The sequence below is a fragment of the Gobio gobio genome, assembly GCF_949357685.1.
Source record: "Gobio gobio genome assembly, chromosome: 13".
Classification (NCBI taxonomy): domain Eukaryota; kingdom Metazoa; phylum Chordata; class Actinopteri; order Cypriniformes; family Gobionidae; genus Gobio; species Gobio gobio.
In genome coordinates this window covers 45,139,743-45,283,921 of record NC_137106.1, presented here as the reverse complement: position 1 = coordinate 45,283,921, position 144,179 = coordinate 45,139,743, and the positions used below count along the sequence as shown (strand labels likewise).

General features: G+C 39.8%; 4 protein-coding genes and 1 long non-coding RNA gene across 5 annotated transcripts in view; 2 read left to right on the top strand and 3 right to left on the bottom strand.

The window, feature by feature from the left end:
* The window catches only part of galnt16 (UDP-N-acetyl-alpha-D-galactosamine:polypeptide N-acetylgalactosaminyltransferase 16), a 103,339-nt gene extending 100,861 nt beyond the window's left edge, over positions 1-2,478 (bottom strand). The window contains exon 1 of the mRNA XM_079832951.1: positions 2,081-2,478. Within this exon, the coding sequence (XP_079689077.1) occupies positions 2,081-2,272 (192 nt within the window). The 5' untranslated portion in view covers positions 2,273-2,478. The remainder of the gene's footprint in view (positions 1-2,080) is intronic.
* A 29,841-nt stretch (positions 2,479-32,319) lies between these two features.
* Positions 32,320-42,515, top strand: LOC307136165 (uncharacterized protein). The gene is made up of 5 exons (XM_079832950.1): positions 32,320-32,547; positions 40,086-40,337; positions 40,527-40,654; positions 40,781-40,887; positions 40,995-42,515. The coding sequence occupies exons 1-5, from the start codon at positions 32,382-32,384 to the stop codon at positions 41,158-41,160; spliced, it is 819 nt and encodes a 272-aa protein (XP_079689076.1). The 5' UTR covers positions 32,320-32,381; the 3' UTR covers positions 41,161-42,515.
* Positions 42,095-54,831, bottom strand: LOC307136166. The gene is made up of 3 exons (XR_013817748.1): positions 54,703-54,831; positions 44,556-44,647; positions 42,095-44,438 (listed from the first exon to the last, which is right to left on the bottom strand). It is a non-coding gene; the product is annotated as an uncharacterized lncRNA (long non-coding RNA).
* A 10,660-nt stretch (positions 54,832-65,491) lies between these two features.
* vps39 (VPS39 subunit of HOPS complex) lies at positions 65,492-107,832 on the bottom strand. The gene is made up of 24 exons (XM_079833309.1): positions 107,238-107,832; positions 105,296-105,361; positions 105,135-105,199; positions 104,740-104,782; positions 103,677-103,771; positions 101,507-101,605; positions 101,327-101,419; positions 100,354-100,537; positions 99,029-99,149; positions 97,967-98,087; positions 97,750-97,879; positions 92,911-93,053; positions 92,693-92,833; positions 90,611-90,752; positions 88,162-88,248; positions 85,539-85,612; positions 85,240-85,456; positions 84,773-84,901; positions 84,582-84,684; positions 79,174-79,219; positions 78,201-78,350; positions 75,716-75,850; positions 74,885-74,976; positions 65,492-67,351 (listed from the first exon to the last, which is right to left on the bottom strand). The coding sequence occupies exons 1-24, from the start codon at positions 107,308-107,310 to the stop codon at positions 67,273-67,275; spliced, it is 2,628 nt and encodes an 875-aa protein (XP_079689435.1). The 5' UTR covers positions 107,311-107,832; the 3' UTR covers positions 65,492-67,272.
* Positions 107,833-113,518: 5,686 nt separating this feature from the next.
* On the top strand, positions 113,519-141,598 carry filip1a (filamin A interacting protein 1a). The gene is made up of 6 exons (XM_079833413.1): positions 113,519-113,787; positions 129,594-129,870; positions 134,661-134,837; positions 135,012-135,190; positions 136,883-139,550; positions 140,951-141,598. The coding sequence occupies exons 2-6, from the start codon at positions 129,601-129,603 to the stop codon at positions 141,158-141,160; spliced, it is 3,504 nt and encodes a 1,167-aa protein (XP_079689539.1). The 5' UTR covers positions 113,519-113,787; positions 129,594-129,600; the 3' UTR covers positions 141,161-141,598.
* Positions 141,599-144,179: the final 2,581 nt, after the last annotated feature.

Here is a 144,179-nt window from a genome sequence, read left to right as displayed (position 1 = left end):
TATTGGCAATCCAACTCTCTAAATGTTGGTTTTGGACACTGATCTTTAATACAGAGAATATAGAGCAATTCAACTTATCTAAGAATGATCTGTGATTATTATGAAACCACTGGTCAAATTAAATATGTATCATATTTTCTACAGATAATCGCCATGGCCCCAGGATAAAAGTTTTTAATACAGAGAGCATTCAGAACTCATTTTACCATCAGCATTTCCAGGTATTTGTGCAGGTAAACACACATGCATCTGTTTTTCATGACACTCATTGTCACACACGTGTCGCCTGCGGTTTAGAGAGTGATGCTCTGTTGCCATGGAGCTACGGGACACACTTCAGGGATGCAGGATTCTCCGAACTTGTTTAAAGCATCAGCATTTTTCACATGCATGCAAATGTTCATTAAACAATTTAAACATTCGATGCGATTGAATCCTCGTTTCTGTGATCTTTCTGCATGTGTAGAATCATTCAAATCACGCGTTCCTTTAGGAAGCCAGCAGACTGAGAAGTCGAATGTGAGCGTTTGCCCTCGACCCGATGAATGTGGAGTCAAACTGTGAGAAGAGCAAAACAAACAGCAAACAGCTGTCCTACAGTACACATGACTCAGATCGCCTGTCAACATTTGACTGAATCATCCTTGTTTTGTCATTTTCACTTCATGTCGGCATACATATGAGTTTGAAAATGAATATATCAGAAGCAGAACACCGCTTGTATGATCAGTCAGCTTTGGTAGTACAAGTATTAAAATCCTATATTGTCTATAAAATCAAGTTTTAACATTTCCACTCAGTACAATTGGAATTAATCTACTACAGAACTATCATATATTCTAAAATATCTCATATTTGGAATGTTGGAATCTAAATAATAAAAAAAAAAAGGTTCCAAAAAGGGTTTTTGCCAATGAAGAACCATTGCAACCAAGAATATAAGAAAATTCGGTAACACTTTAGAATTGTGATCCATCATTAATGAATAACTACACAGGAACAAAATGAGTAACACTCTAGTAACTACTATTACCAAACAAGATACTCTAATTCAGAAATTAGTAAGTAATAGTGCTCAGTTGAATGAGGTAGTTCACTATCAGCTAATCAATAATACCTCACAGAGGACTACTAAGAACTTCTATATACAGATTCATAATTAACATGAATAATGCATCATGTATAATTCATTCTAAAGTCGGTCATAGTAACCCATTAGTAATGAAGTTATCAGTATTCTAGGAAGGATCAGTATTCTAAAGTGAAGACCATTGTAAGTAATGACTCAAGTGTTACCAACTCCTATCCAAAAACGTACAAAAACCTCAAAAGCTTACAATGACTCCTGTCAATATTAGGGAGATATCATGTTTTTCACTTTAGAATACTGATCCAAATATTTAGTAATAACACCTTTAAAAGTAATTTTTGGTAATTGTAGTAAAAGTACATTTTTATGACCCTCACTTTAGAAAAAAATTATACATTATGCATTATTTATGTTAACTATGAATCTGTGTATAGTAGTTCTTATATAGCAGTCGTCTGGGAGGTGTGAACTAATAGTGAACGACCACATTCTGTGTGTTAATTAGAGCGTTAATAGTGCATTACTCATTTGTTCCTGTGTAGTAATTAATTAATGATGCTGGGACATTATTCTAAAGTGTTACCGAAAATTCTAATCAGAATCTGTTAGGACTATTTCCGAATTATAATAGAAATCCAAATATGAATCAAGTATACAAATGATTAGATTACTGATAAATGACACAGTGTGTTATTGCTAGCCTGCATAGTTTATAGTTGGTTAAATCCTATGAAAGGCAGCATGTATGCAAAGGCACACACACACACACACACACACACACACACACACACACACCTGCAGCTGGCTTAAGGAAAAGCCTCTTATGCACCTGACATCACGCTGAGATCCACACACACACACACACACACACTGGCTCCATATATCAGCAGTGAAAGCTGCTGTGCGTGTCAACATGCATAAACGCGTGCATTACAGCAGTGATATGTAAAATGTGCTGTAAACATCATCATCATCATCATCATTACTCACGATCAGAGGAAGAGTGCGCTCCTCCAGCCTCCCGGAGGAGGATTTCTGCCCGTGGTTCTTCAGCTGGGAGCCCGAGGAGGAGGAGGTGGAGGAAGAGGATGGTTTGCTGTCCTGCCACAGGTAATAGAAGGTGCCGAGGATCCAGGCCACGGTGAGGATGAGGATGGCGTTGGCCCGAATCCTGCGCATCATGAGCGGCTCCGAGCGCTTGGCGACCCACTCCGTGTGTGTGTTGTCGGTGATGAGGATGATGATGATGAAGCCGTGCGCAGTGAACAGCCTCTCCAGACTCGAGCTGCGCTGATCGAGTGGATGCCTGGCGAGTTTCGCGCAGGTCCTAGAGCCCGCCTATCTTCGCACATCACATCACGTGTGCCAAGTGTTACTTTCAGATGATTCTATAGATCATAGAGTTGTTTAAAATATTGTATTCAAAAAGAAACATAACGTGGCCATTAACATTTAAACTCTTAAACAGTTAATTCGTTCGTACGTTCATTCATTCATTCATTCATTTTCAACAAATGATCTGTAAAAGGCTGATTCAGAAAATAGTGATTGACAGCCACAGAAGGTGAAACTTTTATCTACTTATTTGAAATGAAATTCACAATTTTTACTGTAAAAAAGTTGCTGCCTTAAATTTTTAAGTACAATCAACTTGGATGTTTAAGTCATTTAAACTTAAATGACATTCAAATATCCAAAAACCACTAGAACAATGTTATATAGCCTATTTTGTTGACTTGTGTTCTTACATTATCCCAAATGTTTTCAAGAATGTTTAAATCCAGAGAAATCAGCCATTTTAACCAGGACATGGACAGTGTCCATGCGTCGCCTATAAATGACATCATTACCCGCGTTACCTTCCATTTCCGGTTTTATTTTGTAGAAACCATGGAAACACCAAAGACGCTTTTATATATTATGTGTTTTTTAGACAGGTGAGCAACTGTTTGGATCATTCATCGACAGAAAACGAATGATTGTACAGTAATACTGAATTTCTCCATCATCCAATATGTTTTAAAAATTAATTGCATGCCATTTAGCAACACAAGCCATCCAGCATTTATTAATATGATATTCTAATATGGATCTAGCTCACTGCAGTGTGAACAAGTGTCTCATAGAGCCGAGGAGTGAACACACCGAGTAGCATTATAACATAATTTTCAACACGCTTGAATGTATCTAATATCATAAAACAGCACTGCGTTACCCCACATACACATGAGCGGAAGAAGCGGAAGCGGCGACTGTGGCATAATAAAAGCTCCGCTGCTCTCCAGCCGTGTGTCGCGCTCATCTCTCATTAGCAATCGCTCCAGTGGCCTCGTTCTGCTCTGCTTCATACTACAGTAACGTTAATAATCTCATCCATGAACATGATTTCTGCCTGTGTCTGGTTTTGATCCTGCCATGTGTTCCATTGTCATGTGATTCCCTTGTCCTCATGTGTCATGTTCTCATTGGTTGTTTTAGTCATGTGTTCTCAGTTCAGTTCTGTCATTGGTTAATTGTCTTGATTGTTCACAGGTGTGTCTTGTTTAGTCATTAGTCTTTGTGTATTTAATCCCTCATGTTTGCCACGTGTCCTTGTCGAGTATTGTTCCCTGTAACCTCAGTTGGTCAAGTCAGTTCATGAGTCAAGTCAAGTCTGTTCATGAGTCAAGTCTGTTCATGAGTCAAGTCTGTTCATGAGTCAAGTCAAGTCTGTTTATGAGTCAAGTCAAGTCTGTTTATGAGTCAAGCCTGTTCATGAGTCAAGTCAAGTCTGTTCATGAGTCAAGAGAAGTCAAGTCTGTTCATGAGTCAAGTCAAGTCTGTTCATGAGTCAAGTCTGTTCATGAGTCAAGTCCAGTCTGTTCATGAGTCAAGTCAAGTCTGTTCATGAGTCAAGTCAAGTCAAGTCTGTTCATGAGTCAAGTCTGTTCATGAGTCAAGTCTGTTCATGAGTCAAGTCAAGTCTGTTCATGAGTCAAGTCAAGTCTGTTCATAAGTCAAGTCAAGTCTGTTCATGAGTCAAGTCAAGTCTGTTCATGAGTCAAGTCAAGTCGAGTCTGTTCATGAGTCAAGTCTGTTCATGAGTCAAGTCTGTTCATGAGTCAAGTCCAGTCTGTTCATGAGTCAAGTCAAGTCTGTTCATGAGTCAAGTCAAGTCTGTTCATTAGTCAAGTCTGTTCATGAGTCAAGTCCAGTCTGTTCATGAGTCAAGTCTGTTCATGAGTCAAGTCAAGTCTGTTCATGAGTCAAGTCCAGTCTTTTCATGAGTCAAGTCCAGTCTGTCCAGTCTGTTCATGAGTCAAGTCCAGTCTGTTCATGAGTCAAGTCAAGTCTGTTCATGAGTCAAGTCCAGTCTGTTCATGAGTCAAGTCTGTTCATGAGTCAAGTCAAGTATGTTTATGAGTCAAGTCTGTTCATGAGTCAAGTCAAGTCTGTTCATGAGTCAAGTCAAGTCTGTTCATGAGTCAAGTCAAGTCTGTTCATGAGTCAAGTCAAATCTGTTCATGAGTCAAGTCTGTTCATGAGTCAAGTCAAGTATGTTTATGAGTCAAGTCTGTTCATGAGTCAAGTCAAGTCTGTTCATGAGTCAAGTCTGTTCATGATTCAAGTCTGTTCATGAGTCAAGTCTGTTCATGAGCCAAGTCAAGTCTGTTTATGAGTCAAGTCTGTTCATGAGTCAAGTCAAGTCTGTTCATGAGTCAAGTCTGATCAGGTGTCAAGTCAAGTCTGTTCATGAGTCAAGTCTGTTCATGATTCAAGTCTGTTCATGAGTCAAGTCAAGTCTGTTCATGAGTCAAGTCTGTTCATGATTCAAGTCTGTTCATGAGTCAAGTCTGTTCATGAGCCAAGTCAAGTCTGTTTATGAGTCAAGTCTGTTCATGAGTCAAGTCAAGTCTGTTCATGAGTCAAGTCTGATCAGGTGTCAAGTCAAGTCTGTTCATGAGTCAAGTCTGTTCATGATTCAAGTCTGTTCATGAGTCAAGTCTATTCATGAGCCAAGTCAAGTCTGTTTATGAGTCAAGTCTGTTCATGAGTCAAGTCTATTCATGAGTCAAGTCAAGTATGTTAATGAGTCAAGTCTGTTCATGAGTCAAGACAAGTCTGTTTATGAGTCAAGTCCGTTCATGAGTCAAGTCAAGTCTGTTCATGAGTCAAGTCTGTTCATGAGTAAAGTCAAGTCTGTTTATGAGTCAAGTCTGTTCATGAGTTAAGTCAAGTCTGTTCATGAGTCAAGTCTGTTCATGAGTAAAGTCAAGTCTGTTTATGAGTCAAGTCTGTTCATGAGCCAAGTCTGTTAATGAGTCAAGTCAAGTCTGTTCATGAGTCAAGTCAAGTCTGTTCATGAGTCAAGTTCATGAGTCAAGTCTGTTCATGAGTCAAGTCAAGTCTGTTTATGAGTCAAGTCTGTTCATGAGTCAAGTCAAGTCTGTTTATGAGTCAAGTCTGTTCATGATTCAAGTCTGTTCATGAGTCAAGTCTGTTCATGAGTCAAGTCAAGTTCATGAGTCAAGTCTGTTCATGAGTCAAGTCAAGTTCATGAGTCAAGTCTGTTCATGAGTCAAGTCAAGTCTGTTCATGAGTCAAGTCTGTTCATGAGTCAAGTGAAGTCTGTTCATGAGTCAAGTCAAGTTCATGAGTCAAGTCTGTTCATGAGTCAAGTCTGTTCATGAGTCAAGTCAAGTCTGTTCATGAGTCAAGTCAAGTTCATGAGTCAAGTCAAGTCTGTTCATGAGTCAAGTCAAGTCTGTTTATGAGTCAAGTCTATTCATGAGTCAAGTCAAGTCTGTTTATGAGTCAAGTCAAGTCTGTTCATGAGTCAAGTCCAGTCTGTTCATGAGTCAAGTCTGTTCATGAGTCAAGTCAAGTCTGTTCATGAGTCAAGTCAAGTCTGTTCATGAGTCAAGTCTGTTCATGAGTAAAGTCAAGTCTGTTCATGAGTCAAGTCAAATCTGTTCATGAGTCAAGTCTGTTCATGAGTCAAGTCAAGTCTGTTCATGAGTCAAGTCAAGTCAAGTCTGTTCATGAGTCAAGTCTGTTCATGAGTCAAGTCTGTTCATGAGTCAAGTCAAGTCTGTTCATGAGTCAAGTCAAGTCTGTTCATAAGTCAAGTCAAGTCTGTTCATGAGTCAAGTCAAGTCTGTTCATGAGTCAAGTCAAGTCGAGTCTGTTCATGAGTCAAGTCTGTTCATGAGTCAAGTCTGTTCATGAGTCAAGTCCAGTCTGTTCATGAGTCAAGTCAAGTCTGTTCATGAGTCAAGTCAAGTCTGTTCATTAGTCAAGTCTGTTCATGAGTCAAGTCCAGTCTGTTCATGAGTCAAGTCTGTTCATGAGTCAAGTCAAGTCTGTTCATGAGTCAAGTCCAGTCTTTTCATGAGTCAAGTCCAGTCTGTCCAGTCTGTTCATGAGTCAAGTCCAGTCTGTTCATGAGTCAAGTCAAGTCTGTTCATGAGTCAAGTCCAGTCTGTTCATGAGTCAAGTCTGTTCATGAGTCAAGTCAAGTATGTTTATGAGTCAAGTCTGTTCATGAGTCAAGTCAAGTCTGTTCATGAGTCAAGTCAAGTCTGTTCATGAGTCAAGTCAAGTCTGTTCATGAGTCAAGTCAAATCTGTTCATGAGTCAAGTCTGTTCATGAGTCAAGTCAAGTATGTTTATGAGTCAAGTCTGTTCATGAGTCAAGTCAAGTCTGTTCATGAGTCAAGTCTGTTCATGATTCAAGTCTGTTCATGAGTCAAGTCTGTTCATGAGCCAAGTCAAGTCTGTTTATGAGTCAAGTCTGTTCATGAGTCAAGTCAAGTCTGTTCATGAGTCAAGTCTGATCAGGTGTCAAGTCAAGTCTGTTCATGAGTCAAGTCTGTTCATGATTCAAGTCTGTTCATGAGTCAAGTCAAGTCTGTTCATGAGTCAAGTCTGTTCATGATTCAAGTCTGTTCATGAGTCAAGTCTGTTCATGAGCCAAGTCAAGTCTGTTTATGAGTCAAGTCTGTTCATGAGTCAAGTCAAGTCTGTTCATGAGTCAAGTCTGATCAGGTGTCAAGTCAAGTCTGTTCATGAGTCAAGTCTGTTCATGATTCAAGTCTGTTCATGAGTCAAGTCTATTCATGAGCCAAGTCAAGTCTGTTTATGAGTCAAGTCTGTTCATGAGTCAAGTCTATTCATGAGTCAAGTCAAGTATGTTAATGAGTCAAGTCTGTTCATGAGTCAAGACAAGTCTGTTTATGAGTCAAGTCCGTTCATGAGTCAAGTCAAGTCTGTTCATGAGTCAAGTCTGTTCATGAGTAAAGTCAAGTCTGTTTATGAGTCAAGTCTGTTCATGAGTTAAGTCAAGTCTGTTCATGAGTCAAGTCTGTTCATGAGTAAAGTCAAGTCTGTTTATGAGTCAAGTCTGTTCATGAGCCAAGTCTGTTAATGAGTCAAGTCAAGTCTGTTCATGAGTCAAGTCAAGTCTGTTCATGAGTCAAGTTCATGAGTCAAGTCTGTTCATGAGTCAAGTCAAGTCTGTTTATGAGTCAAGTCTGTTCATGAGTCAAGTCAAGTCTGTTTATGAGTCAAGTCTGTTCATGATTCAAGTCTGTTCATGAGTCAAGTCTGTTCATGAGTCAAGTCAAGTTCATGAGTCAAGTCTGTTCATGAGTCAAGTCAAGTTCATGAGTCAAGTCTGTTCATGAGTCAAGTCAAGTCTGTTCATGAGTCAAGTCTGTTCATGAGTCAAGTGAAGTCTGTTCATGAGTCAAGTCAAGTTCATGAGTCAAGTCTGTTCATGAGTCAAGTCTGTTCATGAGTCAAGTCAAGTCTGTTCATGAGTCAAGTCAAGTTCATGAGTCAAGTCAAGTCTGTTCATGAGTCAAGTCAAGTCTGTTTATGAGTCAAGTCTATTCATGAGTCAAGTCAAGTCTGTTTATGAGTCAAGTCAAGTCTGTTCATGAGTCAAGTCCAGTCTGTTCATGAGTCAAGTCTGTTCATGAGTCAAGTCAAGTCTGTTCATGAGTCAAGTCAAGTCTGTTCATGAGTCAAGTCTGTTCATGAGTAAAGTCAAGTCTGTTCATGAGTCAAGTCAAATCTGTTCATGAGTCAAGTCAAATCTGTTTATGAGTCAAGTCTGTTCATGAGTCAAGTCAAGTCTGTTAATGAGTCAAGTCTGTTCCTGAGCCAAGTCTGTTAATGAGTCAAGTCAAGTCTGTTCATGAGTCAAGTCAAGTCTGTTTATGAGTCAAGTCCGTTCATGAGTCAAGTCAAGTCTGTTCATGAGTCAAGTCTGTTCATGAGTCAAGTCTGTTCATGAGTAAAGTCAAGTCTGTTTATGAGTCAAGTCTGTTCATGAGCCAAGTCTGTTAATGAGTCAAGTCAAGTCTGTTCATGAGTCAAGTCAAGTCTGTTCATGAGTCAAGTCAAGTTCATGAGTCAAGTCTGTTCATGAGTCAAGTCAAGTCTGTTTATGAGTCAAGTCTGTTCATGAGTCAAGTCAAGTCTGTTTATGAGTCAAGTCTGTTCATGATTCAAGTCTGTTCATGAGTCAAGTCTGTTCATGAGTCAAGTTCATGAGTCAAGTCTGTTCATGAGTCAAGTCAAGTCTGTTCATGTGTCAAGTCTGTTCATGAGTCAAGTCAAGTCTGTTCATGAGTCAAGTCTGTTCATGAGTCAAGTCAAGTCTGTTCATGAGTCAAGTCTGTTCATGAGTCAAGTCAAGTCTGTTCATGAGTCAAGTCTGTTCATGAGTCAAGTCAAGTCTGTTCATGAGTCAAGTCAAGTTCATGAGTCAAGTCTGTTCATGAGTCAAGTCTGTTCATGAGTCAAGTCAAGTCTGTTCATGAGTCAAGTCAAGTTCATGAGTCAAGTCAAGTCTGTTCATGAGTCAAGTCAAGTCTGTTTATGAGTCAAGTGTATTCATGAGTCAGGTCAAGTCTGTTTATGAGTCAAGTCAAGTCTGTTCATGAGTCAAGTCTGTTCATGAGTCAAGTCCAGTCTGTTCATGAGTCAAGTCTGTTCATGAGTCAAGTCAAGTCTGTTCATGAGTCAAGTCAAGTCTGTTCATGAGTCAAGTCTGTTCATGAGTCAAGTCTGTTCATGAGTCAAGTCAAGTCTGTTCATGAGTCAAGTCAAATCTGTTCATGAGTCAAGTCAAATCTGTTTATGAGTCAAGTCTGTTCATGAGTCAAGTCAAGTCATTTAATGAGTCAAGTCTGTTCATGAGCCAAGTCTGTTAATGAGTCAAGTCAAGTCTGTTCATGAGTCAAGTCAAGTCTGTTCATGAGTCAAGTCAAGTTCATGAGTCAAGTCAAGTCTGTTCATGAGTCAAGTCTGTTCATGAGTCAAGTCAAGTCTGTTTATGAGTCAAGTCTGTTCATGATTCAAGTCTGTTCATGGGTCAAGTCAAGTCTGTTCATGAGTCAAGTCAAGTTCATGAGTCAAGTCTGTTCATGAGTCAAGTCAAGTCTGTTCATGAGTCAAGTCAAGTCTGTTCATGAGTCAAGTCAAGTCAAGTCTGTTCATGAGTCAAGTCTGTTCATGAGTCAAGTCAAGTCAAGTCTGTTCATGAGTCAAGTCAAGTTCATGAGTCAAGTCTGTTCATGATAGTGTTAATTTTGTCACCTATTTTTAATTTAGTCTTAGTCTTAGTCTTGTGCCAAATGTCCTTGTTAGTTTTTGTCATATTTAGTCATTCACATATCTTTTTTTGTTAGTCAAGTTTTAGTCGACTAAAAGTCTCGTCATTTTAGTCTAGTTTTAGTCAAAAGACAACTCAAGGTATCTTAGTCAAGTTTTTAGTCGACCAAAAGTCTAGTCATTTTAGTCTAGCTTTAGTCAAAGGAAAACTCAATATATTTTGTGGCAAAATAAGTTACATAAAGTACATATAACCTGCATAATGTTTGTGCCACAACACCATAGCTAACTGGTTGATTTACAGCGTAGATCAGCATTAGCTTATGAGACGATGGGCACAAATATCGAGTTCGATCTTGATTCAGTATGAATTCATATGTATATAGCCTACTGTACATAGTATAAGGGAAAATATGTTTTTTTACACTTTTTTGGGGTTATATTATATTTGCTTGCATTCTTTACTATTCACTATTATTAACATTTCAAAATTTCACAAATAAGTAAGCAGTTATGATCTGTGTATGTATTAAAGAGCCATACAGGCACCCAGTGGGTAATGGCATTAGTGAATTTTTTTATTTTTCCAGCCACAAAATGACTCTAATTTGCCTCTTTGCAGTGGAATTCTCTATTTTAACCTTAATTAATACACTAATTGTAATATAAATAATAAAAATATTAGAAGAAAAAATATTTTAAGTGATCATTAATGGACCATAAGTATTGCACAAATAGTATTTAGTACCAAAAGATCTCCTCAAAATATTCAATAAATATTATTGAATTAAAATATAGGCTATTTATTTTTGAAATAGTTAAGGTGTATGGTCACATTTGACCATCAATGAGTATAAGTGTGACTTAATTAGTAAGGAATACCTGAGGGCTAAATACAAGAAAAACATTAATATTAATGTTAACAATGTTGATCTCTACCACTCTCCATAATAAAATGATACTGTAAATGTGGCTGACGCACACTATGCTGTACTGTTGACCAAAAATTGCTGCAAACACCTGTAAAGTGAAGCTGTTGTGTAACTTACGCGGCTTAAGCCATTCAAATATACTGACACAGCGCTAGAGGTATTGAGCGCTCCGGGAACCATGTGACCACACGCGCGCGGCCGCGAGATGACAGGCGGAGTCTGAGAGAGACCTGTACTCCAGCAACAGCGGGAACTCTTTCTGAATATTTTGAACAGCTGAATATTCATCTCATGATGTAAAAGTAGAGACAATTGTAGACGAAAATGAAGAGAGATTTTATCTTAGTTTTTATTTTATGCAAAACATTTTAGTCTCGTCCTTTTTCATCAACAATAATGCATGTTAATTTAGTCTTAGTCAGTGTTTTTGGACATTGGTGCAGTCTCGTCATCGTCTCGTCTTCGTCATGGAAAAAAAGGCTGTTAACGAACATATTTAGTTTCGTCTCGTCTGACGAAATAAACACTAGTTCATGAGTCAAGTCTGTTCATGAGTCAAGTCAAGTCTGTTCATGAGTCAAGTCAAGTTCATGAGTCAAGTCAAGTCTGTTCATGAGTCAAGTCACGTCTGTTTATGAGTCAAGTCTATTCATGAGTCAAGTCAAGTCTGTTTATGAGTCAAGTCTGTTCATGAGTCAAGTCAAGTCTGTTCATGAGTCAAGTCTGTTCATGAGTCAAGTCAAGTCTGTTCATGAGTCAAGTCAAGTATGTTAATGAGTCAAGTCTGTTCATGAGTCAAGTCAAGTCTGTTTATGAGTCAAGTCTGTTCATGAGTCAAGTCAAGTCTGTTCATGAGTCAAGTCTGTTCATGAGTAAAGTCAAGTCTGTTTATGAGTCAAGTCTGTTCATGAGTTAAGTCAAGTCTGTTCATGAGTCAAGTCTGTTCATGAGTAAAGTCAAGTCTGTTTATGAGTCAAGTCTGTTTATGAGCCAAGTCTGTTAATGAGTCAAGTCAAGTCTGTTCATGAGTCAAGTCAAGTCTGTTCATGAGTCTAGTCAAGTTCATGAGTCAAGTCTGTTCATGAGTCAAGTCAAGTCAATTTATGAGTCAAGTCTGTTCATGAGTCAAGTCAAGTCTGTTTATGAGTCAAGTCTGTTCATGATTCAAGTCTGTTCATGAGTCAAGTCAAGTCTGTTCATGAGTCAAGTCAAGTTCATGAGTCAAGTCTGTTCATGAGTCAAGTCAAGTCTGTTCATGAGTCAAGTCATGAGTCAAGTCAAGTCTGTTCATGAGTCAAGTCTGTTCATGAGTCAAGTCAAGTCTGTTCATGAGTCAAGTCAAGTTCATGAGTCAAGTCTGTTCATGAGTCAAGTCAAGTCTGTTCATGAGTCAAGTCAAGTTCATGAGTCAAGTCAAGTCTGTTCATGAGTCAAGTCAAGTCTGTTTATGAGTCAAGTCTATTCATGAGTCAAGTCAAGTCTGTTTATGAGTCAAGTCAAGTCTGTTTATGAGTCAAGTCAAGTCTGTTCATGAGTCAAGTCTGTTCATGAGTCAAGTCCAGTCTGTTCATGAGTCAAGTCTGTTCATGAGTCAAGTCAAGTCTGTTTATGAGTCAAGTCTGTTCATGAGTCAAGTCTGTTCATGAGTCAAGTCCAGTCTGTTCATGAGTCAAGTCTGTTCATGAGTCAAGTCAAGTCTGTTCATGAGTCAAGTCAAGTCTGTTTATGAGTCAAGTCTGTTCATGATTCAAGTCTGTTCATGAGTCAAGTCAAGTCTGTTCATAAGTCAAGTCAAGTTCATGAGTCAAGTCTGTTCATGAGTCAAGTCAAGTCTGTTCATGAGTCAAGTCTGTTCATGAGTCAAGTCAAGTCTGTTCATGAGTCAAGTCTGTTCATGAGTCAAGTCAAGTCTGTTCATGAGTCAAGTCAAGTTCATGAGTCAAGTCTGTTCATGAGTCAAGTCAAGTCTGTTCATGAGTCAAGTTCATGAGTCAAGTCAAGTCTGTTCATGAGTCAAGTCTGTTCATGAGTCAAGTCAAGTCTGTTCATGAGTCAAGTCAAGTTCATGAGTCAAGTCTGTTCATGAGTCAAGTCAAGTCTGTTCATGAGTCAAGTTCATGAGTCAAGTCAAGTCTGTTCATGAGTCAAGTAGGGATGAAACGATTACCGGTTTCACGATAAACCACGATAAAATTTAGTGACGGTTAGTAATATCGTATAAAATTTTATTATCATTAAAACCGTGTGTGATTATCACGGTTGTGAAAACTCGCGGTAAATCTTGTCCAGTCAGCGTCAGTCTGGCGCACCGCTGTTTTCTGAATGAGGAGAAATGGCAGAAAGCAGTGACAGCACTCGGGGGATTGTTCTGCCTTCTAAAAGGACCAAATCTGAGGCGTGGTCATATTTTGGCTTTTACAAAAGTCCTGAGGGAAACTTAATCTAAGATGGTCACCCTGTCTGCAAACATGCCAGAAGAAAGTCGCTGTAATAGGGAAAACACTTAAAAACTACGAACGCAAGGCAAGTGGACTTTGACCTCAATACCAAACCTACGTCTGGGAAATAATAACGTGAAGCGAACGAACAAATTCAGACAAGACTAGGGTGACATTTAGGGATAATAATCAGGGTTTGACATTAACAACCGCCATTTGCGAGTGTAACGTTATTTCGGCTGCACACTAGCCACTCTGGCTGTTGAACTTATAATAGTCTTCTCAAAAGCCATCTGTTATAATCGCGTTGCGCATTATAAGCACTTACACGTGCTTCTATTGAGTTTATGAATGCAATATCTCATAATCAGAGGCGTTCAGATTAGCGGAGTTATGTTCAGAGCGCGCGCCGCTCTCACGCTGAAATCTGCACTCAAAGCAGAGATAAACGTGTGCTGTACGCAGGAGATTCATTCATCATACAGTGGATGACTGTTTTTGTTCTATTTCAGCAGCGAAAATGGTTTTTAAAAAACACAGCAGAACCACAGCGCATCTGATATGACTGGCATAACGCAGGCGAATTTAGGGACCGTCTGTAAAGTTACACACAACATTGGTAACGTTATACACGTTTCAAACTTCAATAGCATGAGAATGACAGTCATAAAAAGACTGTAAAGTGTTCATCTAGGTGTCAGGTATGATGCACACATTTTGATATTTAATAAAATAAACTGTCAAATCATATGGAAATATGGATATGCATTATTTCACTAGGATACTGTTTGGGCTCTAACACAAAATAAGCTAGATTTAAATGTGTCTGATAGAACACTGATGAGAATATTGCTTGGGAATATATTTACAGTGATAATATTAGAGATTATATTTACGACAAATTATTATTATTTATGTGTTATGCGTTGCTAATGATGACGGCCATTAAGGAAGGAAATCCCACCGAATCTAGCTTAAAAAAGTGTTTAGAGCTGCTTTAGTTATTTGTTGTTTGTTGAATTTCAAAAATAAAACTTGTTGAAATGTTTTAAGTGTGCATCTGTTCTTTTTGAACACTTTCATTTCGTTTGAACAAAACCGTGATAATATTGATAACCGTGATAATTTGGGTCACTATAATCGTGATGTTAAATTTCCATACCGTTTCATCCCTAGAGTCAAGTCAAGTCTGTTTATGAGTCAAGTCTATTCATGAGTCAAGTCAAGTCTGTTTATGAGTCAAGTCAAGTCTGTTCATGAGTCAAGTCTGTTCATGAGTCAAGTCCAGTCTGTTCATGAGTCAAGTCTGTTCATGAGTCAAGTCAAGTCTGTTCATGAGTCAAGTCAAGTCTGTTTATGAGTCAAGTCTGTTCATGAGTCAAGTGAAGTCTGTTCATGAGTAAAGTCAAGTCTGTTCATGAGTCAAGTCAAATCTGTTTATGAGTCAAGTCTGTTCATGAGTCAAGTCAAGTCTTTTAATGAGTCAAGTCTGTTCATGAGCCAAGTCTGTTAATGAGTCAAGTCAAGTCTGTTCATGAGTCAAGTCAAGTCTGTTCATGAGTCAAGTCAAGTTCATGAGTCAAGTCAAGTCTGTTCATGAGTCAAGTCAAGTCTGTTTATGAGTCAAGTCTGTTCATGAGTCAAGTCAAGTCTGTTTATGAGTCAAGTCTGTTCATGATTCAAGTCTGTTCATGGGTCAAGTCAAGTCTGTTCATGAGTCAAGTCAAGTTCATGAGTCAAGTCTGTTCATGAGTCAAGTCAAGTCTGTTCATGAGTCAAGTCTGTTCATGAGTCAAGTCAAGTCTGTTCATGAGTCAAGTCAAGTCTGTTCATGAGTCAAGTCTGTTCATGAGTCAAGTCAAGTCTGTTCATGAGTCAAGTCAGGTTCATGAGTCAAGTCTGTTCATGAGTCAAGTCTGTTCATGCGTCAAGTCAAGTCTGTTCATGAGTCAAGTCAAGTTCATGAGTCAAGTCAAGTCTGTTCATGAGTCAAGTCACGTCTGTTTATGAGTCAAGTCTATTCATGAGTCAAGTCAAGTCTGTTTATGAGTCAAGTCTGTTCATGAGTCAAGTCAAGTCTGTTCATGAGTCAAGTCTGTTCATGAGTCAAGTCCAGTCTGTTCATGAGTCAAGTCTGTTCATAAGTCAAGTCAAGTCTGTTCATGAGTCAAGTCACGTCTGTTTATGAGTCAAGTATATTCATGAGTCAAGTCAAGTCTGTTTATGAGTCAAGTCTGTTCATGAGTCAAGTCAAGTCTGTTCATGAGTCAAGTCTGTTCATGAGTCAAGTCTGTTCATGAGTCAAGTCAAGTCTTTTCATGAGTTAAGTCTGTTCATGAGTCAAGTCTGTTCATGAGTCAAATCAAGTCGTTTTTTCTGTTTGCTCACTTTGGATTATTGTATTTCTGTTCATGTTTTGGATTTAATAAACTGCACTTGGGTTCATCACTTCAACTTGCCTCCAGTGGACTAATGTTACAGAATACTTGACCGTAAATAATGTACCCAGCAGTTTCCCTCCTTCACCTTCGTCAAGGCAAACGGCGCCATGAGGATTATGCCAAGGACTTTTGTAAACTGTCACCGTGTAGATTTCAATGACGTTGCCCTCAAGGGCATTTTTCGCAATGGACTTGATGATCACTGGAATTACTTATGCTTGGTAGATACTCTGCAAGAACAAAAAAATGTGTTCGTTTTCTCGATGTGGCAAGAACAAAGTTCGTTCTGGCCTGGACATTCCATACTTCATGAGAAAAGCAGGTGCCGAACAGGTGCCGAACTTCTGGGGAGTCCTCAGAGGCCCCGCCCACTTTAAAATTCTGACCAATCACACAATAGTTCTCGGACACCCACAAGCAAAAGTTCTGCTCAGATGATGTGTAGAAGAACATGCTGCGAGAACTCCCAAACCAGGGCTGCGAGAACAAAATTACGTCATTTTATTCTCGCAGCCCTGGGAGCGAGAACTTTTTTCTCTGTTCTAGCGAAGTATGTAATGGCCTTTACGCTAGCTGTCACTATTCTAGACTGTTCTGCTTCTGGGTATATAGTCCAATCAGCTTCAAGTCACGTTCTGTGGAGGACCGCCTTTTTTGGCCAATTTCAGTCTGTCCGAGAATCGCCCAGACTGTTCTCCTAGACCTCCATACAAAAAAAGTGTTTTTTTCAAAATGAAGTCACTGCAATGCAATCTCTATAGGTTCCGAGAAGGCTAGCACTAACGTGCTTTCGTCATCATATGTAATCTTAACTTGTGCAGTGATTGGTGGGAACAAACATAACTCTACTAATAATATTTAAGCTGAAGTGACATACAATAATTTCCTCAGTGCATAACTTGCATTTCACAGACATATTCTCCATCAGTAAATGTTAGAAAGTCAAGCAAATATTTCCATTTTGCTGTCAGGTGTGAAAGAGCCCTCTCAAAGACAAACGAGCACCGCCACAAGCATGCGCGACAAAGACGGAGCGCAATAATTCTGACTAAAATATAAATTTCGTTAAAATATTTGTTGTTGAATATTTGTAGTTGATGAACATAAATTCACCATATATTCACCTATATGTAGAAATTCAAACCTTCAAGTAAGTCTATTTTTATGATAGCAGTAACTGTAAAGTGCCTATTGTTGGGGTAATCAAAAGTCCAATAATAAGTCTGTGCTTTTGTTTTTATTTATTTTATAATATTATTAGTTGTGGACTTGATTCTGTTGTGTTGTGGCTTGATTCCGTTGTGTTGTGGCTTGATTCTGTTGTGTTGTGGCTTGATTCCGTTGTGTTGTGGCTTGATTCCGTTGTGTTGTGACTTGATTCCGTTGTGTTATGGCTTGATTCCGTTGTGTTGTGGCTTGATTCCGTTGTGTTGTGGCTTGATTCCGTTGTGTTGTGACTTGATTCCCATGTGTTGTGGCTTGATTCCGTTGTGTTGTGGCTTGATTCCATTGTGTTATGGCTTGATTCCGTTGTGTTGTGGCTTGATTCCGTTGTGTTGTGACTTGATTCCGTTGTGTTGTGACTTGATTCCCATGTGTTGTGGCTTGATTCCATTGTGTTATGGCTTGATTCCGTTGTGTTGTGGCTTGATTCCGTTGTGTTGTGACTTGATTGTGTTGTGACTTGTGACTTGATTCCGTTGTGTTGTGGCTTGATTCTGTTGTTTTGTGTTTTTTGTAAAAAACGTTATCCTAAATAAACCATGGAGATCAATCAGATTTAGCCATACATATATGATCCAGAATCAAATCTAGAGGCTGAAATTGAACAGGAGAAGCAGCAACGACGACTACAGCAGGATGTCTCAGGGGTATGTACTGTAACTGAAACTTATATACTTGCTTAGCGGCTTGTCATGCACGAGTTTTACAACATTTGTGTGCGTTTACTTATGGTTTATGAGGATATAATTTGGTTTATGGACTATTATATGTGATTTAATGTTACCAGTAGCAAGCGTAACGGTTTTGCATGTCAGACTAGTGCGTGTTTACACAGAAAAACAATGGAATAGTAGCCTGGTTAAAACCAGACCATTCTCAGTAGTAACTGAGTTATGGTCTAGCAAAGCTTCATAGACAAATCATTTCCAAAGGGGCGTCACCAACGGGCGTCACTCAAACCAATCAGAGCAATGAAGGAGATGACGTATGCAGAGAGACGGAAAATGAATTGAGGACCTCTGTCAGATACGATGTCTTCGGGAATGCCATAATACCGGAAGACGTGGTTAAACATGGCTTCCGCGGTCTCCAGGGCAGTGGGAAGTCCTCGTGGGAGCAGCCGGCAGGACTTCGAGAAATGATCCACCACTACGAGGATACAGGTACAGTTCTCAGAATTGGGCAGGTCTGTAATGAAGTCCACCCCTAGGTGTGACCACGGATGGTTGGGAACGGGCAGAGGCAGGAGTTTCCCAGCTGGCAGGTGTCGAGGGCTTATAGCCATGGCGCATTCCCGTAGCAGCGAGAGGGTTTCATTGACCCCAGGGTGACCAGTTCCCAGTGATGTGTGCGAGGAGTGAATAAGAGGGATGCGTTGTGCTCGAGTGATGTATTGCAAGCCAGGAGGACAGCCCGGCAGCACGTTAGTGGAGGCATTGGTAGAGGGCAGGGTCTCTTCTGACCATGTGATGGGAAGAGCATGTGGGGAGAATGGATTCCTCTTCTTCCTCGGAACGTTCCTCTGGGCCGTGGATGCGGGAAAGGGCATCCGCCTTGATGTTCTTGGCCCCTGGCCGGTAGGAAATGTGGAAGTCGAACCTCGTGAAGAAGAGTGCCCAGCGAGCCTGTCGGGGGTTTAGTCGTTTGGCCTCTCGGAGATACCCCAGGTTCTTATGATCAGTAAGGACCAGGAACGGATGTTTGGCGCCCTCTAACCAGTGCCTCCACTCCTCCAGTGCGAGCTTGATGGCGAGGAGTTCTTGGTTGCCGATGTCGTAGTTAACCTCCGCCGGGCTGAGCTTGCGGGAGAAGAAGGCACATGGATGGAGACGGCTGGGGTTCCCCTGCTGCTGAGATGGAACCGCACCCACCCCAGTGGTGGAGGCGTCCACCTCCACGACAAAAGGAATCTCGGGATCAGGATGGACCAGGAGGGGAGCTGTCGTGAAGGCATCCTTCAGGGTCTGGAAGGCTTGGGTGGCGGATGGGGTCCAGGACAGAGACTTGGGCTTGTTGCGGAAAAGGCTGGTGAGGGGACTGGCGATGGAGCTGTAGTTCTGAATGAAGCGTCGGTAGAAATTTGAGAAACCCAGGAATCGTTGCAGTTCTTTCACAGAAGTGGGAGTTGGCCAGGACCGGATGGCCTCCACCTTCCTCTCATCCATCCGGATGCCACTGTGATCGATGTTGTACCCGAGGAACTGCACAGAGGGCTGGTGGAAGGAGCACTTCTCGGCCTTGAGGTAGAGCTGGTAGTTCCTCAGGCGTTGTAGGACCTCCGCAACGTGGCGGCGATGGTCGGCCATGCTCCGGAAGTAGATCAAGATGTCATCAATATAGACCAGCACGAACCTGTGGAGACACTCCCGGAGCACCTCGTGGATGAAGTCCTGGAATACGGAGGGGACGTTGGCGAGTCCATATGGCATCACAAGATATTCATAGTGACCAGTGGGCGTGACAAAGGCGGTCTTCCACTCGTCCCCCTCACATATCCGGATGAGGTTATAGGCGCTGCGGAGGTCCAACTTCGTGAACACAGTGGCACCACGGAGATGTTCCAGGGCAGCTGGGACGAGAGGAAGGGGGTATCGGAACTTGACTGTAATGTTGTTAAGTGACCGGTAGTCGATACAAGGCCGCAAGCCTCCGTCCTTCTTTGCCACGAAGAAGAAACTCGAAGCAGCAGGGGAGGTGGATGGACGGATGTAGCCTTGCTCCAGCGCCTCCTTGATGTACTCCTCCATGGCCTTCTCCTCCGGAAGAGAAAGGGGATAGATTTTCCCCCTGGGCACTGGTTCACCTGGCAGCAGATCGATGGCGCAGTCCCATGGCCGATGGGGAGGCAGCTTGGAGGCCCGTTGGGGACAGAAGACGTCTCTGAAGGGGGCGTAACATGAGGGGACATCCACCAATCGTCTCTCTACCGGACTCTCGATGGACGTGGCACAGACAGGGAGATCTTGGGGACGCGGAGAGGGACGAATCAGTGGAGATGGGAAGCAGTCCGGGAAGCAGCTGTCGCCCCACTTCAGGACTTCTCCCGTCTTGCAGGAGATGACTGGGTTGTGCTGCTCTAACCACGGGTGCCCTAAGATGATGTCAGCGGTGGATTACTCCAGAACCAGCAGGTGTAGTCGCTCCATGTGGAGTATTCCGACTTGCACTCCAATGGGACCCACGAAGCGACTAACCTGCCTCCGACTGAGTGGTCTGCCCGTTATCGACTGGACTTGGTAGGTCGTCGTAGTTGCAGACGTGCGGAGCTTGAGCTGACGGCAGAGGGTTCCCGAGATGAAGTTCCCGGCTGACCGAGAATCGAGGAGGGCAGTAACTGAAAGGGAAATTCCAACCGCAGTAAGGTTCACAGTTGTGGTGAGTGGCTTCATCTTAGAGAGAGAAGGGATGATTGCACTCACCATGGGTCGAGGAGGACGGACTGGGCATTCAGAAATGTAATGCCCAGGTAGACCGCAGTATAGGCAGAGATTCTGGGTCAGCCATCTCTGCCGTTCAGCCGATGTCAGTCGGGTGTTCTCCAGTTGCATGGGCTCGGGGTTGGGTTCCGGAGTGCTGACATCAGCTGGTCGGCGGAGGAACAATGACGACTGGCCCTGGTGTTCTTCAATGCACGACTGCATACGAGTGGCGAAGCGAATGGAGAGTTGGATGAAGTGTTCTAGCCCGATGGTATCCTCGTATGCAGCGAGATGCAGCCGCACCCGAGGATCCAGACCCTGTCGGTAGGTCGTCATCAAGGACTGCTCGTTCCATCCACTAGCAGCAGCGAGGGTTCGAAACTGTAGAGCATACTCATTAACAGTGGAGGTACCTTGTTTCAGATGATATAACTGTTCTCCGATCGACGAATCCCATGATGGTTTCCCAAAGACCTCCTTGAAGTGAGACATGAACCCCGACAGGGTCTGGATCACTGGACTGTCAGTGGACCACATGGATTCCGCCCAACGGAGCGCTTTACTTGAGAGTTGAGATGTGATGAACGCTACCTTAGCGCGATCGTTGGGGTATAGGCGCGGCTGCATCTCCAGGACCAGCGAACATTGCAGAAGGAATCCGTTGCAATCCTCCGCCGAACCAGAGAAGGGCACCGGTCTGGCCATGGGACTGGCGTACTCGGGGGGGCGAAGAAGCGGTGGTGTGGATCCCGGAAGTGCTCGCCGGTGAAGGTGCAGGTGCGCTGGTGGGAAGAGCTCGCCGGACAGCGTCGACGAGCTCTTGGAAGGGATCCGGGGATCCTGGTGCGCTGTGTTGGTCCGGTAATCTGTTACAAACAGAGGTGACACGGAGAACATAGGCAGGTGAAAGCAGAGTTTATTGCTGAACCAGGAAGTGAGCAGGTGCTGTGAGAGTCAGAGTGAGAGTTTCTGGTTGATGCTGGATATGCTGGTGATACGATACGTTTCTTGGATCTTGGACACAGGAACAATGGAACGAAGGAGACGAGGACCAGGAGACAGGACGAGACGAGGAGACACTCAGGGTTCGTAGGAGATCAGGTAGGTTATCAGGTGAGTCCGAGGAAGCAAGCATGTAGGGTCATGTGCAAACGTTACCGGACAGTGACTGAGTGTGATCATGGTGCTTAAGTGCAGGTGGTGATTGCTGTGGTGATGACGTGCAGGTGTGTGTGCTCAGTATTCTGGTGATTGGGATCGTTGTGGTTGTGAGAGGGTGGAGCCTGGCGTGCTTGTAACAATCACTCAGTATATATTTGTATATTTTAGGCTACAATAAAACAAAATAATGATATTTTAAATATTAAACATATTATAGCCACACAAATGTAGTGCAGGCAATGCATATTATCTTCAATGCATGTATATAACAAAACGAAATATTTAAAAAACTGACCTCTTTTCGTTTACATTAAAAAATAAAAACTAGTGCTGTCAAACGATTAAAATATTTAATCGCGATTAATCGCATTAATGTCATAGTTAACTCACAATTAATCACAATTAATCGCACATTTTTATTTATTCTAAATGTCCCTTGATTTCTTTTTGTCCCATTATTTTTTCTTATTTTAATGCTCTTATCAACATAGAAAAGTGGATCGGCTTGCTTTGTTCAAATGTTTGTTTTATTGAAAACAACATTGGCATACTTTAGTGTTCGATTTCACACCAACATTCTCACTTGGAGCAAATAATCTCACACAATGTAACACTGCCCATCAATAAAAGGGTGAAACAAATACTTTGTTGCACAAACAGCCCCTTCAACAGCCCTTTCTAAGGGATCAAAACAGGGTGATACAAAATAAAATTACAAAGTGCACATGCAAGGTAAACTAGGACTCCGCCTATAGTGCAGTTAAACCAGGGGTCGCCAACTAGTGAACTCCGGTCCGAATCCGGACCGCGAGATGCGTCCATCCGGACCGCGAAGCCTTTTGACATAATGAAACAGTTAACGTTGCAATGCTCTCTGTTACTACGTTCAGACCCAGACGCGCGGTCAAGCATGCAGTGAAGAAGAGACTGATGGTGCGCTCACACCGGACGCGAATGACGCGACATGCACGCCGCTTAATCCGCGCCGCAGAATGTCTATTTGCGTCTTTGCATTGACTTAAATCACTCGCGCAAAACGCTTCATTCGCGTCTGGTGTGTAGGCTACGCACCATCAGAGCAGAAAGCAGCGCTCAAGACAAGCACTTTTAGTTGAAGACCCCTGAGTTAAACCATGGCTTAATACGTTTCTCATTTCGGCGTCTCACGCTTGCCATCCACGTCTACTCTTTTAATGGCCCAAACGAGTGCGGGCAGCCGCAGCGTGCCTGATGTTTTGTTTCCGGTCTAGCTACATCCGGAGTGGTGTTGTAGTTTTTCTAACGTTACTAGTTGTTGCAACAGCATGTGAAAAAACTACAAAGTTTGTTAGACCAAAAAGAACGTTAATCTCGCGATAAAAAAATTGACGCCGTTAAAATAGGTTTGCGTTAACGCCGTTAATAACGCGTTTAACTGACAGCACTAATAAAAACATGTAAAATGTGTGCATAATATTGTCACGGTTCATTAATCTGCTGTCTCTCTCTCGTCTCGTGTTGTGTCTGTGGGCGTGGTCACTGATCACTGCTGATCAGCAGCGCCAGCTGGTTCCAATTGTTTGTGTCTTTATATGTGCAGTGACTGGTGTTTCATGTTGTCAGATCGTTGTGGTTTTCCCCGGTGTGTGTGTTCCTGCCCTGGTTGCCCCGCGCTGTCGTCTGGTTCCTGGATTCCTTGTTCTTCGTCGTGTTCGTTCTGGATTCTCCACTCAGCACTGGGATCACGGGCACCTTCACGAGGATTCACCACACCTGGATTGTGCACGATCAACGTCTGTCCACCGAGGTCCCTGCGTCAACTACCATCAGCTTGTGTCTGTCTGACCCACCTGTGTGTGTGTGTGGACTGCCGGTTTTGACCGTGTACCTTGTCAAGAAATAAAGAGCGTGTTTGCACTTGCATCCTGAGCCTGTCATTGTTACAAATATAGGCTATGATTATCACTGTAATAAAATGAGATATGACATAAAACAAAACCCAGTCTCTTTTTGTTAAATGTTGGTTTAATGCGTGATCAATATCCATTATAAAAGTATAAGTAAAAGGTATAAGAAGCTATACAATACATAAAGCAATTCAGTCAAAGAAAGTACAACGGTAAAGTTTAATAGCTTACAAATATAAAGTTATGAAACTTCACTTTGCCCTCAGACAAAACGATCTATCAGGGAACAAATTATAGATTAATGAGAGCAAAGATCAGCCGTTAGATATACACAAGACGACTCATATATTCACATCACAGCCAGCGGCAGGCGGCAGAAGGACTGGCCGAGGAAAGGCGCCTCTCGGTGGGGTTGAGCGATTGAGCGCCGCTGATCCACTAGAGCTCACAACTCCGAAAACGGCAGATCAAATTTTCAAAAAGGCGCTCTCTTTATAAATAAACCACAGATTTGAGCTTTAAACAACAACATTCTCGCCTGAAAAGGACTTAAAACTATATTTTGTGAAACATTAACACTACCAGAGGGCTCTCGCTAAGACAAGCAAGCTGGTATATCAGACTTTTGCCGAATCCAGTCGGTAAGACAGCGATAACATCTTTTTTAGATATGAAGGCTTCGAGTGTTGTTCTTTGCTCGGGCTTTAACGGAAAGGAAAAGTTTAAATCGCTTAAAACAGACGCGATAGCTGATTCAAACGAGTGATGTTCCACGGCTGCATCCATCTTTGTAGTGTACAGGATCTGATTCACCGTCGCTGCGCTGTTGTCATCGTGTAAAGCCCGCCCCAACGTTTCTGATTGGTGCCTCGATTTCGAGGGATTAGAAATGGGTTTGAATGGGCTCTTTACCAGACTACTTGCAGAGCAAATCTAAATTTGCTGGAAGTTGTCTGGGTTTTTCCAGGCTAATGGAATAGTAGCGCATTTGAATGAACAAGTCGATAGCTAACAACACAAAGACATTTGAAGCAGTTTTACTCACCGCCTCACTTCCAACGCATGGCCATGAACCTTAATCGCTGGGACCGCTCCATCTTTCAGCATTAGACGAGCTACAAATCCGGCGTCGAACTGGGCCTTGCTTATAAAACCATTGTCGCCGAAATGCAGGGAACAAACAAAACACTTGCACAACTCCGTTGCTGCTCCGGAAAAACAAACTCCATCCACTGTCCCATTAACGCTGGGTTCTTTGGGAAGCTGTGCAGGGTTGTCTTGCCGTGACAACCAAAAACACACATCTTTGGTGACATTGTTGATGTTGTGAAGTCCTGTGACTGCAGTGCAGCCGAGTAAAGCGCTTTGATGGGCGTACTGCTTTCGCTCTCTCGCTCTGGTCTAAGGGTGCGCACGCGCCCTTCTGGGAGAAGTGCCCTTAGGACCTGTATAAGGAAATTCCGCCCCATTTGACGTCACATAGGCACATACTCGAAAAAACGTTCCGAAACTTGTGGGAAACCGAAAGGAGCATTTTTGGCACAGAAATACTCCATCAAACGTCCAACTTAATTTTTAAAACTTTGTCCATGTTTAGCATGGGAATCCAAGTCTTTAACAGTGTAAAAAGCTCAGTATGCATGAAAGAGCATTTCACCCCCCCTTTAAAGGTTCTTCAAGGTTCTAAAGAACTTTTATTTTGAAGAGTTTACCTCGACATTCTATGATAAACTCTGACAACTGGCATCTTCTGTGTCAAAAGCAGTAGAGTTCAGAGCAGAGGAACTGGGTGAATGACAGCACAATGAACTCTGGCTAAGAAATCACTGAGTTTAACTGATTATTCAAAAATGAGGTCACCAATAAGTTAATAATGACATAAATATTTTGCATGACAATGAATCACGGTCATTTAGACTGTAAAGCCTAAGAGGGTAATGAAGTGTTGTTTGGGTGGGCTGTTTGTCCATGTAATGATACTTTTAATTGGATCTGTGAGAAGAGAATTTTAAAATGAGTCGTTAAATTAAATATTGTCTTTAAGAGTGAACCAAATCATTAATTCAAATGATTAATTTGAAAATGCTGATTCGTTCAGGAATTAAACAAGGGACTATCAAGGGTCATTGGCTGTGTTTGAAATCTCCCCCTATACCCTCATTCACTATTCCCTACTTTACTCCACTAATATAGTGCACTCGAAATAATGAATGAAAATGAGTGAACAAATTCGGACACTGAGTGGGCAGTGGATGTCATCTTTTGCCAAGATACAGGGAATTTATTCAACATGAATCTCATGGGTTTCTCTAGCTCTAGAAGCTGATTGTATAACGGTTGTACATCGGTTGCTATTGTGGTACATTATGGAATTAAATAAGTGCACTCGATAATGTCCACTATAGTTTTGGACACCATGGTTAAAGAGTCACACTTGTAACCTGAAGGCCACGGGTTCGAGTCTCAGTACCGGCAGGAAATGTAGGTGGGGGGAGTGAATGAACAGCGTTTTCTTCCACTCTCATTACCCACAACAGATCGAGGTGCCCTTTAGCAAACTAACCCCCAATCGCTCCCCGGGCGCCGCAATGGCTGCCCACCGGGTGTGTGTTCAATACTCACTGCTGTGTGCACTTGGATGAGTGACCATACTTTGCTACACATCACATCACTCACACTTTTCAAATGCCTCTCCCCTCAAATAGTGTGACACATAAGGGGCGACACAGTCATTAAATCATTAAGTCAATTGATTTGCTGTAAAACAAGGATTTATTCAGTAATGAAACATCACTGTGTGTTGACAAAAATGGGCCCTATCATACCCCTTGATGTAATGCGATGCCAGGCAAGTGTTTTTTGCTAGTTTCTGCCCGACGCAGTAATCATTTTCACGTCCAGCGCCACGTTGTGTAAATAGCAAATGCACTCGCGCCCATCTGTTCCCCCATGGGCATGCTGTCCTGAAAACCAGGTGTGTTCAGGCGCATTGTTGGCACGTTGCTATTGAGGCAACTGAAAACGACTGGGCCATTGACCAACAAAAACCTTGTCTAAAGTCAATAGTGCAATATTTTTTGTGTTATTTAAAGGGTGTGTTAGTAACATGCGCCTATAGGCGGTTACACTCTGCTAATAACGCACACAGGGACACGCAGCAGCACACAAACATTTTTAAATATTACAAATAAAAGGATTCCTATCTGGAGAAGCGTTCAGTCTTTCTGCTCACAAATTCCGCCATGGTGCAAGCGCAACTGGCTTTGAAAGGGAATTGGAGATGAGGTTTATTGCACGTTACGCCCAAAACACACCCATGACTCATTAAGAGACTAGGTACAACCCCTTTGGACCATGCGCCTGGCACGCAGACTGTTTTTTCCGTTGTTAAAGGGATAGTTCACCCAAAAATTAAAATTAGCCCATAATTTACTCACCCTCAAGTCATCAAGTCATATGCCATTCTTCTTTCAGACAAATAAAATTATATTACAAAAGTCCAGGCTAATCCAAGCATTAGAATTGGATTCATAGTTGCTCTGTTTTTGAAGTCCATAAAAAGTGCATCTGTCCGTCAAATAACTGCTCCACGCGGCTCTGGGGCGTTAACAGGGGTGGGCTGCGGCAAAAAAGTGGCCCTGGACTTTCTGGCACAAAGCGGCCCATCACACCCGGTCTGCAACACACCTCACCATAAGCACCAACTCATTATACACAGGGCAATTTTAAACACAAGCTATTTATACAAAAATATGAATTATATTAATTGTTTTATTGAAACGCTTATCATACTGAATGACTGGCATACTTCTTCAAATTATAATTTTTTGAAATACAAATTTTGATTTCTCTTTTCCATACCCTGTAGTTTAATATCATTAAGTTCAATACCATAAAATCAGACCATATACAATGCTATGGTCTAGAAGACTTAGGATGTAGTGCAGAATGTGGACTGTTTTAGGGTGCCTTTCTAGTGGTTATAGTATCTAGACATCTGTCATTTTATGGAATAGAGCTCAAATAGTGGAAAAGAGTTTAAAAATTATATGAAAAATACAGCATATTAAAATGATTTCTGAAGGATCATGTGACACTTACTGAAGTAATGATGCTGAAAAGTCAGCTTTTACAGAAATACATTTTACAATACATACTAGGCCTATTGGAAATTGTATTAATATTTCTTAATATTTGTGGTTTTACTGTATTTTTGATCAAATTCAGCCTTCTTCTTTCAAAAAAACATTTTAAAAAGTCTTAATTATTTCAAACTTTTGATTAAAATAAAATAATGCATATGAACTAACTAGCAAATTAGCTATAGGCCTATATTTATTTTCATATATGACACTTTCCATTGGCTACTTGAATATGAAAGTTGCCAGTTTTAGCATGATGTATGTGTAGGCTAAGCCTACGTTTCAGAAATATATTTTGAGTATTATGAATAATTTGAAAATGATTGTGAAATTGCTGAAGAAAGACAGAAAGACAAACATTCCCTCTGATATGCTGAAAACTGCAACACCTACGATAATGTTTCTTTGTGCATTCTGTGACAAATAACGTAAAAGGCAATTCTAAAAGGTCAGCAGTAGTTTACATCCCTGGAAAATAATGTCCGTCGTTTAACATTTTCATAATCGTTAACAGTCGGGAAATATTTCTGTAGCCCATTGACTCATATTCAGCTCTTAAGTGCTGCTCGCCCGCCTCCTTCAATTTGATTAGATATCGCAAACATTTTGACCTTGACGAGCGCTTATACACCACTGAGACACTGAGACTGAGCAGGCTATAGATTAGAGTTTTGCATGGAGTTTTGCCTCAAGAGGGCTGCGCGGGCCATTCGTCTGGGCTGATGGAAGGATATAGGCTACGTAGTTTTACTATAATTTATTCTTCATATATTTACGTAGCAACGGGCCGGCCCACATTGTCCAGCGGCCCACCGGGAAAACGCCCGGTACGCCAGTGGCCAGTCCGCCCCTGGGTGTTAATAAAGGCCTTCTGAAGTGAATCGACGCGTTTGTGTAAGAAAAATATCCATATTTAAAACTTTATCAAGTAAACTCTCGACCGACCGCCTTCCCTGTTCAATTTATGGAAAAATTGTTAAAAAAGTTCCCCTGCCGATCGAAAGACTAACGGTCTTAGGTAGGCTCGTCATGACGTCACGTACGCATCTTGAGTTTCACTTTCAACATTCAACACTTTTCCACGGAAGTCGGTCGGTCGAAAGTTTACTTGATAAAGTTTTAAATATGAATATTTTTCTTACACAAACACGCCGATTCGCTTCAGAAGGCCTTTATTAACACCCCAGAGCCGCGTGGACTTGGAGCAGTTATTTGACGGACAGATGCACTTTTTATGGACTTTAAAAACAGAGCAACTATGAATCAAATTCTAATGTTTGGATTAGCCCGGACTTTTGTAATATAACTCCGATTGTATTCGTCTGAAAGAAGAATGTCATATACACTTAGGATGACTTGGGGGTGAGTAAATTATGGGCTAATTTTCATTTTTGGGTGAACTATCCCTTTAAACCAGCAAAAGTGGATTAGGATACACCCAAAGTGCACCTGCACCATGCGCTTCAGACCATTCGCTCAGATTGTTAAAATAGGGCCCACTGTGTCTAAAATGTAAGTTCCACTAAATATTAACTTCTTGGTCATTCAACTGTTGTTTAAACATGTTTGAATGCCTGCATCTGATGTTGACCGTAAAAACATAGCTATATAGCACAAGTAGGATCTTTTGATCATAGTTTAAAGGCTACTTAAATTGCAATTACACCACAAGTGCAAGACGCAATTATCATTTGTCCGGCAGTTCTGTATATCCTGTGTTGTGTGAAGAGTAATAATGGTAAGAGACAAACTGAACATCATGGCTGCGTCTGAAAAAATGGAAAATGCTGCCTTTGAAGGACACATTTCAATGTAGGAAGACATCAAGGCACGTCCGAATCTCATGTTAGCTTCACTTCCTGTCTCGAGGCAACAAGTCAGCTCGGGGAAGTGACTTCAAGAAGCTGCAGAGCAGTTCCTGCTGCTGCTGAGTGTTCTTCTAAACATCTATCAAATGAGACTGACTTCGTCAATCAAGGTGGTGATGACCTTTAGGAGAATGTTTATGAGAATCCTTCAAAGTATTCAGTGTTCCAATAGATTTACTCAAATTTTGATACTATAAGATATAAAATTTACACCCACAAGCACACCCTATTGGCAAACACTTTACTTGAAGGGGTGTGCATAAGACTGACATGACACATGTCATGAATATGAAGGAGTTTGTATGCATATTTATGACAACTGTCATTATTTGCTCAATTATGTCATTTTAATGCAAAGATGACATTATTTGAGATGTCTTAGTTATGACAACTTAACATAAACCAATACATCATAACCTGTTATAAATCTGTCATAAACATGACATAGCAGATGTCTTCTTAGTAATTAGGATTCAGAGAAGTATTGAAAGGTTTAACAATTGTTTATTTCTTGCAAGAAAGGCGTTCATCGCTCTGAGCTTTCAGAGAGCGAAGGCAAACTTCCCTCTGTGTTTGAAAGATTAATACCCCCACCCTCACTTGCACAAGCTGCCGCACTCAACATCCTCTTTATTTTCTTTTGCAGCTTTCACACGTATCAAAAACAGATAAACATAGCATTAATCATGACATATTCCTTAATATAAACACACTCTGTATCTGCCTGTTGCCGGGCAGAAGTTTCCTCTTTTATAATTTCTCTGTACTAGGCCTTTTCTTGTTATCTAGTTTCGGTGAAACCAAGCAGGTTATTTACTTAATAAGGCATTGGTTACTGAAAATTAATGTTAAAGCATGCATTAAAATTTCCATAACACAGATTAATTATAGCTTTATAGGGTTAACATTACATTAAACTGTCATGGGGTTGGTTTTGATGTTGACTGAGGCCATTATAATGTCATGATTATTTTCAGTGGTACAAGTTGAATTTGTCATTAAAATGTAGTTAACTGTTAATACTCTGTCCAATTATTTTATAACAGCGTCATGAATATTTTTCAGTTCATAGTGTTTTAAAAAAAAAAAAAGTTTCCTCGACCAGCTCCAACAGAAGGTCAGATAATAAACCATTTCAAATGTCTTAAAATATGAATAGGTGTTCGAGAAATAAAATCAATCATCCAATAATAATAATAATTAAAATGGATAAAATTATATTTATTGCATTTGGAGACACAAAATTAAATGAAAAAAGTACAATGGTGGGTTAAGCCATGCACCGTTTGGTCCATATCACCGCAAAAACAGTTAATTACAGCATCCCACACATTTATATTTTCAAGAAATGCTTTTTTACATAATGGATAAGTCTAGCTAAGACACCATCATAATGGCGTACACCTAACCAGTGGTGCCACTCTATCATTTTGAGGGGAATTTTCAATCACTCAGTACGATTTCCTCTATGACGCCATAGTTTAGGTCAAGAAAAATATTAATGACACTGTTATAAAATAATTTTAAAATGAAATGTAATGACAAATTCAACTTGTACCACTGAAAAAAAAGTGGTCATAAAAAAAAATATCATGACATTATAATGGCCTCAAGACAGCCAACGTCAAAACCAACCACATGACAGTTTAATATAATGTTAACCCATAAAGCTATAGTCGTTTCTTAAGTTTGATCATTAATCTGCTATGTCATGTTTATGACAAATTTATGACAGGTTATGTTGTCTTGGTAATATCAAGTTGTCATGACAAAGACACTGACAGGTTATGATGTATTGGTTTATGTCAAGTTGTCATAACTAAGACATCTCAAATAATGTCATCTTTGCATTAAAAATGACATAACTGAGCAAATGACACTTAATGACAGTTGCCATAAACATGCATACAAACTCCTTCATATTCATGACATGTGTCATGTAAGTCTTATGCACACCCCTTCAAGTAAAGTGTTACCGTTTATAGATTTACTTAACAGATGGTCCTAAACTTAAAGTCACCATGAAATCAAAATTGAATTTTTTTTTAAATTGATGCTCGTTTTCTCTCCCTCATTTAACATGCGCCCTGTCACAAGCGCAGCAGTCATCACTCACAGGGTTGCCTGCGCTTTTCAGGCTCTGTCTCATGCTCTCACTCTGCCCAAGTAAATCTCACGCCAAATTGCCAAACCTGCTTTTGATATGAACAAAATTAATATATATTTTTTTAAAGTCTTAATTCAAAATTTAAACAATAAATTCTTTTTTGGCGCACTTAATGCGGCATAACAGTTAAAGCCAGAGCCGTTGAAAAACAGAGTTGCGACATGCTTTCATCTTGCGGTGGTGAGCGTGGTCACATGGTTCATGGTGCTGTCAATAGTTCCAAACAAACCCGCACTGTCAATACCTATGGTCAATACATTTAAATGGCTTAAGAAGGATAGACAACAGCTTCACTATACAGGTATTTGCAGCAAGTTTTGGTAAACAGTACAGCATAGTGTGCATTGATTATTGCGTCACATTTTCAGCATTTTATTATGGAGAGTGATGGAGATCCAACATTGTTAACATTAATGTTAATGTTTTTCTCTGTATTTAGCCCTCAGGTATTCCTTACTAATTGGTCACACTCATACTCATTGGTGGTCAAATGTGACCATACACCTTAACTATTTTTCAATTAAATAGCCTAAATGCTCTATATTTTAGTTCAATAATATGTATTGAATATTTTGAGGAGATCTTTTGGTACTAAATATTGTGCAATAATCATGGTCCATTAATGACCACTTAAAATATTTTTCTTCTAATATTTTTATTATTTATATTACAATTAGTATAGTAATTAAGGTTAACATAGAGAATTCCAATGCAAAGAGGCAAATTAGAGTCATTTATGGCTGGAAAAAAGAATATTAATGAGTGCGAGCACATAAAATTTAACTCAAGAAAAGTTTAAAATAGTGAGAAATTTTTTTTTATTTTTCCTTATATGTACAGTTGGCTAGATCTCACAATAAGAAAAAAAAGGCTAATCGGATGTAACTCTTTTTTTTTTCACACATTGACCTTTGTTTGCCCCTAGCTTTAAAAAGAAGTACTGACTACTTAAACACATTTACACAGGAACAAGGAACAAAACAGTTTTATGCTTGACAGTTAAAGAGCAGAAATGTCTGATGATATTTATGACGATGTGATCTGGACTGAATCTAAGGGAGTGAAGACTGAGAGAGTGGAGATGATGGTGGAGGTGGACATCTATGAGAGTGCAGATTGTGTGAAAGATCATGACTTCAGGACAGAGACAAACACACACCAACCACTTCAGCGTAAAGGTAATTACATTTTATTTGATTAAAAACAGTTTGCACGTTCAGCCATCTAATATCATATCTCTGGTGCTCAAGAAGTGATTGTGTGAAGCTGCCATGCTCTTCTGATGCTATGATAGGATTTTAAGTTAAAGTTAGACAATAACTAAACATTTTTCATGTTTTTTGGAGAATCAATAAAGTGAGACATCCTTCTCATGAATGAAAACAGAATATATAAATATGTCATAAGGCATAATTCTGATATTTGAAAGGATTTTATGAATTTAACTGTACACTGACTAAAGCATTGTTTGACCTTTAGGCCTTTAGTGAAATGTTCATGAGAATCCTGCTGTATCTTTGTGTTGGTGAAGAAACTGTGAAACCACAGACCATAAACTCAACTTTTCAGTCTCAACTTTACCAGGATAATCCTGTTAGTTACAATCACCAGTTTCTGTGGGACACAAAAGATAATGTTTTGAAGATTTCAAAACATGGGAACTTGAGAATTCAAGCTTGAAAAGTGACATAAATGCACCATTAAAAACATTATAAAATATTACCACATAATTCAGGGGTTTATTTCATGTCTTCAGTAATCATACAATAGCTTTGCTTAAAGAACAAACCGAAATTTAAAGCTGCAGTCTGTAACTTTTTTTGGTTAAAAATGATCCAAAATCCATTTTTGAGCAAGTACATAACCAGCTAGTGCTTAAAACAATCTCCTTACCTTACCGATTCACAACGGTAAGCTTAATAATTAGTAATAATGTGTTAAAATTTGCAGTTCGTCTTGGCGTCATTATGTCACATAAAGTAATGGAGTGTAATGGTGTGTTGGCAAGTGCTATTCGCTCTAGCTCCGCCTAAAAATGCCTGTTTGGACCAAATTAGATTTTAAAAAACCCATGCATTTCAATGTCTTCAGTGGTGCAATCAGTAAAGTGTAAGGCTATAGGATCTTGGTTTTGACACGATCGACCCAGGTTCGAATCCGCCTTTTGCAGAGGTCACTCTTATCCCTTTTCCCATCACATAACACATATAAAAATTAAGAACATTTTCTAAAAGTGGAAATAAAGTGCCTAACAAAATGTTTAATTATAATAAAAGCATTTATTGTTTAGGGTTAGGGGTAGGTGTAGGTGTAGGGAAGGCTTTTATTATCCCATTAAGGCAGAACTCATTTAATAATTTTAATAAATATAATAATTTACACTCTATGTTATTATTGCATCCTGTTAATGTACGACAATACTGAGGTGCAAATGGTATGTATCTGTCAAAATAAAGTATAAATTACATTTTATTACAATTGACACATATTGCAAATAACTGCTACTTTTATATGGTGTAAATAGAATATATCACTATTTTCACTTAGTCTAAATATCAATAGGTTACTGTTGTAACCCCGGTTCTCTGAAACATCGAGTGGAGAGATCCACCTATGGGAAGGGCATTCGTACCTGACCTCTGCAGAAGCATCCAATTGCACCAAGTCTGACAAGACAGGCCGGAGCACGCAGCCAATGCCCGGTAAGGCCCCATCCCTTACCTGTGGGCATATATAGCCTGCATGCGCTACTGTACATCAGTAAGTATATTCAGAGCCGGATTAAATAAATGGACTACACTAGGCAGGCTGCATTTTTTGGGCCCCCCTCCATCGATGTTAGGCTATTTATGAATTGAAATCTGAAACTTACCAAAGTTACTAATAAAAGTGAATTCACATTTTACATAGCCTAGTCTTTGGTTACAAATTGGTTGTGTTGTATATTAAACAGTCTATCAGACTATTTTTTGATATTCATTATTTATACGTCATTACATGGCTCTATTAAATGCTATTAAATTATCCTCATCCACTGGGAGTGTCATTGTTAAGGCAGTAGTACCAGTAAATAACCAATAGGTATCAGTAAACTATGTAAACAGAGCTTAGATCTTATTTGCTGTGTTTACATTTAATCAACACATTTAATTAAGATTTTCTGCAAAATGCAATAGCTTACAACATTTATAAATGTTGTAATTAAGAACAAGAAGGCAAACATGACCCCTTCACATTCATCAAGACCATTTAGAAACTGTCTAACAATAAATAATAATAAATATAAGGATGGAGGATTTAAACTAAAGGTATTCAGACTATTAAAGACTTGTATATGGATGGTATACTTCTTACATTTCAAGAATTGTGTGATAAACACCAGATTCCCTCAAAACATTTTTTTTTTAAATATTCACAGCTTAAAAGTTTTATGTCTTCAAGGTCTACAGATATCATGTACATTCCCAAACTGTCATTAATTGAGGAAATAATTGAAAAAAAGAGGTGAAAAGGGCCAATTGTCAAAATATTATAATGTCTAACTCTAAAGAGTCTGCTGTAGACAAATTAAACGCATGGAGGAAAGCCATTCAAGAATAAATAGAGGAATTTGAATGGACTGAAGCATATTTAAAGGCGCAAAAACAAATCATAAACACGCGGCTTAAATTATTACAGTATAAATGGTTGACAAGGGTTTATATAACACCTGAAAAACTCAATTATATGTCTAGCAATATTCCTGATATATGTACAAAATGCCAAAATTATAAAGGAACTCTAATTCACTGTCTATGGGAATGTTCTTATATACAGAAGTTCTGGAAGGATGTCATAAACTGTTTGTCAGAACGGTTTCATCTTAAAATACCACATTGTGCCAAACTTTGTGTACTGGGAATATCCTACAGGTTTCTCACAAACAAAGAAACACACTAGACTATTGGACTTTGGATTGTTACATGCCAGAAGAGCCATTGCTATGAACTGGAAGAGCATGGAAGCACCTTCTATAAAACAATGGATAAAAGAACTTTCAGAGTGCATTGGACTGGAAAGGCTGACTTATATCTCCAAGAGTAAAATAAAGGACTTTGTACAATTATGGGAGCCATACATAATTATTATATCATAAAGTAGGGCATGCCATTATGCTTTTATTGATTTATTTCTTTTTTTACATTTGTTTTTATCTTTTATTATCATTTAGAATTAGATTTTCTTGTAACTTAATGCTGCGTTCCGCGCGAAACGCGCCTTCCGCGGCGCGGGACCTCCAGACGCGCGTAAACGCGCCTTTCCCATTGACTTAACATTGAAATCACTCACGCCAGACGCTCTATTCGCGTTTGGTGTGAACGCAGCATAAAACTTGACACGGAAATGTTGTTTTACTTATTTTCCGCCGCATCTTCCACCGCGTCTTCGGGCCGTGTCTCCGGGCATGGCTCGGCCTTTGGCTCTGCTGACTCGAGCAGGTTCATAGCTGGCGGACGGCTGCCCGACAGAAACTTATGTAAAGCTCCCCGCTGTCTCTTCTTTTGTTCCTCTTCATTTTTTTTCTTTTTACGTTTTGCCGCACCCGAAAGCATCTTGAATGTTCGCCTACTCAAAACACACCTGCCTGCTAGCTTTGTTGTCCCGCTCTGACCTGATTATAATAAATACAGTCATGGGCTGGCGTTAATGTGACGTAATGTAACAGTCTATGGTTAAGATAAACATCGTCACTATTTTTAGTTAATTAATAAATATTGAAATAAATTGTAGATAGGACATTTGTACATTTTAATTTTATATATATATATATATATATATATATATATATATATATATATATATATATATATATATATATATATATATATATTTTTTTTTTTTTGTCCCTCTGTCTGGGCCCCATCCCGCCAATCGGGCCCTAGGCACGTGCCTAGTTTGCCTTTGCGTTAATCCGGCTCTGAGTATATTCGCTCCTCGTGCGGCAAGCGGGGCAAAGCTGGTGGATCTCTCCACTCTATGTTTCAGAGAACGGGGATTACGACAGTAACCTATTGTTCTCTTTCATCATCTCGTGTTCGAGATCCACCTATGGGAGAGACATGGACAGCTCTCCGATTGCCCAATACACTCACAGTGAGGTCCTGTTTAGCCAGAAAAAGACGGTCACCCCAAGGGGGCGGTGCTTGACACGTCTCATAATCATGAACCCGCTGTAGCGTCTTAGGGTTACATATATATTTAAATTAAAAATTAGCTCAATAGGGAATTGTGGGTATTAATATTTAGGGATTTATGATTAATCACAACGGGTTATAATCTAATCACAAATCTCCAAAATCACCCAAAAGGGGAATACCTAACCTCGGTATTTATGCAATATATAATATATATATGGTTAAAAACAATTTATTGCAATTAACTACAGATATATCTATATTAAATAATCACAGAATAACCTCTAGGGAGTTGATTCAAAATTCTTCTCCGTTCCGTTTAAAGAACGAGCTGTAATTCTTTATCCACTCACTAGGTCTATTCTTCCTACCCAATTTTCGGGAAGTTTATCCCTCTGGCCACAAAGGACAAACTTTCCGAGTTATGGTATTAATTAAAGCATTCAACGATGCTTATAAGAGCTCGTAGCTTAGATCTGACAATAAAGGGACTCGTGTTCCGTGAGCAAAACAATGACAATCAAAAAGTGAATATCATGGTTTTAATAAAGAGTAATACTACGATTACATATGACTACATAAAGAATACATGTATTTACAGAATAGTGGAAAGAGGAGAAGGGAAAGGATGAGGAGGAGGGATGAGGAGAAGGGAAAGGAAGAAGGGTATGATCGTGTCCGATCCGACACCTTCCCGAACATAACCACTAGAGCCAGCAAGAACCATATCACCTTAAACAGGGGTACAATCTTAAAACGCATCTAAACTTCGATAGAATTGATACTTGCATGGTTTCTTTGTGTTGTGTAAAGCGAGATGCGTGCGTTGGCATTTCTCAGTGTTCGTGCGCTGAAGCGTTCTCTCCGTTTGGTTTTTCCGGAGCTTAGTTGGTCCGCGGGAGTTTTAAAGGTGTTTGGGAAGGGAGCGTCTTGGAAGGGAAAGTTCATCTCGTCCAAGCTAGGTTCCTCGGTCTGATGGAGCGCGCCGCTGGCTGTTGTCGCGGAGCGCGTCGATCCTCAAAGGAAACAACAGCTTGGCTGGATCGCGCCGGCTCGCAGGTCGAAGCCCGCGAGCCGCGCTGATGAGATGGGAGGAAAAGCAAATTTGTCTCGTCGGGGTCCTTGCAAGTCGACTGAGCCCCGATATGCTAGTTAATTTGAAGTCCATTAACCTACGCCCCTCTTCCTTGAGACGACCAATCGTTGGTGTGACTTTCAGGCGGGAGAGTGTTTCTTTGTTTAGACTTTATTACTCAATGGAATGTTCTTGCTGGAAGCCAGAACTAGTAAAGTTTCACTCAAACAGGACTATACATACTAGCGGTACATCTCATAATCATATACTTTGTACCATTGACTAAGACAAAGAAAAAGGAACATTTAGACATCAAACATGCCTTGGATTAAAGACATGAAGGCAGTGCATCTTCTATACAGAGCAATTTTGAGCTTTTAAGATAGCTCTTACATCACGCAAACATAAGAAATATGGGGAGCATGCATATACTTAAGAAATCATCATATATGTAATTTCTGGGATAGTTTAATTAGAGGCTAAATAAAGAGGAATGCTTGTGTATGTGTGTGTGTTAGGGTCATTCCCCGGCCGTTCTCGACTGAAGGGGGAGGTAGGTGTCCGGGCTGATTAGAATCTGATTGAAGCTCAGAAAGTGCCATCATAGTATCTTCTGGTCACACTCTAGCCGATCTTAATCAGTCGGTGGTGCAATCTGACTCAGACTTGTTGGAGCCGTTGGAGCAGGAATTTAATTTATATGCAGAGCTGTTTGGAGGAAAACATCTCTGATGTTTCTCCAAACGACCCACCACTTTGATCCTATGAGAGAGACACTCCAGACGCTACACCGCCACACCGACACACACGCGTAACTGCGGTGTGAAAGCAGTACATTAAACGTGTGTGGCACACACAACAGAAGGCAGGGTTAGGAAGACCCAATCCCCAAAACCGAATGTGCTACCGAGGTTCTGGTGACATCCAACCTGTAGTAACGCACAAACGTACGGGGAGAAGCCCAACTGGCAGCAGAGCAGATAGCCTGCAGCGATACTCCCCTGAACAGAGCCCAAGAGCTCTGATGTCCCCTGAGAGTTGCACTCCCTTTGGTTCGTAAGCCAAAACTATAGCGTCCACAAGCCAATGTGAAAGGCATTGCTTAGACAGGGGATCCCCTTTGTGGGGAGGAGCCCATGAAACAAAGAGTTGATCACTCTTCCGGAACGCACTGGTCCTAGCCAAATACGTCTGTAACACATGGACCGGACACAGGGCATTTAACCCTTGATCCTCCGCAGAGGAAAAGGGGCGGAGGGGTACAAGCGGACAGCTCCAGCACCTCCAATGTGAACGCAGGGAAACATTTCGGCATGAAGGCTGGATTAGGTTTAAGGAAAACCTAATCTCCACCCAGAGAGAATATAATGCACAAGGGGTGGACTGAGAGTGCATGTAACTCACTGACACATTTGGCTGACGCCAAGTGCAAGGCTGTCTTGAAGGACAGCAACTTTAGGGAAATATTCCCCAGAGGCTCAAAAGGGAATTGAGACTTCCATCACCATGGAGAGGTCCCATTCAGGGATCGTTCTCCTAATGGCTGATGACCTAATGACCTAAAGTCACACAATACATAGTACAATCCACATGATATAGCCTACAATCCACAGTCCATGACAGAAAGGTTTGGACATGGTAAGAAAGCAAAGTACTGATTCCTTGAGCACACACACACACACACACACACACACACACACACACACACACACACACACACACACACACACACACACACACACACACACACACACACACACACACACACACACACACACACACACACACACACACACACACACACACACACACACACACACACACACACACACATGTTTGTTTTTGTGAAATGTGTGGACATTCCATAGGCGTAATGGTTTTTATACCGTACAAACCGTATTTTCTATCCCCTTACACTGCCCCTGCCCCTAAACCTAACCCTCACAGGAGACTGTGCAGTTCACTTTCTGTGAAAAAAAACTTGTTCTGTGTGATTTATAAGCATTTTGAAAAGTGAGGACATGGGGAACGTCCTCATATTTCACCCTCTTTTTGTAATACCTGTGTCATACCCATGTCATTATACACATTTGTGTCCTGATATTTCACAAAAACATGCCCACACACACACACACACACACACACACACACACACACACACACACACACACACACACACACACACACACACACACACACACACACACACACACACACACACACACACACACACACACACACACACACACACACACACACACACACACACACACACACACAAAATAGGCATGTAAACACTTTAATATTTATTTCACTCTGACAAAAAGACATTTTTGGGGTGCTTAAGAAACATTGCACAACATGAATATAACAGTATTGAAATAACGCATTGAAATAAAGACATTTTAGGTTTCATGTTTGAAGACATTGATAAAGAAACATGTTTCTTCATGTCTCCAATTTTCAGGAAGTGATTCTGTGAGGAACAGAAGCTCCAGAGCAGCTGCAGTGTGTTTGGTGCTGCTGTGTGTTCTTCTGCTGACTGCAGTCATAGTGCTGTGTGTCCACATCCATACAAAGAGCACAAACTACACTGAAGAGAGAAATAAGCTACTAAACAAGATTTCCAACCTCACAGACGAGAGAGATGGGCTAATATTCATGAACAATAACCTGACCAATGAGAGAGACCAGCTAAGAAATCAACTGCAGATTTGTGGTAAAGTTTCTTTAGCAGCAGAAATACAGCAGAAATTTAGAAAACATGATTGAGTTGGATTGTGCTCTTAGTAACTTTCAGTGTACACAGTCTATGAGTTTACTAGGCCTTTCTTTTATAAGTTACTGACAGGTGACTGGAGTGGAAATGAGAATAAAAAGCTAATATCTGAACTTGCTCCGTTAACAGCTGAATGGACTCGCTATCAATCCCGTTTTTACTACATATCCAATGAGAAGGCGAACTGGACTGAGAGCAGAAGATACTGTACAGAGAGAGGAGCAGATCTGATCATCATAAACAACACAGAGGAACGAGTGAGTGAAAGAACGAAAGTTAGTGTGTGTGTGTGTGTGTGTGTGGCAGCTAATCGAGAGATGGTCAGATGAAACCTGTCTATTGTCTGTTTATGATATAAATGTGCAACTGTTTCATCTGCTCAGGATTTTGTTAAGAACATGTCTAGTGCTGCTGCAGTCTGGATTGGTCTGACTGACAGTGCTGTGGAGAACACATGGAAATGGGTTGATGGCAGCACACTAACCTCTGGGTGAGAAATCACTGAACTGAACTGATTAATATCTAATAAATGATTCTCACAGTATCATATCACACAGAACGCATCACTGAACATCTAATGGTGATCTGTACTTTCAGGTTCTGGGCGAATGGCGAGCCTGGAGGACATTCAACAGAAAACTGTGTTATGAATGTGCCTGAGCCTACACAAGAGTGGAGTCAGTTAGGGTGGCATGATTTTGCATGTAATAAAGCTTTACAATGGATCTGTGAGAAGAGGATTTCACAACTCATACTGCAATAGGAACCTCACACAATTTTTTAAAAACTTTTTTTCTTTTTAAAGTTTCCAAAAACAATACTTCATATTAACCTTCATCATATATTCAAGTATTTAATTACATTATTGTTATTCATTTATGTTTATCTTTTACTCTAATGAATTTGTGTTCATGTAGTATTATCCAAGAAGAACATGTAGATATTATACTCACATGTTAATTTTGTTAAAGTCCCCCTGTAGTCAATAATGTTATCCCTTAAAACTCATCTTTGATAACCAAAATTACATATTAAAAAAATTATTTGTGCCTTAAAATAGCTTGAATGTAACTCTACAAACGTGCTTCATTTAGAATATGCAGATCAATGCCCTGTCCCCACTCACTTGCACAAGCTCAGAGATCCACTCGCTCAACTTTATGGAAGTAAACGCTGCACAATGGTATCGTTCTTTACAACGTGGTTATCAAACAGCTAATAATGTGTTGCTAATGTTATACAAACCATGTTCCCATTTGCCATCTCAGAGTGACAGTTTGCCTTCTAACAATCATCAGAAACGCTTTGAACAACTCAGAACGTCAGTGGAGGCATAGTTCATCATAAAATCATAATATACATAATTCTCCCGCTATATTGCCAAATCTACCCGATTTTTCATATAAACAGAAAAATACTGGGATAACCTGGCTTCTCTTGAGACTCCCCTGCTAGATTGCTGTTAATGATATGCTAAAGCCCGCCCACACTGCGACGTGATTGGTTACAAGGTAGTTTGTGACGTCAGAAACCCCAGCGATTTCAAACCGTGTTTTTGAGTCTGTCTTTAGATCACTGCAGTTTTAAAGAGAAAATACTCAACAATGGTGTTGACTTATGAATTTGCTCAAGGTGTGTTGTAAAGCATATTAAAAACACCCCATAGACATATAAACAACATTAAAAATTTTGATTTTCACCACAGGGGGACTTTAATATCTTAGTTACATGTGTTTTGTTAGATATTGGAGACACCTTCCAAAGATCATGTTTCTCAGAATTAGTAATTCACAGTTGTTATTCTTTCCCAGAAATAGTGTTTTCACAAAATATGATATTTGAAAGTACCTATAGCTATTACACCAACTATAACATAGTGGATCAATTTGTTTGACCTTTTCTTGTCAAACCAAAACATACGTTTAGATGGATGTAATTTTCCTCTATATATTCGTTGCTCTTATTTTGCTCTTCACTTCTGCTTCTTCTCTCCTGCTTCTTTCTTCATTCTGCAATCAAAAACAAAAAAAAATAAAAAATCATGCCTAAACATAAGATTTATGTATTTGAATTGCATATAAATTTTTCCATGCATTTGGATTACATAATTTTAACATACATTTTTTTATAAACTTAATGTGATTTATATGTAAATGTAACAGGTAAGATGTATGTAATTGTATTGATAAACTGATTGTGATTCATATATGTCAGATTTATGTAAATGAAACGGGTAAGATTTATGTAATAGTACACAGAAAAACTCCCATGTTAAATGAACACTTTCTAGTGTTCATGTGTGTGCTCACTACTGAGTTAAAGTACCATTAAAGCAGTGTTGATGTTAATGAGATAATTAAGAGATGATTGAGCATTGATGATGAACACCTGATGATAATGAGCAGAATCACTGAACACTCAAAAAAATTATTTGTTGAATTTACTTAAAAAAACAGCGTCAAGTGGTTCCACATAACTATATTGAGTCATTTTTACAAATAACAATTTAGTTATATGAACAAAACAAAGTCAAGTAAAGCTGACAAAATGTCTTTAAGTAAATACAAACCATTTGAATTTGTGACTGTTACATAATATTTATATGTGCAGTTTACTTAATAATGTTATGTTAAATGTATAAAAGTTTATTATGTTAGGTGCACACATTTATTGATTTAATTTACCTTATTAAATTAACTACTTGTCAGTTGAAAACTATTAAATATAATGTCACGGGGTGACCAGGGTCGGAACCTTTGTTGCACGGGAGTTGTCGTTAAAGGGGAACACTTCCGGTGCAACACCAGGCCGGTTCCGGGCTCCCAAACAGGGCGGAAGTACAGCGAGAGCCGATCAAGCGGAATCACCGGCACGTGTGAGAGGAAAACTCCGACGGATTAGCGGGGCGTGAGAAGCATAAAATACGCTAACATTAGGGAGGAAGGAAGGAGGGAGAGGACAAGGGAGGAACAGCAAAGCGAGGACAAAGGGGGAACAGGGGAGCAGGGGATTGAGGAAGGACAGCGGGAGACGCAAGGGAAGGACCGAGGACTGAGGACTGAGGAAGCAGGATTTTTCCAGCTAGTTGCTGTGGTACGAGTGATACATGAGGAAGATAAGTGACGTGGAGATGATGGTATAATAAGAGTCCTGTGTATGTCAGCGTATGAAGATTCAATCTATCAAGGTGTCCATCTGAGCCCGAATACTGCCTTTTTCATTGTAAAGTGTGGAGTGATTTGCAGTGTTGAGTTGACGTTTTCACGTGTGGAGTTGAATATTGTTGCAGTGTACACACGAGTGTGGGGACTTTTGCAGATTGTTCGGGCGACTGAGCGGATAAACACCCCAAAACACCAGAGCTGCTTAATTGAGTTCATCCCCTGCTGTCATCCAGTCCTGTGAGTACGAAATACAGAGTTAATGTTGACATCCTCGTTTGTTCCCCGTCTGTGCTAAAGCACATCAGAGCTGCTGAATTGAGTTCATCTCCTGCGGAAACCCAGTCCTGTGAGTACGAAATACAGAGTTAATGTTGATATCCTCGTCTGTTCCCTGTCTGTGCTAAAGCACATCAGAACTGCTGAATGGAGTTCATCTCCTGCTGAAACACAGTCCTGTGAGTACGAAATACAGAGTAAATGTTGATATCCTCGTCTGTTCCCCGTCTGTGCTAAAGCACATCAGAACTGCTGAATGGAGTTCATCTCCTGCTGAAACCCAGTCCTGTGAGTCGAAATACAGAGTTAATGTTGATATCCTCGTCTGTTCCCCGTCTGTGCTAAAGCACATCAGAACTGCTGAATGAAGTTCATCTCCTGCTGAAACCCAGTCCTGTGAGTACGAAATACAGAGTTAATGTTGATATCCTCGTCTGTTCCCCGTCTGTGCTAAATCACATCAGAGCTGCTGAATGGAGTTCATCTCCTGCTGAAACCCAGTCCTGTTCGGACGAAATACAGAGTTAGTGCTGATATCCTCGCCTGTGCTGAAGCACACCAGAGCTGCTGAATTGAGTGCATCCCCTGTGGGTATCCAGTCCTGTGGATGAGAAGAACAGAGCTGATGTGTGCTGAAGAGACACAGAAAGAGACTGTTTGATTTTAAGAGACATTCCTTTAATAAATAACATTCAAATTGTGCATCCTGTTGTCCGACCTCTTCTGTCCCGCGGGGTAGCTCCTCAGGGTGGTGTGGTGGTTCGGGGTTGTCGGTGGTCTGGCTTTGCGCCATCATTGGACCACCCCGGCCTGTGACAATAACAACAAGCATATTTTTAGAAACAAAATTAAAAAATATGTTTATGTTTAGGCAATCTTGTTTTTTTTTGAGCGATGTATCTTATTTCTTTTGGCTCCTTCTCTCTCTCTACAGTTTGATCTTCAAAATCTTTATCATTTAGATAAAGCACTTTGGATTTTACTACAAACTTTAGAATAAGACAGATCTTATATTTGTTTAAATCTATTTACTATTATAATTTTCATATTTACTTAATTTGTTGTCTTTGTAATTTTAAATTTTTACTTAATAAATGTGTTATTTCTTATTCAAATGTGATCTCTGACATAATCATTGCTTGTCTGCCTGGATCTCATTGCATCATTTAATATAAAACAGATCTTTATTTTGAATACACACATCTACTCATTCGTTATTATAAACAAATTTTTAAAAAATCTAATTTTTTAGTATCAAGACTATGGCAGCCGCAGAACACATAGAAATGTGGAAATTATTTAGTAACCAAAAAAGGTATTAAAAAAAATCAGAACTATCTTATTTTTTCAGTAACACTTTATTTTGAGGTCCAAATCTCACTATGACTAGTTGCTTATTAGCTTGCATTTTACTAGCATATTGGCTGTTTATTAGCACACATTTATCCCTATTCTGCATGACCCTGACCATATTCAATATCCCTTTAACCTAGCCCTTACCTAAACTTCTTCTCAGGGAACAAGGGTTACAGTCGTAACCTGAGCCATTCCCTTTCAAGGGAACTCGCACTGCGTCTATCCACACTTCGGGGAATGAATACCCACTAGGCCAAACCAAGAATCACGCTCACCCTAGTGTGAAGCTGGAACCCAGGCACACTTAGGATGCGAGCACCCTAGATCTCCTGAAAGCAAGACTCCAGAAAAGAGGGCCTCCGAGGACGCCATGCCTCTGGTGGAATGAGCCCTCATGGCCATCGGTGAAGGCAAATTGCGCACCTGATAAGCCGTGGCTATAGCCTGGACAATCCAGTTACTGATTGTCTGTTTTGATGCAGGCAGCCCTTTCTTGGGTGAGCCAAAGCACACCAACAACTGGTCTGACTTCCTCCACTCCAGATAAACTCTTAGTGCTCTGACTGGGCAGAGCTGGTGAAATCTTCATTCTTCCGCTGTCAAATGAGGTCGAGGATGGAAGGCCTGAAGAACCACTGACCGTGCCACACTCAATGGCACCTTGGACACATAGCCCGGCCTTGGATGTAAGATGGCCTTAACTCCGCCAGGAGCAAATTCCAGGCAAGTTGGCGTAATCCCCAAGGCCTGTGGGTCCCCCACTCTCCTCAGAGAAGTGATGGCAAGGAGAAAGGCCACCTTAAGGGTCAGGTTCTTTGCCTCAGCCGACTCGAGTGGTTCGAAGGGAGCCGCAGATAACCCATCGAGAAACACTGCCAGATCGCAGGCCTCATCCTCTGAGCTCCATGGAGGAAACCTACAACCAGATGGTGCTTCCCCAGAGGCCTATCACCTATAGGAGAGTGGAAAGCCGCAAAGGCAGCCACGTACACCTTAAGTGTGGACGGGGTAAGACCGGCAGAGAAACGATCTTGGAGGAACTCCAGCACTGAAGCCACTGGTCAGTTAACTGGGTCCACCCCACACTCTCTACACCAAGTGGAAAACACATTCCACTTTAGGCTGTACAATCTCCTCGTGGAAGGAGCCCTGGAGCTGAGCAAGGTCTCGACAATGCCTGCCGTCAGGCCTGCCTCTAGATACCGGGCCCCCTCAAGGGCCAGACCCAAAGGCTCCACAGCTCTGGCCGGGGGTGAAATATTGTGCCCCCTGCCTGAGACAGCAGGTCCCTCCTCAGAGGGATCTGCCATGGGAGGCCTGATGGTGGCCGCAAAGGTCCGGGAAAAAGCTCCTCAGAGCTTTGTAGACCACTAGCATTTCCAGGCAATTTATGTGCCAGGAGGAATGCCGGTCCTCCCACAGACCTTTCGCAAATGGACCTTCCATAACCGTGCCCCAACCAGTGAGGGAGGCGTCTGTTGAAATGGTCTTCCGGCAACATGACACTCTCAGCACTGGCCCCTGGGACAGAAACCAAGGTTTCTTCCATATGACAAGGGAACGAAGGCATCTGCGCATTACCCTGATCATACGGAATGGATTCCCCCTCGAGGAAAACCCCTTGGTTTTCAGCCACCACTGTATGGGTCTCATGTGCAGCATGCCAAAAGGTATCATGTTGGACGCTGCTCCCATGAGCCCCAGCAGTCTCTGAAACTGCTTCATAGTGAGGCTGCGGCCTAGCTTCAGCCCCTGACCAGTGTCAAGAGAGGGCTCCAGCCCCTGACCAGCGTCCAGAGACTGCTCCAGCCACTGACCAGCGTCCAGAGACTGCTCCAGCCACTGACCAGCGTCCAGAGACTGCTCCAGCCACTGACCAGCGTCCAGAGATGGCTCCAGCCACTGACCAATGTCCAGAGACTGCTCCAGCCACTGACCAGTGTCCAGAGACGGCTCCAGCCACTGACCAATGTCACGAGATGGCTCCAGCCACTGACCAGCGTCAAGAGATGGCTCCAGCCACTGACCAGCGTCCAGAAACGGTTGCAGCCACTGACCAGTGTCCAGAGACGGCTCCAGCCACTGACCAGCATCCAGAGACGGCTCCAGCCACTGACCAGCATCCAGAAACGGCTCCAGCCACTGACCAGAGTCCAGAGATGGCTCCAGCCACTGACCAGCATCCAGAGACGGCTCCAGCCACTGACCAGCGTCCAGAGACGGCTCCAGCCACTGACCAGAGTCCAGAGACGGCTCCAGCCACTGACCAGCATCCAGAGACGGCTCCAGCCACTGACCAGAGTCCAGACACGGCTCCAGCCACTGACCAGCATCCAGAGACGGCTCCAGCCACTGACCAGCATCCAGAGACGGCTCCAGCCACTGACCAACGTCCAGAGACGGCTCCAGCCACTGACCAGAGTCCAGAGACAGCTCCAGCCACTGACCAGCGTCCAGAGACGGCTCCAGCCACTGACCAGAGTCCAGAGACGGCTCCAGCCACTGACCAGCATCCAGAGACGGCTCCAGCCACTGACCAGCATCCAGAGACGGCTCCAGCCACTGACCAGAGTCCAGAGACGGCTCCAGCCACTGACCAGCATCCAGAGACGGCTCCAGCCACTGACCAGCGTCCAGAGATGGCTCCAGCCACTGACCAGAGTCCAGAGACTGCTCCAGCCACTGATCAGCATCCAGAGACGGCTCCAGCCACTGACCAGAGTCCAGAGACGGCTCCAGCCCCTGACCAGCATCCAGAGACGGCTCCAGCCACTGACCAGCGTCCAGAGACTGCTCCAGCCACTGACCAGCGTCCAGAGACTGCTCCAGCCACTGACCAGCGTCCAGAGATGGCTCCAGCCACTGACCAATGTCCAGAGACTGCTCCAGCCACTGACCAGTGTCCAGAGACGGCTCCAGCCACTGACCAATGTCACGAGATGGCTCCAGCCACTGACCAGCGTCAAGAGATGGCTCCAGCCACTGACCAGCGTCCAGAAACGGTTGCAGCCACTGACCAGTGTCCAGAGACGGCTCCAGCCACTGACCAGCATCCAGAGACGGCTCCAGCCACTGACCAGCATCCAGAAACGGCTCCAGCCACTGACCAGAGTCCAGAGATGGCTCCAGCCACTGACCAGCATCCAGAGACGGCTCCAGCCACTGACCAGCGTCCAGAGACGGCTCCAGCCACTGACCAGAGTCCAGAGACGGCTCCAGCCACTGACCAGCATCCAGAGACGGCTCCAGCCACTGACCAGAGTCCAGACACGGCTCCAGCCACTGACCAGCATCCAGAGACGGCTCCAGCCACTGACCAGCATCCAGAGACGGCTCCAGCCACTGACCAACGTCCAGAGACGGCTCCAGCCACTGACCAGAGTCCAGAGACAGCTCCAGCCACTGACCAGCGTCCAGAGACGGCTCCAGCCACTGACCAGAGTCCAGAGACGGCTCCAGCCACTGACCAGCATCCAGAGACGGCTCCAGCCACTGACCAGCATCCAGAGACGGCTCCAGCCACTGACCAGAGTCCAGAGACGGCTCCAGCCACTGACCAGCATCCAGAGACGGCTCCAGCCACTGACCAGCGTCCAGAGATGGCTCCAGCCACTGACCAGAGTCCAGAGACTGCTCCAGCCACTGATCAGCATCCAGAGACGGCTCCAGCCACTGACCAGAGTCCAGAGACGGCTCCAGCCCCTGACCAGCATCCAGAGACGGCTCCAGCCACTGACCAGCATCCAGAGACGGCTCCAGCCACTGACCAACGTCCAGAGACGGCTCCAGCCACTGACCAGAGTCAGCTCCAGCCACTGACCAGCGTCCAGAGATGGCTCCAGCCACTGACCAGAGTCCAGAGACAGCTCCAGCCACTGACCAGCGTCCAGAGACGGCTCCAGCCACTGACCAGCGTCCAGAGACGGCTCCAGCCACTGACCAGCGTCCAGAGACGGTTCCAGCCACTGACCAGCATGCAGAGACGGCTCCAGCCCCTGACCAGTGTCCAGAAACGGCTCCAGTCACTGACCAGCGTCCATGGCCCATGTCCTCCAGTGCTCCACGGCCCAGGTACTCCAGTGCTCCATGGCCCAGGTCCTCCAGTGTTCCATGGCCCAGGTCCTCCAGTGCTCCACAGCCTAGGTCCACCCAGGCTCAAAGGCCCAGGTCCGCCCACGCTCAATGGTCCTGGTCCGCCCACGGTCCAGGCCCGCCTCTGCTCCACCACCCTCCAGGACTTTTTGTTTGTTTTGGTTTGCTTGTTAGGGTGTCAGGAGCCACCCTTAGAGGGGGGGGGGGGATATGTCACGGTTGGTTTCAGGTTTTGTTTCACTTTTATGTTTTCATGTCCTTTATTTTGTAATTTCATAGTCATGTTGCAAGTCCTGGTTTTGTCATGTGATCCTGTCATGTGTTCCATTTTCATGTGATTCCCTTGTCCTCATGTGTCATGTTCTCATTGGTTGTTTTAGTCATGTGTTCTCAGTTCAGTTCTGTCATTGGTTCATTGTCTTGATTGTTCACAGGTGTGTCTTGTTTAGTCATTAGTCTTTGTGTATTTAAGCCCTCATGTTTGCCATGTGTCCTTGTCGAGTATTGTTCCCTCTAACCGCTGTTGGTAAGTGTTTGTAGTCAAGTCTGTTCATGAGTCAAGTCTCATGAGTCAAGTCAAGTTGTTGTTTCTGTTTGCTCACTTTGAATTATTGGATTTCTGTTCATGTTTTGGATTTAAAAAACTGCACTTGGGTTCATCTTTGCTTGCCATCAGTGGACGTTACAATCATCATATTAGAATGATTTCTGAAGGATCATGACACTGAAGACTGGAGTAATGATTCTGAAAATTCGCAGTTATTTTAAATTGTAATAATATTTCACAATATTATTGTGTTTCTGTGTTTGTGATTACATAAATGCAGCCTCGGTGAGCAGAAGAGAACTTTTTCAGCAACATTAGACCTCAAACATTTGAACAGTATTGTAGATCTGAATGAATGTAAACTGCTGCTATATTGAGCTTTATACAAGCCCGTTGTTTGTTGATGTCATTAATATGCATTTCTATACAGGGTACACATATTCATATTGTTTAACCCCCACAGATAAAGTTGGCTCTTGCATTACAAAATAGTGTATTTTCACTAAATAGTGCCTCTGTTTGTCTGATGCTGCCATAGCAACAGTGTGTTCATATTCCTTCTATTTTGCTGTACTCTATTCAATCTATTCTATTGTATTCTATTCTATTCCAAAAGAAGATATGTCAAAGTTCTATTCTATTCTATTCTATTCCAGAAGAAGATATTTCAAAGTTCATTTCAAATTCTATTATATTCAACTCTATTGTATTCCAGAAGATATTTCAAAGTTCATTTCAAAATTCTATTCTATTCCAGAAGACTATACTTCCATTGTGCACTTCCATTGTGCCAGTGCCGAAACACTCTAGCCCGAGGTGCCCTAATGACTACCGCCCTGTAGCACTCACACCCATCGTTATGAAGTGCTTTGAGCGGCTGGTCCTGGAACACCTAAAAGACTCTCTACCATCCACATTGGACTCACACCAGTTTGCCTACCGCAGCAATAGGAGCACAGAGGATGCAGTTTCCATGGCACTGCACTCTGTGCTCACCCATCTGGACCATAAGAACACTTATGCACGCATGCTGTTTGTTGACTTCAGCTCAGCATTCAACACTGTCATCCCAACCAAGTTAATAGCCAAACTTGGAGACCTGGGCATCAACACTTCAATGTGTAACTGGATTTTGGACTTCCTAACTGACAGACCCCAGAATGTTCGATCAGGATCCACCTGCTCCACATCCATCACACTCAACACTGGCGTACCACAGGGCTGTGTGCTAAGTCCGTTTCTCTACTCCCTCTTCACCGCCGACTGCAAGCCTGTGTATGGATCTAATTCCATCGTCAAGTTTGCGGACGACACTACGGTGATTGGTCTCATCAGCAACAACGATGAGACTGCCTACAAGGAGGAGATCCAGCACCTGGCCACATGGTGCACCGAAAATAACCTGCTCCTCAACACCACCAAAACGAAGGAGCTCATCGTGGACTTCAGGAAGGAGTCAAGAGGCACACACGACACCATCCACATCAATGGAATGGCTGTTGAGCGTGTCTCCAGTTTCAAGTTCCTGGGGATCCACATCTCGGCGGACATGTCGTGGACGACCAACACCTCCAGCCTGGTCAAGAAGGCTCACCAGCGCCTCTTCTTCCTGAGGACACTGAGGAAGAATCAGCTCTCCTCGGCTATCCTGGTGAACTTCTACCGCTGCGCAATAGAAAGCATCCTGACCAACTGTGTCGCAGTATGGTATGGGAGCTGCTCTGTTGCGGAGCGCAAGGCACTGCAGCGGGTGGTGAAAACTGCCCAGCGCATCACAGGGACTCCACTGCCTGCCATCGAGCACATCCAGAGGAAACGCTGTCTGCATCGAGCTCGCAGCATCCTCAAGTACTCCTCTCACCCAGCCCACAGACTGTTTTCTCTCCTGCCCTCCGGCAGGCGTTTCAGGATTCTCCGGACCAGAACCAGCAGACTAAAGAACAGTTTTTTCCCCAGAGCTGTCTCTTTACTGAACTCAAACCCCCGTTGATCCACTTCCCTCATAAACTGCTAACTCTCCTACCTCACATCTGCCTTCACTTTGTTATTTGCACTACCGACTTTTTATTACAGTAACAACTGTTTACTTATGCATTCTGCACTACCATATCTTAACTGGATTATGCTCATTTGCACTGCCGACTGTATTTATAGTACCAATGTTTACATTTGCATTTTGCACCGTACTTCTAACTGTAATATGCAACCACTTTCCACTGCACTTTTACACTTTTTTTCGGATAGCTCTGTCCATAATTTATTGCACTACCTTAATCCACTGCTATATTCCTCATCTTGCCTAACATATTATTGTATACCTCTAACTGTAAAAATTCTGTTTAAAGTACTAGCCATCTGTATATTATATTCATAGTACATATTCACCTGTAAATTCTGTTTATAGTAATAGCCATCTGTATATTAATTCACTGTACATACTCACCTGTAAATTCAGTTCTGTTTATAGTAATAACCATCTCTCTATTTATACATATTTATATATATTCAGTATATTTCCATGTCCTGCACTTACGCATCCATTGTATATCCTGCACTTGCTGCTATTGCACTTCTGGTTAGACCTAAACTGCATTTCGTTGCCTTGTACTTGTACTTGTGTAATGACAATAAAGTTGAATCTAATCTAATCTAATCTAACTATACTTCAAAGTTCTTTTCTAAGTTAATTTCAAAGTTCTATTCTATTCCAGAAGATATTTCAAAGTTAATTTCAAATTCTTTTCTATTCTCTTCTACTCTATTCTATTCCAGAAGAAGATATTTCAAAGTTCTTTTCTAAGTTAATTTCAAAATTATATTCTATTCCAAAAGAAGATATGTCAAAGTTAATTTCAAATGCTATTCTATTCTATTGCAAAATAAGATATTTCAAAGATATTTTCTAAGGTTCATTCAAAGTTCTATTCTATTCCCAAAGAAGATATTTCAAAGTTCTATTCTATTCTATTCTATTCCAAAAAAAGATATGTCAAAGTTCTATTCCATTCTATTCCAAAAGAAGATATGTCAAAGTTCTATTCTATTCCAAAATAATATATTTCAAAGTTCTTTTCTACGTTTCTTTCAAAGTTCTATTCTATTCCAAAAGAAGATATGTCAAAGTTCTATTCCATTCCAAAATAATATATTTCAAAGTTCTTTTCTAAGTTAATTTCAAATTTCTCTTTTCAATCTATTCTGTTCTATTATATACTACTACAAAATAAGTGAAGTTCCTTTCTAAGTCCCTTTCAAAGTTCTATGCTATTCCAGAATATATTTAAAAGTTATTTTCCAAGTTCCTTTCAAAATTCTATTCTATTCCAAAATAATACAAGTCAAAGTTCTTTCCAGCATCAGCTGAAGAGTGTTCTTTGCAGTGGTCCTGCTGTTGTCTTCATTAGCAGCATAAATAACATCAGACTGATGGTGTCACCTCTGCAGGTTACAGGCTGTTGCACATCAGCAAACAGCTGCTCTGGCAGTCAGAGAGGGCTTTCTTCTGCTCTTCGGCTTGTGCATTTCTCCCCTCATATGAGGTCATTCCAGCCCATCAACAGCTCTGATAATGTGCCACAGCTGTTCCCATCTCAGCATTAAAGTTTTCCAGGCAGTTAAATTAACATTGGATAATAAAGAAGAAAGGCTAAAAACTGAATTGCACAGAAATGGTCTCATCTAATTTACTGATATCTGAGAGAAAATGGCCAGGCGTACAGGTTAGATTTGAGTCATGGAAACCTTTTATGGTGAGTTGAGGATAAAAATGATGTCCGGCCCAGGAAAACTGACATCTTCACGCTTTATTCAAATATTATTTAAACAAATTGCTCAAGATTTTGTAAGCATATGTGACCCTGGAGCACAAAACCAATCATAAGTCTCACAGGGATATTTGTGGCAATAGCCAACAATACATTGCATTGGTCAAAATTATAAAAAAATGTATGCCAAAAATAATTCGGATCAAGTAAAGATCATGTTCCGTGAAGATATTTTGTACATTTTCAACTGTAAATATATCAAAAATGTATTATTGGTAATATGTGTTGCTAAGGACTTCATTTGGACATCTCAATTTTTAGATTTTTTTGCACCCTCAGATTCCAGATTTTCAAATAGTTGCATCTCGGCCAATATTGTCCTATCCTAACAAACCATACATCAATGGAAAGCTTATTTATTCAACTTTCAGATGGCATATTAATCTCAATTTAAAAAAATGTACCCTTATGACTGGCTTTGTGGTTCAGGGTCACACATCGCATATTGTGTTTTGATTCAATCGGAATGAAAAATGCCAAATTGTATGGACATATTTTTTTCATACAGATGGAATTATGAACACATTCAAAAACAAGAGAGAACCAGCAAAAATAACTGATTAAGTCAATCTTTTTTTCAGAGCTTTTTTTTTCTATGCATTTTTTGTGTGCATAGTAAAATAAAACCTGTAGCTCTAGTTTGCCTTTTTTGCCAAATAATTTTTGTTCTTCCCTCATATTTAATATACTGTACAAAAAATATAGATATAAAATATTTTCCTTATATGTCAATAGTTTAAATATCCCCTCTGAACATTACTTTTGGCCACTACTATAGTGATTATTCATCATTAACAGTTATTCAATGTATTTTCAAATCAAAGACAATTGGCAAATGATTTCATGTTATAGCCATTATGTATTTAAGCACAACTGGAATGCTTTATTGACCAATAGTTAGTATTTATGTGACAAAGTCAGTCTCCTAGAGTTCATCTCTTTAGATTAGATCAGTGAAGAAAGGCACTGGAAATGTATTGATGAGTAGAATATCTGTGGGTTTTTTTTCTCACTCTTCAGAAGCTAAAAGGATAAACCAGACTCACCTGATCCTGGAACAGGCTGAACCACATGATCCTCCTAATCCTCTGAGCCACAGCTGGCATTTACAGCCCTGCTGCCAAAGCAGCGCACAAAGATCTCCTTTTCTTTCTTGCTTTCTCTTCTTCTGGCTCAAGTGTAGAAAAATTCCTGGGTTTTGTTTTTTGTTTTTAAAGAAAAAACTCAGTGAATCAACCACCTAGCAACCACCCCAACAACACCCTAGTAACCATGTAGCAATGAGCCCAGATTTCAACCATGTGAAATCCACCCAGAAGACCTTAGAGAATCATTAAAATTATAAACTAATGTAATAAGTCTGTGTTCTTAAAAGAGCACCTATTGTGCTTTATTTCCATGTTCATCTTTCTTTAGTGTGTGATGATGCTGTTTGAGTCCCTTCAGCGGGAGTTCTTCTCTATATCAGCGTCAGTGTTTCTGAACTCCCTGAAACGCCTCCATTGTAGTCTTGAGGTTTTTTTCCGGGAACGAACACGTCACAATATTCCTCATTTAAATAATTAATACGCAGAATAAAGGGGCGGGCCTGTTGAGTGAGTTAGTAGTGTTGAAACTGGTGGTTATGGTAAGGGACGGGACATTTCCCAAACACGCTCGAAGCTCTTGACCAATCACAACACACTGCTCCAGTCGGCCAATCAGAGCACACTGTGCTTTTCAGAAGGAGGGGCTTCATAGAGACAGGAACTAAAGAGAGCGTTACTGACAGACCGGGAAGAGACGAGCTGCAACAATGGAGAATATGGGGAAAATAATGTGAACATTCAAGCATGAAAACCTGTTCTCAGTGTTGTAGACAAGACCAGTTCATTCGAGTCAGAGTCAAGACTGAGACCAGAGAAAATCCACAAACAACATCAGAACTTAATTTGATTAACTTTTTAGTTACGGAGGCGGGTCACAGGTGTGGGAGAGAACCTGGTGGGGGTCTTTGCACTAACATTAGTCTCAAGTCATGCGCAGTTGCGCACAAGAAAATCACCAATCATTGGACGTGTCAATCAAACATCAATTTAAAGAATTATTAACATACAGGAACACACAGTAATAATCATGAAATATTTTCAATGGGACTCGAGTGGATTCCTAATATGTTCGAGTACGTGTCAATACCAAGTCCAAATACACACGAGTCCATGGCCATTCAAATGGTCTCGAGTTCAAGACCAAGTCCGAGTCAGTGTGCTCTGTGCTCAAAAACAAGAGCAAAGCTTTGTAAAAAGGGCATAATACAGCCTCTTTAAATCTCCACACAGAGAACACAAGGAAACCGCATTGATCCTGGAGCACATCAGCACTGTGACGAACAAAAAATCACCGTTGACAGTGTTTACAGTGTATTTACAGTTTTGTACTAAAGCCAACTACCAGTATTATTATTATCCCTGCTAGCAATGGACTCTTTTGACACTGCACTGCATTCGGACAAGCAGCAGCCTCCAAACACAATAAACAATGAGAGTTTGTTGGAATTAAAACTTCACTTTTAGTAATTCAAATAAGCAATTGCAGAGGTTGAATCATTTTCGAGGTTGATGTAGCAGAATGCTGTGGTTTAGCAGGATCTTGAAGCTTTAGAGGCTCAGTGTCACTGTGCTGACGTTCTTGTTTTTGCTTGCTGTCCTTGGCTTAGAGTGTGACCTGGGGTGTGTTCTTCGAAGCTCACTTTATACATCTGAGATGATTTATCGTGATAACTGATCTCTGCATAAGGCCTGGGAAACACTAGGCGGTTTTCAAATCTAAACCGGTTTTAAAACCGTATGAGACCACAGACGTAAAGACAGTTTCAACTGATTTCTAGCATTATGATCCTCTGAATGCGCACACTAGATGATTAGACCAGACGCGAGACCACACACCTGCCAAATGTAGTAACAATTCCTCAGACATGAGTTCTAAAGGCACTCGTACCGCAGCCATAGTTATACAAGTCGATCTTTCTCAATATTTCATTTTCATGACATGTTTGTGGTAGCCATGTTTCAGCTATAAAAGCACGCAACATCCGGTTGTTGAAGCTATCGCGGGTATCCCATCGGAAGCAGCCCGATCAAGAGGACGGTGGAGGTTCTGGCTCGTTCGGGAGCGGTAAAATAATCGTAATGACGGCACATGATATTGAGGATTTTTTTGAGAAGCGTCTTGCTGCAGCCTGCGGTGGACATCCAACCCGGCCCACATCCAAGAGTGACATCAGAAGCCACGCCCATGTCCAAATATTGCACGTTCTTATTAGCGTGACCCTGCAGCCGAATCTCAAGATCTTATTGGTCATGTCAGTCACAGTTCAGATTGCCTTCACCAAACACTGATCCCTAAACCTACCCGTCACTGTAACCTTAACCAATGAAATGAGCTGCAGGGCGGGATTTCTGGTGAAGTGGTTTGGGGATAAAATGTGGGCTTCCTCATTAACTTTGAAACACGAAGAAGCATCGAGAAGACTTAATGGGAAAGTTCACCCAAAAATGAAAATTATACCATAATTTACCCACCCTCAAGCCATCCTAGGTGTACACTCACCTAGAGGATTATTAGGAACACCTGTTCAATTTCTCATTAATGCAATTATCTAATCAACCAATCACATGGCAGTTGCTTCAATGCATTTAGGGGTGTGGTCCTGGTCAAGACAATCTCCTGAACTCCAAACTGAATGTCAGAATGGGAAAGAAAGGTGAAGCAATTTTGAGCGTGGCATGGTTGTTGGTGCCAGACGGGCCGGTCTGAGTATTTCACAATCTGCTCAGTTACTGGGATTTTCACGCACAACCATTTCTAGGGCTTACAAAGAATGGTGTGAAAAGGGAAAAACATCCAGTATGCGGCAGTCCTGTGGGCGAAAATGCCTTGTTGATGCTAGAGGTCAGAGGAGAATGGGCCGACTGATTCAAGCTGATAGAAGAGCAACTTTGACTGAAATAACCACTCGTTACAACCGAGGTATGCAGCAAAGCATTTGTGAAGCCACAACACGCACAACCTTGAGGCGGATGGGCTACAACAGCTGAAGACCCCACCGGGTACCACTCATCTCCACTACAAATAGGAAAAAGAGGCTACAATTTGCACGAGCTCACCAAAATTGGACAGTTGAAGACTGGAAAAATGTTCCCTGGTCTGATGAGTCTCGATTTCTGTTGAGACATTCAGATGGTAGAGTCAGAATTTGGCGTAAACAGAATGAGAACATGGATCCATCATGCCTTGTTACCACTGTGCAGGCTGGTGGTGGTGGTGTAATGGTGTGGGGGATGTTTTCTTGGCACACTTTAGGCCCCTTAGTGCCAATTGGGCATCGTTTAAATGCCACGGCCTACCTGAGCATTGTTTCTGACCATGTCCATCCCTTTATGACCACCATGTCCCCATCCTCTGATGGCTACTTCCAGCAGGATAATGCACCATGTCACAAAGCTCGAATCATTTCAAATTGGTTTCTTGAACATGACAATTTAGTACAGTGGACTCTATGGCCCCCACAGTCACCAGATCTCAACCCAATAGAGCATCTTTGGGATGTGGAGGAACGGGAGCTTCGTGTCCTGGATGTGCATCCCACAAATCTCCATCAACTGCAAGATGCTATTCTATCAATATGGGCCAACATTTCTAAAGAATGCTTTCAGCACCTTGTTGAATCAATGCCACGTAGAATTAAGGCAGTTCTGAAGGTGAAAGGGGGTCAAACACAGTATTAGTATGTGTTCCTAATAATCCTTTAGGTGAGTGTATATGACATTCTTCTTTCAGACGAAAGACAAAGTTTTAAGCCCAAAAAAGTGCATCCATCCAATATAAAAGTGCCTCACACAGCTCCCAGGGGTTAATAAAGGCCTTCTGAAGTGAACCGTTGGGGTTTTGTAAGAAAAATATCCATATTTAACACGTTATAAAGTAAAATATCTAGCTTCTAGCAGACCGGCTTCCGTATTCAACTTACACAGAAAGTGTAACGCCTCTCGCTGTTCAACACTTAGGCTACATCCGATGTCATATGTTGTATGAAGGCGGTCCACCGGAAGCTAGATATTTTACTTTATAAAGTTTTTACTTTCTTCAAGTTTTTTCTTACAAAAATCCATCGCTTCGGTCAAATCTCTACTGTAATCTCGGCCCATTCCTCGCTTGAAAACGCTTCCAGATCACTGATAATCTTTGGTTTTCACGTTACCACTGCTTTCTTCAAATTCCACCAAATATTTTAAATGAGATTTAGATCTGAAGACTGTATAGGCCACTCAAGAACATTCGACTGATCCCTGAACCAAGCTTCAGTAGATTTGGATGTATACTTTGGGATGGCTGTCCTTCAGGAAAGTCCATTGATCATCAAGCTTCAGTCTCTGCACCGAAGGCATCACCATCTTTGCCAAAATGGCTTGATACTTCAAAGAATTCATGATCTTTTGCCTCAAGATTTTCACTTCCTGCTACAGCAAAGCAGCCCCATAACAAGACTGTATTATGCCCTTTTACATGGACCGCCTCCGTGTTTGACCATGGAATTGGTGTTCTTCTGCTCATACGCTTTTGCCTTTTTTGCACCAGACATAACACTGGTCCAAAAAGTTCCAGTTTGATCACATCACTCCATCACAGGTCTATCCAAATAAGTATATTTAAGTCTGCCTTTTATGCTCTTCTTGGTCAAGAGTGGCATTTGGCAAGATGTCCCAACATGAAGGCCATGCTTGTCTAGTGTTCTTCTTTGACTCTGCATTGAAATGTTTTTTCCTCCTTTCATCAGGTCATCTTGCAAGTCTTTGGCAGTAAATAAAGGGTTTTTCTCAGTTGCTCTGATCAAACATTTTATTTCCCTTAATGATATTGAGCTTTTTCTTCAAAACCATCAATGGTTTTCTGGTACTACAAATTAGACTAACCTTATAAATTAGACTGCCAGCTGTGTCTCTAGGAACTTTTAGTGTTTTGGAAATCTTCCTGTAGCCATAGATTTTCTAATGAAATAAAAATAATTTGTTCTCTATAGCTTTTGTGAGAGCTCTTTTGATCTGGCTGTATTTGCTAGGGTAGAGTGGGGGGAAACGGAAAAAAAGAGTTTTGGAAAAAAAAGTTATGTCATTCTGAAAATTTTCCTTAAATAACACGTACCTCCTAACTACAGGTCTTGCTCTTCTCATATCATATACAACTTTGATGTTCTGCAAAACAGCAAGTTTAAAACACGTTTTTTCTTACTTTTAAAAATGATATCAGTTAACGTGAAATCCGTTTTGTCTCAGGTAAGTCACCAGTGTAAGATTCACAGTGAAAACTTCTACATCATTCTGGTCAAAGTAGTCCATAGCAACAACAAAAACGTATCTTGATTTTATCTAGGGGTTATTTTTGGGAAAAACAGTAGGGGGGCATTTCCCCCCACTCTACCCTACTCAACTTTAGCACACGCATGAGCTAAATGTATGTGTAACAGCCAAGCGGCCACCTCCAACAGTTTCTCTTGAAGCCAATACGGAAGTGACTTAAACTGCAATTCATGGACTGGTCACTAGAGACAGACTCCAGAAGGAGCAGAATCTCATTGAGCCTCATGTTAAAATGCCCAACTTTACAGCAGATTAAAACATGTTTACAGTCTGCTACAAATTGTGTTTTTTTGTCTATACGGCTAATTTTGCCCTTCATGACAACTGTGAGGGGGATGAACTCATTAGTTTACATTATATAAAGCCTTACAATTCTGCATAATTAAGGGCGTGGCCACTTTGAGTGACAGGTGGATAGCCATTTATCTGCTGTCTGTTAGTCATCGTGTCACTTCAGCTCCGCCCACGTCCCGCCTCTTTGCCCTTTTTCTGTTATCCGGGAGTGACGCGCTGTCAAGATGGCAACGGCCATCTCGTCCCTACTTTGCGCTTCAGAACGGCTCATCAGGATCCCATGGGTGACGTCACGGACACTATGTCCATATTTTTTACAGTCTATGGTAACAGCACAAGCTAATTCAGTTTTGTTAAAGAGTTTCCAAAGGCTTAGCTGTGTTTTTAAGATGATGATCTATGACCTCTGGACTTAACAAAAATAAAACACCATAAATATATGATTATCAATAAAACTATTTAACAAATATAATTGTATTTAATATTTTAATTTTCACAAGTTTATACTATATAAATTACTTTTTTGTTTTTTTACTTGAAATGTGTTGTTACATTTGTGCTTGAAAATAACTCTTACTATCTTTAATTGATTGTGTTATTTTGCATTTTAGGCTTATTTTAAGCAGAAAGTATGTGTATTCTGTATTTGTTGCAAGTGTGATTGTTTAGTTTTTTTTTATATTTATAGTTAAGGTGTGTGGTAATCACTGCGTTGTGATTGTGGAACTTTTGGGGACAAAACAATCCCGCACTCTATTGAGGCTCTGTTATAAAGCACATGCAAACAATATTTCTTAAATTTAACATGAATAGTTAGTATGTTACTACCTTACCTTGAAAGCGATAACGATGTTTCTTTTGATATTCGACGATAAGGGCGTTCTGCTCTCGGTTACGTTATTCATGAAGTAGTAGCGGCATGCGCGCGACCAAGTAGAGTCAGTGTATCTCACAGCGCCATCTGCTGGTGAAAATAAACACTACACGATTGCTCCTATAACCTAGCCTAGAAATCTAGACGCACTCAAGCGGCAGCAAATGTAATTTGCAGCCAGGGTAGTCTAGCAACTCTCAGTTGGCTTGCGAGCTGTAAAAACCAAACTCTGGTGAGGCCAATCACATTGTGTATAGAGTCGGTGGGCATGCGTTAACCGAGCGGTATTTATGCAAATATATCACCTCATATCAGACGAACGCTTCAGCTCTGCAGACTGCCTTCACGTCCCGTGTGTGAGGACAAAATTACAGCCGGGTCATAGATATGTATACGTAGAATCCTCATTCGAGCGATCCACGCCATGATCCACGCAGGCACTAATGAGGTATCTATGTATTTATCTATGACCCGGCTGTAATTTTGACCTCACACACGGGAATTGAAGGCAGTCTGCAGAGCTGAAGCGTTCGTCTGATATGAGGTGATATATTTGCATAAATACCGTTGGGTTTCTCTCAGAAACCGATCGTTTCGTGTCTTAAGACATCAATGTGTCGTCACGAGCCGCAGGGTTTAATTTGAAGTTGTCTGTCCATGTTTTTTTTACTCTAATAGAATTCGACCCCATTGACAAGCATTATATGAGTGACACACAGCAACGGTTGGAGTTAAAAATCTTCATTTGTGTTCTACAGAAGAAACGAAGACACCTGCATCTTGGATGCCTTAGGGGTAAGCAGAAAAACATCAAATTTTCGTTTTTGGGTGAACTATCCCTTTAAGCTTTTCTTTGAGAAAAGAACGGCACTGAAGTCATTCTTAAGAAAGGAAGATGTGTTCAGAGTTTTGCCGACCGGATACGGCGAAAGTTTAATCTATCAACCAGCTCCGCTTCACCTTCTGTGTTGCTCTGGTTGGTTGTAGCAATATCCTATTGTGTGCAGAGGGAATTTGAAAGACAACCGTTTCAGGGTTGCCAACTCTCACGCATTTGGCGTGAGACACGTGCTTTCAGTCTCACGGTCTCACTCTGCCCAACTTAATCTCACGCCAAATTGCCAAACCTGCTTTTGATATTAAACAAAGTTTTAAAGATTTTTTCAGTTTTAATGCGAACTTCAAACAATAAATAGCGTTTTGGCGCTAATGTGGCATAACATTAAAGCCAGAGGCGTTGAAAAATGTGTTGAGACATGCCTCTCATCTCCCGGCAGCGCGCAGTCACGTGGTTCATGGAGCACTCAATACTTCTAGCGCGGTGTCAATGCATTTGAACGGCTTAAAGGGGTGGTAAACCACGATTTCACTATTCTAACTTTAGATAGCGTGTAATGTTGCTGCTTGAGCATAAACAACATCTGCAAAGTTACAACGTTCAAAGTTTAAAGCAAAGGGAGATATTTGCTTTTAAAGAAATCAGTTTCTAAGGACTACAGCAAACGGCTAGTAGGCGACTACAGACATTCCTCCAGGGTCTCTGACATCACCAGCCCCAATATTTACATAAACCCCTTCTCCGAGAATATTAAATAAGGGGGGGTGAGGCCATTTTGTATCGCTGCGTTGTTGTGGTATAGTTAGGCTGGAGTGGTGTTGCTGCAATGCCGACGAAACACTGTTATTTTCATCCGAATTGCTGGTCTGGGGTACTTGCTTTGTTCAGCCTTCCTAGGGACAGGGTTGCGTTGCAGAGCGTTTAACATACAGCATGTTATATGCATGTGTGTATGAGACAGAGGGGAACAGGTCGCATTTGCAGCAGATATGCTGCCCATCATAAATCAAAGCACGAGACAGACAGGGGTCAGAGGAGAACACCGGAAAATGTGACATAATGGACAATATTCGTCTGTATTTGCAATACACGAGCCGCGGTTCAGCTGCGCGAGACAAACACCGGCAGTGTGTGGATGCACGACGGGCGCGCGCGGCTCCCGCTGCACATTTCACGGAGGAAAACTTCCACAATCGTCGCGAGTTCAATGCAGGATTTGCACAACGGCTTGTCCTGAAAGATGGATTTACAAACAGAAGCTGTTTACGGGCCACAACCTGTAAGTCTGATTTATTTTTCGTTGATGTGTTTTCCTGTAATGGTTCGTATTGTTAATTGAACGTTGTAGCAAGGAAGTAAACAAATGACAACGCTGTTCTGCAAACCAGTTTGTTAAATGCTCATTCATACTTAACGTTATCCGAAGAACACCTAACGTTACAAACACTAACGTTAAAATCTCAACAGCGAACTTGGCATTAGTGTAAATGATTCTTTGATTAGAGCGTTTATGTATTATGTATCTACAGGCATGCTAAACATGGTTCTGTGTGTGATTTGGCTACTAGTAAAGCATGTTTAGTGTTTGTTTTGGTTTAATAGTTCTTGCGACAGATATTTGGCTATAATCGTTCTAAAAATACAAAAGTAACAGTGCCATTCAGTAGCGAGCACTATAGATCCGCAGTCTTTACTCTTGAGGACTGAACAGGTTCTGCTCGATCATCTTCACTCAAATGTTCTTGGTCTGATTCGGGCTCAGATTGGTATGGTTTTATTGACGGCATTGTTTCTAATACTGACCAAAGCACAGTCTACCGGTAAAGGTAAGGGGTGTATCGCTTCCGACAAACGTGCACTAGGCAGTTAACGAATCACAACACACTGGGCCAGCTAACCAATCTGAGCCCATTGCGTATTTTTGAGGGACTGGCTTCATATAACCCAGAAACCATCAGACCGTTTTTACAAGGAGGGACAGAGCAGTGTAGAATAAAGGTAAAATATATGAAAAATAATGAATTTTTTTACAAACGAAGCATGAACACATGTTACAGTGCACCCCACAAACACAATCAAGCCTTCAAAAGAATGTGTTTTACCACCCCTTTAAAGTGGATACACAACAGCTTCACTGTACAGGTGTTTGCAGCAAGTTTCGGTAAACAGTACAGCATAGTGTGCATTGATTATTACAGGATCATTTTATAATGGAGAGGGATGGAGATGCAACATTGTTAACATTAATGTTAATTTTGTTCTTGTATTTAGCCCTCAGGTATTCCTTACTAATTGCTCACACTCTTACTCATTGGTGGTCAAATGTGACCATACACCTTAAAGCTACACTGTGTGATATTTTCCCCCATCTAGTGGTGGAAAGGTATATGACCATCCAGTGAATATTAGTTTCTGTTCCTCTCAATTCCGATTTCGTTTTAACTCCTACGGTGGCCGATTTAGTCCAAGATTAACAAGGCTTCCAGTTCGACCTCGTCCACATTCGACACGCTGCCATCGAGTGTTAAAACGCAAAAGGCGAAGCTTGAATTCACGGGTATGTCCCTCTTTGGCTAATGTACTTTTAAGATGGAGGGGCAACATGGCGACCCGCATTCGAACCCCTCACCCGTATGAATTTTCAATGGCACATTATAAACTTACGAGAATACTTTATTACTTTAAAGAAGTAAATATACATTTATGAGCACATATATTTTTGAAAGAACTAAGTGTTTTTAGCTAAGAATAAACTAAAACAGTTACACAGTGTAGCTTTAACTATTTTTAAAATAAATAGCCAATATTTTAGTTAATAATATTAATTGAATATTTTGAGGAGATCTTTTGGTACTAAATACTATTTGTGCAATAATTATGGTCCATTAATGACCACTTAAATATTTTTCTTCTAATATTTTTCTTATTTATATTACAATTAGTGTAGCAATTAAGGTTAAAATAGAGAATTCCAATTCAAAGAGGCAAATTAGAGTCATTTTGCATTTTAATAAATATTTAGATATGATCAAACACTAGATTTCTTTAAATTTGAAATTTTAAAACGTTAATAACTTACATCCTAATATTTTTAATGATCAGGGGTGTCGGACTGGGGGTAAAACCAGTACCGATTACCAGGGCCCCAAGGGCAGAGAGGGCCCTTGAAAAGTCTGGAATATATTTTAACATGGAACATGGGGGCCCATCAGGACTGCCTATGCATAGGGCCCGGGATTTTGTGCTACGCCCCTGTTAATGTTAACTTATATAAGCACACACAAGTGAATATTAATGAATGCGAGCACATATAATTTAACCCAAGAAACTTTTAAAATAGTGCTAAGGCAAACGTATGTTTCCTTATATGTACAGTAGGCTATATACATATGAACTGATACTGAATCAAGATCGAAATCGATTTTTCTTTTTTTGGGTGAACTATCCCTTTAACCCCAACACCTAATTCTTTTAAATTTACTTCTTATATTTCTCTTTTTTATGACTGAAATCCACACAAAACCTACCTTTACGCCTAAAAACCCTTTCAATCGAAAAACCTACATAACTTACAACAAATCAGGTTTGCCCTGATGTATTCGGACATGGGCGTGGCTTCCGATGTCACACTTTGATGTGGGCGGGGATGGATGTCCAATGCAGGATGCAGCGAGCCCTAGTGGGATTTTTCGGACAAAACGTGCCCAAAATCGGGTGTAGAAATCTTCAAGTGTGTGGATATCTGGATTAAGTTAAGTTGTTCTTGTGGAAAGGCCAGACATTATCGATACTTGAAACCATGATCAGCAATGCAGAGATTGGTCGATGTCAAGCCAGCTAAAAAACTAAAGCCAAGAAAGCAAAATATAAGTTCTAATAGATGAATGCAAAGTGTAAATGTTTATTATTCGATTCCCACTTATTTCCATTTTTCATGATTTCTAGTATTTGTAATTAGCAACATTTAATTTTACACGTGAAGCAGATAAAACTTCCTAAATGGCACATGCTGCGTTATTTGAAGTTATCTTCATCTCCATCGAGCCATCCATGTAATATCGGTCACCATTCATGCACGGTTCATACTAACTGAATGTAACGTGTGCTTACAGTTCAAACAAATGACACTGGTGCGCATAAGAGAAGATACATGTTTATTAGATTCGTCTTCCACATCGGATTCAATGTACAATCTACACATTCACATCCATTTCCTCCGGCCTGTTATGATGGTCTAATGTAAGTGAGCGTGCCTTAGTTTGAGCAACAGTCCAGGTTATGGTTTACAGTAAACTGACAGCACAAGCATTTTAAAACAGTGTTAACTGGACACATGTGTTAGGAAGCCAGACAAATACTGGTGGCCATTTGGGCGACACGATTGCACACATAGGTGAAACATTCCTGGACATGTTTAGACAGCGTGTTAATAATAAATTAAAGCCACTAGAGTAAGCAGAACCAAAAAAGTGGCATGCTACTGTGATTGTAGAGCTCTCAAAACCTCGTAGCACTAGAAAAACTTAAGACGCAACACCAAGCTTTTTGGCATTGCTTTGAAAAAAGCTACGCATCCAGACTTCTAGCCGTAAGTTACCTTTGAACGTCCATGCAAGCGTTCATCCTTCCATCGGGCGGCTCGTAGCAGTGGGTGTGCTGTGTGCGAGCTGCCCTTTCTGTACGGGAGGCCACATTAAGGTTTTTATCGGGTGTCTGATTTCATCTCAAGCTAACAGAGTGAAGCAGAGCAGCACCTTCAAGCCCAGCTCAGAATAAGAGTCCTGTGAGCCTGGACGGTGCATACAAACACAGGCCTTTACTTCCCACTAAATGCATCGGACAAAGCGTCGTGTTGGATGAAAAGGTGCACTGTAAGTAAAGAAGTAAAGGTGGGACGCGAGGGCAAATAGAAGATAAGCGTTTCTCAGGGGAAAGAAGGACGCCACAGTTTGTGTTGGGCATTCAGGCAAAGCTTTCAAAGTAATGCACTTCATAAATCTGAATTAAGTCTCACTGTCCAAAGTTTTGAGATTAATTACTTCAGACTGATGTGTGGTCTTTGCACTGGAAAGAGTGAGAGATAGAGAGAGCAGAGTATCCAGACTGGCATTTCCTTCGGCAGCGCGTCGGTCTGGTGTTTTCACACAGACGCTTGATGTTTGCTGAGGTCTCTGTGTTCAGCTGAGGGAGTGTGTCCGGCGTCTCCGGCCTCTCGTTACTCTGCTGGACACATGTTGCGATCTTTACAGCAGAAGTAGTGAACCACCACACCGTTTGGATACCTGGCAAAGGCACTGGACACGAAGAGGACACAAAAAATGTAAGTATTCATACAGCACATCCTCTCAAATAGTCCTTCAAACATATTGAGCACAGCGACTTGGTTTCTGAATTGACCCTTTGCTTCGAAAACCGCCACAGGCCAATCGTGGTTTAGCAACCGTTACTAGGCGTGGAAGGTCTGTCAATCTTTCGAGCGAGGGACACATGCCGAAGCGTTGTGCTTATGGATTGTGCAAATCTGATACCCGGTATCCAAAAAGTTTGAACAGGGGGTGGAATTTTTTCCCTTCCCCAAACCTAAAACCCAAGGGGAGAAATTACGGTGTTCTGTCGATTTGTCCTACCTTGTCAGATTTTCCTACCATGCCGCAAAATTATAGCTATATCTATCGATCCATGCTACCGCAATCGGAAAATCCTACTGCTTGTTAGCGTTTGTGACCAACTTGCGTGAAATAATGAATAGGATAAATAATTGAGAATGAGAAGGTGACGTAACGATGTTTACTCCGCGTTGCATTTCGGGAAGGCGCCGCCATATTGGGAGGATACGCTATCAGTTGCCATGGTTATTTCGACAGTGAGACCGAGAGAGCAGCTTGAGATTTGTTTTAATTTTTGCAATGCGGTGCAGTTTCTTGGGGAGAAATGGAGAAGGAGGAAGTGAAAGGAAAGGGGCTCTATCGGGAGAGACTAAATAACACCGCCAAACAGCGTTACTTAGAGAAACTGCTTGACATCAACAACATCGACTCGTACGATCTGCCAGCTACAGAATGACGCTACCACCTCTCACACACCCTGACATCGTCAAGTATCTGGTTTATAGTATCAGTGCCTACACAATGCAAGCGTTCGTAAGCTTTAACGCCGGCTTCACACCTCACGCGCAAGCAGTGCGTTGGCAGGGCAGGAGCGTTGCGTATGGAGAGCGGGAGCCGCCCGTTGTGCATTCACACTGGCAGCGTTTGTCTCGCGCAGCTGAACCGCGGCTTGTGTTTTGCAAATACAGACGAATATTGTCCATTATGTCACATTTTCCGGTGTTCTCCTCCGACCAAGGGCGTAGTTTATGGGGGGGATGGGGGGGGGGGTAACCCCCTCAATATTCAAATCCATCAGTTACAACCCCCCCAATATTTCACATGAAAATCACAGTAGATCAAATGAAAAATATGTAGAATTTGTTTATTTTGTAACAATTATTTTGTTCCTAATCAAATATGAGTTTGTCATAATAAATCAGACAAAAATTACTCCCCCTCCATTGAACCGATTGGTAACGCCCAACCAATGAGTCGCACTTTCACCAAAACAACGCGAGTGGTGTTTGAATGGGAGAGCACACGGGTAACGTTAGCGCCAAAAATGAAGAGAAGCGCTGCACAGCGGACTATATTTAACTGCTGGTCAGAGAGGGATGCAAAAAAAAAGCATGTTCTGAGAATGAGGTATGAGAATATTGTGTAATAGCTAAGTACACACCACATATATTTTAGCTAGCTAATCCATTGCAATGTATCTAGCTATAACTATCAGTATAACAAGTTACCAAAGCAGCCGTCTGTTTTGCTAGTTCATTTTTCAATAGTGTCTGTAATTATCAATGATTTACAGTTGTTCAAGAGCCGATGTGTTTCCCTTTCAAAAATTAAAATGTAAAAATATTAACCCCCATGCCCATCCTACCCAAAAGCGTGTCATATACACACACCATAAAGTGCGTATCATATGCACGCAAAAAACTGCGTAGCATATGCACGCCAAAACTCATTTTGGCGTATACATTCCACGAGATTGCACACTCGTACTATTGATACGCATTGTCATGAGATCGTGTTGGAGCGATAGATAGATAGATAGATAGACAGATAGACAGATAGACAGACAGATAGACAGACAGACAGACAGACAGACAGACAGATAGATAGACAGACAGACAGACAGACAGACAGACAGACAGACAGACAGATAGATAGATAGATAGACAGATAGACAGACAGACAGACAGACAGACAGACAGATAGATAGACAGATAGACAGATAGACAGACAGATAGACAGACAGACAGACAGATAGACAGATAGATAGACAGACAGACAGACAGACAGACAGACAGACAGACAGATAGATAGATAGATAGATAGATAGATAGATAGACAGACAGACAGACAGACAGACAGACAGACAGACAGACAGACAGACAGACAGACAGACAGACAGACAGACAGACAGACAGACAGACAGACAGACAGACAGACAGACAGACAGACAGACAGACAGACAGACAGACAGACAGATAGATAGATAGATAGATAGATGATAGATAGATAGATAGATAGATAGATAGATAGATAGATAGATAGATAGATAGATAGATAGATAGATAGATAGATTGCCTTGCCTCTGACCCCTGTCCGTGCTATGATTTATGATGGGTAGCATTTATCTGCTGCAAATGCGACCTGTTCCCCTCTGTCTCATACATGCATATAACATGTTGTATATTAGTAGTTCACATGATAAATGTAACATTAAAGTGAAGATATGCTTCTAGTTTTAATCATTTAAACAGGCTTTTGAAGTTTGGGCAAAAACTTTTGGCAGTGTTGTGTTTTTGTGAATTTTATTAGATTTTTTCACAGCACTGGATGTCATATGGTGATTGTGAAACACACGGGACATTTCCCTGCATGATTTCAGGGTGAAATTTGTTCTTTTCCAGGTTAATCAGGTCAGTTTTGATCAAGAACAATCCACTGTGGCTTTAATTCAGCGTGAGCAGCAGTGTGAATGCTCTAATCTCTACATGGGCGCCGAAGAAAATACGCGCTGATACCAGAGTTAATTTTGACAGCAAATTTTGATTTAGTTTTAGTCATAGTCTTCTGACTAAAATGCCATTTAGTTTTAGTCATATTTTAGTCACCTGAATTGTTTTTAGTTTTAGTCTAGTTTTAGTCGACTAAATATCATAAGATTTTAGTCGGCTAAATCTACAGTGGATTTAGTCGACTAAAATCGAATGAGTTTAGTTAAATTGTAATACATTAAGCATTTAAGCATTACATAACCGACTGTCACTTGAAATGACATTTTGACATCATTTTGTTTTTGACATTAAAAATACACGAAAGAGACCTCAATTCACTTTTTTGTTTGTTTTTTAAAAACATCTATATACTTCAAATAAGTTTATTTATTTATTTATTTATTTATTTTTCAGTTAACATTTATTTAATTTCAAGTAATGAAGATTTTTTTAAATGGTTTTAGTGAACTATTATAACCCTGATACTTTATTGAATATGTGTCAAATACTGGTCTTTCCTCCTGGCTAAGAATTAAATGGGAATTAAATTAAATACAGTTTATTGTGTAAGCAAAAACGAATATATAATGCGTGACTTTTAATTACAAACAAGCTCGAAATACACATTGACTCTTATTTTGAAATGACTGTGCCTCTATTGCAGTTGCAGCTGCTCATTCAAGTTCAGGAGATAAAATATGCGTTGTTACAACCGTCTAAAACATATTACTATATAAACATCGTAAAGTAAACATTGTCATTCTGTAGCTGGCAGATCGTACGAGTCGATGTTGTTGATGTCAAGCAGTTTCTCTAAGTAACGCTGTTTGGCGGTGTTATTTAGTCTCTCCCGATAGAGCCCCTTTCCTTTCACTTCCTCCTTCTCCATTTCTCCCCAAGAAACTGCACCGCATCGCAAAAATGCAAACAAATCTCAAGCTGCTCTCTCGGTCTCACTGTCGAAATAACCATGGCAACTGATAGCGTATCCTCCCAATATGGCGGCGCCTTCCCGAAATGCAACGCGGAGTAAACATCGTGACGTAACTCCTCATTCTCAATACGATTCTTTTTGGGGAAAATTATTTTACAGTGCAAAATACCCCATCAGATTGTTGTGGATCAAGCAGTGTAGGAGAATATATATATAGGCGGCTGCTGCTTGCACTGGGACCTATAGGCTTTAGCTTCAATTTTGATGAAATTATTCTCTAATCGGTTGCATATTATGTTGTGGATATATCCCTTGAATGCATACTTCAGTCCATTTTTGTCTTGCTCTCTCAGATATTTCACCTGTTCGCCAAAAATGACTAATTATCTCCTTGGGAATGTCTGACACCGGCGCATACATACTGTAAGAGACGGGTCAGGCGCAAAAGCTTGTCAGGCGTAGCAACAGTAACTAAGGAGGGCGGGGCTTAGCGAAGGGTCAATTTTTTTTTCGAAGGTTAAAAAAATACTTATGGGTTTGGAACGACATGAGTGTGAGTAAATGACAGAATTTTCATTTTTGGGTGAATTATGCCGACACACGCACAATATTTGTCCTAAACAGTATGTGAGACTGGAATTAATGCATCCACTGGAATGAATACAACTGCCCATTGCAGCAATATGTCAGATTCTCCAGCAGGAAACTATTAATCACACAGTTTGATTATGGTCTCATGCAAATTATGGTCTCATGCAAATGTCTTTAAGTCTGTATAACATTCCATTTAATCGTTCAGAATTTAACTTCTAGGGATAGTTCACCCAAAAATGAAAATGACTCAATTTACTCACCAGAAGTGTATATGACTTTCTTCTTTCAGCCAAACACAATCAGAGTTATATTAAATAATATCCTGGCTCTTCTAAGCATTATAATTGCAGTGAATGGTTCCTGAGATTTTGAAGCCCAAAAAAGTGCATCCATCCATCATAAAGGTAATTCATACGGCTCCAGGGGTTAATAAAGGTTATACTACGGGGCCGTTGAATGCTTGAATCTGATTGGCTGATGAACGTTCTGAGGTGTGCAATTATTTTCTGGGAGACGCACAGCGAACGTAGTTCCAGGCAGCTCTCTTGACCGCATTACAGTTCCATATCACTTCGCATAGTTAACTGTAATAACGGAAATTACAGGACTGAAAAACAACAATATGACAGACGATTTTCCTAAAGTAAATCTTAATATTTACGGTGAATATAAAACGTTCAACAACTGGGCGGCAGCAGTATTAGACAGTCCAGATGAAAACCAACAGACGGAAGCAGACTTTTCTGTCTCATTACTGAAATCACACATGCTCGCACTCGCACTACAGTTTGCACAGAAAGGTGTCAGCGCTGCCCTGACGATTTGATCAGTTAGCCTATATAGTGGAGCAACTTAAAGGCTACACGTGACATTTTTTCACTAGCGAGGTAATAACAGCTGTTTAGAGACGCACAGAGGGAGCCTAATTCACACAAGCACTCTCTCTCTCTCTTTCTAATAACTTTATTAATAACTGCAGTAGAATGCTATCAACGGCTCAAGCCTTTGTTAACAGCTTTAAAATGACGTTTCGGAACTAACAAAAGAGCCATTGGATGAGACGCGGAAGAAATAGTCCTACTCACAATAGCGATTTAAGTACAAAAACCGGACGAATCCCTTTAAATATATCTTCGGATCGATGTCTTGAGGTGTGGTAACCGTAGTATAAGCGGAATAATTGACGACGGGCCGTTCAATTATTAGAACAATAATGCACACCCGAGGTGTAACAGCCACTCCGCTTCGCGTCGTGACCGCATCACCACCTCGGGTGTGCATTATTGTTCTAATAATTGAACGGCCCGTCGTCAATTATTCCTTACTTGTTTGAAGCGAAGCCATGCGCTATTGTAAGAAAAATATCAATTTTTAAAACTTTTTTCCATTTTTATACCTTCTGATCTCTGACCCGACGCATGACGTAGGGTGTAGGAGTAGCGTAAGCTTAGGTGAGAGTCGACGCCTCTTGCAGTTCAAACAAATAGTGCTGGGCAACAAACTCAAGCTCCTCCCACATTTCTCTTTAACCCTCTGGAGTCTGAGCCGTTTTGGGGCCCTTTAGAAGTTTTGACATGCTCTTACATTTGTGTTCTTTTCAGTTGCTTATAAACATATTAATGGCAAAAGTGTAATTACACTGTATTCAGCACAAACTGGGCTACCATAATATCTAAGCAACATGTATGTACATGCTTGTATTTTTGAGAGAAAAATGTTTATGCATGATTTTTGAAAAAAATAAAAAAATTGTTTTAAAATTAAGGCCTCAAAACACACAATAGATATGTGTTCACAAGACTTTGGACTCCATGGTGTATTTTCATTGAGTTTTTGCTTCAAACTGATGTGAGAATCATTGAGCCTACTCATTCACATGACACAATACACTGATTTAAAATTTGTAAGACAGTTTTTCTTCACAAAGCCAGTATGCGAGGAGGCGTGATATCTGCATAATGAATGAGCTTCAGGTGTGTGAATGAGAGAGGAAAAAAAATGCTCTTCTTATTTAGTTGAAAACTACTTATCTAGTAAATGCATCTTGTTTTAAGAATGTTTAAATATTCAGACTAGAAACAAGACAAAAATGACTAAGAAGAGCCTTTTTTTCTACATTTTTGTACTATTTTTTTTATGTTTTTAAAGGTCCTGTTCTTCGTGATCCCATTTTTCAAACTTTAGTTAGTGTGTAATGTTGCTGTTAGAGCATAAATAATACTTGTGAAATTATAAAGCTCAAAGTTCAATGCCAAGCGAGATATTTTATTTAACAGAAGTTCCCTTTCAAAGCCTACAGCGAACGGCCGGTTTGGACTACATCCATGTACATCCTGCTTTAATGACGTCAGTAGAACAGTTTGTTGACTAACCTCCGCCCACAAGAATACGCGAAAAAGGGGGCGTGGTCTTGTTGCTCTCCCACGTGGAGAAGAGGAAGTGTTGCATTCGTAGAGTGTGTTTGTCGGCATGTCGTCCAGACGCTGTTATTTTCATCCCGGAGTCAAATAACCTTTGTTTGGCCTTCAGGGGCTGTACTTTGAGTGAATGCATCTCCCTGTTATGGTAAGAGGCGTGACCCTTCCCAGCAACGAGCCCTAAGCTGCTGTCGAATCACAACACGGGAACCGCTGGCACAATCAGAACTCGTTACGTATTTCTGAAGGAGGGACTTCATAGAACAAGGAAATCTTCGAGCCGTTTTTAGGACAGTGAAAACAGCGGTATACAGATAAGTAAATTGTGTGAAAAATACAGTGTTTTTTTTACACGCAAAACATGAACACATGTTATATTGCACACTGTAAACACAATCAAAGCTTCAAAAAAACAGGAAAAACGGGACCTTTAAAAGTAGTCTTGTGCTAAAAAAAATAAATAATAATAATTAAAATTAAGATACAAAATGAAGAACCAGGATATTATTTAATATAACTCTGATTGTGTTCGGCCGCTGAAAGAAGAAAGTCATATACACCTAGGATGGCTTGAGGGTCAATAAATTATGGTATCATATTCATTTTTGGGTGAACCTAACCCTTTAAGTAATATGAATTATCAGTCCAATTTAGTGAACATAAATTAATATGATTATTAATCAAATTAATGTTAATTTCAACATTTACCAATACATTATTAAAATCAAGTTGTGTTGTGTTTTTACAAATGCATTATGTAAATGAATTGCAAAAATGTGAGGCACACCTATTTCCGATCTTCTTCTTGCACACTCTGCAGGTCTTTTCATCTGTGATGACACACTTCACCTGCTGATGAAAGATACGTTCCTCCTGCACCTGCACACGGACAAAAAAATTATTAAAGTATTAAAGAGGCTGTATTATTTTCCCCATATTCTCCATTGTTGCAGCTCATCTCTTCCCAGTCTGTCATTAACGCTCGGTTTAGTTCCTGTCTCTCTGAAGCCCCTCCTTCTGAAAAGCACAGTGTGCTCGGATTGGTCGGCTGAAACAGTGTGTTGTGATTGGTCAAGAGCTTTGAGCGTGTTTGGGAAATGTCCCGTCCCATACCATAACCACACTACTAACTCACTCAACAGGCCCGCCTCTCTATTCTGCGTATGAATTATTTAAATGAGGAACATTGTGACGTGTTTGTTCCCGGAAAAAAACTCAAGACTACAATGGAGGCGTTTCAGGGAGCTCAGAAACACTGACGCTGATATAGAGAAGAACTCCCGCTGGAGGGACTCAAACAGCATCATCACACACTAAAGAAAGATGAACATGGAAATAAAGCACAATAGGTGCTCTTTTAAATAAATATATGGGACATGTTGGTGAGTAATTATTTAGAAGAAGCGATGCTACTAATTAAAAAAAACTAAAATCAGTAGCATCAGCTGTTTTTTTAAAGTACTGAATCTTTTTACAAGCTAGATCTTTTGGCAACTAAATAAGATATGGACCAATACCGTGTTTTAAAACACAGAATTTCATTAATTACACATTTTCAAATGGAATTGAATCAGTCATTTAAGTAGCAGACCCAATCGTTGTTCATGAGTAAACGTACCCGCAGGAACTCGGCCTGTAGGAGGCTCTTCAGGACCTGGTCAAAGCGCTTCCTTCCAGCCTTCTCCTCCAACACATTCTCCAGGAACACCTGGATCTCTCGGATCTGTGTGTTGGCTGGCAGCAGGTTTATGGCCTTATGAAGGAGACACAGAGACACATTTTAACACTGGATTCTGCATATTTTTGTGTTTTCGCTTTTTCAACATTCTTAAAAGATGAAACTACGAAGGACAGAGAAACTAAACTCTACAGCGACATGAAGAGCAGGTTTCCACAGATGTGTATGTTCAGAGCTCAGTCACAGCAGAAAGGGTGGCATCTGACAACATGTCAACGCGGTGTCTCATTTCCTCAGCCGGCATCTTAAATGATGTGTTGGCATCAGCAGGATTGAATTGTGTAGCACTTCAACACACACTCTCTCTTCGTGTCTACAGCACATGCTTCACTCCCTCACACACTCTCTCAGTCTTATTTAATTGGGGCAGTCAACACACACTTAAGGTCAGTGCAGTTTAGTTGTCTGCCGCTTTAAATGCTCAAAGCTGGACGGATTCTGATTGGCTGTCAATGTTTTTATTGTTCAAAAAAACATTCTGAAAGTGATTCCAAATATATGGTTCCTCTGTGCCGTTAAAGCTGTGAAGTGAACTCTGCTATTGTTTTATATTAAGAACAAATTGTAGAACTATATCACCATAGTTATTGTCCTTGGTGTGAGGGGGCCTTTATTCAATTGGACTATTTCAGTCGGTTACTGTATATTTGATTTCTTAAGACTGAGAAAATTGACCCAAGACTGAGAAACACCAAACTTTTAGATCCCGAGGTTGATTTTGTATTGAAACTCATCTTTTTGTAACATTAAAACTGTTGTGGAAATGTTTAAGTATTGATTTGATCAAGAACTCTAGATTTCAATATTAAAATAAATCCATCATAAAAATATAAATTATTACATATCAAACCTTGGAGATGACCGTAAACCATTTCTATATTCATCGTTTCAATTTTTACAAAAAATATGTTAGGTTTCATTATTTAACATGAATTAAGAAAGAATAATACTTCAACAGCAATTATTAATCAAATTAATGTTAATTTCAACATTTACCAATACATTATTAAGATTTGATTCGATTCATATTTTGGTAACACTTCATTAGTTAATGTAATAACTAAAAATGAGATAAATATGTTTTACAGTATTTATTAATCTTGGTTAATGTTAGTTAATAAAAATACAGTTTATTCAAGTTAGTTCACAGTACATTAACTAATGTTAACAAACACAACTTGATCTTAAGGTGCAGTCACATTTATTGCTGTTCGAAGAATTTTAACAGGTGAACTGCAGATATTTCTATATGAATCCACTGATCGTGAGAGCGAAAGATTTACCCATGCACACTTCCTGGTTTGAAATTGACTTCTGTGTCTTCTTGAAATTGACTTCGCTGTGTTTCATACATCACTAAAATACTGAGAATAGACAACAGACCTTTTTGCCTGCAGAATTTAGCCGAAATTTAATGTCAGCAAAATTGTTTACTCCCCAAACAATTTAGTTTTCTTTCATTAAAAAGGAAGATTATTAGATGTATTACTATGTAATATGTAAAACACATGACAGCCCTGCTTTTAATTGATATCTCACTCTGAGGCAGTGGCAAGAGGAAATGCAAGCCAAGCATAAAAATTAAGGTTTTTTTAATGCAAAAACAACCGTGATTAAATGTGTCACCTTAGGTTTATGGGCCACAGTCGGTCTCACTGGTTCAAAATAGCTACTTCAATCTCTAAAACATCAAATATGACTGCCTGTGATTGTTGCAGTATTTTCACTGATGAGGAAAGGAACCGGTCATGGTTCCAGACCCAAATGTATATTTGTCATGTTTTAGCCCACGCAAATCTTTTCATGATGCTTAAATGTTCGGCAAAAATGGTTCAATGGGGTTCAATATAGAACTCTAGGGTTCTTGACGGAATCTTAAAGAACGCTTTATGCCAAAAAGAATCTATACACTCTCAGAAAAAAAGTACAGAGCTGTCACTGAGGCAGTACCCCAGTAAAAAGGTACATCTTTATACATTACTTACCCCTAAATAGTGCATATTAGTACTTTAAAGGTACATATTAGTAACTTTTTGCTTTTGTACCTTAGCGTACTGCCCCAGTGACAGCGCTGTACCTTTTTTCTGACAGTGTATAAGGAGAAATTTACATAATACTTTCAGGTTTAACAGGTTATTACATTTTTTTTCAACTGATCAAGTATGTTTACAATCTGTAAAATGTCATTAAAAAATAGACTAAATCCATAAAATGATCCCAAAAGTTTCTATATATGAAGCGCCTGACAGAACCTTTTCTACCAAGTGTCTGTGTTTTCCAGGGTTCTGCTATGCAGATGGAGGTTGCTAGAGTGTTCTGGGGGTTTGAAAAGTGGTGATAATGTTGTTGTTTGGTGGAAACTCACTTTAGTGGTATTCAGTTTGCTGTGATGGAGCTGCAGAACGTTCAGGGCCGCCTGGAGGTTTGCTTGTGGCTCACATAACTCCATCTTAATGGGCCCGAGGAAGTGCACATCCGGAGGGGACAGATACATGCGCAGGAGGGACAGATACACCTACAGACAGATGGCATCCCTGTTAACATTTAGACAAGGTGTCGTAACAAGAGAGATGGTTTTACATTTCCATTTGGCTACTTTCACACAGTGCTTGGGACTGCCAACCGTACTTACAGTTAATCCCATACAACAGCAGCCACTCGAATACTGAATGAATAACTCCATCAAGCATCTTATACTGTATGTGAGAGTGACTACAGTACTTAAAGATGGCGAACTCAATGAGCGAAAACTCGTATCGCCACTACGGACACAATGTAACTAAATAAATGAGTTCAACTGAGATGTGAGTCTTATTTCCACATTTAAAAAAAATATATTTTATACATTCAAATCATTAATTCACAATCTACTTTTGTCTTTCCAACCTGCTTCCGAAACCACATGCAGCTTTTAATGTTTTAATGTTTAAAGCTATTAGTATTTAACTATTGTGTCTAACACAATTCTGTATTTTCAGCAAAGCAAATTCGGAGTATTTCTATGCTGGAGTCACTATTAAGACCAGGACTCCAATTTCAGTAATGCACAAAATATTCTGCGATAATTGTACTCTTACTGTCACTAACACTACGTACATTGTCATGATTACTGGTGAGGTTTCACTGCAAAACGACACACAAACATGCCACAAATATTGTTGCAACATTTGAGAAAAGCAACAGCAAATTCATTCATTTTGGGCTGCAGAAATCAGAACAAGTCTCCTGGTGTTTGGGACTGTTGCACAAGATATTGTTCAAGACTTTGGTGGCTATACAACTACAATGTGAAAATGAAACCAGTTAAAAATGGTGAGAAGTCGCTGAGTAGCACTCACATCTTTATTGCCGTTTGCTGCTGGATCATAATGACCGTGGCAGTACCTGAGAAAATCACAACACACAGAAAACACAGTCTAAATGCAGGAACATCAGAGAAGGTTATGAGTGACGGTAGCTTGTGTTTGACGTCAGATTCCTTATTATGGAACAGTCAACATGAAATGCAATGCATTTTAAGGCTTGGACACACCAAGCCGACGGTCGGCTGTCGGACAATATTGGGCCGTTTTTGTGCGTTGGTCGGCTTAGTTTTTTTCTGTGTGTTCCACACTGTTGGCTCTAATCTGACGAGTCTTTGGCCCTGATTCATGTTCATGTTGAATTCATAGTTTTCAGTCATGTGACTGTCATGGAGCCCTGGAGTGCAAAACAGCCAAAGAACTGCAGCACAAGCCTGTCAATTTTTAAAAAAAATTGATCAACAACAGCACCTGCGGCAGTATTTCAATCACTAAAAACAGCGGGACGTTTTTATAACGCTTAACATGAAAAACACTTATAGGTGGGTTGCACCAATAAGGATTAAATTAAGCAAAGTTTAAAGCTAATCAAGGATTTGCTGATATGGGTTTTATTTTAAATCGAGTTGTTGCTGCACCATTTAATTATAAAAACAGATTAACTAGAAAGACGGTTAGAATTAAAGGGCTGATCGGGCAGGCGGAGCATGAACCTTATCCTTATTAGTGTGACCATGAGTGCAATCCACCCTTAAAGTGTCTTAATGTACCATAACAGTGATATTTAAAGATTAAATTCAGTTTACACCTTTTTGATGATGCGTACTATACACAGGCGAGCAGATGAGCCAAGAATATGAACGCAACATGTTTTCTTTATAATGGTTTTCGATGGGAAAAAACACCTAGAGAGAAACTTGTGTTGCATTAATATTCTGTGTTCATCTGCTTGCCTGTACAAAATATGCAACATCAATAAGGTGTATATTGAATTTGGTCTTTTAATATCACCGTCTTACTACATTAAAACTTACTACAAACCTGGTAAAAATGACTGGCGGGCAGTGGAGCCTTGTTTTGCCCTCCAGGTGGACTTTCCTATAATGGTGTAATGTCACGTGAAAACTATGAATTGCCGTTAGGCCGCTGGTGTGAGAGAGAACTCGGATTGGCTGTTCAGCTTAGCGAACGAGAATAAAATAAAAGCAAAATTGATTAAAGCCAGCAAAGAAGTCAAGATAGTACAGACAGAAGGCCGTTATAATTTTACATCACCTGATCGCAGGAATATTTTCATAATAACATGAGCCGACTGGAATGAAGAAAGTGATCAGCGTGATTGATATTCAAAATGGCAAGCAAGCAATGCTTTGTTTACGATTTGTAAATCTGCAGTCCTAGTTTTGACTATTGATAGTTTGACCTAGTTTAGACTATTGCTACCCGCTGAAAAAGACAGATATTTACTCATACGCATGCGCAGAACGCACATGCAAGTTGACAGTCGCCTTCAGTCCTTTTGTTGTGTTCAAGCGCAACTTTTTGGCCGAGACACATTCGACAACACAGTCAGCTTTCATCGCCGCTAGTTTGACGTCAGCTTGGTGTGTCCCAGGCTTTTCTAATGCGAGTGTGACATAGTGTCTACAGTAACAGGATATTCAACACAAAAAAGGAGGAACTTGGTGTTTATGGGAATTGGAAAGTGGGAATTAACTAAAAGTAGTTTTGCACAATATACCAGCACTACGAAAGTATCGCGATCCCCTGTACAGTACGATATGATTTTATTAGTACCGGTACTTTAAGAAAAACAGCACTCAAAAAAAGAGCAGAATTTCTTAATTTGCTTCGATGTGTGACAGCAGGAGTCAGGACGTGTGTGCAGAGCTCTGTTTACGTTCACTAAACAACGGAAGTAGAAGAGTTAAATATATACACGCAGCGCATGAAAAAGAAAGCAATAGATACATGCATGCATGAGAAAATAAAGCGTGGCGCCGGACTCTGACCTGAAGCGTGCGCACACGCCTTCCATACAACATGCGATTGCGATTCAGTTCTCTTTCGCCGATTATTGGGTTTGAATGGTCAAAAACATGCAAAAATGCACATACTGGCGAGTACTCCGGTAAACACAGTCGGTATGTCTTTAGTGAACGTATACAGAGTTGAGTAAGAAATCGGAAGTGTTACAGTGTATTGGGTCCGTGCAGGTCTTAAAGGGCCGGACCAAATATTCTGTGTGATTAATGTCAATCAAACAACAGAAGAAAATAGGAAATCACCCCATATATTATATCAGTGTACAGTTAATTTATAGAGTGAAGACTAAGCAGTTGTTTTATATATGATTATGTAATTTCTTTCTTGAATGCTACTGTTAAATCCTACTGTGGCTGAAAAATAAAGCACAGTTTTTGTCATGTTGTTTGTAATTTGCATCTTTGCTTATTTTAATATATATATATATATATATATATATATATATATATATATATATATATATATATATATATATATATATATATATATATATATATATATATATATATATATATATATATATATATATATATATATATATATATATATATATATATATATAAACATTTAAATTAAATATCTATTACTTTTTATTAATAAATCAATTACTTATTAATATCAATTACTTGTTACAAAAATTACTTGTATTTTAAAATAAGATTTTGGTCATCCTGAATTGTTCAGCATAGTGAAAGGTTAGTGAATGTTATGAACATGATTGATAATAATGTGATTGTTGCAAACATCTCTGTAAGGATGCTCACACTGGCCTGTAATTATTATAGCAATAAGAGGAGGGAATGGTCAAAAAGCAGGGCAGGAAAATGCTGGCCAAGTGAGTTTTTAATTAAAGGTCCCATGGCATGACATTTTCATTTTATGAGGTTTTTCAACATTAATATGAGTTCCCCTAGCCTGAATATTGTCCCCAAGTGAATAGAAATGTTGATCGGTGTAAACCCGAGTTCTGGCTGTCTTTCTCTGCCTTTGAGAAAATGACAGGCCAGACTAGCCAATCCTGAAGTCTCCTGGTTTGACGTCCACACAGGAACGGTTTCCTCCCTTTCCTCCGCCCAGAGAATCTGGCACGCCCATGCAAACGCTCGAGAGATCATTGTTTGTGAACGAGTGAATGCTGGCAGTTTCTCAGTGTTTGGATGTACAAATGAAAACAGAAGTCTTTTTTCTGTTCCTTCTGATCTGTGATCAGTGATTTCTTATGAGCAGCTAATTATTTATTATTCGTGCACACACTGCGGCTTCTTTCTCTCCCGACAGAACGGTGTTTTCGTGTTTTCTATCTTGTGAGTCAGTGTTTTTGTACGTCCTCGTCGCGTCTATCTGTTCTACAATGTGCATACATTCATGAGTTTCTGCTCAACATCAGCAGACTCACATCTCTTTAGAGATAAACCTCACGCACGCCGAGGCTTGGGCTGCACTGACCGGTCGGCCTTCAACATCCCCGACCCCCAGTACTGCATCTGGCCCACAGCGGAGGCACCATACGCGGCGCGAGATTAAGCAGAAGGGGGGTAAGCGTGAGGGTATCCGGCTAGGCTAGCTATCCCCACAATAAACTGGATTACATTCGATTACTGCTGTTGTGTCTTTGTTTGCGCTGTGTCACTGACGCTTTTCATATGATTGGAACATATCTAAAAATAATGCTATAATCAACACTTACTAACTCGTTCATCTCGCTGTAATGGTACATTGCATGTGTTACAAAGTTGGTAATAATGATGAAGATGGACTCGGCGTGACTGGGACTCGTGTTTATTCAGAACTCTCAGATACAAACACAATAAACTCGCGCTGACAGACAGCGCTCTCACAACGTGATGTCCGGTTCGCGTGATGTCCGGTTCGCGAACGAATCATTCTTTTGAATCGGTTCTTTTTAGTGAACCGAACCATTTCACCAAATCGGACTGAATCGTTCTAAACGGTTCGAGTCTCCAGTCAGCGCTGATCCATAATTTACTAAAGTTACTAACTTTCTGACATGAGTGACAGCCCCTCCGACTAGAAATAAACGAATAACCTGAAGTATATTCTAGTAACTACAACAGTTCACTGAACTGAGACATGCTGAGAGAACTGATGTGAAGTGAACTCAGGTCCGTCCGTCTCTCTGGCAGCAGCTCGTGCCTCGTAGACCTCGTTAAACCACGCCCCCTCCGCTCATTTCAAATGCAAAGATGTCAGCCAATCACAACAGTGGGCGTTTTTTACTGAAGTCTCACAGCAGACACGCCTCTTGAAACAGGGCATTCAGCCACAGGGCAAACAACAGTATGCAGTATGCCTTTTGTTTCTAAATTATGACATTTTATGATGTAAAAATCATACTAACAATATAAGTACACCTCAGGAAACATAAAATAATAGAAAAATGCCATGCCATGGGACCTTTAAAAAATTGATAAAACAATGAATAGTAAGTTCTGTCATATTATTAAATTACTTTTACAGTTTTTTTTTTTCTTCTTTTTGCCATCGTATGGATTCAGCATCGGTATCGAGGTATTTTAGTCTGGTATCGTATTGAAGTCATAATTTTATTATCGTGACAACACTAACTGAAAGTGGGCATTTAATATCAGAATGGAGTCAGGAACGTGGAAGCATAAGGTCCAGAGCATCTGCAAGTATCCCAATGATCCCATTTATATTTGCTATTATTGCTTTAACTTAAATAGCCTAAATTTACACTACCAGTCTAAAGTTTGAATATATAACTTTTTTCTTGTTTAGGTTTTTGATGTTGAAAATGTTCAAAAGTGACAGTAAAAAAAAATGTACAATGGTTTCCACAAAGAAACTGAAGCAGCACAACTGTTTTCAACATTGATAATAATCATGAATGTTTCTTTAGCATCAAATCTTCATGATTTCTGAAGGATCATGTGACTGAAGACTGTAGTAATGATGCTGAAAATTCAGCTTTGATCACAGGAATAAAATACATTTTACAATATATTCACATAGAAAACCGCTGTTTTAAATTGTAATAATATTTCACAATATTACGGGTTGTGCTGTGTTTTTGATCAAATAAACGAAGCCTTGAGCAGAAGAGGCGTCTTTCAAAAAAATCTGAATTGTTCCAAACGTTTCACATCGATGTACATTAAGCAGCATTTTATTACTGCGTTACCTACAAAAGCAACCTAAAACAATGTCTAATTATCTTTTTGGCTACGTCATTACCAATAGTGCAGCGTATCGAGCATCAGACAATAACAAAACTTGTTACAGAGGTGGAGGAAATAATTTAAGTTTGATATCCATTTCAATAATAGAGTGCAGATGAATTGGGGCAGGAACGTGTATTAAAAAGTAGGGTTCATACTGTAGAACAGGGCTGTGGGACATTAAAGAATGATACTCACTCTTCAGCCATACGCGTGTCTTTCAGAATGTGAACATAGATAAAGAGAGCCTGCTCATGTTTCCCCATACGGCCCAAGAGCAGAGCCCTCTCCTCCAACAGACCTGACAGAGAGAGGAAAGAAGAACAATATGTGTCATCCAGCTTTATTTCCAGACTTCACAGTGTAATGTCTCTGACCTCTGGACTCACCATCAAATGGGAAATCACTTATGAGTCGCTCTGGCTCATAGCTGCTGGAAACTTCCAGAAATGACAGAAGCTTGTTTCTGAACTCTCCGAGCTCTCCCGCCTCCTTTCCTGCAGCTACAGCTGAAACACCTGGACACAGTCAACACAACGTGTTTGGTCTGTACTTTCATATAGCAGGACAAAATTTAATTTTAGATATGTTTATGGATACTTTGAGGCACAAATGGCGTTTTCATGTTATCCATTACTTTGGCAACACTTTACAATAAAGATTCATTTGTTAACATTAGTTAAAGCATTATTAGCTAAAATGAACTAACAATTAGCAATATGTGTTTTCTAGCATTTATGAAACTTTAATAATTTTAGTTAATAAAAAATACTATTGTTCATTATTTGTTCATGTTAGTTCACAGTGCATTAAGTAATACTGTAATAAAGCAGTGTATGACCGCTGCGTGTCTGACCTTCAGGTAGTGAGTTGAGGTACGCTTTCATGAGGCCTTGCACCTTCTCCAGGTAGAGCTGGATCAGAACATTGTGGAACTCGGGCCGTGTCTCTTCCCACATGTAAATGATGTGTTCCAGGTATGGGATAGCCAGCTCCTTGAACCCCTCCTTCAGGAAGTTTAACACCTTATCCCTGGGTAGGGTCTCCACCTCCGTCAGGTCCTCAGTGAAGATCTGACAGCAACAAAATTAAACTCAAGCTCTTCAAGATGACCACAGAAGGCATATAGATACAACCAGACCATGTATATCTCACCTTCAGCCCATCCTCGGGACAAATCTTCAGAACCCACGGTGAAAACTCAATGATGATGCCTAGGTTCTCCACACCTGTGCAGAAAGACACCATGTCACTGGTGAGCTGGAGCATTTGTCTTACAAATTCACATATTGTTGTAAGTTATCAATCATCCCAGTGTTACTAATACGCAGAATCTGTGGGCTGTTTTTGCATTTTCTACACTGTATTTTTGGGAAAAATCTGTGCAATTGATTTTTTTTTAACATTACAAAATATGTTAAAGTCCTCTTGTAGTCAATGATTTTATGCCTTAAAACTCATTTTTGATCATCAAAAAGACATTTAAAAGTTTTTTCCTCAGAAAAAAAATGTCTTCATGCCTTAAAATAGCTTGAATGTAACTCTATGCCAATGCTTTATATAGTATATGTGGTTCCATGATGAATATGGAAATTAGCCCCGCCTCCACTCACTCACTCACACCAGCTCAGAATACCTGATCCACTTGGTGGGGTCAAATTTTCTGTAGTAAACACTGCACAATGGTAACGCTCTTTACAACGCTGGACACAACGGTAATTAATATGATTATGATATGATTTTGAGACTGCAGTTTTTAAGGAGAAAATACTCAGCAAAGGTGTTGACTTTGCACATGGTTTGTCTTAAAGCACATTTAAAAACACCACACAGACATATAAACAACATTAAAAACGTGTTTTTCACCACAGCGGGTTTTTAAATAGACCTGAGACTATACTCTTATTGGTAGCTGAAATAATCAAATTTGTGAAAATATTTAATAAAAATTAAAGAGGTTGGAGTAGGTCTGCATAATTTGGGTGGGAAAATCTAATTGGGATTTTTCTGATAAAAATTGTGATAGCAATTTAAAAATTAAAGGTTTGCTGTGCTTGGTTGTAGGACGGCACAATTTGGGCAACATTTTGCTATTACAAACCATTTTTGCTATATAATAATAATAATAATAATAATAATAATAATAATAATAACTAAATAAAAACATAATTAACTACATAGAAATATAAACATTAAAGGGGTCATGAACTGGCTTTTTTAATTTCTTTATACTGTTGTCTGAGCTCAAAGTATGACGTTCGCATGGTTTTTAAATAAAAAAACATGATGAATAAGTAATAGGCTATTTTCTTCCCTGGTTTTGAGCCTCTCTCATGGAACGCTCTGTTTTTATGGGCGTGCCGCACTGAAGACTTGGAAGTAAATGCCCACTGCAGTGATTGGATAACAGTTTTGCATATTATAATGAGCTCGGGCTTCCCTGTCATTACACTTGAGGAATTGTTTTGCAAACTTCCAATGTGGAGAAACGGCAACCGGAATGATTCGCCCACAGGGCTCGCAAAATGTCTTTAACAAACAAACACAATGATTTATCGCTCATCCACCCGCAATTAAATGGAATGTTATTTTTTTTTACTTGGCCGGCCCGATCAGTGGATATAACCGCAAACCGTGCATCACTAACACACGCGCACGCACGCACACACACACACACACACGAGCGCATGTTCGTATCTGATCACGAATCGCAGGACAATGAACCAACTCAAATACAAAGCCTGTGACAGCATGGAAGTTATGTTTAGTTAGACACGTACATAATCAGTAGATATAAAACGTAACAATGCAATACTATCACATATAAAAAACATTTTTACTCACATATCATTCCTGTGCAACAATTAACTAAATATTAAGAGATAAAATATGATTTTAAGTCATAATAATGAGATAAAAAGTTGAAAATATGACATGCTAAGTCATAATTATAAGATAAAATAAAAGTCTAAAGTTTAAAAGTCCCCATTATTAGATAAAAAGTAAAAAATATGTCATGTCAGGCCATTGTGAGATGAACAGTTGAAATTAGGACTTTAGGAATTCTGAGACAAAAAAAAAATTAATTTTGGATTTAAAGTAAAAATTATGATTAAACGTCCTAATCATGAGAAAAAAAGCTGAAATTAGATTTAAAAAAAAATCTAAATTATGACCCAAGAACACACTAAGATATTTAAGAGATGAAATGCATGAACTGCTAATTATTCTTTTTAATTATTCTTTTTCCCAAGTTGTAAGTCGCTTTGGATAAAAGCGTCTGCTAAATGCATAAATGTGTAAATGTAAATGTAAATGCGCTTTTAATTTTTTGATTCACACTTATAATAATAATATTTACATTATTGTTTTCATTTTGTGGAATATTGTTTTTGGTGGTGTTTCACCACAATCTGATGTCAAAGAGAGTCACATTCGCAGATCGAACGAGATTGAGTCAGCTGTCAATAAAACCTTTTATTTGACTAACAAGGACATGTGTAAAATAAACACAGCTGCGCTTCACTCTTACATTTTTTTTAATTAAAATTCAATCCCACTAATCAATATTGCAATTTTGGCTTGATTTTGATTAATTTCGCAGCCCTAATCTAATGAATTTAAGCAGCTGCAGAATTCATGAGAGTTTGCTAGTAAGATTCTGGCTCGACCTTCAGACAAAAGTGGGCATCCAAATACTCAAATAGCACTCGTCTTGTCTGTTGACAACATTAAACTACAGTGAGGTAATGTGCGGTAAATGAGTGTGTAAACTCACCCAGCCTCTGAAGATACTGCACAGTCCTCTCATGCCCCTTGAGAGGAGAGTTGGCTTTAGTGGACTGATCCAGCAGAACCTGCAGAGCTGAATAATCACACTTCTGTAAGTCAATTGAACTGAATGAGGAAGATGACACAAAAATGTTCAGGGGCGACACACAATCTGCAGCATCATGGCAGAAATGGATATGTACTTTTCAGGTGACTACTGAATTTCATGTCACAAGAGAGAAAGACTGGTGCTGTAAAAAGCATATATTGACAGTAGGGTTGGGTATCAAAAACCATGTAAATTTTAATATGACTTTAAACTATTCAAGCGCAAGAAGACCCACAAAATATATTCTGTGCTGCATACACATCCAAAGTGCGCACAGGAATCCACCTCTCATTTCTCAGTTCTCTTCCGCATCTTTTTGCACTTGGACAAATATACACAAAAATATTTCAAAAATTCTCATATAAACACAGTCATTTATCTCTTAAGTGAATGTAACCAGTTGACAAAGAAAACGCATGTGTAAGGGCTCGTTTTTGCTTTGAAAACCGTGCAGGCAGTGGAATGGGGTAAAAACATGTTTTTTTTTTTAAGTTGAACTAATTTTAACTTGAACACCACATTTTTAGAACGCTGTGTCATGCGTGAGATGCTGCAAAAGATGCAAGACGCGAGTGCAGTGGATAATAATATATAATGTATAATGAACTGACGGTAACAAGGTTGTGCTGTTGACGCTCATGCAGCCTCTCAAGGAGAAATCACAACAAATGAGCGCCGCTCACAGAGAGAAACTCAGTTAACACACTGCAGTAAAAATTCTAAATGTGGAGTTCTTATGTTTATAACATATGATACAGTTAAGCAACACCACATGAGCAAGAGTTCTGTTTTCCTGAATACCATCACGATTGAAAATGTGACACTGATTTCATGTGACAGTTCCATAATCAATTATTAAGATTAAGTTACTAACATTTTAGATGCAATATTGAGTATTTTTGTTCCATTTCAGCAGCAAAAAGTTCCAAACAAAGACCACAGCAGAACCATAACGCATCTCACAGTGTGTTACTGAATGATTCAGTGTTTTGAATGAATCAAAGATTCAATTATCTATTCATAAACGACTGCCTCATTCCTGAACGAATCAGCCGTTTTAACAAATCGACTCAATGACTCACTCCTTCAGACGGTCACCTGCGCCACCTACTGGTGGTTTAGTTTCATGTTTAAACATTATTTCCAACAGGTCTTATTTGTATATACAAAAAATATTTAAAACAATCTCATAACATTATTTAATGCTATGAGATTTAAGTTGTAATTTTTCAGTGTAAATTATTTAATTTAATTGGTAACAGCCCTATTGTGTCTTATTCTAATTTCATTTATTGATCAAATTTAAGAACATAAAAGGAAAGCAGAAGCATAGGCTATATTTAATAAGATTAGGGGGAAAATGTACTTTGTAAAAGGTAAAAATATCACAAATATGCAGATTTAAAATATGTCAAAGCTGATTGAACACAGGTGAGAATATTGCTTCAGAAATGTATATTTACAAATTTAAATTATATTTACAACACACAAAAAAACAAGCACATTTTTTACTCGGAAAAGTGAATCCAGATTTACGAACAGGCTTAATGTCAAGCCCTGTGACAGCAGCCTAAATATATCTACTGCCGTCTCTATAATAATGTCAATCAAACAACAAAAGACAAAGAGAAAATTCACTCACTGTTCTTGACTGAATAACTTTTGTAACTATATTTGTAATGTATATTTTATTTATAAAGTGCACTGTAACTTTACATTTGATTACAGTTTCAGTACCTGATTATCTTAAAACACTGTTTATTTCAATCGTATCTTTGTTCAGTTGTATTTATTTGTGCAATTACTAATTTGTTTATTTGGTCTTTTAATTACTGAGTGTTTACTTGTCTTTAATTATGCTTATCAAAAAAAATATTTTTGAATGCTTTTTTGCCAGTTATTTACGCAAATGTTAAAAAAGCTGATTTAAAAGGTTAGTGAAACTTCAATAAATCAATCACATAAATAACAACTGCATGAGTATGACGTTGTCAAATAGAGAGAGAAGGCAATCAGTGTATATTCATGAAACAGTTTGTGACAGTGATGTTTATATAAGGAATTTTTCTTGGCTGCACTGAGGGTTTATTAGGCAGTATGGATCTACACGGCCTGGTCCTCATCAGCAGTCTCTTCTGTAAGGCATGACATCAACAAAACATCTCTATAAACAAGAGCTGATCTGAGTCCTCCAAATGATGTTCAGATGCTTGGGTTTAGCAGAGGGATGAGCAACATGTCAGACAACCACAGACATTAAACTGCCAATGGAGATTCCTCAGGCGCACGTAAACATTCATATGGATGATGCAAGTTTTCAGTAAGCAGTTGATAAGACTGTGCAAACCTTTTTGGTGAAGGCCTTTCTTCTCATAGAGGATGATGAGTTCGCTGTATTTATGGGCTTTCTTTAGCACGTACTCGCTCTCCTCTATGTGACAGTGGTTGTTCTCCAGCCGCAGGAGAGGAGACACCAAGGCTACATTGGTCTGCGGATTAAAGAACAAAACAAAAACTATAAACAAAACAGAATCCATTACAGAGTGTTGAGCTAAACTAGCTTTAACTGCAGTCTACCTAGGCATCATCGACAAGTATATATACATTTATACATCATAATTCTCATACTGACTTGTTAAAGTAATGACAGTATTACAATGAGCATTGCACAGGGAACATTTTTTACTGGGGGCATTTTGTAACGAAAATTTTATTTGAATTTGTTTTAACAGTTTGAAGGAAAACATTTTAGAGTTTACGGCACAATTATCTAAATAATTAATCACACCTTACAATTATTCGTGAGCTTATCCTAATATTCAATGTCAACTTTGGCTTATTGTAGTACATCCTGATAAAAATTGATCAAGATTCTGAAAAGTCACAAAATTCCTATAGAAAAGTATAAATAGCTAGCCTGACAAGCCAGACCCACATCCAGATGTTGGGTCTGGGAACTCACCATTGGCAGGGCTCAATCCGAGGGGCGGGATAAACGGTTATCTATCAAATTCCCTCTGCACGCAATAGGATAGCGCTACAACCAACCAGAGCAACGAAGAAGGTGAAGCAGAGATAGTTGATAGATTAAACTTTTGCCATATCCGGTTGAACACATCTTCCTTTCTTAAGAATGTCTTCAGTGCCGTTCTTTGTTCTTTTCTCAAAGAAAAGCTTAACTCCAAGTCTTCCAGAGTCACGGCCAAAGCCGATTCGAAAGACCGCTGTTCGCCAGCTTCTTTGTTTACAAGTAGCACACGGAACCGCCGCAGTTTGGGCTCTGTAAGATTTCTAAATGTTTTTGAAAGAAGTCTCTTCTGCTCACAAGGCTGAATTTATTTGATCGAAAACACAGTAAAAACAGTAATATTGTGAAATATTACAATTACAATTACATATTACAATTACAATTACATATTACAATTACAATTAAAAATAACTGTTTTCTATTTTAATATATTGAAAAATGTTATTCATTTCTGTGATTCAATGCTGAATTTTTAGCAGTCTTCAGTGTCATGTGATCCTTCAGGAACCACCCAGTGTTTCTCATTAATTACCTAGATTCTGGCAGTTTCATAGTGAACTGAAAATATTTTTACACTTCTCAAAATAACATAAAAAGTCTCTAACGTTGTGTTTTGCACCACAGCTTTGGCAAAGCATCTGCCAGTCGAACTAAAATCAAAAGCACAATATTGCCCTTATCAAAAGGCTGCAAGTATATAGTGTGTTGCACTGGGTGTTTCAAAGTGGAGAGCACATTTTGCTCACGCAATCAGCTTGTGACCCTGTGTTTTCTGTTTCAGTTTACAGTGGATTAATCAAACTGTATTTCAATTTGATTTATTCATGCTGTTATTTCACATTCTGTGAGATTAACGTACATTTGCGAATGCAACGGGCAACAGTTTTGCACATCATTTCCAGCATTTTGTGGACAGATAATTTCAGCATTTCACTAGATTTGTAATGAGATATATTTATAAGCCTGTTTTCACAGAAACTGCAGCCAAAATAGAAGTCATATGTCATAATGCGTCAGGAAGCTCACGCCACAGACTGCCATGAACGCAATAATAATGCGTTATAATACATTTCGTAATAATGTAGGAAATAACGTTCAGCTTCTTGCACAGAACGATCATTTTGCTTCTTAAGATCTCAATGTATCGTCAGGAGCCATGGGTATTAATTTAGTTTTGCCTGTATGTTTTTTTGACTCCCAAAGTGACGGTAGCCATTGACTTGCATTGTATGAATCACCAAAGACCACCGCAAATTTACATTTTTGGGTGTACTAAACCTTTAGAGCTTAGTGAGATGCAATCACCAGAGTCTACTTTCAACATCCGTTAGAACTGTGAGCATTAATCAAGACTCACGACGGCTTAGAACAGAGCTATTGAGAACAACCTGAAGGTCTTACATGGAGGTAACATTTGAGCAGGGTGGTATCGATGATCTGAAGCAGTTTCTTGCGGCTCTTGATGGTGGGGGTTCCCTCCATGAGAGGGGAGGTGGTAGAGGGGTCCGAGTCATTCAGCTGCTTCACTAAATGACTGCGTTTCTATCAAAAACACAAAGACAAAACTGTAATAACAAGTTTGCAATACACTCAGTATGAACTTCAAAAATCATGAATACCTGTGTCAGGTAGTCTATGAGGGCTAGGTGGGCTTTCTCCAGCTCGGCTCCAGACAGTGTGGGCAGAGGGTTGGGGTAGTGCAGCTGTTTGCGGTAGTCAGAGGGAAGGAGGTCTGGATACAGTCCAATAACATGAGTCGGATCTATACAAGAAGAGCAAATCAGCTTTTACCAATTATATAGAGTGCTGCAGTGATGGCGTATATGTTTGGAGGGGCCAAAACGAGTTGCATTTTGCACTCGTCCTGAAGTCAATGGGTTTTTGGTTAAATGCCTGAATTGAGATTTGTGGTAAACACAAGCTTAAAGGTTCAGTGTGTAAATTTTTGTGGCATCTAGTGGTGAGGTTGCACATTGCAACCCCTTACCCCTCCCTTTTGAAGCACATAGAGAAGCTACCGTGGCAGACACAGGACAAAGATGTCATCATCCGAGACAGCAGAGAGTAGCTAGTGCTCTGTACAGCAGTTTGTCCCGTTTAGGGCTACTGTAGAAACATGTCGCAAAATGGCGACTTCACTGTAAGGGGACCCGCAGTGTATGTAGATAGAAACGGCTCATTCTAAGGTAATAAAAACATAACGGTTCATTAAGTAAGTTCTTTATACGCCACTGAAAACATAGTTAAGTATATTATATTGCATTTCTGTCAATAGATCCTCATAAATACTACACACTGCACCTTTAAAATATCATGTTTTGATGTTTTATTCTATGGCTTAAAGCACATCAATAATAACCCCTTGTGAAGTTTTTACTTGAAAAAGCAGTTTGCTAACAAGTTTCTAAATGAGACTAGAGAGTCTGGGACATTTAAAGGTGCAGTGTGTAATATTTAGGAGTTTATATTGACAGAAATGCAATATAATATACATAACTATGTTTTCAGTGGTGTATAAAGACCTTACATAATGAACCGTTATGTTTTTATTACCTTAGAATGAGAATTTCTATCTACATACATGGTGGGTTCCCTTAAGGCCCTTTCACACTGAACGCAATTTTGACGTGCGAATAATTCGCGCGATGGTTTTATTTTTCGATCAGCTGTATGTGCAATGGGTGCTTCCACACTGAAAAAACGATGTTTATTTTTTTTGTTTCGATGTCGATTTTTTTTAACACTCGCAGCGACAGAAAAGGCTTAAACCAATCACATACAAGGAAACAAAGGTGACGAAATGTCCAGTTGATGTCACTAGCCATTCAATCAACATTAACCTTTGCCAGGTATCGCATTTCTCACGAGATTACAGCTGTAGTTGTGTTTACAGCTGTACAGATGCAGCTGTGTTTGCCCACTATAGGCTACAGATTACGATATTATAATCAATACATTGATTTTTTTTTTATCTAATTGTGTCCGCGACTATAGAAAGTGAATGTATTTCCGTCAGTACGACTGTGGCACTTAAATGTTTACATTGTGACTCAACTGGAAACACAGCAGCTCCGGATCAGGCCGTTCCTGAAGAGAGTGTGTGTGTGTGTGTGTGTGTGTGTGTGTGTGTGTGTGTGTGTGTGTGGGCATGTTTTCGTGAAATATCAGGACACAAATGTGTATAATGACATGGGTATGACATAGGTATTACAAAAAGAGGGTGACATATGAGGACGTTCCCCATGTCCTCACTTTTCAAAATGCTTATAAATCACACAGAACGAGTTTTTTTTCACAGAAAGTGAACTGCACAGTCTCCTGTGAGGGTTAGGTTTAGGGGCAGGGGCAGTGTAAGGGGATAGAAAATACGGTTTTTACAGTATAAAAACCATTACGCCTATGGAATGTCCTCACATTTCACAAAAACAAACATGTGTGTGTGTGTGTGTGTGTGTGTGTGTGTGTGTGTGTGTGTCGTCAGATGTGCTGCTACCGTCTCTGTCTGGAGGAGCTCCTCAAATTGTCCCACGGACATTTGAAAGTAAGTTCGGAACCGGCCATGATAAAGTTTTAGCTCCTGTACAAGATTAGCATACTCCCCTTCAGACTCTCTGTTCTTTAAGACTGGGTACACCCAAAACCTTCTTCTCTGTCTTTTAAAGAAAATTAAAAGCTCGTCTCCACTGAATGATTACGTGTCCGTGTTTCTCAGCTGTCGCCGCGAATGTTTTGGAATGTTAGAGCTCTGAAACGTCGCAAACTCGCGTCACGGCTGGTGTGAATGGTTTTAACGCGAACTATTCGCACACGAAATATTCGCTTTTCCCGCTTCGCTTTTTCGTTACGCGTCCGGTGTGATAGGGCCTTTACAGTGAAGCCACGTCATGTTTCTACAGTAGCCCTAAACGGACAAACTGCTCTACAGAACGCTAGCTACTCTCTGTCTCAGATGACATGTTTGTCCTGTCGGCCACCGTAGCTTCTCTGGCCCTGTCCCAAATGAACACTGAACTAGGCTTGCTGCCATAGTCAGTGTTGATGGTGTTACCGGAGTTCAGGCAAAACACTGGTTACATCACATAGTAATAAAATAATTTAGTTCAGTTAGATAACAGACACTACAAATAAAAACTAAACGTGTCTGCTTAATAAAGTGCAAGATGAACGAGAGTCGCAGCACTGACCAGCAGAAGGAGTCAGATTTCATTTATCAAGAGGAGCTGAATGACAAGATGATCGCGGCAGATTTGGTTTCAAAGCAAAATGTAAAAGCACCTATTTAAGGGAGTTTGTCATTGTACTGTTTTGTTGTTGTGTTTTTCATTAAGAATAATAGGCCAATGAACCCATAATTCAAGCAACCCGCCCCAGGATTGGCGCTAATTCTAAACCGAAAGTAAAATGCGCATTCATTCATTCACGGCCGCACAGTGTGCACGCATATACAGGGAGTGCAGAATTATTAGGCACGTTGATTTTCTGATCATATTTTTTTCCCAGGCACATTTGACCAATTCCAAACCACAGTAATCCTAATAACTACTATTGATTTAGTATTTAATAATGTATAAGTGATATATAATTGTTCATGAAGGCTGGAAATGAAAATCACCTTATATTCAGGTGTGCAGAATTATTAGGCATGTTTTCTTTTACAGATAAATTGAGCCAAAAAAGAGATTTAACTCAGACTGAAAAGTCAAAAAGTATTAAATGCCCATGAGAAGGATGCAATACTAATGCAATACTAGACATTGCAGTTAAGGCATGACCATTGGACAGTGAAATGCTCGTTGGGTCAGCAGGGTCAGACAAAAACAGGTGGTGAAGAAAAGACACCTGTTAACTGCAAAAGAATTAAGAATTAAGGTGAAGAATTAAGGGTGAAACCATCAGGAACCCTTTAGTCTCCAGCGCCACCATTTTCCAGAGCTGCAACCTACCAGGAGTCTCCAGAAGTGCAAGGTGTCAGGATCTCAGAGACTTCAGTTAGGTAAAGAATCCTAAAAAATGACCCCCACTAGATAAGAATCACAAGCTGGAGTGTTGTAAAATACATGAAGAAGGTTTTTTTATAGGCTTTATGGACAGATAGGTTGAGAGTGACTCTTGAAGGACCAGCTCCTCATCCTCTAGTACCACTGTTTGAAGAATTCATCTTCCAGAATCTGGCAGTACGTTTTGGGAGTTCATTTTTAGTCCATCTCTGCAAAACGGACTTCAGTTTGTCATTGTACTGTTTTGTTGTTGTGTTTTTCATTAAGAATAATAGGCCAATGAACCCATAATTCAAGCAACCCGCCCCAGGATTGGCGCTAATTCTAAACCGAAAGTAAAATGCGCATTCATTCATTCATTCATTCATTCATTCATTCATTCATTCATTCATTCATTCACGGCCGCACAGTGTGCACGCATATACAACCGCACTGTCATTCACGGTGCGTGTCCACTGGTGCGTTTTCTGTTAATTCCTATGGAAACTCAACTTCCATAGAATTAATTGAAAACACTAACTTTTCTCCGCACCATAATGAATGCCCAAACAGCTGTCCGCACCATAATGCCCAAACGGCTGTACGCACCATAATGCCCAAACGGCTGTACGCACCATAATGCCCAAACGGCTGTAAGCACCATAATGAATGCCAGAGCGGCCGTGCGCATTTTACTTTCGGTTTAGAATTAGCGAGATAAAAGCCCCCGTCGGTGATACCGGTATTACCGGTGTTGTCACACGTCGATTAACGGGTGGGGAAATATCCTCACGTCACATTCCTACACTGAACCTTAACAGGTAAGCTCATCTACTCACTAGTCTTTTTCACAGCCTGGCTCTTTATAATCGTGGTCTTGCAAACTATTCTAACTCTAAATTTCAGGGAAAATGTTTTTATTTAAAGAAAGAGTTGTTGAAGCTTAATGGTGGAGACATTGAAGTCATGTGACCGTGCTGTTTATATATCCTATGTTTAGCCTTTTATTTCAGGTGACTGTATTTTCATGATGAACAAAACGTGTATGAATCATAAACTTTTGTTGGTCACAGAGCTTCTTTTCTGCAATGATCCAAAAGCTAATGGAAAAATCCTATTGGGTTTTTGTTGAGGGAAGCAGAGTGATGCAAATTTACGGGTTAACTTACGAAAATACACCCTCAGTGTGGAACTCTATTATTCATATATCTTACTGTGCTGGTGCAATGGCTCTCTCTAGTGGACTATAAGATGCAACTCAGCCTTATTCAGCAAGACCACAGATAATCTGAGGTTTATCAGACACAAAAATGAAAAGAACTTTCCAAAACTTGAATCTGACCAGTTGGCATTTTATCAGTCTACTGGGAAGTTTCTCTTGAATATTTGAATGTGCTGGTCAAGGAACTCAATTACAACTTGAATCAATGTATTCTTTTCTCATGTGTGGTGCATCAACACTCCTGTATGAACTCAACACACCTGTGCCTAATTTAGCAAACACCTGCATGGAGTCGTCAAAGCGCTTCTGACAGAACAGGTTGAAGGCATACAGGTTCTGAATGTGATGGATCTGTTGTCTCTTGTCTGCATCTAAATCATCCTTCATTTTCTGAGGAAAGATGAGACAGAAACAAGGTCAACATAGGATACACACTGTGTACTTTGCATGCTGGATGTTAAAACCAGTGTTTCTCACCGCTAGCTGAAGCGCCAGTTCAAACTGTTTGTCCTGTAGCAGCTGCCGTATCTGGCTGGCAATAGAGACCGGCACCAGACGCCAAACAAAATGATTGCTTGCGACATAGACAACATTTGATCTGCGAAATCAGAGAGGGAAAGAAATCAGACTCGATTTGAAAATAGCCAGATTCAAGCTTTTACATGATTCATTTTTTTTCCTGCTGATGGGGTTATTTCAGGTCTACACCAGCCCCTATCAATCCAATCGAAATTTCATTCAGATCAAACTCAATCACATCGATTGAGGCCTTACATGAAGGCTTTTCAGTCTGACTAATCAATTTGATTATAAACTGATTATTTGGGTGCAAGTAAACGTAGCTAATAGGGGCATTCGCACCGGAGGAACCTTTTCATAGTTCCTAGAACTGGTGGAAGTCCCCGTTTTTTTGCCGTGTTCACACCGCAGGAACTGGGAATGCTCTAGATATGCCGCTTGGGGGAACTAAATTAGCTCATCCTTCAGAGTAAGTTCCAACCCAGCAAAATAGGAACTACCAGTGTTGTAAGTGTACGTTGATTGGCCAAACGCACGTGAAACACCAGAAACCCGCCATTTAAAAAAAAAAAAGCAGTGTACACACAGATTATAGCCTATATATTTACTTCAGACACTAACTCTACGAACATGGAAAACTGTGATAGACGGACTTCTCAAACTTTACACTAAAGAGAAAATCCAATGCAACTTTGAGGGGACCAAGCGAAACATGATTATGTATTAGCTACTTTGGGCATAAACAACAGGGCAAACACAAATACTTTTTCATATACTGTCTACTTTCTTTGCATAAAAGTTATATCTAATAACGTATTATATAGGACTGTTAAACAGATCATAAGCTAGTAAAGACGGAGAACTTCTAGTTCTCGGGGAACCGCCCTGGTGGCTAGTTCCTATAACTAAGTTCCTACCCGGTGCAAAAGGGGCATGTAATGTAAAATATCATATATTGACCATCAGTCAAAAATGTTCCACCATGTTTTCCTCTAAACTGAGATTGTGTGCAGGTCTCACCCAGCGGAGGTGATGAATCGCGGTCTCTGCAGTTCTACGCTCTGCACCAGCAGTCTGGGTTCGAGAGTGCGGATCTCCACATACCGCGGCAACACTGCAATGATGTAGGGTGGCTGGTGCTCTAATGGAAGACATGAGAAAATAGCCATAAGAAGTCTCAGAAATGGTGAATGGATTTAAAAATGGTAAAACATGTTAAATAGAGCTGACAGTACTACATAATCGTTGATAGCTTAAAATAGAATCACATTTTTAAAAAGCAGTCATGAAAAGAGCAGGGGATTAGTTGATTTTTGAGTGTTCCTAGTGTGTGGAAAATAATTTTTCTGCAGGCACAGATTCTATGTGAAACTGCTCATAAGCCAAAATTAATACAACTCTTGCATGCATTTTTTCTATGAATCAGTTCAAATTCATTTCAATGATTTGTTTGCATCATCACAAAAAAAGATTTGGATTCTCTTTAGTCAGTTGCAGCATTTAGGGGTCAAATACATCTGATGATTAAGGACTTGTTCAGGGCACTGGTGCATAACCGAAAGTGTTGTTGTTGCTGTAGTGTTTGTTGCTATGCTGTTCTTCCACATTGCAATGAATGTTTTTCTTAGCGGAAGCTTAAAGATAATGTACAAGTACGATTCATGAAGATAAATAATTATCTTTCTTGTAAGACAATAGAATTAGTACTACAACCAAAATTGTACATCATGATACAGTATGAGTAATTTTATACCATGGTAACATTATATATCATTCTTGACATTGTTATTTTAGCTGGAAACAAGGTTGTTACGAAACCAAAATTTTTGTTTAGTAAGTTAAACTTCACAATTCTTGAATCCCATTTCAATACCACATAAAGGAAAAAAAACTGATACTAGCTTAACTAATGCAAGTGAAAAGTTCTCAGGTAAACAACTCAAAAACAATAAAGCAAATTACAAACAACAGAACAAATGCATTTCATTTGCATAAATTAAAGCTGTTTACAAATTAAGCATTTGCTTAAATCTAGCAAAATAAAATAAACTAAAATCTAGCTGTGTTAGATATCCAATTATTTATTTATTATTGCTATTATTATAATTATTATTATAATTAACAAAGTTCATCAAGTGGAAGAAATTACATTGTTAGGCATGTTTTGCTTCCAGTTTGTATTATGTACAGTAAGCTAGTGGAGATTTGATTTTGACAAGATTTTCAACGATGTTTCACTCATTATTTGGACACCAGTTTCCATGACGATCTGTTGTTGACTGACAATGTTTGATAAGATGCTTATGAGAACTTGAGAAACGTGTTTGTTAAGACTGACATCATACCCATCGCAACAGGAATGTCCGTCCAGTTTAGGGCACATTTCTGAGTGCAGACGCCTTCTTCGTTCAAAACAACCGTGAGGTCATCCTGACCCACAGCTACCTTCCCATCAGCCAATGGGGCCACCAATGGCTCCAGCTGTTTCCCTGTGGGGAACAGTTCCTTGACTGTGCCACGTCCGTCCATCTGAAGAGAAAAGTCACATGATTGACCTAATGTGAGTGAATATCCATAATGCGAGCTGCAGAATAAAAACGGTTTTCTTAAATGCAAGATCATAAAAAGTCTTCAATATTTTAAATGGTATAATAAGCATCTTAATGATCATTTTAAGGCGTCTTTTATTTTGGGGATGGAAAAACATAAAACGTGATACTGCCTTCATGTGATTATTAAACTCCAAAAGGCTATGATTTAAATTAATAAATGTGAGCGCTTCACATTTTAAATCATAAACGTGGCACTGTTGTGCGTCCTACGGGCTCATGCAACAGTTCAAATCAATGAATAACGCACATTTATGCCAAGCGATTGCTTACAAAATAATGCTGATCAATTATGACAATGTTTACTTTACAGTGTTTATATAGTAATATGTTGCATCCGGTTGCATATTTTTATATTAAGACTAAGAATATATTTTTTGACATATTTTATTAAATATATAGATTTGACTAGTATCAGTGTTAAACCAAAAAAACATAAAAAACATTTTTCATTACTTGAAATAAATAAATATTAACGGACATAAAATTAAATATAAAAAACTTAATTTTCATATTTTCATTTAATTAAAATTATATGCCACTATATTGCAAAATCTGTTTATTACAGTGTATCAAGGGGCTAGCATGAGGGTGTTGATGAAATGATCACTTGTTGGGAAACTGTTGTATTGTTGCAGGCTAATATAGATGAACTTCTGTCAAAATTGCAAAGAAAATATAAGCAGAGTTGTTGTTGTTTTTTACTTACTCGGATAAGATAGTAGTCTCGTTTGAAACCCACGCATATGGAGTTCTCACACCAAGCCATGGACTTGGGAATATCTGGAGCAGCAACATCTCCCTGCAGTTGTGACCAAACAAGATTTAAGTGACGGTTATATGGTTCATTAAAAATATTTTGTTTGTGTGTTTCCAAGCCTCAAGCAACCTGTAATTCATGGAATTCTCTGTCCTTCCAGTAATAGAGCTGAATCTTCCTCTTGACTGCAACACACATGCGCAGTGTGGCCTCTCCTGAGATGGACTTCTGAAGAGAGAGAGTCAAATGTCAGAATAGGCAATGACATTCACTTAAAGTGGCCCCAAAAGTATTTAGGCTAAATGCAAGGTTTTTAAAATCAAATGTAAGGCTTTTTAAGACCTACACAAAAATAATTAATACTGTTTGAGCAGGGCAGGATAATGTCTACAGTAACAAACTAAACCGTAAGAAGACTGTAAAAAACACAATTTAAAAAAAACCTTACAGCTTAAATTATGAATGCATTGATTCGATTTTTTTGGCTGATACTGATACCGATTTTAACAAACCGGTTAAACACCTTAAACACCTCTCATTGGCCAATGCTTTTCACAGACATACTATGATAACCTACAGTAGCCTACTCAATGCAGCAAAAACACATTGTAAACAGAAATCAGAGTATGAACACAAATATATATATAAGCTCAGGAGTGTTTGAAAACAGCCGATTTCAGCAAGTACCTAAACTGAGTCAATACTATTTTTACTACTTACAACTCACAATTTCAAAAACTCATTGGATCTACATGAATCACGCAAATTATCTATTTTGTATTCAGAACAGAAATTTCTAACTTAAAGATGACAAGTTTGCATCCCTGCTTTTTTTAAGCTACTGTGGGTGTGATTTTTAGAAGATATATGAAGTCAGTTCTCCTCAAGTCCACACGCGTGTCCTCACAGAGTAAACACTCGCATAGTTCATCATGTTAAATATCAACATCAACATTTCACAAACACAGTCACAATACTTTTTTGGACCACGGTATGCATTAAAACATCAAGGCATCAGTGTTTCCCATAGGTTGAGAATCTACTTGTGGTGGTGGGCAGGGCGGAGTGGCTCGACGTGGTGCTTGATGAGCGGGTTCAGAATAAACTAGTCAAACAAAGGTGTATTAATTGATATGCAGATAAAATTACCTTTATTAACAACAATAAAAAGAAACATTTTTATAGGGAAAATGTAAATATTCTGCTCTTATTAAATGTAGGCTACCATTGTTCTTCTATAGTCTCACACTGAACTGACCGACAGCTTCAGTGATTATAAAAGAAGCTCTTTACTTGTTTTCTGGGTAATTTAGTCACAATTTGAAGAAACATTTTTGTTTTTCATGAGACTTTGTGACTCCCTACTTTTGTCCATATATTAGGTAGTGGAAATGGCTAATAAGTCAATAAGTGCTCCTCTGCCGCCACCAACTGGTTATAGTGGTAAATTCATGTCTTTTTAAAATAAAAGTGCTTGTTTGCCACAAAGTGGTCTACACCTTTAAACTTTTAGTTTTACAAATCATCACATTGAAAATAACATTGCAATAATTGGATAATATTTAGAGCTTTGAAGTGCTGGAAAAGTGTAAAACGCTTGAAAACCCTTGAAAAGTGCTTGAATTTCACTCTACAAAACCTGAGATGAATAATGACAACATAAAAAAAAAATATTAGACTATTTCTCCCACAATGCCATGTGGTATTACTACAGTAAATCATGGTGAATGTTGGTGATTTGTGACTGAAACCCCTGAACTTCATTCAGGGCTCAATGGCTTCTCCTGGTCTCCACGTCAGCGCTGTTTGATCTGATATCTGTGCTTTATAACAGAGAATTCTGTGCCGAACGCTTCCACTAGATCTCGCAGTAGTGATGTTATTAATTCTGTGGTGAATTCAAACTCTCTCACTGGATTTCCAGCGCTGTGTAGTAACGGTGCCATGTGATCGAGATCGGCCCGTGTATCAGCTCGCACTGCGCTGTCTATTATTGCTCCGAGCTGAGAAACGGTGCATGTTCCGCTCTCGCTTTGTTTGCCATATGTTTCTCATATGTAACAGAAATGGCAGCTCTTATCAGTTGGGCACCAGTGCGACCTCCATTTGCCACGCTGGATTACGAGTCAGCGACACGCGCACCAGTTTGCAGATGACTATGCAAACTGCAACAACTATACAACTATGCAAATGAGAAAATAATGCGTAACTGGTGCCCACTACGTTTCCAAATGCACGCTAACAAATAAATCCACAAATAAATCAATGTATGGGAAACACTGGGCATTCTTTAACCTACCTGCAGGTCGCAGGCGAACAGTGTGGCTCCTTTGGCTTTGGACACCACAGTTATCTGCTGGAACGTCAGCAAGTCATGAACATGGATGCTGTTTTCTGAAATAAAAGAGGCAATGGCACTGCTGACACCAAGACTACACAGTTAAATAGGATACACTACACCACACAACCCTCTACAATGCGAGTAAATCACTCGCATATGCGAGTAAATCTTCACTCTGGGTGACTAAATAATATCTATCATTAGCCATTCGCTAATAAATGCTTAGATTTTACTCGCCAGTGTGTGTTAGAGGCTAAGCATAAGTTTAGCATAGATACATTTTCACTTGCTGAACACTCTCCGTCAAGCGATCTGTTCAGCTCAACGGATGGACAGCGTACCTTGTATATTGTTATTAGTAGTGGAATTAGTAGTAGTATTATTATCATCTGAGTAATAATTAACTATTATCTATTACAATTTTTTACAGAAACACTGAATGACCAACAATATCTTAAGCACCACCACCAGTCCTAAGTTCAGTAAAAATATAAAATATGCATTCATGCATTAAATAAATAAATTAATTAATTAATTAATTAATTAATATTATGGGTGTCAAACGATTAATTGCGATACATAATTATTATGTATATTTGAATACACACACATGTATATAGTTAAGAAATATTTGCATGTATATACCGTATATATATTTATATTATAAATACAAATTTTATATATAAATATAAAAAACATTTCTTAAATATATACATGCATGTGTGTGTATTTATATACACATAATAATTATACACAGTACACACACACACACACGTATTTAAATATAAACACAAACTTTTATTTTGGATGCGGTTAATCGCGATTAATCGATTTGACAGCACTAATATAAATAAAACAGTATTTCAGTCTGGCGAGTAAACTAAAAAATGTACTAGCCAATGGCGATTCTGTTGCCAAGGTGTGCATAGAGGGTTGCCACATGAATTTGGTCTGAACCAAGTGTCTCATATGCAACCAACATATGACTACAAATCATATGACATTGGAAAAAAATACTCACCCAAAAGACTAACCAAAATCTTGTACTGCGAAACCACAAACAGCTGAAAGAGGAAACAGATTATAAGAGACGGACAGAAGTCAAATCTTTTCTTTAAACATAGTCCACCACTGACAATGTGTCATTATTTTCTCATGCTGCAAATTTTCTAATGTAAAAAAAATTTTTGAAGAATATTCATGTAGCTTGTGACCGCATATGTCAAACTCCACAAATGACCAAAGAACACCATAAAAATGGCCCATAAGATTGGTGGAATTATTCTATATCTTTATATTCAAGTCATATTATAGCAAAAATGAAGTAACATAATGGAACAACATAACGGTGGGTAAATAATGACAACCTTTGGGTGAATTATCCTTTAATAGATTAACTTTTCTATCTGTGCTTACCTGCTGAATCTTCTTTGAGAAGTTCTTATTGGATTTCTCTAATGTAACTTCAAACCTGTTTGTACCTGTAATGAAATATATTATAAATTAAGATAAAAGTAAATCCCACAAATAATCAATGCTGAATATAAGCAAGCACAGCTGCAAACAAAACTATGCACCTGCATCTTTCTTGATCCTGTACTGAAGGAGATGACCCGGTTTGGTCCCGACAAGGAGCCAATCATCTGCAATCACAGTATGATTACCACACATGGCAAAGATTTGCAAATGAGTTCATGGAACTAGTTCTGTAGAATAATCCAGATTTAGGATGCTCAGTCCATCACGAGTGGTCCAAAAATTGTCAAGTTTTATTGGCCTTTTTTGTTTTGTTTTGAGTGATTACCTCTATGTATTGGTACTGCAGTTGCTGATATTTATATGGGCAAAAAGTAAGATGAAATTCTGAAAGCATGTAATGCAAATCAATTCGATTTTTATAACTGTATGTATAGAATATCAGTCGTCACTCTATAAGATGACATTTAAATGCTTAGTTTTAAATATAACATTTATGGTAAAAGCTCCATAGTTTTAAAACATATACCCCTAGTATTAAGCCTAGTCCTAAAGTAAAATGGGTATTTGTTTTAACTAAAAGCAACTCGCAATGCCAACTCAATGTAGACTGGGTAAACCCAGCCTGATCTGCCGGCGATTTGATTTCACCCTGAAACTCAGTCTGGAAACCTGTACATTCATTTCTACTGCTTCCGTTACTCTTTTGCGGGAACCAATCAAACATTCTTGTTCATTCTTTTGTTCATCATTTGGGATAATGTAAGTACATAAGTCAACAAAATATACAACATGGCTCTAGTGGTTTTTGGTAGGGCTGTGCGATATTGAAGAAAAATGCGATATCCTTGTTAAATAATGCGATATTCGATATGCGATACGATATTGCTTTAAGTGTGTAAAATCTATTTCTTTCCCCAACTGATATCTTTCACTTAAAGCATAACCGACTGTGTTTAAATGAATACTCATCAAGACAGCCATTTTGACACAACTGTGTGTGTATTTGATAGTTTGAGTGTGAAACAAGACACGAAAAAAGAACGGCTTGTGCGCACGTTTCGGTGTGTGTGTCAGACAGCAGACAGTGCGAGACTGCAAGGAGTTGTTTTTTGCAAGTTATTGAGTTTAATAACTCTTTTTAACGTCAAGCAAGTCACATAAGTAACAGTCGTGTGCTCAGTCTATTCTCTGCTGTATGGGTCAGCCTAAAACGTACACTTTTCACAATGTTGAAGTAGCCTATTAAAATCATTCAGATATTGTGTACCCTTGCGATATGCATATTGCGATATTTCGATAATTTCGATATATTGCACAGCCCTAGTTTTTGGATATTTAAATCTAAAAATCTTACATATTGTGCCTTTAAATATGATACAGCAGGCTTTAAGGGGTTAAGATACCCCTTTGTAGAAGACATTGATTGGCATGGCTCTAGTCTAAATAATCAATCATGCACCCTTCAACATGGAAGTTATGATAGTCTTTCAGTTCAGTGATGTTTTTTTTTTCCCCATCATACTAGTTTGTTGGAATCAAATCATATACAATAATACTACATTTTCAAAACCTTGTGAGTTGCCTAACTAATAAAAGTTGTTCAGATAGTGGAATAGTTGTTCTTTCCCTGGTTTGTGACTCAAAACCTGGTGATGCTTAACTAGACAGCGGTTTTGGACATCAATTGCTTGTTTCTGAGTCAGCTGACCAGACATAACTGGGTAAAGACAACTATTCCACTATTTGATGAACAAATATTCAACTATTAGATCCATATTAGGTCAAAAATCTGTCTAGGTAGAAATAATAACTATGTCCATACGTGTTGTCTATGTCTATGTAACTTAGGCAGCTAAAAAGATGTTGAGACACAGCCAGAGAAAACATACAACTCATTACGAAAATGCTACACTATGTCGACCACTCACAAGGTTGAGACAGTTATTATCGACTAATAAAAAGACATTATCAATTATACTCCATACGAGTGTTAAAAGTGTATAAGGAAATGGGATTGAGGGAAAGGGAAGCAGAACTCACCCCAGGCCGCCAGACAGTCAATCTGGAGGGGTAATTTCTCCAGAATAGGGACCGGTTCATATGCGTCATGCATACTGGATCTCTAATGTACTACCAAACACACGTAGATAAATAACTCAAAATGGTAAAATAGAAATAAAAAGCCCGACCACTGTAGGATCTACTGGCAGCTGACAGGACAATAGTAAACAAATCCACTTCTACAAGCACTCATAGATCGTTAACTTCTTTGTTCACCATCTCGACTCTTGTCAAATGTCCCAGAATTGTCCCACTCCATCCTTCTTGAGTCCTGTGTCGGTCCAACGTCTAAAAATAAAACTGAAACTCCTTTGTTTTTGTTGTGTTGTTAATGTGTCATGAGCATTCAGCTAGTTAGCCTCCATATTTTGCCCTTTAAACTCGCAAGAACACAGACCCTCGAATTTCAAATGCATTTCATCCCATTGTTCTGCGAGACGCTGTGGTTTGTTTCCGTTTTAACCGTTTAGTTGTCCGTTAATCCGAGCTGATATCTGACAGGATTCGGTGTTTGACAGCTAGCAGCGAGTGCTGGGCTGCGGGAACTTCCTGGAACTGTGACGAGCACGTGACTGTGGGAGCGCGTGAGAGTTATATTAAAAACATCACACGTGAAGCGCGTGCACTCTGCTGCCACAGATGATTGACATTCCACACACAAGTTCCTATGTATTTCCTGAAAGTAATTGTAATGTAATGAAGCGTATGTATGCATATATTTAAGTATTTGTATTTATTATTATTTTAATACAATATATTTTCCCCCCAGTTTCAGGACAATTTGACTGTGTTTGGTGATTCTCAATCTCTCCTGTTCTCAGCAGCTTGCATAAAGTATAGCCACAAATGTACAGATGTGTCCAGATGAACACCATATGAAAAGAACGCTTGACAAGCTTTCGCCTGAGGAGCCTCGCTTTCGATTTCAAAATGGCGGCTGCGTGAAATCAGCGTATTACAGGATGCAGGGTTTTTCTGCTCGTTCTCCCTGTCACTCAGTTAACATACGCCCTATCACAAGCGCAGCAGTCATCTACATCACTCATAAATCACAATAACTGATCAAATAAGGCTTTGGCGGGACAAAGATTAGTTTTGGCGGCCTTCAAAAATGTTCAATGAAGGAAAAACCCTGAGTATGGTAGGAAAATCTGACAAGGTAGGACAAACTGACAGAACACCGTAATTTCTCCAGTTTGGTTTTAGGTGTGGGGAAGGGAAAAAAAATCCACCCCCCGTTCAAACTTTTCACAATCCATAAGCACAACGTTTCGGCATGTTTCTCTCGCTCGAAAGCTTGACAGACCTTCCGCACCTAGTTACGGTTGCTAAGCCACGATTGGCCTGTGGCGTTTTTTGGGGCGTGGCTTAGCGAAGGGTCAATTCTCTGATGATGTGTTTACTGGCGCGAGGGCGGGACAACCTGTCACTCACATGAGACCCACCAATAGCAATCCACAACCATCCAATCAATTCCCCATGGACAAAAACAAGTCCCGCCCCACATTTGTTCTTGCCAATTGGAGGATTCTTACATATTTTGTTCATCATGATGATCGTCACAAATAAACACAACTTTTATGAATATAATTTGAAGCCGAAATACAGAAGTAAAAAGCTAAACGTATATAGGCTATAAACAAACTACACTGCAGTCACATGACTTTAACGCCACTACCATTAACACTGACAGCTCTTTCAGTCTTTATTTTAAAAAAACTTTCCCTGAAAGTTGGAATAGTTTACAAGAGCGTGGTTATAAACACAATGAGGCTGTGAAAGCGACTAGAGAGTAGATGAGTTTTCTGGGTTGGTGATGATGTTTAATATTCGACAACCTCTGTTGTGCCATTTAGACACTTGTTAGTACCTTTTTCAAGACAAATGGGCCTCAGCTTTAAAAAAAAACAAAATTCACAAGGCTGATATTTTATGTTGCAGAAAAAAACATGAAAATATCTTGAGTTTGTGTTCACCACAAACCTTATTTCAGCCATTAAAAACAAACTAATTTGCGGGTTTTGGCCTACAAAAATATGTCATCCCTGAAGCACTCTATTAAAAGTGTTCATTACTCAAAGATTTTCAACACTGTGTACATTATGGCCATCTGGTGGTCAAAAGGAGGAATTGGACCACTGTCCCAAACTCTTACTTTCTTAAAGGGTATTTTTGTCAAATTTTCAAGTCAACAGCAAACAATATAGAAAAGTCAAATTAAAACAAGTGGAAATTAATTTAGCTTTATTCACTTTATGTGATGTATGTGCTTGCATGACAACAAACAACTGATCTCAGTGGACATTTGGGCTATTTCAAATGTCAGCTGAAACGAGCTGAAAGTGTCTTTCCAACACAATGAGTGCCCCACTCTCACATTTCTAAGCAGTTCCTTTTTTTCTCAGAGGGCCGAGATGTAGAGAGATGTTTTTGCATCCTTGGGGGGGGGGGGGGGGGGGGGGGGGGGCAGTTCTCCTCTGGCCAATGAACGAACACGTGTGATTATGATTCAGGCAGCTCCGCAAGTCAGAAGTCAGTTTGTGGATTGGTAGCATTCAAAATAATTCATCAAGTTCCTTCTGCTAAAAGATCAGATTCATCACGCCGGTATGGAGCTGAAGCTGGTCATAGGGGTCTGTGCAGAGGACTTGTCTGGTTCCTTTGGTCTTCGCTGAAGATCTGTGCTAGCCTGGATGCCAGCCGAACTTAGCCCCGCCCACAACATTTTAACTCGGGCAGTTCGGTCTGGACTTGATCCATAGAGAAGTAATTATGCCCGAACAGAAACTGTTCGGACCAATGAAATTGTCAGGGCGGGCTTTAGACGATGATGGACAGATGATCAACATTAACGTAATCATCCACGTCATCAAAGGCGCTTGGGTTGAATTTGTTCTAATCCTAAACGGAGAACTTGTTTGTATATGCATTCACCTTTACTATTTCTCTCAGAAATGATGATCGTGTTGGTAAGTACTCTGTGTATCCTTAAATTATTTTTTTTACAAAACCGGCAAAGATTGTTTACACATCTTTTTCTTCTAATGTTACTTATTCCAGCGTGCGTGCAGACAGGGTCGCTTGGTTTTTACAACAAAACCCGCCCAATTGCTACTCAAAACTATTTAAAAACAAGCCCAATAGGTTTTTTTGGGGGGTGGGGGGCGGTCAGGGTTCTCCGGGAAAAAAATGGCATTTGGGGGGTAAAATATGTGTTATTTTGGCAGGGCTGCATGCTAAAATTCACATTCCTGGGTCTGTATATCACATAATTGGAGTCGCTTCAACCCGCGGACTTGGCAACACAGTGCAGTTGAGTTCTGTTGACATTTGACAACTAACGTTATGCGTCGCTCCGTAGCTCTGATTGGTTATAGGTCTATCCAATTGAGGTCTTTCCTGGTACGGTTGAAACACGCCCCATAATCACAGCCCAACGGAGCAGTATCAGACTCAAATTCTGACTAGAATTGAGTATGACGACGTCAGGCTAGATCTGTGCCAATGTCTGTCATGTCGATGAGGTCTTCACAGGGGATGGTCTAGTAGACACGGCCACGGTCTAGTGGGCTGAACCAGAGCCCCACCCACATGTCTCCCACCCACAGGTACATAGCCCCCCCCCCCCCCCCCCCCCCCCCAAAATTTTCTTTGGGAAATTCAGGGGTGGAATAGAGGGCTTGTGGAATGGGACTGGCTTGTGGGCTGGAACAGTCCTGCGAGGTGGAGCGGCCTCGTCGAAGGCTGGAGCGGCCTCGTGGAAGCCTGGAGCGGGCTCGTGGAAGCCTGGAGCGGAGTCCAGGAAGTCCAGGAGGGCTGGAGCGGAGTCCAGGAAGTTCAGGGGTGCTGGAGCGGAGTCCAGGAAGTTCAGGGGTGCTGGAGCGGAGTCCAGGAAGTTCAGGGGTGCTGGAGCGGAGTCCAGGAGGGCTGGAGCGGAGTCCAGGAAGTCCAGGGGTGCTGGAGCGGAGTCCAGGAAGTCAAGGGGTGCTGGAGCGGAGTCCAGGAAGTCAAGGGGTGCTGGAGCGGAGTCCAGGAAACACGGAGCGGTAGGATCGCTCCCAAAGTCTATCAACTACCGCTCCAGTGAATCTGCCGTGGTAGCGGCCGTCATGACCTGAGACGGGCGCTTAGCGGCAGCTCTCCGCTTCCTTCTGGGCTTGGGGACAGGCAGGACCTTCCCGGCAGGCCCACTGGAGGGATATGCAGAGGAAACTGGCTGAGAGTGAACTGAATACCAGGTACAATACCAGGTTGATTGTCTCGACTAGGGAAAAGGAACAGGCAGGTTCCAGGAACCGAATAGTGTCCTCGTCCAGGCCCATCAGAAAAAACGCATTAAGCGGCGCATCTGGCCAGTTCACCAGATAAGCTAGCTCCGAGAATTCCTCTACATACCTCTCCAGTGGGCGACCGTTCTGCCGAATCCCCCAAAGGTGATCCTCCGCTGAACCGTCCTCTGGGGACACTGGAGAGAGTGGGACCAGGAAAATACCCATTTCAGAGAGAAATCCTCTTGCTGTTTTGGTTCGGTCTTCTGTTACAGACAGTGCAGGCAGGAACAGGCAGGAAGGCAACGACAGGTAAAGGTAGTTCTCAAACGGAGTTTAATATTCTCCTATAGCAAAGAATGAATGGAATTCTCCTCAAGGGGGTCTATAGCATCTATTTTCTCTCTAATAGCATCAATCTTGCAAGTAAAGAAGTTCATAAAGACGTTACTGCTGTCCTGATTTAAAAGAAAGTTGAAGCTTTATTTCTCATTAATTTAGCCACTGTACCAAATAAAGGTTTTTTCTCTTCTAAGAGGGTCGAAAAGTAAGCAGATCTGACAGCTTTTAAGGCCTTTATGTATGCAGTAACCCTGTCTTTCCACGAAATGCGAAATAACTCCAGTTTCGTAATTATAGGTGAACCACTTTTGGTGCTATATAGCACCATATTAACATGTTCTGTTTATGATAGTGGTGATATATAGCACCTCAGCCAAAGAACTGGTGAAGAACCACTGAAGCACCAAGCGCTATATAGCACCAAAAGAGGTTCCCCTATATGATTACGAGCCAAGAACCACTTTTAGTGCCATATAGCACCATTTTTTTTTTAGAGTGTACCATTACAGTTCAGATCGTACTTGCAAGTTCACACACCTCTTTAATGTTATTTTTAGTGATCTCTGACTGGCGAAGTTGACATCATTATTGCCGATGTGAATAATAATCAGTATTTACTTTTAGGCCAGCACTTTTAAATTCGCTTTGATGTCAGATGTCAGGTGCTCTGGCTCCCGGCAAACATGCGACTAAGGTGGCTGGTGTCTCTATTTTCACATTCTGTACAATAGAACTGCCAATAACTAGTGTATTTTCAACAGGATTCTCAGTGGGTGTGTCACTGTGTGGGGACGGAATGAGACGGAAGAGCTGTGGTTTGTCCCGAGACTATGCTGTCTCACAGTCACCCAAGTGGAACCGAACAATATAAGGGGCTCGCTAAGCTAGTTGCATTCAAAGCCGTATCTAGAGCCCTTGCATTCTTAATATACTCGATTAAAGTTTGGATGTGAGTCTCTAATTCTGAACTCTTCTCTGTCAACCTAACTATTCCTTGCATTCATCAAATGGGAAACCCTCATCGCTGACAGAGAAGGCTACACTAAACATGTGGCAGGCAGTGCAAGTGACATTAACAGGAGAAGATGACATGAATCCCTGTGTTTGTTGACTGATTCTTCTGACTTACCACAGCTGTTTGATGGACTTAAAAAAAAAGAAGCGCAAGAGACAAAAGAGACATGAGAGCCTGAAAGACATGTTAACAGGCCAGCAAAATGCTAATGTACTGTCCTAGTGACCAGTCAAGAAACATTTTTTTCTGAAGGTTTTCAAACTTTTCAAACTTTCTTTGCCAAGCCAACATTAAAGGTACATTTTGAGACATTTTTCTTTTCAAGTACTAGTTACTTTAAAATGGACAGAAGGTGTGTCTAGTGGCCATAGCCTGTGATACCGCAAAGCAACAGGACAGTTGCTGCTCTCAGCTGAATCCATAAGGACAAATTCTACATTTGTTTAGAACTCATGTCTTGTCACAGCAGTTCCTGGACTGCATGTGGGTGGAGTAACAGGCCTGATCATTCTCTAAAGTGTGAGAATAGGAAGGCTCAGCTGTCACTTCTAAGAGCTTAATGTCACTCTCACACCCTAATGGCTACAACTGAGTAAGCGAAGAGTTTAAATATAGCTCAGCAGCACCGTGGAGCTGCACACAATCACTGATAGAGGAAGCATGTGCACCTCTTGTCCCTGGAATAGAAGCTTCACTGTTTGTGACTCATTGATTTTACAGCCCTCCTAACGACTCCCATTCTCTCGTGCTTTCTTTCACTTGTTGGCTCGTGGTTTGAAGCACTTGCTTCACAGCATAGCACTATCTTACAGAGGAAAAATCTTTGGATAATGGAAACCACTTTTAGAAGAATCGTCTAACCTGGAGTACATGGAAATATAGGAAGTCATAGGGACTATTGTGGGTAAGTGTTTAATTCAGGTTTCGTTACGAAAGCAGTGTGTTCTTGTTGTACAGGATTGCACCAATTTCTATCCACAACTTAATAATTTACTAAAGATTGCCTCATGAGTGTGGCATATTGTGCAGTGTGTACTTTCTCTCAGACTTTCACACGCATTTCAGGCAATATATGCATGTTTGTCTTAAATTTGGATAGTTGTAAATTGCAATGTAAAAGCTATACATCATGTGACTGCATGGAAGTAGCGTATTTCCAGTTGAAATAGTTTAGGCATAAATGTTGTGCACATTTGAAAAGTACGTCCTGCAGATACTCTGTTAACTTAATATTACATTCTATTTTGCTATAGCTAAATGTATTAATTATTCCTCAAATTATATTTTTTATATATGTTGCCTATTGTATTATTATAAAATATGAAGATTATTTATTATAAAGACCATATCATGCTTAATATATTTTCTTAAATATACATATAAGCTAAAATGTTACTTAATGTAACTTAATCACAAAACTTAATTTTACCATAGACAAATTACTTTGGATGACAGCATAAAAAAGTGCACAGCAATATTGGCCGATTATTCCAAAACAATAATAGTTGTGATTGGAAAGTGAAGGAACTTTTTGCCTTGTTTTTAGAAAATTATTATTTTGATGTTGTGGTGATCTCTTGGTGTCTGGGTTGCTGAGATTCTGGATGCACGTTTGTCTCTGGACATGTTCATAGATTGGTGGGCCATTGACTGCATGTAGGCTACTGTATTTTATCACCGCCTCATCCAGGTGTCGTTTACGGCTCCTATTAATACTTCGGCTTGCACTTGAACTCGTGGAATGACTGTTTAAAGAGCTATCCAATGATGTCATGTAACCAGAGGTCTCGGTTTTGATTTACAGAAGATGTTACAGTAGAATGTAACCTGTTAGAAAGATATTCATGGGTATCATGTGAAGCAATATAGGTACATTAGCTGATCGGTGCAGGGCAATGTATATATTTTAAAGGAACATGTCGACTTTTTGGGACTTAAGCTTATTCACCGTATCCCCCAGAGTTAGATAAATCCTTACATACCATTCTCATCTCTGTGCGTGCCATAACTCTGTCTGACACACCCACCGCTAGCCTAGCTTAGCACAAAGACGGGAGGTAAACGGCTCCAGCTAGCCTACTGCTCAATAACTGACATAATAATGCCAACATTTTCCTATTTACATGTTGTGATGTGTACAGGTGCTGGTCATCTAATTAGAATATAAATATATTCTAAATAGAATTAGTATATCATCATAAAGTTGATTTATTTCACTAATTCCATTCAAAAAGTGAAACTTGTATATTATGTTCATTCATTACACACAGACTGATATATTTCAAATGTTTTTTTTTCTTTAAATTTTGATATTATAACTGACAACTAAGGAAAATCCCAAATTCAGTATCTCAGTATCGACCATTGACACCTGTAACAAGGAGGGCAAGACACAAAAGGTCATTGCAAAAGAGGCTGGCTGTTCACAGAGCTCTGAGTCCAAGCACATTAATAGAGAGGCGAAGGGAAGGAAAAGATGTGGTAGAAAAAAGTGTACACGCAATAGGGATAACAGCACCTTGGAGAGGATTGTGAAACAAAACCCATTCAGAAATGTGGGGGAGATTCACAAAGAGTGGACTGCAGCTGGAGTCAGTGCTTCAAGAACCACTACGCACAGACGTATGCAAGACATGTGTTTCAGCTGTCGCATTCCTTGTGTCAAGCCACTCCTGAACAACAGACAGCATCAGAAGCGTCTCGCCTGGGCTAAATACAAAAAGGACTGGACTGCTGCTGAGTGGTCCAAAGTTATGTTCTCTGATGAAAGTAAATTTTGCATTTCCTTTGGAAATCAGAGTCTGGAGGAAGAGAGGAGAGACACACAATCCATGTTGCTTGAGGTCCAGTGTAAAGTTTCCACAATCAGTCATGGTTTGGGGTGCCATGTCATCTGCTGGTGTTGGTCCACTGTGTTTTCTAAGGTCCAAGGTCAATGCAGCCGTATACCAGGAAGTTTTAGAGCACTTCATGCTTCCTGCTGCTGACCATCTCTATGGAGATGCAGATTTCATTTTCCAACAGGACTTGGCACCTGCACACAGTGCCAAAGCAACCAGTACCTGGTTTAAGGACCATGATATCCCTGTTCTTAATTGGCCAGCAAACTCGCCTGACCTTAAGCCCATAGAAAATCTATGGGGTATTGTGAAGAGGAAGATGCGATATGCCAGACCCAACATTGCAGAAGAGCTGAAGGCCACTATCAGAGCAACCTGTGCTCTCATAACACCTGAGCAGTGCCACAGACTGATCGACTCCATGCCACGCCGCATTGCTGCAGTAATTCAGGCAAAAGGAGCCCAAACTAAGTATCGAGTGCTGTACATGCTCATACTTTTCAGTTGGCCAAGATTTCTAAAAATCCTTTCTTTGTATTGGTCTTAAATAATATTCAAATTTTCTAGATACTGAAATTGGGATTTTCCTTAGTTGTCAGATATAATCATCAAAATTAAAAGAAAAAAACATTTTAAATATATCACGTCTGTGTGTAATGAATGAATATAATATACAAGTTTCACTTTTTGAATGGAATTAGTGAAATAAATCAACTTTTTCAAATTATATGACCAGCACCTGTATAGTTACATTGTGTACTAAGACCAACGGAAAAATTAAAAGTTGCGATTTTCTAGACTGATATGGCTAGGAACTATACTCTCATTCCTGCGTAATAATCAAGGAACTTTGCTGCCGTACCATGAGTGCAGCGGCGCAATGATATTACGTAGCCATATCGGTCTAGAAAATCGCAACTGTTAATTTTCTGTCGGTCTTAGTATACGATGTAACCATGTAAAAACAAAAATGTTGGCATTATTATGTCACTTATTGAGCAGTAGGCTAGCTGGAGCCGTTTACCTCCAGTCTTTGTGCTAAGCTAGGCTAGCAGTGGGTGCGTCAGACAGAGTTATGACACACACAGAGATGAGAATGGTATGTATGGACTTATCTAACCCTGGGGGATACAGTGAAAAAGCTAAAGTCCCAAAAAGTCGGTGTGATCCTTTAAATTTTGCTTCATTTATTTACTTAATGGAGTTGGAATAATTAAGATTCATATGATTTTGGCTTTTCTGCTCACCAAGGCTGCATTTATTTGATAAATAAAATACAGTAAAAATAGTAAAATTTCTAAGCGAATATATTGTACAATGTAATTTATTCCTGTGATCAAAGCTGAATTTTCAGCATCATTACTCCAGTCTTCAGTGTCACATGATCCTTCAGAAATCATTCTAATATGATGATTTGATGCTCAAGAAACATTTATGATTATCAATATTGAAAATGTTGTGATGCACTACCGTTCAAAAATAAATAAATAGAAATACATTTATACTTTTAGCAGACACATTAAATTGATCAAAAGTGACAGTAAAGACATTTAGAAAGTCACAAAAGATTATATTTCAAATAAATTCTATTCTTTTGAACTTTCTATTCATCAAAGAATCCTGAAAGCTGCAACAAATCATGATTTACACAAAAATGGAGTAATGATGCTGATTGTTTTTTTCTTTAGTTGCATTTGAATTTATAGGGAAAATTACCAGAAGATTTTCAAATGTTTTTTTTAACAGTATCAGCAATTTTACATGTCCCTATTAATCACATCACATATGCATAAATGTAGCTTTTATGGAAATAGAACATCAAATTTTATAATTGTTGTACTGACAACCAAACACATATCGAACGGAATGGGTGTATGCACAAAATGTATTTGAAAGAAACAAAAGTTTTTTTATAAGATCAGTTCAGTTGCATGACATTACCCCCATCAGAACTGCTGTGCACTTTTAAGCATGTTGCCTGTAGTCGCAGTATTTGCGAGTAACATACAAGAAGCTGAAATCCAGTAAGACAACTGCTCCGACTGAACATAAGTTATGGATGGCTGATATAAATAGAAGCTGATGACTGAATACAGTAAGATGAACTGGGTAATATTCACTCATAGTAATAGATACTGATTGCAGATTATAAAATTATATGAAAGAGAATCATAAAACGTACATGAGATTGTGTGCTCACTACTGTAATGTTTGTCAGAGTGAATGGTAATACTGCCTCTGAATACAGTTCATAGACTTTGACCTTCTTCTGTCCTAGTAAGTGTCCATCAATCAGGTATTGTGTTACCTGCAAAGTTCTGACTGCACACTGATTCATATTTTTTTTCCTTTTCTATTTTAGATTGGTATTAGATTATGTTTATAGTCCTTACATGGACACCTTCTAAAGTGACCCAGGCATGCAAATGTGAGACTTCAGTGTGAGGCAGAGACTCCATGTCTTGCCAAAGCCACAATCGCAAATGCCACGACTCTCCTAGCCCTTATTTAGACACATTGGACCCATCATGTCCGCTAAAACCTTTCATTTCTTCATTGGCAGCACAGGAATGTGGACTTTGGACAGCTGCTGGTACCAGCTGTGTCTCTTGGATATCTTCAAAAGCAGACCAAATTAGGAGTCGATAATGCCACCAGCTCAGCAAAAAAAAACAGGGATGTTCCCATGAGCACATTTGTCCCTTTAAAATCTGCAGACATCTGCAAACTATGTGGTTCCTCCCTAATATTTTTTTTTTTTTTTTTTCTCGCAAATTCTCACTTTATTTGCATCTACATGCCTGCACACAAAACATACTTAGCATAACAAGCATACATTTGATCAATTCATGCGTGAATTATGACAGCCGCAGGACTTTTTTTCTTGATTTCGCTGTTATTGCTTTTAGGGCATTAAAAACACAATTTTTTTTTTTACACACTTTTCAAAGAGATTTTCACTTGAGTGCACAGTATGCGTTTTTGGTTTTAACTGAAGAAATACTGTATTAATACAGTAATAACACAGCAATTCTGTGTGTATTTAACAATCCAATGAACAATTATATAAAATCACATAATGAAAAAAATAAATACCAAAAATATAATAAATATTTAATTATAGCAAACGCAAATGAGTTAAAAACTTTAGTTAAAAAAAGATAAAAAGTCATACAATTTGAACTTTGCATATCTTTGATATCAGAACATGAAGATGTGATTCCATCAAAGATTTGATGAAGGTAACCAAACTCAAGACTATGTAGAATATGCTCATGCTCCCTCCAGTCTACCAGAGTATGTCAATTTACCCTTATTAGCTTATTAGCATAATTACCCTTATGTTCATAATGGACACATTTCCACCGTAGCTCTCCTCACTGAGAAAAAACTGAAATCTACATTGATCTATTGATGTTTTCATAAAATAGCGATCAGGTGTTTTAAATCTCATCTGAAATTAGATGTAAGTAAATATTAGTAAAGTAATGCATTAGAAGTAACCTGCATAATGTAATCAGATTACTTTAATCTAATTACTTTTTGATGAAACTGGAAATTACATTCTAATAACACAAAAAATACATTTATTTACAGCCAACAAAGTTACTGCAGACGTATTTTTCAAGAACAACAGTCACAGTAATAGTATGAATTGTAGCTGAAATATAGCTAGTGATGCATGATGTCCCATTTAGTGGACAGATGATCAATCAGAATTGTCCTCCCAATCTAAAATCAAAATTTTATCTGCAAGAGTGTCCTAGGATAGTAGGAGACTAGGTGGCAGTGTATAGGATGATAGTGTCCACTGTAGAGGTTTGTTGTGCTACTATGCCATTAAATGAAAAGGTTTTTTGAATAGCTGTCCCCTATATGACCTCTTGAAAGGGTTAATGCATCCTTACTGAATAAAAGTATTACATTATTTTAAAAAATCGTAATAAGCTTATGAATGATCTCAAAAAATCTTTTATTTTATTAAAAATAATATTTTTATAGTACAGGATCCAAATGCTTCGCCTTTCATCGTGCAATGTTTAAACCATTTTGTTTTACATTGTGGGTTGCAATTACTTGTAAAAGAGTTTCTTAAAACTAATATAATATAAAACTAAATAATAGAGTCCATCCATTTTTTGTTATATTATCTGTGTTATTAAGATATGTAAATCCATACACTGTACAATCTGTGGTACATTGCACAAAACTGATTGTTGCTTTTTCATTTTTTTTTTAAACCCTGCCCCAGTCCTATGTATTAGAAGGAAACGCCCAACGAAATATTAGAAATGTCTAAAGCAACTGTCAGACATGCTTTATAAATAGCACTTTACTATGAGTGCTGACACCTCTCAAAGACATTAAATCATCTTTTTACATGCTCGTGACAGCTGAATCAGATATTCTAGCTTATTTTAGCAGACTCTGTGCACCTCCATATTCTGGATAAATATGCAATTCCACACGCAGTAGAAACACAGTGCACTGATTTATCTTTTAGTGTCCGACACACATCTGATGAGAGTGTTCCCTGAGCTGCATTAAACTGACAATCAACATATAGGGGAGAACGGGGTAATGTGAGACATCGGGTAATGTGAGACACCCCCTGTATCTAGTCAACAGAACACATTTGTGGTCATATGACCATTATGTTTTCAAGCCCCTTCAATTCCCCCTTGGCCATGAAGGAGAGGACCTCATGGTGCTGTGGCAAGCATGTTTTTTTTTTCTCACTAAAATATATTTTTGTGCATGTAAAAGTACATTTTCTTGCTGTCAACTTAATCAACTGTTGTGCCAAAGCAAATTGATTCAGGTAGAAAAACTTATATCACATGTTGATGAACTACCAACATATAAAACCATGTGATGATGCTAGCTGAAGATTAGCCTGAATTGCTAAGAGAGATCGTTTTAAAAAATGTGGCTTTAAAAAGTAAAGTGAGACATGAGGCACAAGTTAAGTTCAGTCTTAAACATATTTTAATGTAATATTACATTACATATGTTTTAATTTTAATGTCATAAACATTGAAGCCATCATGCCAAAGCAATACACCAGGAAGACAACCTAGGGCACATGTTCCTAAAAGTGATGTGGTGAAGAAGCTGCCTCAACCTAAAAGGCCTGGAGGAGCCACACGTAGAGAGCAACTCCTCATCTTTCCCTGTAACCTTCAGGAATGTAGAGTAGGCCTAGTTGTAGAGTATGACAGTAGGCTGATGTTCTAATCCAGGTGGGTCTAGTCCTGTGTTCTGAGTCCCCAGGCTGTTCTAGCTGGCTCTGGTTGTCCTTTGCTCTGACCCCCAGACACCAGCTGGCTCTAAGGGTCCTGTGTTCTGACCCACAGACTGTGTTCTAATCTAACTGGTTCTATCTGTCATTTGAATGTTAAAGGGTTAGTTCACCCAAAAATGAAAATTCTGTCATTAATTACTCACCCTCATGTCGTTCGACACCCGTAAGACCTCCGTTCATATTCGGAACACAAATGAAGATATTTTAGTTGAAAGCTGATGCTGAGAAAGGCTTCAGATAGGCCTCCATTGGCATTCAGTACATTTAAACTCCCAAGACCCATAAAAGGCACTAAAAACGTTGTTACAAAGTCCATCTCACCACAGTGGCTCTACAATAATTTTACGAAGCGACGACAATAGTTTTTGTGCGCAAAAAAAAATCAAAATAACACCTTTATCCAACTTGTTCTTGTCTTCCGTGTGTGCCTCCACGACGCATGCGCGAGAAGATATGACGTAGGGTTCGGGAATCCATGAAATGCACACTTTAACCCCATTTTGAGAACTACGCCGAGACCTAAAGCACGATCAATGTAGAATTAAACAGCTTAGATACGCGCGTCTTCCTCTGCTTGTAAACAAATCGCTTCTGGGTCATGTGTCCAAACGCCGGATCTGCGTCATATTCTCGCGCATGCGTCGTGGAGGCACACACGGAAGACAAGAACAAGTTGGATAAAGGTGTTATTTTGATTTTTTTTTGCGCACAAAAACTATTGTCGTCGCATCGTAAAATTATTGTAGAGCCACTGTGGTGAGATGGACTTTGTAACAACGTTTTTAGTGCCTTTTATGGGTCTTGGGAGTGTAAATGTACTGAATGCCAATGGAGGCCTATCTGAAGCCTTTCTCAGCCATCAGCTTTCAACTAAAATATCTTCATTTGTGTTCCGAATATGAACGGAGGTCTTACGGGTGTCGAACGACATGAGGGTGAGTAATTAATGACAGAATTTTCATTTTTGGGTGAACTAACCCTTTAATTACAACATTTTGAATTATATTATGTTGTATTTGATTTTGTTCAGAGTTACTTTCAAGTGTTAATTGACCAATCCCCATGATTCTGTTACTCGTCCAACATTAGTTCTGGAATGTGTGGTTGTCAAGCTAGCTGTCAGGATTCTAACTGTTACAACATGTGTTGTTATGGTAGTTACAGAGTGGAAAAAGTAAGCGGTTCACTTTACCCCCTTGATTTCTCTGGTCTGTCTCAGTTTACCCCTAAGCTGGGGTAAAGTGAGACACAAGACGCCTTTTTTTAAAACAATCGTATTTTCACTGACCGTCGTCCTAAATAGTTTCTGATAATTTCCATTGCTAGGAAACATCCTGAATTAATGGGAAATGTGTCAATTTTACTGATATATCATTTTAGCTCGCTTGGAGGGGAGCAAATGTAAAAAATGTCTCACTTTACCCCTCTCTCCTACAGAAAGAGCGCTCCCTTTATAATCACTGGAGCTGTCAATCATTTCAGTTTAGCAAGTTCTGCACTCTCGCCCAAACAAACCCATCTTATAATCAATGGTGCTGTCTTTGCACCCAGTCTCTCATTTACAGCACTGTTTGTGTTATGATAAAATCATTAGTGAGTGTGCAGAAGTCAGTGAGATCATTACTTTGGCTAAGATGCTAAGCGCTGCAACCTTTCATGCAACACGAGTAGATCTAAATATAGGCTAATGCTGTAACCAACACTTTTCACGATTAGTTAATTGTGGCAGATGTAATCGTAAAAGACATTGTAAAATTGTTCAAAAGAGTTCCATGTGTAATGCTATTTCAAATGCAAAGATGTTAGCCAATCACAGCAGTGGGCATTTACACTGAAGTCTTAAAGGAGTCACGCCCCATTAAACAGAATTTTTAAAGATTTCACTTTTTTAACTTCAGTTATTGTGTGATGTTACCATTTGAGCATAAACAACATCTGCAAAGTTACAATGCTCAAAGTTCAAAGCAAAGGGAGATATTTTCTATAAACCCTTAATGGCCCTCAAGTTAGGTTTACGTTTGAGTCCCTTGGGGTCAGATAGACCCCAAACTTTTACAGAGAAATATAATTTTTTTACATGGAAAACTATATATCATTTTTTTTATTTACTTCTCAACTATACATTTATGCTGTGTTTTTGTGGGTATTTGGTAGTTTTTTACCTATTTACTGCACAAATACTTAACTATGTCATAAATTGGCTCATTTTTTAAAATTATAGCAATTTTCATAAAAATTTTTTTATGAAAAAATCACTTGAATGATGATCTTAAATAAATATAAATAGTTTTTGGACATTGCTCTATGTGTTAGGGATAGAATACCGCCATCTGTAGGTTTGTGGAAAAACTTTAGGAATTATAGTTAAAGAGAAAGAGAGTGCAATGACCACATTATCCACTAGAGGTCCATAGGGAAGTTATGCAAAAGTTAAGCTGCCTTTCATCTTTCTTTTATTTGCCCTTTTCCCTCTTTCTCATGATTGTTCCATGTTGCATTTGTGCTCTAGTATTTGTCCTTCATTTATGTATGGAATTTTTTCAGATTTATGCCAGTTTTGTTGATTTTATTTGCCAGTTTCTATAAAAATGCTCTCTGTTGCAGTCACACACATGTGTGTGTTTGTGTGTGTGTGTGTGTGTGTGTGTGTGTGCGCGTGTGTGTATGAGACAGAAAGTTCGTTCCACTTTGTGTTTATGCTCTAGGACCAGATCTTGATATAAATGTAGACATTTTCAGATTTATACTGGATTTAGTTGATTTTATTTTACAAACAAAGTGAAAAAAAAGCATTTTTTACATTTTCCCATTCATTGCCAAAATACAAAAAAATGCTCCAGACACCTGTGTTTGTGTTTGTGTGTGTGTGCGTGTGAGTGAGTGAACATGCTTGTTCCATATTGCATTTGTGCTCTAGTATTAGTACTTCATTTATGTATGAAAATCTTTCAGATTTATGCCAGTTTTGTTGATTTTATTTGCCAGTTTCTATAAAAATGCTCTCTGTTGCAGTCACACACATGTGTGTGTTTGTGTGTGTGTGCGTGTGTGTATGAGACAGAAAGTTCGTTCTACTTTGTGTTTATGCTCTAGGACCAGACCTTGATATAAATGTGGAAATTTTCAGATTTATACTGGATTTAGTAAAAAAAAATTGACAAAGAAAGTGATTTTTTTTTATTTTTTACACTTTCCCATTCATTTTCAATGTGGGGTCAATCTGACCCCGAGGGACTTAAACGGTAAAATTTTTTTTACACACCTTTAGAACAACCAAATCAAGCCCAGATTTTTTGTGCATGTTTAGACAGATTATTTAGGAAAATTCACCGAGTCTCATGGCCCTGAGATGAAGGGAACACTTTTAAAAAATGGAGGAAAGGTCCAGTGGGGTCAGCTGGACCCCAAGGGACGATTAAGGGTTAAAGAAATCGTTTTTTAAGAACAACAACAAATGGCTGGTAGGGACTACAACAAGCTTATTTAGTGACATCGCTAACCCTAAAATGTACATAAACCCCACCCCCGGGAACACACAACAAAGGCCATTTTGAGAAGAGGAAGCGTTGTTGTAGTCGAGCACATTTGAGAGTCTGCTCAAGCTGTCACATTCGTCTTTTACATTTATTGCAATACAGTATAACACACATGCAATAGCAAGTCATAAAAGCAAGATGACAACACAAGTTATAACCGTAATTAAACTAAACTAAACCTGTTCTCTCTTCATGCAGCAGATATTCTCTGGCTCGGAAGGATCTAACAACAGTTCCCACACAAGCGATTTATAGATTATCATGACAGAATATGCTAATCAATGACTTGAAGATAGTTAACTCCACATCAGCTCCAAAAATTCATCAACTAAGCATTCAGAAATGTCCTGTCTCATTCTACATGTTGTCACTTCTTGTTGAGTCTCTCCCAGGGGCGCCGCTAGCAATTTTGGGCCCTATGAAAGAATATGATCTTTGGCCCCCTACCGCACCAACCTAGCTATCAAAAATCTTTGTGTGCAATTTAATAATACTGACCCATTCAGCTCCGCTCACTCAACCCAGAATACCCCAATTGGTCGATGAAACATTGATTAAAATAAAGAAACAATTTATACAAAATGAAATTTACTTTAAAGAAAGGCTTTCTACAAAACAAAACTTAATGAAGTGGCCACAATCAAGTCTGACCCACTCCATGTCTCCTGGCATTGCACATCTTATGATGTGTCCTTTCTCACTCATGCTGTTCACTTTTCATAATCAACATTGACAGATTGACTACAAAAAAATTACATTATAACATTTAAACATAAATATAAAACTAAATACATTTTATTATGCATTTTCTCTTACAGTACAGATAAATCTCATGTCGGAGTGGGATTTGAGCAAATGTCGTTTTACCCATGAGCGTGAGTGGTTTGTGAGTGGAGCGTTTTGCTGGATTTTGCTGGAAATAAGCCATCATTTTGTTATATTTGCAACTCTTTGGTAGATTAAACATTTATCATTTCTATTACATTACTACTAGTACTATTACTACTAATAAAACCAATCTCTGGGGGCCTCAAAAGTGCATGGGCCCTTAGAATCGTCCTAACTTTCCCCCCCTTAGCGGCACCCCTGGTCTCTCCATCATTGTCCGACTCTGGTTTGAACATTAAAGGCTGAACAGTTTCTGATATTTTTGGTGGAGCTGCTAACACAAGCTCTTGAAGCTCCGCCCTCTTCCTGAAAGGGGGCCGGGAGCAGCAGCTCATTTGTATTTAAAGTACCAGTGAACAGGAAGTTGCAACTGATTTTTTTTCAGTGCTGTGACCAAGCGGCAACCTCCCGCAGTTTCTCTTGAAGCCAATACGGAAGTGACTTAAACTGCAGTTCATCGACTGGCCACTAGAGAGGGAGCAGAATCTCATTGAGCCTCATGTTAAAATGCCCAACTTTACAGCAGAAAAAAATGTTTACAGTCTGGTACAAATTGTGTTTTGGTCTACACGGTTAATTTTGCCCTTCATGACAACTGTGAGGGGGTGAATTTTTTTATAACTCATTCGTTTACATTATATAAAGCCTTAAAGTTCTGCATAATTAAGGGCGTGGCCACTTCGAGTGACAGGTGGATAGCCATTTATCTGCTGTCTGTTAGTCATCACGTCACCTCAGCTCCGCCCACGTCCCGCCTCTTTGCCCATTTTCTGTTATCCGGGAGTGACGAGCGATGACGCGCTGACAAGATGGCAAAGGCCAGCTCGACCCTACTTTACGCTTCAAAACTGCTCTTCAGTGACGTCACGGACACTACGTCCATATTTTTTTACAGTCTATGGCTGTGACGTATTTCCAAGTGAAACGGTTTTACTTCAGCGCTCCTCCTCTCCATCTCTCGCTCATAGCAGAGTAAGCAGACTAGTGGTTGGAGGCGAGTGGCTAAGGATATTCAAACCCAAGCCGTCAAACTCTTCAGATTTTGATTAAAGATTACAACGGCAAACAATTTTTTTCGGTGTATTAACTTGAATTATCTGTGGGGTATTTTGAGCTAAAACTTCACATACACACTCTGGGGACATCAGAGACTTATTTTACTTTTTGTAAAAAGGGGCATTATAGGACCCCTTTAAAACAGAGGGCTAAAATCAGGGTAAAAATTGTCTTTATTTCTGTTATGACTGCTTCTGAAGTAAAAATCCTACTAATATTATGTGCATCTCAGGAAATATTAAATTTAAAAAATATGTAATGCTTTACCCCTTTAAGCCAATACATAATAGTATAGAATATCACAGTAAGAGTCTTCGTCTCAACTAAAATGCTGATTTGTTCTTTTCAGTTAGACTTTTAGAAACACAAGCAGAATCAATTTCTGAAAAACTTGCTCATAAATCCATTCTTGCATAATTTGTTCCATTGGACTGAATGCAACAACTTACACAAGAGACATTTTACAAACCATTTAGACAGAAATTGGTTATGCCTGTGCTTCATGAATACGCCACGGTGTGGATTATAAAGCTAGGGGAATAAAAAAACATCTTGAATAGATACCATTTTTAAAAATACATTTCCACTCTAGAAATGACATGAACATTGGTTTGAAAGCTATTTTTCCAGTCCACTAATGTTGTCTTGACTTTGGAGGCTGGTCCAGATATTTAATACACCAGCATTGTATAAACACCACAGTTATTCCTAGCCTTGTTTAGCTGCTTCTTAAATGGATCTAAACAAATCCTTGGAAAAGTGCACCAAAGCAGCATTAAATTCTATTGTCATTTTTTTGTATGTTCCTCTTGGATAGGGTTTTAGTGTTCAGCTTCTAGTTCAGAACATGAAGAATGATCAACAGTGGAGAGAAACTTTATCGTCACATGGGGGATTTATCACAAGCGTTACTATCAGATCCACTATCAGGATTTGAGTCAAAAGTTCAATTGCACCCATGGATGTTGATTTCAAACTCTTGCTACAGTTTAAAACCGTTCAAAACACAGTCAACTCACAGTAGTATACATTCAGAAAAGAGTCAACTAGAAATAAAAAAGAATATTTTTGTTGTCATTTATGTCAGGACAGGGCAAGTTGTGTTTTAGAAACTGGCCTTTAATTAATTCATGATAATTTCTGCTGCAGTTCTGAAAGGGGATTAAACTAATGCTATTTTCATATAAATATCACCAAATGCACCAAATTGCATATTTTTGCTCAGTTTGAGCCTCTGAATAAAACTTAGGCTATATGTTTTTTCCTCCTAGAGTATGAGCTCCATTCTCATTATATCAGACTATATGAGCCATAAATGGATTTAAAAAATATGTACAGTTGCAAGAAAAAGTGTGAACCGCTTGCAGAATCTGTGAAAATGTGACTAATTTTAACTAAATAAAAGGGATCATACAAAATGCATGTTATTTTTTATTTAGTGATGTCCTGAACAAGATATTTTACTTAAAAGATGTTTACATGTAGTCCACAAGACAAAAAAATAGCTGAATTTATTAAAATTACCCGTTCAAGTTTATGGACCATTGATTCTTAAAGGGGTCATGAATTGAGAAATCAACTTTCCCCTGAGCTTTTGATATATAAAAGGTCATGGTAATATAAGAATATCCTGTAAGTTTCAGAGCTGAAAACTTCCTTGTTAGTCAAAGAAAAGCTTTTATAGACACCAGGCCCAGCAAACGACAGGTTTTTCAAAGTGGGGATCTATGACGTCAAAGGGAGGCAAGCACCGCCTCAGCAGAAACCTTCGAGCTACAAAGCAATAAACATGCCGTTGAGGATTACAAAATATTGTGCAGTGACTGGGTTCAACAGTAATGCGACATGTAAGTAACTGTGTTCATTCTAATGCCTGATCTGAAATGTGATGATTCATGTAGTCCAGGGGCGTCCAAAATCCGGCCAGTGGGCCAAATGCGGCTTGGGGATGAATTTCAAACGGCCCGCAGCTTGTCTATTAAAATATATTATATGTGGCCTGCCATGCATGATGCATACTTTACAAATCGTGCAGTTTCACAATGTCAACGCAAGGTGGCAGTACTGGATTTTAGGCCAGGGAAACAGCGGCAAAAGTGGAACGAACAGCGCTACTTGCTTGTTGCGAGCTCTCTGAACAAATGTGTTTACTTGCAGTGTCGGCGTCTCTGCAACAACTAAATAGCCTGTGAGAAGCGTTCGAGTTCGGCGCAGAGGTCTCCGGTACAAGCTGCAAATCTCTCTGTGATTTAATTTAGTTTAAAGGGGGGGGGGGGGGGGGGGGGCTTTTTGAATTTGTAGATCAAGGTAAATTGTACTTAATTTTTCTTCCAGGAAACATTTTCTGTTGCTTCTGAAGTGCAGTACTAAATGAATGTTTTTTTATATTTAAACAAAATAAGAAATTTTTTTACATCTTCATCCTGCTCAAAAGTTTTCACCCCCAGCTCTTAATGCGTCGTGTTTCCTTCTGGAGCATCAGTCAATGTTTGAAATTTTTTAGTAGTTGTGTTTGAGTCCCTCAATCGTCCTCAGTGTGAAAAGATGGATCTCAAAATCATACAGTCCCTGCTGGAGAGGGTTCAAATATGCAAAAGATGCTGGAAAACTGAAGAATGTGCAGGACCTGGAGGATTTTTCTGAAGAACATTGGGCAGTTTAGCTTTCAAGACAAACAAGAGGCTCAAGAGACTCATAGTATTGAGAATCAATGGTTCATAAACTTTTGAACGGGTCATTTATAATAATTTCAGCATGAAATGTAAAAAAAAAAAAAAGTATGTAAAATATCTTATTCAGAACAGCACAAAAAAACAAACAAAAAAAAAAACACATTTTGTATGATCCCTTTAATTTAGTTCAAATTGTTCACATATTCACATATGCAACTGTATAAATATTGTCCATGTTCAATAAACTATTCCATTTAGTTATTTTATATATCAGATTTTATAATGTAGGCTGCTGAACTATTCCTTGACATATTTTCATATTACGAAACGCTCTTCATGCACTAGAGTTGCTTTGGAACTTTGTAAATACAGAATCAACACTGGCAAGCAATAAAATCAGTTTCTTCCCTCAGGAGGAAAATGAGGTCCAAAGACAATACAGTTGACAGCGGCACAGTTAATGACGGTCTGCTTGTCACGCAAACTTCACATGATGGCCAAGAAGAAGAGGAGCGAAAGATACCGGAGGCAGAGAAGAGTATCAAGGTTAAACACGTGGACGATGAAGAGAAAATTGGGCCTGATAACGATGATAAATCAGCACAGAATGACGACCAAATGTTTGGGCTGCGAGATCTGTCCAAAGACAACCTTCTGAAACTGCTTGGGATCATGGAAGGAGAGATTCAGGTAAAATGCTCATTCATGATTTATGAATAGAGTTAAAGATTATCATCTACCATCACTTTAACTTTGGTTCTTACAGATGAAGGTATCTCAGCTGCAGATGTTTATAATGTAAACGTTTTATTGTGTTAATACATGTAACATTGTTCCATACGTGCATTGCAATGTTTTGGTTCTGGATCCTCCCATTGCTTCCTCATGCCCCTGCCACTGGGCAAGTCATATAGTCAATATAATTTTCATAATTATACAGTTTTTACAATTGTTGCCACTCCAAACAGAGTTTGAAATACACAATTGATCTTTTTCAGGATGCAGTTTAGCACACTTCCTGATTTTCATTTAGCTTTTTCCAAAATGCAATATAGAATCGTTTAACAGCAAGGCATTTATACCACGGTGAACATTTTGAATATAGGCCTATATATATATAAATTTGGTTTCATTTTGCAAAAAGACTGTTCAGTTTTAAGTGGGTCTGTCCAGTCTGACGTTTGTGAGTGTCTGGTGCCATCTGGTGTGAATCCAGCTAATTTATTTGGTAGTTTTTATTTATTGAGTCCTTTTCCCGACTAGAAGGAAGGATCCCTGTTGAAAAAAACAGCATATGCTGGTTAGGTATGTTTTGAAGCATGGCAGCTGGTTTAAGCTGGTCTTAAGAAACTAGCTCCAGGTCAGGAGCAGCATAAACCAGCTCAAACCAGCTGCCATGCTTCAAAACATACCAAACCAGCATATGCTGTTTTTTTCAACAGGGATCCCAGCTAAAAGAGAACGTTCTAAGAACTTTGGCTTAAGTTCTGACATCATTATAACAAATTTATGAACAAACGTTTTCCTGTAACGTTAATAGAATGTTTTTCAAAGAAAATTATGGTCTGTAATTATGTTCTTAGAACATTAGCACTGATACATTAGTGTTTATATATACTAGGGTGACCATATTTTGATTACCGAAAACCAGGACACTTGGCCCGGCAATGAGATACTCAAATGATACTCGCAGTTTACTCAAAGATTCCTTATTAAATTCAATACATGTATGGATAGGCAAATTGTTATATTAGGGCCAGGACATGACTTGAAAACAGGACATGTCCTGGGAAAACAGGACATTTGGTCACCCTAATATATACCCACCCAAGATATTGCCACCCAAAAAACACTGACAGACCGATGGCTTGCCGATGGAGTCAAACTGCTGACTTTGTGCCACCCAAAAAACACTGATGGACTGCCAGGTCATTGTTAGCTAGGAGGTGTATATGACATTCTTCTTTCAGACGAGTACAATCAGCGTTATATAAAAAAATGTCCTAGCTAATCCTTCACACGGCTCCCGGGGGTTAATAAAGGCCTTCTGAAGCGAATCGATGGGTTTATGTAAGAAAAATATCCATATTATTTAACACATTATAATAAAGTAAAATAGCAGCTTCCACCAGACCGCCTTCCGTATTCAACTTGTGCAGAAAGTGTAACGCTTCTCACAGTTCAAAACACTTGCGCTACGTCTGACATCATATGTCACGTCAGTAACACTTTCTTCATAAGTTGAATGCAAAAGGTCGTCCGCCGGAATTTTACTTCATATCATGTTAAATATGGATATTGTTCTTACACAAACGCATGGCTTCACTTCAGAAGGCCTTTATTAACCCCCCGGAGCCGTGTGGATTACTTTAATAATGGATGGGCTTAAAATTTTGGACAGCCATTGACTGCCATTCATAGTTTTCAGTCACGTGACTGTCGCGGAGGCCTGGAGCCATAGAACTGCAGCACCAGCCTGTAAATTCTTTTTTTAAATATGTGAACAAGATGCAAGTTTTGGGCACCTGTGATCAGCACCTGATACGTCACTAAAAACAGTGGGACGATTTTAAAATGCTTAACATGAAAAACACTTAGGGTGGGTTGCACCAATAAGGATTAAATTAAGCAAAGTTTAACGCTAATCAAGGATTTGTTGATAAGGATTTTATTTTAAATCGAGTTGTGTTGCACCACTTCATTTTAGTTAGAAGTTCATATTTTCAAGTTAGAAATTACAGGGTTGATCAGGATGAACCGACAGCAGGCTAAAGAATCCTTATTAGTGCAACCCACCCTTAAAGGTCCTGTTCTTCGTGATCCCATTTTTCAAACTTTAGTTAGTGTGTAATGTTGCTGTTAGAGCATAAATAATAATAATAATAATAATTATAAAGCTCAAAGTTCAATGCCAAGCGAGATATTTTATTTAACAGAAGTTCCCTTTCAAAGCCTACAGCGAACGGCTGGTTTGGACTACATCCCTGTACATCCTGCTTTAATGACGTCAGTAGAACAGTTTGTCGACTAACCTCCGCCCACAAGAATACGCGAAAAAGGGGGCGTGGTCTTGTTGCTCTCCCACGTGGAGAAGAGGAAGTGTTGCGTTCGGTTGCGTTTGGTTGCATTTGTAGAGTGTGTTTGTCGCCATGTCGTCCAGACGCTGTTATTTTCATCCCGGAGTCAAATCACCTTTGTTTGGCCTTCAGGGGCTGTACTTTGAGTGAATGCATCTCCCCGTTATGGTAAGAGGCGTGACCTTTTCGGGCAACGTGCGCTAAGCTGCTGTCGAATCACAACATGGGAACAGCTGGCACGATCAGAACTCGTTACGTATTTCTGAAGGAGGGACTTCATAGATTAAGGAAATCCTCAAGCCGTTTTTAGGACAGTGAAAACAGTGGTATACAGATAAGTAAATTGTGTGAAAAATACAGTGTTTTTTTACACGCGAAACATGAACTCATGTTATATTGCACACTGTAAACACAATCAAAGCTTCAAAAAAACACGAAAAACGGGACCTTTAAAGTGTTACTTTTTACCCACCGGGTAATTTCGGTGGAAGTGCGGCTTTAATATACTATAACAGGGATATTAAAAGATTAAATTCAGTTTACACCTTTTTGATGATGCGTACTATATACAGACGAGCAGATGAGCCAAGAATATGAACGCAACATGTTTTCTTTATAATGGTTTTCGATGAGAAAAACACTTAACGAGAAACCTTGTGTTGCATTAATATTCTGTGTTCATCTGCTTGCCTGTACAAAGTATGCAGCATCAATAAGGTGTATATTGAATTTGGTCTCTTAATATCACCGTCTTACTACATTAAAACTTACTACAAACCTGGTAAAAATGACTGGCGGGCAGTGGAGCCTTGTTTTGCCCTCCAGGTGGACGTTCCTATAATGTGTGATGTCACATGAAAACTATGAATTATGAAGCTTCTGAAAGAAGAATGTCATATACACCGAAGATGACTTGACAAGGGTGAGTAAATCATAAATAATTAAACATTTTTGAAGAGGGTAATCTTTATCATTCAGCTGAACTGTGCACATGTAATGTGCATTTTAGACATTTATTCATTTACATTTATTCATTTAGCAGACGCTTTTATCCAAAGTGACTAACAACTGAGGTATACAGGAAGCGATCCATCATGAAGAGGCGAATAATCACAAAAAGTACTTGAAATACTACACTTTGGACATTGCTCAGGGTGGCATAAACTAGAACAGGGAATAGAGGAAAATGGAGGGATTTTTTTTAAAGATGAGGTTAAGTGTCTCGGAAGAGATGAGTTTTCAGCTGTCTTTTGAATGTTGTCAGTGATTCAGCATTTCGGATGGAGGTGGGGAGATCCACCAGTGTTCCACCAGCAGGGAACAATGAATGAAAATGTTCTGGAGAGGGATTTCATACCTCTCTGTGATGGCACCACAAGCCATCTCTCCTTAGCTGAGCGAAGGCTTCTGGTGGGGGTGTAGACGCATAGAAGTGAGTCAAAGTATGCAGGAGCCTAGCATGTGATGGCTCTGTAAGCGAGCGTCAGCGCCTTGAACTTAATGCGAGCAGCGAGTGGTAGCCAATGCAGAGAGATGAAGAGAGGTGTGACGTGGGTCTTTTTGGGCTCGTTGAAGATAAGACGTGGCGCTGCGTTCTGAATAATTTGAAACATTTTGATTGCACACGTTGGAAGTCCAGCCAGAAGTGCATTACAGTAGCCAAGCCTATGAGTTGCATTGCAGTAGTCAAGCTGTGTGTTTGTGGACCCTTTTGTTATTTCCTGTCTTGTGCCATGTGTTGTAGTCCTTTGTAGTTTTTCATCATGATTAGCCACTCCCTCTTGTTATCTTGTTATCCTTGTTTCCCTTTGTGTACATATACCTTTGTCCTTCAGTTGTTGTTTTTTGTCGGTCGATGTGCTCCTGTATGTGTTTTCCTGTTGTTACCCTCCTGCCTGGTCTTGGATACCCTTGTTGTATTTACGGTTTATGTTGTGTGTTATTAAATCCTTCTTGTTGCACTTGGATTCTCACTCCACTTCTTCCCTGCTCTCACATGACACAAGCCTATATAGACACTAACAATATGTTCATGCTCTATACAAGCAATGCTAAGAGTTTTCTGTTCTTCAAAATCGTCATGTTGAGAGTGTTACTTTCTAAGACCCACATGCATTTTTGACGTTCTTTAGGGCGTATCCAGACAAATATTTATATCAAAAAATATTTAGGTTTATGTACATTTATTTGAACCAAAATCCTATTTGTTTCAATGTAATACATTTTAAATAATTGAATATTGCTTGTTCCACAGCTAGCGATATTTTAATCATGTAAATGTAGGCTAATTGTTTTCACAGTGAACAGATGTATGCTGATTCTAAACCACTTGAATACATTTTGAGAATATGATGAATAAATAAAGGAATCCCAAAGCATTTGTGGTTTTTACTTGCTACCCAGGCAAGAGAAGATGTGATCCATCTACTGAGGTCTGCGCTGTTGGGTCGACCAGAGGAGCTGGAGTCCCGTTACGGCTCTTCGGGGCCGGCCAGACCCCTGCAAGCCCTGCAGAGAGACCGGACGCTCAGCAACAACCACACACGACACGAGAGTGTGTATGATAAGCCAATGGCAGAGGTATACACACAGAGAAAAGAATAACAGTGACTAGTTCACCAAATAAAGAAAATTCTGTCATGGTTTGGGACATGGGTGAGTAAATGATGACAGAATATTCATTTTTGGATGAACTATTTTTTTATATTCATCAAATTAGAAGGCTTTGCCTGTTTTTAACTCTCTGTGTCTCAGCTGGACAGATTGCGGGATAAGCACAAGGACTCATACCGCCGTATGTTGGAACAGCTCTTGCTGGCAGAGAAAAGCCACCGGCGCACTGTCTACGAGTTGGATAGTGAGAAACGCAAACATGTGGACTATATGAACAAGAGCGATGACTTCACCAACCTCCTAGAGCAGGAACGAGAGAGGTGAGAGAGGAGAGATATATGGCAAAGTGACCAAAGCAGACCTAAAGGGATAGTTCACCCAAAAACGAAAATGTGATGTTTTTCTGCTTACCCCCAGGGCATCCAAGATGTAGGTGTTTTTGATTCTTCAGTAGAACACAAATAAAGATGTTTAACTCCAACCGTTGCCGTCTGTCAGTCGTATAATGCATGTGAATGGGGTCCGATTCTATTAGAGTAAAAAAAACATGCACAGACAACTTAAAGAGCACCTATTATGGCATTTAAAATGTTCCAAATATTGTTTTGCATGCATGCAATGACAAAAAAGACTTTAGTTTTCTTATAATATGCATTTATTTTTACCTGTTTTGACAGCGATTCTCAAATGATTCCTTTAGTGATTCACTTTTCAAAACCCCGCCTTTACGTGACGCTAATCTGCGGTGATTGGTCCGATGACCCAGTCAGTTGTGATTGGTATAGTCTGTGCAGATATTTTCGGAAACGGAACGCCCATCAAAGTCTTATAGTGACAGTAATTTGTTAATATGTGTCAGGAGTTATGAATATGAAAACCGCGTCGGAACCGTTTGATTGTAATATGAGCCTCAGCTGATCTCATTCATAAAATAACTCCTCTATTCTCCTCACGAAGACTCGCGACAAATCAACATCCCTCAGGGCTTTTAGTTCAAAAGTGTGCAGATGAGAAGACATATTGATAGATTCTCATATGTCTGTGTCAAATTTCTAAACAGAGGACTATTTTTTATTCAATACTTCCTCAAAATGCGCAGATGTCTCTTGTGTTGTTTTCAATTCATACTGGCAGCCGGAGGGCGCTCTGTGCACATGTAGTCCATATATGGTACAGACGAAGAAGATACCATGTGCCATAATAGAAGTCCATAATAAAAGCTTCCTGAGATTGCGAAACATGCAAATAGAGAAATTTGAAGACTAATAAACACACAATCACGACGATGTATGGTTTGTCTTCAAGCCACTTAGTCTTCAAATGCTCATCCTTGGGCAGATGAAAAAAGTTTGCTTTTGAGTCGCACAGCGTCTCGTCGCCATGATGTTTTCTAGTTTTCACTGGCGTCTTGGAGCGCAATAAGTGGGCGTATCGTATTCAAATAACTTGACAAGTTGACATCATCTAGTCAGAGAAAAAGCTTCGGTCTTCTAACGATTCTTAAAAATGACTCAGAGTCGACTCTTACTTTTGAAAGAAAATAACTATATATACGGTGCACTCTCATATTTCAAACTTTGCAGGATGTTTTTGTTCACTTAGATCTATGTTACACACTACATGAAAGGTAAATTTCAAAATTCCATGATAGGTGCTCTTTAAAATTAAACCCTGCGGCTCGTGACGACACATTGATTTCTTAAGACACGAAACGATCAATAACTAGGCCTATTTTTATGTTTTACAATAGTTGATTACATGCCATATACAATTCTGACCTTTTGTTGTAAAATAAATATAATATTGATAGACATTTAGTTTTTAATGAGAAACATATTACGATGTGTGTACAATAAAGTTTTTGCAGAATAATTATTTGTTGGATTAAATTCTTTGAATCTTAAAGAGTATTCTTTCTTCTGATTCTGAATGACAAAGAAATGTTTTGTGGCAAGTGTAAGATGAACTCTTGAACAATTTATTATGAACTACTTATTGTTTTTTTTCACTAGGTTAAAGCGGTTGCTGAAACAAGAAAAAGCATACCAAATACGGAAGGAAAAAGAATTTTCTAAACGACTGCAAAGAACATCTGGAGAGCTGGTAAAGCTGAAGTCCTTTGCACTGATGATGGTTGATGAACGAGAACTTCACTTGGAGAAAATTGACAAACAGAGTCACAAAGTACAAGATCTTCTTCAAAAACTCCAGGAAAAGGAGAAGAAAATAAATGAGGCAGAGAGAAAAGCAAAGGAAGACAACCAAAAGATCATGGATCTTGAGGTTGAGTTGGAGCTAAGAACATCTAAGTTTGCAAAAGAGCAAGAGGAGATGTCAGCGAAACTGTCCAGCCAAGAATCTCAACATCAGCAGCTGTCCCAGAAACAAATGGAATTGTTACACAAACTCAAGGAGCTTGAAGAGACGAATGAAGCTCTTCAGAAATCAGCAGAGGAGCTCCTGGCGTTGAGGGACAAGCTCAGAAAGGGTGAGTGCGGCAACTCAAATTTGATTGCAGAACTTGAGACTTTACGCAAAAGAATTCTGGAAATGGAGGGAAAAGATGAAGAGATCACTAAAACTGAGAACAAGTGCAATGGGTTGAAGAAGATGCTTCTGGCTGAGGAGACTCACAATAAAGACCTGAGGCTAGAGGTGGAAAAACTGCAACAGAGAATGGCACTGCTAGAAAAACTAGAGATGGCCTTCAATATGGGCAGGACAGAATGCGCCCAGTTGCAGGCAACTTTGGAAAAAGAGAAAAACTTGACGAAAGAGCTAACAGATGAACTAGTGAGTGTTAAAATCCGTATGAAGGAGCTTGAGTCGTCCGAGCTGAAGCTGGAAAAGGATGAATTGGATTTAAAAGAGGATCTTTTGAAGCTCAAATCAGTTACTGTAATAATGGTTAATGAGCACAAGAACATGGCAGACAGAATTAGGTCTGAGGAAAAGCTGAAAGATGAACTGAACCAACTCTATAAGGCAGAGCAGGAGAAAGTCATGGAGGTTACTGAGAGGTTAATAGAGGAGAGCAAGAAGCGTCTGAAAGTAAAATCAGAGATGGAGTTGAAGATAGCCGCTCTTGTAAAGGAGAGAGACGAAATAAAGGGAAAGCTTGCCAAAGCAGAAGAAAAATGTCAAGATCTGAGCTCCAAGCATGGCATTATGAAGCACGGTACCATGAACGAAGAAGAAAGGAAATCTGCTCAAAAGGTGAAAGAACTTCAGAGTGTCTCAAATGCACATGGAAAAGATGAGAATAAAGTTAAGGAGATGACTTTGGAGATTGAACGGTTGAAGAACCGTCTTCAGCAGCTTGAAACTATTGACCTGATCAAACCAGAGTACGATTTGTTGGCAACTGAGAAAGAAAGGGCACAATTTCTCCCACCACAGGCGCATGAAATAAGAAGTCAAACTGCGTTGAGTATGGCAATAGAGCAGGGAGAGGTATTCTTTCAGGAGGCTGAACTGAGATATCGGTTCATGATGGAGGAGGCCAAATCCAGAGACCTTCAAGCAGACGTGCAAGCCCTGAAGGAGAAAATTCATGACCTCATGAACAAAGAAGATGAGCTTTCCCAGCTACAGGTGGATTACTCTGTTCTTCAACAGAGGTTTCTGGAAGAGGAGGGCAAGAAAAAGAGCATAAGCACTGAAGTTCTTAACCTCACCAAAGAACTTGAGGTCACCAAGCGCTACAGCCGCACTCTGCGGCCCAGCACCAAAGGAAGCCGAATGATGGATGTTCCCATGACATCGACTGGAATACAAACCGATTCGGTCGAGAATAGGACATCTGACAGTGACACTCCTGCTGCATTCATCAAGAAGTCTGTCCAAGAAGAGAACCGGATCATGAGTAGCCTTCAACAGAGGAGCTTAAAGAAGCCGGCGCAGAGACCGACCGTGCGTGAACTCTACCCTCCAACAGTCAGTGACTTTACTGTGAAGAAGTCCTGGATTCCTTGGATGAGGAAGAAGGACAGCAGTGCTTCCGAAATATCTACGGATACCAGTGGGGAAGTCAACCTGTCCCAAAAGCATGACCATCCATTGCACGCTCAGGTGATCCCAGATATTCAGAACAATGAGGCAACCTTACAGAATTGCATTGCCCCGTCAGGGGCCTTGACCAAACAAGCTTCTGCCAAATCATTACAAGAAATTCAGACAACCATCATTCCTTCAAATGAACGAACCAAAGAGCCAAAGAATCCAGAAAGAGTTCGATCTCCAATGACCTTTGCAACCATCTCAAGAGTAAAGAGTACAGAGATCATGAGGTCTCCCTCCATGGACAAATCATCCACTGCATCCAACAGCAGTTCCCAAGAGCATGTGGACATGATAACAGGCAGAGCTGTGTTTAAGGAGACTCCTGAGAAACGAATGGTCCCAACACCAATCAAGAAGTCAAGTGCTAATGTCATTACGACAGAGGACAGTAAGACTCACATTCACTTAGGATCACAGTTCAAGAAGACCAATGATCATGGCTCAGCTGTCATGGTCAAATCTGTTTCCATATCATCCGAGAGTAAGGAGGTTTCTACTGGAACTGTGCTACGCTCGCCACACAATGTGACCGCCAGCAAATCAACATCCAACAAAGCAATAAGTAGCATCACCATCACACAGGTCACTAAAGCACCAGCCAGACCTACACTCTTAGTGGTAAGTGTCTAATATATGCAGGAATATGTCAAAACAATAAGCCAAGAAAGACGTTATTCATATACATATATGTCGCAAGTGCTACGAAAAAAATCAGTCCGTGCGATGAATAAATTGCATGTGTGCAAAACTGTTTAAAGGGCTCCTTGATCTGCAAAGTTATGACGCTCAAAGTTCAAAGCAAAAGGAGATATTTACTTTTACAGAAATTGCTTTTTAAGGACTACAACAAATGACTGGTAGGGACTACAACAAGCTTATTCACGGGTTACACATGGGTAACAGTTACATAAACCCCGCCCCCGGGAACAACAACAAAGGCCATGTTGAAAAGAGCACATTTGAGAGTCTGTCACATTCGTCTTTCACATTTATTGTAATACAGTACAAACACAAATTCAATAGCATGTCATAACAGCAAGATGACAACATAAGTTACAACCGTAATTAAACTAAACTAAACCTGTTCTCTCTTCATGCAGCAGATATTCTCTGGCTCTTAAGGATCTTACAACAGTTCCCACACGAGCGATTTATAGATTATCATGACAGAATATGCTAATCAATGACTTGAAGATAGTTAACTCCACATCAGCTCCATAAATTCATCAACTAAGCATTCAGAAACGTCCTGTCTCATTCTACATGTTGTCATTTCTTCTTGAGTCTCTCCATCATTGTCCGACACCGGTTTGAACATTAAAGGCTGAACAGTTTCTGATATTTCCGGTGTGTGTCTGCGTGAGGTAATCGGAGCTGCTAACACAAGCTCTTGAAGCTCCGCCCTCTTCTTGAAAGGGGGCTGGGATCAGCGGCTCATTTGCATTTAAAGGGACACACACAAAAACTGCATGTTTTTGCTCACCAGAATGAGGCAGAAATTATATATTTTTTGATTAGCTTTGCATTATAAATATACTTTTATGTTTCATCAGTCAAAACGTCTTTATCTGTTACAGGGTAACAATTTCTTACAGAAAAGTAAGAGATTTCCGGTTGGGGCTAGAAGGGATACAGCCACGGCTAGATTGCCCTACCAGGGCAATATTGCATCATTGTCACACTGAACAACAATATAATAATACTGTATTTGCATTATTGTTAGGGTTGGGGTAGGTGTAGATGTTAATAAAATACAATCTAATAAGTAGTACATTTTATTTATAGTTTTTTTATGCCAAGATTTTGCGTCACTCTGGCCGTAGCTGTATCCCTTCTAACCACAACCGAGATTTCCTGGAATGTCATAAGATTTATTACTCCTATGAGTCTCACTTGTGGACTTCATGAGGGCGCCCTCTGGCCACGAGTGTGATAAAACAGACATTACATTACGTGTGTACTCACTAATGCTCTCAACACCCATAAATCATGTTCCTTCTGTCTCTGTTACTCAACAGCAGCCTGTCGTGGATGTCCCATCAGCACGGTCAGGGTTCAGTCGCATTCCAATGTCTCGGGGGATGAAAACGGGAAAAGCTGTGCTTGGAGCTTTGGGAATCACCACAGGAGTCAAAATGGAAGGAAATGCAGAGAACCAGGCCATGAACATTGACCTGAAAAAATCAACTGTCAGTAACGGAGCATCACAGGGAGGAGGGAAGGGCTGAGAGCACTGGACAAATAATAGCCACGTTTACTTTCAAGTCTAGTGCCAAAGAAAACGGATTATCTTCAGTTGACACTTTTTGCGATTGGCACGTGTTGCAGAGATGCAAAGGAAGACGCTGATTTTCAACTAGGGAAGGAGCCATGTTTGCCCACATTGTTGCCTTTCCTGCAGGACAATGGAGCGTTGCAGTGATGATGACGTACTTTCGTAGGCCAACCTACAAAAACTAAATAGGACTCCATTGGCTTTTGGATTACTACAGAAAATAAGCTCTGTGACCAACAAAAGTTTATGATACTTGCATGCTTTGTGTAGTGAGTAGATGAGTTTACCTGTTTGGCGTGACTACTTTTAATGTGCCTGACAGGCGCTATAGTCCCATTTAGCCACTTGTTAGCAACCACCATCAAAGTAAAAGTATAAGCTTTAAAAAAAATCACAAGGTGGTATTACTGATGTATTTTATATTGAAAATATATGTTAAGTTATACACAAATAAATCTGGAGCTTGTGTTCGCCACAGAACTTATTTCAGGCATTTAACCAAAACCCTATTGACTTTAGGACGTTGGAACCGGAAGTGCTATAATGCTAACATTTTTGGAGGGATTTGGCCCACAGACATTTGTCATCCCTGCGCATCACTCTATAGGGGAAGTCAATGGGTCAGCATTAGGTCTTCTGATGAAAATAATATTTTGCAAGCTACTTACTGTATAAATTGCAAACGCAAAATTTCATTATAGGCTTTTATAGTAGTTTACCAGTGTCTGTTTTTGGAGGCTCTCTTTGGAAGCTCATAAAAGCGTTGACAGGATAGTTTTTAATGTTTGGGACTTTGTGAAGTTCGTATTTGCAAGTTTGGAAGTCGTGTTTATGACATCAGGTGTGTTCAAGTCACTTTCATCAGAGCAAGATGGCGGTGTACCTTCTTTTAAATAACTACTGAAGAATACAGCAAGGTTTTAATTTTTACCTCTATTTTCAGGAAATAATCAGGTGTGTTTTGCTTTTTAATGTTTATAATGAATTTATGAAGCCACTGAGGATTGTATTGCTATATATAATATTGTTATTACAATGCTATCATATTTTGTGCAGGCAATTAGCTTATTTTGTTGTAAATACAAAAGCCTGACAATATCAATGCGCTTTTTTCACTGACACACCCCCAATTCGTTAACTCGTTAAATTTACGGCTTTGAGGTGGCGTTCTTGTACGTTCAAATTGTAGGATGAATAAGATCTTACCGACATGACTTGAACGCACCGTGAGTGGCCATCAAGAGCAAAGATGGTAGATGGAGGTCATGTATGCTAACAGACAAGCTATCGGTTCTCTTCAGGTATAGACCTCTTTATTCACAACAGATTGAAAGAATAGTTATACAATAACAAAATGCATATTGAATTAAATAAAACTGTTGTTATCCAATGAAATCGTTTGTTTACAATGTTATCTGCTAAACTTTGTATTTTAATAGTGTTGTTTTTGATGTTTAATAGTGTATAATTTTAGCATTCTCTGGATGTTTATATCAGACCAAGCACTTTCTGTCTGTAATACTATTGTTGTGAATAGAAATGCATTGATTAGAGTATCTCCAATAAGCACATCTGTAATGGAAGACATTTTTATTATTGTTTCTAAGTAAAAGTTTTTTGCTTTCAGAAATACCTTATATCTATTTATTTCCACTTCTAGAAATGAATGAAACACTTAGAATAAGAAAAAATGCATATATTTAACTGCTTGAAACAAGTTAATCAGCTTTTAATATGCATAATTGAACTACTATTTTAAAACATAAAAATATAGATGCAAGCTAGCCTAGAAAGCAGCAATTATCAGGGTTTAATGACTTTAAGGCCTTTAAGTACATGCATAAAAATGTATTATGTTTTATTTAGCAAGCCTGTAACCAAAGAGCGATTTACTAAGGAAATATATGTTTTAAAGGTTTTTAACAGTTATTGAGGTACAGTATCTAGGACTAGTTCGCGAAAGTAGGTTTTTGAAATAATCTCCAATCTTTAAAAATGATTCGATTGACAGTGGCCCTATAGAGGAAAGTTGCTCAGAATGAAGAGTTCTACCATATGGTATGAATGTTGTGGGCACGTGTGAAAAATCGTGTGATGTAGCCTACAATCCTTTACCCCACTAGCCAGACAAGCCAGACCCACATCAAGATGTTGGGTCTGGGAACTCACCATTGACAGGGCTCAATCCGAGGGGCGGGATAAATGGTTATCTTTCAAATTCCCTCTGCACGCAATAGGATAGCGCTACAACCAACCAGAGCGCTATCAGTGGTGAGACAACAATCACAAGCGGGTTATGGCTGAGTTCCCTGCGTTAATCACCAGTGGAGCTAGTTGATAGATTAAACTTTTGCCGTATCCAATTGGCAAAACTCAGAACACATCTTCCTTTTTTAAGAATGGCTTCAGTGCCGTAACGTTCTTTGTTAGAAGTAGCAGGGATTTCACGTGGAACTGTCACAACTCTGCCGTCATTTAGTTAAGCCCACCCACCGACTCTATACATGATGAGATTGGCCTGACCAGAGTTTGGTTTTTCAAGCTCGCAAGTCAATGGAGAGTTGCTAGACAACCCTGCCTGCAAATTACTGTTGCTGCCGCTAGGGTGCGTCTAGATTTCTAGGCTATTTACGCACATGAAAAACACGAAGGCACCCCCGGTGGCTGATCTCTTTTGAATTTCTCACAGGCCTCTAGGGCCGTGAGTCAAACAGGCCTAGCGAGTTTCGTTCTGGTCGACCTCCATTAGCCTTGTCTGACAGCCGCTCAAAATTCATTGACTGACGGCGGCCGTGTTATTTGCGATACGGGAATATCCTAGCAGACAATCCTTGCACAAAGACACTGCATGCCAGTTTTTAAGTCAATCTGTCATGTAGCTATAGCCGTTTTCATGTAATAGCGCCACCAAGTGGTCAGTCGCTGCATCTTTTTTCACACGACCCATACATAGGTGTACCAAGTTTGGTGAA

Excerpts from the sequence above, each read along its gene's own strand:
- LOC307136165 (XM_079832950.1), top strand. The coding sequence starts at position 32,382 with ATGTCTGATGATATTTATGACGATGTGATCTGGACTGAATCTAAGGGA. Across the intron at positions 32,548-40,085 it reads CCAACCACTTCAGCGTAAAG|GAAGTGATTCTGTGAGGAAC; the intron begins GTAATTACATTT and ends TCCAATTTTCAG. Across the intron at positions 40,655-40,780 it reads TAAACAACACAGAGGAACGA|GATTTTGTTAAGAACATGTC; the intron begins GTGAGTGAAAGA and ends TCATCTGCTCAG.
- vps39 (XM_079833309.1), bottom strand. The coding sequence starts at position 107,310 with ATGCATGACGCATATGAACCGGTCCCTATTCTGGAGAAATTACCCCTC. Across the intron at positions 105,200-105,295 it reads CAGGATCAAGAAAGATGCAG|GTACAAACAGGTTTGAAGTT; the intron begins GTGCATAGTTTT and ends ATTTCATTACAG. Across the intron at positions 90,753-92,692 it reads TGCTCAAATGTTACCTCCAT|ACCAATGTAGCCTTGGTGTC; the intron begins GTAAGACCTTCA and ends TTTAATCCGCAG.
- filip1a (XM_079833413.1), top strand. The coding sequence starts at position 129,601 with ATGAGGTCCAAAGACAATACAGTTGACAGCGGCACAGTTAATGACGGT. Across the intron at positions 134,838-135,011 it reads ATGATAAGCCAATGGCAGAG|CTGGACAGATTGCGGGATAA; the intron begins GTATACACACAG and ends TCTGTGTCTCAG. Across the intron at positions 139,551-140,950 it reads CCAGACCTACACTCTTAGTG|CAGCCTGTCGTGGATGTCCC; the intron begins GTAAGTGTCTAA and ends GTTACTCAACAG.